Here is a 144,179-nt window from a genome sequence, read left to right as displayed (position 1 = left end):
GTGGAGTGTTGGGAGACTGCTCTGCAGCTGTATAATTTACAGAGAGGTAGATGCCTAGCTACTATAATTTTAATATAAAGTTAGCCTTTATGGAGCTTTTTTTTTACTTCGGTTTATTTGGATCATTCACAGTTTGGTTTGAAGGACCCCATGCTATGGTGTGTTCTCTCCATATCTCTCCTTCCCCCTCAGAGGGCCCCCTCCCTGCAGGACCCACATGGGGATGCCCCACCTTGGGAAACCTCCATTTCTGTCCTTTCTCTGGGGACACCGTGGGGGTGGGCACCGTTTGGGTCTGGGATGGCTTTCCGCCTGGGAGAAGAGACCAGGGCCGGGGCCAATGAGGGGGCTGAACGTGGTGCTCAGGGCTTGGAGTAAATTGGTGCAGGCAGGTCAGCATCCATGTTGTTCCGCTCTTGGGAATGCAGCCAGGCAGGGATGGCCTGCAGGGGACTGACTGCAGAGGAGGGGAACAGCAACTAACGAGGAAGCGTGAGACAAGCTGTCACCTGGGAGAGCTCGCTGTGTACCAGACACACGCACTATTTTATGGGTTCTTCCCTCCAACTATCTGTTTGCAGACGGCATAATTGTGAATAGGCAAAATCTTCAGGAATGCACTAAAAACAACTAATTGGGGCGCCTGGGTGGTTCAGCCGGTTAAGCGTCTGCCTTCGGCTCAGATCATGATCCCAGGCTCCTGGGAAGGAGTCCTGCATTGGGTTCCTTGCTCATCAGGGAGACTGCTTCTCCCTCTGCCTGCTGCTCCCCCTGCTTATGTGCATGCACGTGTGCGCACTCTCTCTTTCTCTCTGACAAATAAATCTTAAAAATAAAAACAAAAAGAAAGCTAATGAATGAGCTCAACAAAATTACAAAATACAAAATTAATTCACCAAAAAATATGAACTGTATATACAAGATAAAAAAAATTGTAGTTGTATACATTTGCAGTGAATAACCCAAAAGTGAAATTAAGAAAATAACTACAGGGGGACCTGGGTGGCTCAGTCATTAAGCATCTACCTTTGGCTCAGGTCATGATCCCAGGGTTCTGGGATCGAGCCCCACATCACTGTACCTGCTCAGCAGGAAGCCTGCTTCTCCCTCTCCCACTCCCCCTGCTTATGTTCCCTCTCTTGCTGTATCTCTCTCTGTCAAATAAATAAGTAAAATCTTTAAAAAAAAACTCATTTGTAATAGTATCAAAAAAAAAAAGAGGAATAGATTTAATTAAAGAAGTATAAGCCATGAATGTTGAAAAGTATAAGATATTATTGAAAGAAATTAAAGAAAACCTAAATAAATAAAGAAGACTTAATATATTTTTAAAGATTTTATTTATTTATTTGAGAGAGAGAGCCTGAGCAGCGCAAAGGGGCAGCAGTGGCCGGGGGCGGAGAATCTGAAGCCGACTTCACACTGAGCACAGAGCCCGACGAAGGGCTTAATCTCACAACCATAAAATTGTGACCTGAGCCAAAAGCAAGTCAGACCCTTAATGACTAAGCTACCCAGGCACGCCCAGAGACTTAGTATTTTTAAGATGGTAATACTCCCTAACTAACCAGCAGATTCAGCACAATCTCTATATATTCCCAAGTGCCTTTTCAGTTGAAATTGATAAGCTGATCTTGAAATTCATATGAAAATGCAAGGGACCAGCAATAAGCGAAACAAAGAACAAAGTGGGAGACTTGCACATTTCAAATTTACTACAAGGCTACAGTATCAAAAAGTGTGGTGCTGATATAAGAATAGACATACAGACCAATTAGATAGAATTGAGAGTCCAAAAAAAAAAATTCTTATTTATAGTCCATAGATTTTCAGCAAGGGTGCCAAGACAATTTAATGGGAAAAGAATAGTCTTTTTAGCAACTGGATATTCATATACAAAAGGTCCTTTCCTCAAGCCAGACACATGTCAAAATTAACTCAAATGGATCCTAAAACCTAAATGTTAGAGCTCAAATGACGAAACTCTTAGAAAGCTCTCTTTTCCTGCCCAGCTGCCTGAAGCTTGGCCACCATCAATGACACAGTAACTATTCAGACCAGGAAGTTCAGGACCCACCGACCACTTCAGCGGAAACAGATAGTCGTTGAAGTTCTTCACCCAGAAAGGCAACAGTACCTAAGACAGATTTTCAGGAAAAACTGGCCGACGTGTGCAAGACCACACCAGATGTCATCTTTGTATTTGGATTCAGAACCATTTTGGGGGTGGCAAGACAACTAGCTTTGGCATGATTTAGGATTCTTTGGATTATGCAAAGAAAAATGAACCCAAACATAGACTTGCAAGACATGCCCTGTATGAGAGGAAAAAGACCTCAAGAGAACAGTGAAAGGAACTTAAGAACGGAACAAAGTCAGGGGGACTGCGAATGCCAGTGTTAGTGCTGGCAACGAGTGAGCTGGAGACTGGACAACAGAAGGAGTAAAGATTCTGCAGGGACTTCATCTGTGGTGACTGCAGATTTTTCACGAGAGGGCTAAAAACTAAGAACTTTGGGGGCGCCTAGGTGGCTCAGTCGGCTAAGCAGCCCACTGTTGGTTTCGGCTCAGGTCAAGATCTCAGAGTCATGAGATCAAACCCCATGTCTGGCTTAGCCCTCAGAAGAGTCAGCTTGTCCCTACCTCCCACCCAGCTCCGCCCCTCTCTGCCCCTCCCCCTGCTCATGATCTCTCTCTATAATAAATAAAATCTTTCAAAACAAAAACAAAAAACCCACCAAACAAAAGCCAAGAGCTTTTATGTGGACAAAAACCCTCACCAAAAACAAAAAAACCTAAAACAAAGAAACAAACAAAAAACCTCTAAGAAAAAAATATAGATATAAATGTTTATGACCTTGTATTATAACAAGCATTCTTAGATATGACACCAAAAGCACACGCAACCAAAGAAAAAGAGATAAAACAAATTTCAGCAAAATTAAAAAGTTCTATGCTTCAAAGATACCACAACAAGGTAAAAAGATAACTTACAGAAGAAAGTACTTACAAATCATATATTGGACCAGGAATTTGTATCTAGAATACATAAGGAACACTTAAAATTCAATAATAAAAAGACAACCTAATTTTAAAACAGGCAAAGTATCTGAAATAGACACTTCTCCAAAAAGGATTACAGATGGCCAATAAACAGATGAAAAGATGCCTTAACATTAGCCATGGGTTGGGGGATGCAAATTTAAATCACAATGGAATGCTACTTCACATTCACTAGGATGACTAGAATTTTTAAAAAGAGGAAATATGGGGCCCCTGGGCCGCTCAGTTGGTTGAGTGGCCGCCTTCAACTCAGGTCATAATCCTGGAGTCCCAGGATCAAGTTCCACATTGGGCTCCCAGCTTCATGGGAAATCTGCTTTTCCCTCTGACCTTCTCCCCTCTCATGGCCTCTCTCACTCTCTCTCTCAAATAAATAAATAAAATCTTAAAAAAAAAAAAGGTAAGGAACCCCTTATATGCTGTTGTGGGAGTCTAAATGGTACAGATACTTTGGAAAAGTCTGGAAGTTCCTCAAAAAGACAAATAGACAGTTATCATATGACCAGGCAACTCCACTCCTAATATACCCAAGAGCAATCAAAACATGTCTACATAAAAACTTACATACGAATGTTTGTAGGTATATTATTTATAACAGCCAGAAAGTGGAAATAACCCAAAGGTTTATCAACTAATCAATCAAATGTGGTATACCCATATGATGGAATGTTACTTAACCATAAAAGGAACTGAAGGACTTAAACACATGACAGCATGGACGAACCTTGATTATGGTAAAAGAAAAAAGCCAGTCACAAAGACTACATGTTGTTTGATTCCATTCATAGGAAATGTCCAGAATAGGCAAACCCATAGAGACAGAAAGTAAATTAATGGTGCCCTAGGGCTGGAGGTTTGTTGGGGGCGGGTTGGGGGGGGTGGTAAATGGGAATGATTGCTGATGGGTACAGGATTTCTTTTTTGGGTGATGAGAATGTTTTAGAATTGAGTTACCTATTCTGTGATGGGTAAGTTTTAGTAGTTTGTGGGTTTCAACAATTTGGTCCATATCGTGTAGTTTTCCAAATTCATTTGCACAGAGATTTAATTATTGCTTTAATGTCTCTGAGATCTCTAGTTATATTTCCTTTTTCATTCCTGATTTGCTCATTTCTGTCTTCTTTCTTTTTCTGTTCGTTAGTCTGAGTAGAGAAAATCAATTTTATTGGTCTTTCAAAGAACCATTTCTTGGTTTCATTGATTTTGTTTTTCTGTTTCCAATTTTATTAATAACTGCTCTTCATTATTTCCTTCCTTGTACTTACTTTGAGTTTATTTTACCCCCTCCTCCCACACAGTTTCTTACACAGAAACTTGGATGGTTGCTTTGAGACATTCCTTGTTTTGTAATACCAGCATTTAATGTGGTAAACTCCTTTCCCACTTTAGTTATATCCCACAAATCGTGATATGTTTTAGATTAATTTTCTTTCAGTTTAATATATTTTCTAACTTCCTTTGAGATTTCTTTTGAAAAAGTGTGTCATTTCTTTCCTAGTGTTTGGAGAATTTTCAGTTATCCTCCTGTTATTGATTTATAGTTTAATTCCATTATAGTCAGAAAGTGCATTTTGTATGATTTAAATCCTTTTAAATTTGTTAAGGTTTGATTTATGACTCATGGTGTGGTCTGTCTCGGTAGTCTGCTATTGTTGTGTGGTGTTCTATAAATATCAATTAATTCAAGTTAGTTGGTGGTGGTGGTCAGTTCTGTCTTTGCTAATTTTCTGTCTTTTATTTCTAGATAATGATATAGAGGATGGTTGCAGTTTCCAAGTACACTGGTAGATGTATCTACTCCTTTTCTGCTCTTGCAAGTTTTGCTTCTTATATTTTGATGAATTAATCTTGGGTGTTAAACATTTAGAATTGTCATTATGCTTTCTCAGTGAATTGATTGTTCTGTCTGTATATAATGTCCCTCTTTAACTTATAATTTTCTTTGCTCTGAAGTTTATTTTGATATTCATATGGTCAAAAGCTTGCTTTGTTTTGGTTGGGGCTTCCAAGTTACAGTTTTTTTTTCACTCTTTTTCTTTTACCCTACCTCTGTCATAATATTTGAAGAGTTTCTTTAGACAGTATGTACTTGGGTCATTTTTTTAAAATCTGTGCTGTTGGGGTGGGTGGCTCAGTGGGTTAAGCCCCTGCCTTCAGCTCAGGTCATGATCTCATGATCTCAGTGTCCTGGGATCAAGCCCTGCATTGGGCTCTCTGCTCCGCAGGGAGCCTGCTTCCCCCCTCTCTCTGCCTGCTTCTCTGCCTACTTGTTCTCTCTCTCTCTGTCAAATAAATAAAGATTTAAAAAATAAATTCTTTAAAAATCTGTGCTGTCAACCTCAATCTTTTAATTGGTGTGTTTACTTCACACATTTAATGTAATTATTGATATATTTGGATCTCGATCTCCCGTTTTATTATTTCTTTTTTCCCCCTCTATTTTTCATGTTTGTTTCTCTGTTCCTACCTTTGGGTTAAACTTTGTTGGTTTGTGTTTAGTATTCCATTTTAAGTTTTCTAATGTATTTTTGACATCATTCTGTTGTATAGTTTTTTTTAGTGTTGTGGAAGATGGTCCTTGCACATCTGCTCCCCTATATCTCCAAGATGGCAAACTGGGCATGGAGGTGTCCAGAGCAGGGAAGATGGCAGGTTGGAATGTGGTGGCCAGTGGAGGGGAGGAAGCTGCAGGGCTTTGGTACCAAAACTCAGAAGGAAGAAATGCCCATGCTCAGGTATAGACCCTGAAGGAAGGGAGAAAAGAAGCTGATCTTGTCTGCTTCACCTGTTCTCCCTGGGCTAGCCTCCACCACTCCCTATGCTCCCAGCTGGGGGATAGCCTGGGCTTGTGATGTTAAGGACCCGTGTCCCTGCAGTCCCTGACTTGTGTGCATGTTAGACTCTAATCCATGTTCTCGCAGAGCAAAAAGCCTCCTAAATCCAACTGATGGAAGGTAGGGAAGAAAAGCCCGAGTGGTCTTGTGGGCGGGGCTCTGGGGGCCACCCACTGTAGTGTTGTGGCTCCCCACCGATGAAGGCTAGAAAGAATCCCTGAGTTCCCTTTCTGTGTTTTCCCTTTCTGTCCGGGTCAGAGAGGACTCTCCCATTCGGAATTGCTGCATGGACAGAAATGCTAGTGGTTCATGTACACTGTATCCTCCCCTTCACCCTCTCCTCCCTAAACCATCCCTGGTGGTCCAGGAGAAACAATACAGAATTCCAGCAATAAAAAGAGAAATTGGTTTCCATCCAAGATTTAATGGCTGCCGTATTACTTAGGGGCATTTCTTAGTGTCACAGTGCCACCTGCTGGACAAGATACCAAATACACTTTCTTTAATTTGAGGATGTTATTAGCAAGCTCTTGTTGAAACCGCATGCTTAACCCAGGGATGCCTTGGAACTCTCTAGCCGGACATCCCCGTGTTTTGAGGCAGATCCACTCAGACTCAATGATTAAGAAGGTGAGAAGAGCCCAGCAGGCCTCTCTGTTCCATGGGAATGACATTCAAGAGCCCATAGGACTGGCCTTACCAAATGTCTGTTTTATATCAAGGAGCAGCAATGCTTTAACCGGGAAAAAGTGCCCCCCACCTGGTCCCCTAAAGCGCCACTGACTTTATGGAGTCCTTGATTCACAAAGACTCCCCTAAATGCCGGGACCTGGCTCCCCGGTGGTTTGGCTACATTGATGGCCCCCACAGCACGGCTCTGTCTCACCTCATATGGCAGTGATCCTGATTGAGCCCTCGGGGCAGAACTTGCCACAGTCCTGTCTCCCTGGCCGGTACTCCCCTTGATAACCTCTGCTGAGTGTTTGTTGGCTCTGAGCTGTTGCCCGTGGCCTGGCCACTGGGCCTGCTACGGGAAAGACTCTGGACTGGCAGATTACAGACTCCCCTCCATGGGGCCTCAGGCTGTGGGAGCAGATCACTGCTGCTGGTGGGACGGTGGTGTCGCCAAAGCAGATGACCTCAGTCAGGATTCTCCAGTGAGGCCAGCTAGAGCCAAACTGCTCATCAGGCTTTCACAATCCTGGTCCATGACGCGCAGGTTTCGGGCGGCCCCGTGTCCCGGCAGGGGACACTATAGGCAGTGAGCTCACCGTTGGCGCCAGGTGCTCCAAATGCTACCTCCTGCCCCAGTCCACTGCCGCTATGTACTTGCCAAGGTCCTTGGCTGCTCTGTGCAGGGTGGCCTATGCCTTTTCTGTCATGCCCAGAACTGGAACTGTGGAGGGATTTGAACTGGCGAAGATGGGAGGAAAGGGCCGCCCCAGGGGCCTCAGCAGCACCCAGAGGAATACAGGGTCGGTGCTGAGGACACGAGTAGCCCGTCAGGCGGGGTCCTGAGCTCTGCAGGAGAGCAGCAGGAGAGAAGGACAGAAAGGCTTGCCCTGAAGCTGGGGGGCCCACGTGAGGAGTGTGGGCTTTGCGGGGCTGCAGTCCTGGGGATTACTGAGGGAACCCAGCCCTCGGAGGGCTGTGACCGGAGCTGGGCTTCAGGGCCCTGTTCATGCTACTTCCTCCACCTGGAATGTGCTTTCTTCTGGTCTTCAACAGCCAACTCTTTCTCATCCTTCAAGTTTCGAGTTAAATCTCACTTCCCCCAGGAAGCCTTCTTGACAGCTCACTGCCTCCCCAGCTCGATGGTGGCCTCCGAAGAATTCCCTATTTTTCCCTCCTGGTCCTTGCAGTGCAATTGTTCACTTAATCATTTACAGCTGTTTAAACTGTATCAATTTGCCCTGCTAGACTCTGAGAAGATGAGGGCACCATCCATTCATGTCTCGCTCATTGCTAAGGTCAGTCAGTCAGCAGAGCTGTAGGAGAACCTGCTCTGTGCCCACCACTGCGTTGGGCTCCACCATTCCTAAGAATGAGATGTGGACCTTGACTACCTTGCCCACTGTTCTTTGCCTGTTGTCTGCCCAGATGTTGGAGCCCAGCGTTAACTGCCTGCCTGCCAGAAGGTGGGTCTGGCCATCGGGGTGGGGGGTTGCAAAGCAGAGAGAAGGGCCAAGAAAGTCCAGGCCAGGAGCGGCCACGTTGCTCAAAGGAGATCACGACCAGGCTGTAGCTGGACCCAAAGTGCAAGCAGACACTGCCCAGGTCCCTTTAAGACCCTAAGGAGTCCCGACATGAAAGCTTCTGGTGTTTGCCAGCCCCATGGAGGCGGTTGTGAGCCCAGCCACCTAGTGCTCCTCTAGCAATCTCAAAGCACCAGGAAGATGTCCCAGAGCTAAGGCTCTAGGTCGTTCTTTCTAGCATTTGCAGCAGGTAAGGCCAGAGCCCAGAAGGCCTTGAGACTCACACTGGGGCCACTGATTTGGGGAAGTGACAGGGCCGTCCTGTTTGCTTGGAGGCCCCCAAGCTCTAGGGGACCCCTGTGCTCCCCTAGGACCTCCTCGAGGAAGAGGGGTCTGGATGGAGAGGCTGCTTTGGCCACCTCCTTCATCGTTCTCTCTTTTCCATGACCCAACTGCGCTTGCCTTTTAACCTCCCTACAGGCTTGGGGGTCCTTGTTTTTTGAGGAGGTTGGCCTTGGGCAGCTGGGCCCCGTCCCATCCATCAGGGTTTCCCCCAGAGGGCGCGCTGCTCACGGACTTGGCCACCTTCCTCTTGCACCCCCGGCCCAAGTCACGTCTGCTGAGAACACAGGGGAACAAGAGAGACTTGTTGAAATCTGTCTAACCCGGAGTTTCACACTCCTGTGTCATCATATCCGTTTCCCACCTTTTAAGATTCCAGGCAACCCCGACTGGGGGTTAACGGTTAATCGGTTAAACGGATAAACGGTTTCCCTTTGAGCCTAGTAGGTCGAGGTGCTCCTTCTGTTTACTAAATGAATGGGTAATTGAAGGCGTTGTGCCTCCTGCTGCTTCTCCATCCTGGCCTTGCTGGTGCACTGTCTTTTCTGCCCATCCTCTGCACTCCAGATCTGACTCCCCTGGCCCTAAGCGCATGCTCCCATGGGACCGGTGTGCAATTTATGCCGAGCCTGCTCCACCAAGACCTCCCCAGGAGCCCAGATCAGCTGCTTATTTTTAAATCAAGGCTAAACCTCCTCCCCCAGGAAAAAAAGAGGGTGAGGAGTCCAATTTCCATATAAAACAGAATAGTAAATGCCACTGGGATTGGTTAAGCACATTTTTTTTTTTTTAATTTCTTTAGGGGCACCTGGGTGGCTCGGTTGGTTGGGCGACTGCCTTTGATTCAGGTCATGGTCCTGGAGTCCCGGGATTGAGTCCCAAGTCAGGCTCCTTGCTCAGCAGGGGGTCTGCTTCTCCCTCTGACCCTCCCCCTTCTATGCTCTCTCTCTCTCTCTCAAATAAATAAAATCTTAAAAAAAAATTATTTATTTACTTTAGAGCGAGAGAGATGAAGGGAGGGGCCATTGGGGGCGGGGAGAGAATCTCAAGCAGATGTGGGGCTCGATCTCACACTCTGAGATCATGACCTGAGCTGAAACCAAGAGTCAGATGCTCAGGGGACTGAGCCACCCCCGCCGCCGCCCCAGGATTGGTTAAATACTTCTTGAGGAATTACTGTGTACCAGGCACTGTGTGGTTGCTTTTAGATGTGTTTTCTGCTCTGAGAAGTTCTCGCTGCTCTTGAGGGTACATTATTTGATCCAGGAATGAACTGGCCCCCATCAGCTTGCCCTGCTCTGGCTCACGGAGTACTGTTTCTGGACAGAGACCACACCTGGGCCCTCATTCCCAGCACGCTCCCACCTCCATCAGTGCAGAGGGGAGTCTGGGTCAGACTGAGCAAAGGACAACACAGTAACACACAGTGCGGCTGGGGCTCGGGACGGAGGTGACAGGTGGCTGCAGCTCCTGGGGTCTGCACAGCTTCTCCAGGGGCTTGGACTTCTCGCTTTCCATGGCTAAAATAAGAGGCAAAGACCCATAAAACTCCTACATCTTGACATTTTAGAGGCCATTCTAGTCATTTTGGTAGAGGTAAGCGCTAAAGAAATGGACTAGAATGCAAGGTCTGGCAATGTCTGCCCATAATTAAAGCTGGTATTCCCTGGCACATTCAGTCCTTTTAGAAGCAAATTATTTCACACTCCTATAAAGTCAATTGCTCATTCCCGGTGGGTTACTGAGGAGCCACAGTGATCTTCACCATAAACATCCTGGGTCCTTGTCAAGGCTACAAGCAACATGCAGCCTTCCAGGGGCTGCCTGAGCCTCTCCCAGTCCTCGGGAAGGGTTGTGTGGCTGGGGCTTCCAGGGTTAATGAAGAGCCCATGCCTCACTGAGGGTGTGTCCCCCAGTAAGCCAGGCTGTGTTGTGACCAAAGTGTATTGGGTCCTTTCAGCTGCGGGAGGAGAGGTTCTCAAATGTAGGGGAAAGTGGATGACTTCATGGAAATGGTGAATTGTTTAGGTTACATGCTTTAGGATTATCTGATTCTGGCCTTTTATTGCCAAAGTGCTATTTTATTTTTTTTTAAGATTTTATTTATTTTATTTGACAGACAGGGATCACAAGTAGGCAGAGGCAGGCAGAGAGAGAGGAAGGGAAGCAGGTTCCCCGCTGAGCAGAGAGCTTAATATGGGGCTTGATCCTAGGACCTTGGGATCATGACCTGAGCCAAAGGCAGAGGCTTTAACCCACTGAGCCACCCAGGTGCCCCTTATTTTTTATTTTTATTTACTTTTTGAGTAGGCTCCATACCCAATGTAGGATTTGAACTCACAGTCCTGAGATTAAGAGTTGCACACACCACCGACTGAGCCAGCCAGGTGCCCCAAAAGTGCTATTTTATAGCTATGAATTGTAGATGACTGATAGCAATGCAAAGTACTTCTTGTCTACAGGCATGCAGATGGATGCTCTCTGCTGGAAAGATAACCCTCCTCCCATGTGGAAAAGCCAGTTTTGGACCTGTGTGTGAGCTCATCGAATACTCCCGATGTGTAAATGTGTCTGTGCTTTGGATTCTCCTTTGAATTGATTGTAACATCCTTCAGGTTTCTTTGTTAGTGAGTCACATACAATCTTTAACTCGGATTTATTTTCTATCTGTTGGAGTCCTACTTTTTCTTTTTGCCGAAAATGATCCTTTAACACAACTTCAGGGCACCAGAGTCCACCCCAGAGTTTCTGTTACATTAAGCCTGGGGGTAGGGGCGGAGGATGTGACTTCTGGCAAGCCCATGGGTCACACTTCAGGAATTCTGCTTTATGGCTCCTCCAAGGGCATCTCTGTGGCAGGGGCCGTGATATGGGGGGTGGGGTGATGGGGGTGGTGACAAGGGCTCCATTGCAAGGGGCAGTTCTCTGGGGTTAATAGGGTTCTCCCAGGCTCTAAGGAAGACTCTGCTTTGCAAGGGGCCTAAATCGTGAAGCCAAGGCTCTTTCCCCCGGGCCCGCAACATGAGCTGCCCAGGGCTGTGGACCCTCATCTGTGTGCAGCCACCACTTGAGCCACTAAAGTTGGCATGTTCTGAAGGGGACGTGGGGCCCCGGAAGTGTGGGCGAGCTGGAGCTGCCTTTCCTGGACCATCACTCTTATTCAGTACAGAGCCAGCCCCCCATGCGTCCATGGCTCGAGCAAGGGGGCACATCACGTACTGGGCTAGTCTCTAGGACCTGGGACCCCAAGGAGGGAGGGAAGGGTCATCGTGGCACCCCATCCTATTTCCGTCCGTCGCCAGGACCACCCTCTCTCCCCAACCCTGGACCCAGAGGATAGGGAGACCTGAGGCTGTGACTCTAGCTGTGGCCTGTCTTAGGCAGGCCTAGATTGTCCCCACAGCTTCCAGAAGGCAGGGGGCTTTTTAGTTTTTTGTGGCCACACCTGAATCCGGCCTGGTCTGGCTCTGGAAATGGGCTTTTTTGGCACAGAAGGGACTGTCCACACAGGTGGAGCTCCTCTGGCTGGAGAAATGCCTGCTTTTGACATCTGACCCTGCCATCTCGATCCTGCTTTAGGACACAGCACAGCAACAGCCTTGTGACCCACGACAAAAGACCTAATCTTCCCAGACCTCAATTTTTTGACCTGTAAAGAGAAACAACAGTGATGGGACCTGCCTTCCGGGGCTCTTGTGGGGACTTCCTGTTCCTGTCCCCAGAAGTGGTAATCCTGGGGTCAGGGCCTCCATGCACCACCTGTGCCTGCATGGAGTCCTATGGTGTGGGAGGCAGAATCGTGGCCCTCAGAGAGTCCACGTGCTAATCCTAAGGGTACATGAGGTTTCGTGGTCAGGGCGAATTAAGCTGGTTGCAGGTGAAACAAGATTCCCTAATATGCTGATTCTCACATAGGTAACGTATCCCAGGTGATCCAGGTGGGCCCACCGCAGTCACAGCAGCCCTTAAGTAAAAAGGAGGCAGAAGAGGAGGTCAGAGTCATGGAATCTGAGAAGCTGACCTGCTGTGGCTTTGAAGACAGAGGAACGGGGCCATGAACCCAGGAATGGGTTCCTCTAGAAGCTGGAAAAGCACAGGGAACAGCATCTCCCCTAGACGGTACGGAAAGGAACACGGCCCTGCCCGCCCAGTCACTGTAGCCCCTGTCCAACTTCTAACCCCTAGAACCACAGGAGAAGACACAGGTGTTTGAAACTATCAAGTTTGAGGGCATCTGCTACAGCGGCCATAGAAAGCCAGCACAGACGTAAAGTTGGAGTCCCTCTGTAAGCCACACGCAGCCTCGGGTGTGCTGTCCCTGTAGACGGAGACCCCCCACTTCGTGTGCACCTGTCCCATCTCCAGGAACAGCAAAAGGTTTAAACATACATATTCAGTGAAAATAGGGATTTATGGTTCCTGACAAGACAGACTAAACACGGCTCCCTCTTTGGCCTGCAAAGTACAGCTAAGAACTTGGGGCGTTAGAGACAACCCAGCAGTCAGAAAACACTAAGGATGGAGAGAAGGTGGCCGGCCAGCTAGACTCAGGACCTGGGGAGGGAGTGACATCGCATTCTGTCTCTTGGGTTTGTTACTGTTGTGCTTTATATACCTAGAACGGGTCCTAGAGAAACCTAAAACCTGGGGACACCAGTGTGCATAGACAAGATAAGCCTCCCGAAAAGCGTGCCCCCTGTAGCTGAAGGACCGGGAAGGACGCAGAAACAAATCAATGCAGAAACAACTGTTCCACTCCAGCCGGATGCCACGGGAAAGCTGGTTCCAGCCACCCCCATCTCTAAATGGAGAGTCTAGTGGGTTTTTTTGTTCTTTGGTTTTTTGGGTGTTGTTGTTGTTGTTATTTTTATTTTTATTTTTTTAAGGTTTATTTATTTGAGAGAGAGAGAGCAGGGGGGGATGCGCAGGGGGGCAGAATCTCAAACTCCCTGTTGAGAGTCGAGCCCCCGGCAGGGATCGATCCCACGACCCTGAGATCGTGACCTGAGCTGCAGCTAACAGCAGGACGCTCAACCGACGAGCCCCTCACCCAGCCCGGAAAGCCTAGCCTTCTGTCGCAGCCCCACGGTGACAACAGTTCCCAAACGCCCGCCAGGGCGGCAGTAAAGAAACCCAAGGGCGGAGCCTGAACGCCCCCACCGCGCCGGGGTCCCCTCCCACCGTGTCCGCGGAGGCGGAGAGGAAGCGGCCGTCCTCGCCTGGCTGCAGCAGGGGGCGCTCGCGCCTCTCCCCACGAGGGGCCCACGGTCCGAGGACGCATAGTAAACGGAAAATTTAATTAACATGCAGAGTCGCATAACCCGAAATGTCTGAGATGAAAATCACTATTCAACCTCGAATGAGGAAAGATAATTAATAATAAAAAAAAAACATTTCCACGACACAGACTTTGGAATAATCGGACAAGAACGTTCGAGCAGCTGTTATTTAAAAAAAAAAAAAAAAGTTTCACTGAGCAGTTACGAACAAGCTTGAAACAAATCAAAAGACAAAAATTCTCAGCAAACAAATAAGGTCCCACCAAGGAAATTGAAGAGTTAAAGAAGACCCAAATGGGAAATTCGGCCCCAGGGTTCCGAAACAGAAGCTGGAGTTACCGCCCTGGGGCCACCTGCCGCCCCCAGTGGAGGTTCAGCGTCTGCAGCTGCCCGAGGTTTGCTCCCCTGTTCTGGCCGTGGGCATCCTGCCCTTACAGAGTCTTTGGCCCAAGCTCGGGATACTGCTGGGTCCGTGGGGGCCAGGTGCTGCTGTCCCTGACTCCGAGGTGGGGGAATGGGGGCCTTAGGTGTTGCCAAGAATTGGAGTTTGGTTGATAAGTGGTTTGAGCCAGACTCTTTAAGAAGGAGTTTGAGGGGCACCTGGGTGGCTCAGTGGGTTAAGCCTCTGCCTTCAGCTCAGGTCATGATCTCAGGGTCCTAGGATCGAGCCCCACATTGGGCTCTTTGCTCGGTGAGGAGCCTGCTTCCCCTTCTCTCTTTGCCTGCCTCTCTGCCTACTTGTGATCTCACTCTCTCTCTCTCTCTGTAAATAAATAAATAAAATCTTAAAAAAAAAAAAAACGAGTTTGAGAGAGAGAGAGCATCAGGTGCCTGGGGCACACAGGTGTTTCTCATCCCAGGACTCACCTGCCACTCCTGTGGATTCCCGTGGATCTCCTGAGAGCCTAGATTGGGCTTCCTTTAAAAGGAGGGGTCATGGCCGCAGCACGGTAGGCTTAATTCCCTCATTCTCTGAGTTTTCTGTAAGGCTAGGTGCATTCCAGCCTCCCTGCCTGCTCCCCCCAACCTAGACCTGCATTTAAGCCCCAGCACAGCCCTGTTTGCTCTCCTGGGATGCCCCATACTCCACCCCACACTTCTCCCCACCAGGCCCAAACCCTGGCACTCAGCTGTCCCTCCTGGAGTTCAAAATAGGAGAGCATTTTCTGACGCCACGGTGCTAACAGCACCCTGTTAGGGGGCTGCTGGCAGTTGGGCTGGGTCGACAGGAAAGCAACATGCTGAGGCGGCTCTTCAGATGGACTGTGAGAGGAGCAGGCAGGATGATCTCTGGGGACAAACTTCAGACACCTTGCAGCTGCCAGGAGGACCAACTGGCCCAACGACGTACGTGAGTACCCGAGTGGTGTGTATGCGTGTTTCTTCTTTTCTAAAACCTGTGTGAAGTGCTTTAGAGTGACTAAGCCGTCGCTGTTTCCAGATGGCAGATGGCTGTGCTTAGGATGGTGGCCCAAGGCACCTGAGGACCAGCTGTAGCCTGTGGATTCATTAGCATGGCTTGGCTTCCGGGAGTAAGGGCTGTTTTCCCCCCTGGGAGCAGCTCGTGCTGTGAAGGAAGACAAGATTGGCCACGGTCGGGTCGCGGAATAAGGCCAAGGCCAACAGCGCCGAGTAGTATCAGGCAGGCTCCCATTTAGTTCCTCTTTTGGTCAGACTCCTCTAACTCTCTGATCTGAGACTGTAACTGTGTGTTCCGGGGTGCCGCAGCCTTTGACCCTGCCAGATGTAAGCCTGGAACCCCCAGAGCCCCCTGAGCTCGTGCCAGTACTTTGGCCCCCAGGGCTCTGGGCATCCTGGAAGGTGAGAGACTTCGCAGGTGAGTTTCTGTCCCCATGTGGGCCTCAGATGCTCCCACCGTTGCACTTCGGTGGGAGAGAACCTGTCCCTCAGTCCTGCTGGGTTCCTGGGACAGCTGCAGTCACAGTAGGACTCTGCTGTGTCAGGAGCAGTTCTGAAGAAGACTTGTGTGTTAGGTGCCCCAATAATGGGTCCGTGATTAAAGGAGCGAGACTGATACAAAGCAAAGGTCAAGCAAATCTTTATTTTGCACCAAGCATCAAGAATCAAACTTACCGGCCAGGGCCGCGCCTTTTACAGAGACGGTGACCTCTCTCAGTTTCACAGACTAGTTTTTAAGGGCAAAGGCCATGCAGTTGGGCCTGGCCACGCACAGGTGGCCAATGAAATTGTGGTCAGAATTGGTGCCCAAAAGGTGCCCAAAGGGCGAGGCCCATACTCCTTGGTAACTAGGGAGACAGTATGCGTTCCTCCACTGATCAGACTCTCCACTTGGCCTGACCCATCCTTGTATTTGGTCTTTGTTACCTGGGCTGGTTTTCGGGACTTGTTTTTGTGTAAGTCCCCTAGGAGAAAGGGGGCAGGGACGGTTTAAGGGTTAAACAACAAGATTATTGTTTAACCAGGATGGAAGTGTTCTGGCTAAAATAGGTCCTTACATTGTGTTTGCTTGATCTGTTGCCTGAGCCGAACTCCATACTGAAGCGTTTGGTTAGAGGCACCAGAATGGTTGGCCAGCGGTCCATTGGTGCTGTCCTCTGCTTAGCTTCTTGCTTTGAGATGCCAGGTTAAGAAGTCGTCTTATCTATGTGTTTGTGGCAAAATTCCTTTGGCATGGTCTCTCGAGATTGAGCAGATGTGGGAGAAGGCGGGAGGGTTCACAGGGTGAAGGCAGGAGGGTATTGAAACCTATTTAGAGGTGATAAAAGTGGCCCGAATGGGCAAGTGGGTGTCTTATCTGATATTTATTATTTGAGGGGGGTGGAGGGGGTCCTGAGGTTTGCAGGAAATAACAATTATTATTATTAATATCTGTACATATAAATTACATAATCCTAAATATAAAAGCTAGACTGTCGTGAAGTATACATCTGTATAAAAAAAGTAAATGAACATGGAAGCAAAAAAAATATAGAAAATTACCTGAAAAATAGAGAAAAAACAGTTAAAAAAAAAACAAACAGAGCCACAGGGAGCAGTGAGATTTACTATTTGTAGTCCTGAAGACTCAGAAGGAGATGAGAAAACAGTGTGGGGATGAGAAAGTGTTCAAAGAAATAATAGCTGAAAATGTCCCTAATTGGACAAAAGAAAAAACCAATGTATTCAAGAAGCAGAACAAATCCCCAACAGGATAAGCCCGAGAAAGCCACACTGAGATACTTGATAAAAATTCTGTAAAGGAAAGACAAAAAATTCTTTAGCACTGATAAAAATGACACCTTACCTATAAAGGAAAAACAATCCAAATGACAGAAAGCATAGAAGCGAGAGGAAATAGTAAAACATTTTTCAAACACTGAAAGAAAAGATCTGTTAAACCACAGTTTTATATTCTATGAAAATGTCCTTTAGGAATGAAGGATAAATCCAGACCTCAAATGAAGAAAAACTGAGAATCTTAGTCAATTGCCATTCTTTAAAAGAATGGCTAAAGGAAAAAAATTTTTAATTAAATTTTTAAAAATTAAATTAAAAATTTTAAAATATTTATTTATTAGAGAGAGAGAGATCACAAATAGGCAGAAAGGCAAGCAGAGAGAGAGGGGAAGTAGGCACCCTGCTGAATAGAGAGCCCAATGTGGGGCTCAATCCCAGGACCCTGAGATCATGGCCTGAGCCGAAGGCAGAGGCTTAACCCACTGAGCCACCCAGGGACCCCTTTTTAAAATTTTATCAACATATAATGTATTGTTTGTTTCAAGGGTACAGGTCTGTGAATTATTAGTCTTATACATTTCACAGCACTCATCATAGCACATACCCTCCCTGATGTCCGTAACCTGGCCACCTTATCCTGACCCCCCAGCAGCCCTCAGTTTGTTTCATGAGATTAAGAGTCTCTTATGGTTTGTCTCCTTCCCCAATCCCATCATGTTTCACTTTTTCCCTCCCTTCCCCTCACAACTGCCCTCCCCCGCCCTGCCTCTCAAATTCCTCATATCAGCGAGATCATATGATAATTATCTTTGACTTATTTCGCTTAGCATAATACCCTCTAGTGCCATCCACGTTGTTGCAAATGACAAGGGTTTGAGGTTTTTTGATGGCTGCATAGTATTCCATTGTAGACATATACCACATCTTCTTTATCCACTCATCTGTTGATGGACATCTAGGCTCTTTCCATAGTTTGGCTATTGTGGATATTGCTGCTATGAACATTCAGGTGCATGTGCCCCTTCAGATCACTACATTTGTATCTTTAGGGTAAATACCCAGTAGTGTGATTCCTGGGTTGTAGGGTAGCTCTATTTTCAACTTTTTGAGGAACCCCCATACTGTTTTCCAGTGTGGCTGCACCAGCTTGCATTCCCACCAACACTGTAGGAGGCCTCCCCTTTCTCTGCACTCTCGCCAGCATCTGTCATTTCCTGACTTGTTAATTTTAGCCTTTCTGACTGGTGTGAGGTGGTATGTCACTGTAGTTTTGATTTGTATTTCCCTGATGATGAGTGATGTTGAATAGTTTTTCATGCGTCTGTTTGCCATTTGGATGTCTTTGCAGAAATGTCTGTTCGTGTCTTCTGCCCATTTCTTGATTGAATCATTAGTTATTACTTTGGTGAGTTTAATAAGTTTGCCAAAGGAAATTCTTAACACAGAAAGGAAATAAGATGCCTTTTTTCATTTCCTAATGTACCCTATATAAACATTAACTTAAGAAAGATCAAAGACCTAAATTTATGAGCTAAAATTATAAAACTCTTAGAAGGGGGTGACTGGGTGGCTCATTTGATTTGATGTCTGACTTGATTTTGGCTTGGGTTGTGATCTCAGGGTTGTGGGATCCAGCCCCATGTCCAGCTCCATGCTGACAATGGAACCTGCTTAGGATTCTTGCTCTCCCTCTGTCCTTCTGCCTGCCCCCGACCCCTTCTTTCTCTCTAAAAATGAAATGAAATAAGTAAAACTCTTAGAAGAAAAGATAGGAGCACATCTTTGTGATCTTGGATTTGGCAGTGCTTCCTTAAATAGGATACCCTAAGCACAAGAACCAGAGAGAAAATAGATAATTTGGATTTTATAAAAATTTCAAACTTTTGTACTTCAAAAAATACCATAAAGAAAGTGAGAAGACTCCGTGTGCATGGGTGGCTCAGTCAGTTCAGCAGCCGATTCTTGTTTTCAGCTCAGGTTGTGATCTAGCCCTGCCCTGGGCTCCCGCTGGGTGTGGAGTCTCCCTGAGGCTCTTTCTGCCCCTCCCTGCCTCTCTAAAATAATAAATCTTTTTTTAAAAAACAAGTGAAAAGACAACCCACCTAATGGGAAAAGATTTTTTCAAATCCGATATCTGATAGGGGTCTTGTATTTATAATATGTAAAGAACTCGAACAATTCAGTCATTTAAAAAAGTTAAAAGTGGGCAAAGTGTCTGAATAGACATTTTTCCAAAGAATACAAACCAAAGGCCAGTAATCAGATATAAATATTGTCTACACCATCAGTCACCAGAAAAACGTGAAGCAAAGCCATAGTGAGCTATACTCCTCACTCAGTAGGATGGCTGCTGTGAGAAAGACCTTAGCAGGTGCTGGTGAGGATGCAGGGGAACTGGAGCCCTCAGATGGTGCTGGTGGGAATGCTGAATGGTGCAGCTACTTTGGAAAACCATATGGCACTTCCTCAAATATTGAAACCTAAAGGTAACACATGGCTCAGCGGTTTTACTCCCAGGTAGGTACTCAAGAAAAAGGAAAGTGAAATGCCAATAGAGTATTACCCCCACCTTAAAAGACCACCAGAGACGTGAGTCAAAGCCAATCAGCAAGGGTCGTTTATTGCAGGTTCGAACCTGGACCTCTGCGCCGCTCGTTGCGGATAACGCCAAGAGGTCCAGAGCTGGGTTGGTGCAGGGTTTTTATAGACAGGTACAAACAAGTTCCGGGTGGGGCTGAGCTGATTGATTGACAGTTTGAACAGGCATACTTGGCGTGGGTGAATTGGGTCAGGGGACCCCGCGGGAAAGCAGACAAAGCAATCTTACAGAAGCAGAACTGGCCGGTTAACCCATGCATGCGGAAAAAAGCACCATCAGGATATTGAAGGCCTAGTTACTATCAAGTAAAGACAATTGGGAGTCTCCTGGTGGAATGTTACATTCCTGCTATCAAGCATCCTTGTTAATGAGATTTAGGTTTAGAAGAAATTGAACTTTACTTACTTTTCCTTCTACCTCCACCTCCTTCCGTTTTCATGGAGGGGAGGGTGACATTAGGGCTTGAGGAACTGAGTTCTGTGTCCCTGGAAATTGGGCTATTGATAAGGTAACTTCTTTGTTGTAAATCTCAAGGACATTTGCAAACCAAGGGAGACTCCTACCTTGCAGGACTGTGATCTCTGCAAGTTAACTATTTATTGTTTTATGGCAGTCAGGGGTGCCTGAGGAATGCTACACATATGGAGGGGAGCGGGTGAAGGGGGGTGGTGCAAGGCGCCAGCCTTTGCTTTGTCCTCAGCCAGCCTCCTGCTCCTTCAGAAAGCTGATGTCCCAAAGAAATCTGTACATAAACGTTCATGGCAGCATTCATTATTCATAACAGCTCAAAAATGGAAACAACCCAGATGTCCATCCGCTGATGACCAGATGAACCAAATATGGTGTAGCCACACAGTGGGATATTCTTACTATTTGGCAATACAAAGGTATGAGGTACTGATCCAAGCTACAACAGGGATGAACCTAGAAAACATTATGCTAAGTGAGAGAAGCCATCCAGAAAACATTATTTCAAGATTCCATGCATATGAACTCCCCAGAATCAGCAGTTCTGCATGGAGAGAAAATAGATGAGTGGCTGCCTTGGACTTGGAGGGTGATAGCTAAAGAGGATGGGGTTTCTTTTGGGGTTGATGAAAATGTTCTAAAATTGATTATTGTGATGGTTGCACAACTCTGTGACTATCCTAAAAACTACTGAATAGTACACTTGAAATCAGTGAATTGTATGTAGGTGAGCTAGATCTCAATAAAGCTATTACCAAAACAATGAAAGAATCTTAGAACACCAGTAAGGAAGACGGAAAAACATAGAGTAAAAACATTGAGTAAATATAATAGATTTCCCTTTCTCTTCAGACTTTTCTAAATTGGTTGGAACAACAAAAAAAAATTAACTGCATTTTCTGGTGTGGTTCTCATTGTATGCAGAGGAAATAGTTAATTTAAATGGGGAAGGGTTAAAGGAATGAAAGAGAGGTGAGGTTTTTTGTTTGTTTGTTTGCTTTTTGAAAATACATTTCCCCTGGATTTCTCCTTGTTCCTATTAAAGCCTCAGACTCCAGAGACCCAGAAATTAATATTCAAGAGCATTTTTTCACTTCCCCCTGAGAGACATGTTCCTTTGCACCTATCATTAGGATTAGATGTGCAATCATTTGTTTCCCTGAAGGCAGAGCTAAGTAATTCCATCCAGTAGCTTTGTCTTATCTCTCTCTCCAAGAGAAAAAAAAAATTATGTTCTAGGATGGACACCTAGGGTAGAGTATTATCTTCCTAGGTAATGGCTTTTGAAATTTCAGAAGGGATGAAACCCAGGACACACAGACATTTGTACCTTTTAAAAAGCTGACATGTGGAGCTTATTTGGGTCCTGGAGATACTTATTCCAAAGGGTTAGAGTAAGAGGTTCCAAGGAGGCGCTCCTGAAGTGGAGGGGCTGCTCTTCTCTTGTACATAAATGGCCACATTTCTGTGTTCCTCAATTACAATATAGACTGTGTCTTTGCATTTGACCTAGCTCTCATTGCCTCATTTTCAGGGACACAGGAGAAGCACGTGCTTTTCCGCATGGTAAATACAGTTGGCCCTTGAAAAACATAGATTCGAACTGCGTGGGTCCAATTATAGGTGGATTTCTTTCTTTTTTATTTTTTTGAGTTGACTGTAAAAGCCACATGGCATTTATTTCCAATTGCCTGCCAGCCTCCATGGGACGGAATCTAAGGTGACTGGCACCGAGGTCTCGCCTGCTGCCCTGAATATCTGGGGAGGCCCACTGGGGCCATTAGAAGTTCCCAGGACTGGCAGGCAGAAGGCGGGGCTAAAGTATAGAAACACACCCAGTGGGCAAGGATGTCTGGTGGCCCCAGTGCCCAGGCCTCCCAGTCCTCTGCTCTGGCCCTGGGACTGTGCAGGGGTAGCTGGGGGCCTGAGAGCCTTTGGGCCTGGCAGGGACTCCCGGTGGTGGGTCTCCCCAGAGTTGCCTCCTGGAGTCTGGCAGCCTCCCATGTGGCCACAGCAGCTGGTGACCATGGGCTGGTGGCCTTCCTCCAGGCAGTGGGGCAGCTGTGCTGCACTTTGAGGCTGGCATTGCCACCCACAGGCCTCCCTGGGTGCTACTGCTTTGGGGCGGAGGCCACTCGCTGCTGAACATCATGGTCTGTGGGCCCAGGCCTGCGGCCACTGTCCTGGCCACCAAACACTGTTTCTTTCTATAAACATACGTTCAGTATTATAAACCTATTTTCTCTTCCATACGATTTTCTTTTCTGGAAAAGATTTTATTTATTTGAGAGAGAGAGCAGGAGTGGAGGAGGGTCAGAGGGAGAGGGAGGGAGAAACAGCCTCCCCACTGAGCAGGGAGTCCAATGTGGGGCTCGATCCCAGGACCCCAGGATCATGACCTGAGCTGAAGGCAGACACGTAACCAACCGAGCCACCTAGGCACTCCTTCTGTATGATTTTCTTTCTTTCTTTTCTTAAAAAATTTTTATTTATTTATTTGACAGATCACAAGTAGGCAGAGAGGCAGGTGGCGGGGGGAAGGGGGGCGCGGGGCAGGGGGGAAGCAGGCTCTCCGCCAAGTGGAGAGCCCTATGTGGGGCTCGATCCCTGGACCCTGGGATCCTGACCTGAGCTGAAGGCAGAGGCTTTAACCCACTGAGTCACCCAGGCGCCCCCTGTATGATTTTCTTAATAACATTCTCTTTTCTCTAGTATCCTTTATTGTAAGAATGCAGGTAACATACAAAATCTATGTTAACTGACTCTTGACATTGTGAGTAAGGCTTCTGGTTATTGGTAAGGTTCCAATCAGTAGTAAGTTGTTAATAGGTCAGTTTTGAGTGAGTCAAAAGTTTTATGTGGGTTTTTAAACTGCACAGCGGGTTGGTGCCTCTAACTCTTGTATTGTTCAAAGGTCAACAGTAATATGAAATCTGTTTCTGATCTGAAAATCTCATGTGTATATTCAGAACATTCATGGAAGTCTAAAATCTCCAGGAAAGGATTTCGATTTCTAGTTTCACATGTAAGGGGCTTGGAAGTCGCTATTTCATCCTAAAAAAATAAAAAGCTGAACAGACAAACCCTACAATTCTTGAATCCATAAGAAAGGAGCAGACACAAGGCAAAGTCCTGCCCCAAGACTGGAGAGTCCGACACGCAAACACAGGGAGTCACAGCTCAAAAGAGGAGCAGAGATTCATGGTTAGAATCCATTATGGAAACCAGTGCCATGTAAGAAAAACTGTAATTGCTAGAGACTCAGTGTGGGCAAGTCATGGAGGAAAACTTGAGGGGGGTCCTGTTACATGGGGGCCCCTAAAATATGGCGAAATTCACCTCCAGGTGCTCAAGAGATTCTCACAATTAAATATTGGGCGGGGGGCAGAACACCACAGGGCATCTGGCAAAGTGTGGGGAAAAAGGAACTATTTTGAAATATGTCAGAACACTCTGTTCTTAATAAGACTTACCCTTGAGGTAAATCAGCCAGTTACTTTATGGATATCCACAAAATGACTCTAAAGTTTGTATAGAGACCAAAAATATTCAACACAGCACTGAAGAAAACAATGTTGGAGGCCTGATGGCATCTGACTTGAAGTCTTGCTATAAAACTACAGAAATAAAGACCGTGTGGTTTTGTGAAAATATAGACAAATATAGAACAGTAGAACAGAACTAAAAGCCAAAAAAAGACCCCCCATAAATATAGCCTTTGACAAAGGAGCAAGGGCAATACAATGGAGAGAAGACGGTCTCTGTAACAAGTGGGGCTGGAACAATTGGTCATCCACATACAAAAAAATGGACCTAGACACAGACCTTGTACCCCTCATGAAAATTAAACCAAAATGGATGATAGACCTAAATGTAAAATGCAAAGCCATACAGTTACATAGGAGAAAACCTGGAGGACTTTGGTTATAGTGACACTTTTTAGAAGAAAGGCTCAATCCATGAAAGAAAAAACTGATATGCTGGACTTCATTAAAGTTAAACTTCTGTTTTATGAAAGACTCTATTGAGAGAATGAGAAGACAAGACACAGACTGGGAGAAAATATTTGCAAAAGACACATCTGATAAAGGCCTGCTTACCCAAAATATACAAAGAATTCTTAAAATGCAACAGTAAGAAAAGAGCCAGTTAAAAAAATGGGCCAAAGACTTTGACCTCTCAGCAAAGAAGATAAACAGATGGCAAATAAGCATATGAAAAGATGTTCCACATCCTCTGTCACCATGGAAATGGAAATTAAGACAAGATAACACTACATACCTATTAGAATAGCCAAAATCTAGAACACCAACTCCAAAAGCTGACAAGAATGTGGGGCAACAGAGGCTCTCCTACATTGCTGGTGCAAAATGGCACTCATACTATGCAAAATGGCATAGTTACTTTGAAAGACAGTTGACCGTTTCTTACAAAATTAAATCTCTTACCATAACATCCAGCAATTGTGCTCCTTGATATTTACACAAGAGTAGGAACTTATTTCCATGCAAAAAGCCACATGTGGAAGTTTACAGTAGCCTTACTCATAATTGCCTAGACTTAGAAGCAACTAAACAATTAAGATATCTTTATGAAGGGATACATAAACTATGTATGAATGGATACATAAACTATTCCACACAGACAATGGAATATTATTGAGCACTAAAAAGAAATGCACTATTAAGCTATGAAAAGACTTGGGGTAGCCTTAAATGTATATTACTAAGTGGGGGGAAAAAAGCATGCCAATTTGGAAAGACTACATCCTGCAGGATTTCAATTGTATGATATTCTAGAAAATCAAAACTATAGAAACAATGAAAAGATCAATAGTTGCCAGGAGTTGGACGAGAGGATAAATAGAGCATGGAGCATTTTTAGGGCAATGAAAATAATCTGCATGATATTATAGTGATGGATACATGTCGTTATAGATATCTCAGGGCCATAGAATGTACGACCAAGAGTGAGCCCTAAGGTAAACTATGGACATTGAGTGATTATGATGGGTCAATGTAGTTTCATGCTTGGTAACAAATGTACCGCTTTTGAGTGTTGTTAATGGGGGAGGCTATGCGTGTGTGGGCGTAGAAGATATATGGGAAGTCTCTGTACTTTATGTATTTTGCTGTGAACCTAAAATTGCTCTAAAGGCTTATCTTAAAAATAGCTACAGGAAAGTAAGAAAGTGAGAACTGAGAAACTAAAAGCAAAACAAGAGTAAAGAAATGGGATACTTAATCCTTATATCAATAACCACATTAAATATATGTGGTCTAAATATACCAATTAAAAGACAGAGATTAGGGACACCTGGATGGCTCAGTGGATTAGGCCTCTGCCTTCAGCTCAGGTCATGATCTCAGGGTCCTGGGTTTGAGTCCCACATCGGGCTCTCTGCTCGGCGGGGAACCTGCTTCTCTTTCTCTGTCTCTCTGCCTGCCTCTCTGCCTACTTGTGATCTCTCTCTGTCAAATAAATAAATCTTAAAAAAAAAAAAAAAAAGATTAGCAAGTTGAATTTTAAAATGTCCCAACTGTGCACTGTCTATAAGATACTCCTAATATTCCAAATAGATAGATTGAAAATTAAAAGATGAGGAAAGGCATACAAACATTAATCAAAACAAACTAGGTTATATTGTCAGATAAAGTAGACCTTGGGTCAAAGAAAATGATCAGGGATGGAAAGGAACATTATCAATAGAAGGATCAATCCCTTAAGAAGACATAGCAGTCTTACATGTGTGTGCTTGCTCCAAACAAGAGCACTACAAAATCTGATGAAAAGACTGATAGAACTAAAAGAAGTAGGTCCACAAAAATATTTCAAGACTTGAACATCCCTTTCTCAGTATTTGATAAAACAATTAGAAAATTAATAAGAATATAGAAGAATTCATCAGCAGGTGATAGAACCTAATTGATATTTATAAAACATTCTACCCAACAATAGCAGATTACACATTTTTTTCAAGTGCCTGTGGAACATAAAGTAAATCTTAACAAATAAAGTAAATCTTAACAAATTTTAAAAATTGAAATTCTACATATTGTGCTCTTTAATCATAATAAATTTGAACCAGCTATAACAACAATAAAAAAAAAGTCTCCAAACATTAGGAAAATGAATGACACACTTCTAAATAATACACAGGTAAAAAAGGAAGTCTCAAGGACAGTTCAAAAAAAGGAACGTGAATGACAATGGAACAAACTGAATGACAGTGAAAATACAACATATCAAAATGCAAGACAACAGAGGTGGTAAATAGAAGGGAATGTATAGGAGTAAATGCTTTCTTAAAAAAAGGAACAATGTTTGAATCAATGGCATTAGCTCCCATCTTGAGAAACTGGACCAAAATAAGCACAAAGCAAACAGAACAGAAATAATTGGGCAGAAATAATAAAAAATGAGGGCAGAAATTAAAGGAATTGAAAACAGAAAAATAATAAAGAATCAATGAAACCAAGACAGATTTTTTGCAAAGGTCAATAATATCGACAGACTTCTAGCAAGACTGACAAATTTTAAACATGGAGAAGAAAAATTATATCAAGAGCAAAACAAGGTATATATTAATACAGACCCTGCATACCTCAAAAGGACAACAAAGGAGTACTACACACAACTCCATACACAACAATTCAACAACTTTGATGAAGTGAACCAAGTTCTTGAAAATACAAATTACCAAATTCACTTAATATAAAATAATTGAAGTGTTTTTCTAACTTTAGAGATACTGAAACTACAGTATAAAAACCTATCAATTCCAGGTCCAAGTGGCTTACATGGAAAATTCTACCAAGCATCTACAGAATTCTATTCTAATTCTAGAAATCTCTCCCAGGAAACACTTCCCACTCCTTTATATGAAATCAGTATTAACCTATCAGAAAGTGCAATGATAGCACAAAAAAGCCATCTACAGACAGCCCTCAAAACATAGATTTTAAAATTCTTACCATCAGGGGGCACCAGGGTGGCTCAGAGGGTTAAAGCCTCTGCCTTCAGCTCAGGTCATTATCTCAGGGTCCTGGGATAGAGCCCCGCATCAGGCTCTCTGCCCAGCGGGGAGCCTGATTCCTCCTCTCTCTGCCTGCCTCTCTGCCTACTTGTGATCTCTGTCTGTCCAATAAATAAATAAAATCTTAAAAAAAAAATTCTTAACATTAGGAAGCAGAATTTATCGATCTATAAAAGAATTATGCACCAACACTACATAGGTTTATTCCAGGGATGCAATGGTAGTTCAGTATTTAAAAATCAGTCAAGTGGTCCATATACACTATGGAGTATTATGCCTCCATCAGAAAGGATGAATATCCAACTTTTGTAGCAACATGGATGGGACTGGAAAAGATTATGCTGAGTGAAATAAGTCAAGCAGAGAGAGTCAATTATCATATGGTTTCACTTACTTGTGGAGCATAGCAAATATCATGGAGGACATGGGGAGTTGGAGAGGAGAAGGGAGTTGGGGGAAATTGGAAGGGGAGGTGAACCATGAGAGACTATGGACTCTGAAAAACAATCTGAGGGGAATGAAGTGGTGGGGGGGGTGGGAGGTTGGGGTATTAGGTGGTGGGTATTATAGAGGGCACAGATTGCATGGAGCACTGGGTGTGGTGCAAAAATAATACTGTTATGCTGAAAATAAATAAATTTAATTTAAAATAAATAAATAAATAAATAAATAAAAATCAGTCAAGATGGGGCGCCTGGGTGGCTCAGTGGGTTAAAGCCTCTACCTTCGGCTCAGGTCATGGTCTCGGGGTCCCGGGATCGAGCCCTGCATCGGGCTTCTCTGCTTGGCGGGTAGCCTGCTTCCCTCTCTCTCTCTGCCTGCCTCTCTGTCTACTTGTGATCTCTGTCTGTCAAATAAAAAATCTTTACAAAAAAATCAGTCAAGGTAATCTGCCGTTGTATTAGTTCCTTACTGTTGCTGTTACAAATGAACACAAACTAGGTGCTTAAAAACACAAATTTATTATCAGACAATTCTGGAGATCAGAAGTCCAAGGTGGGTTTTTTTTTGCCCAAGATCAAGGTAATCAAAGGAGGGCTATGTTCCTTTCTGGAGAATTTAAGAGACGCTCTGTGTTTTCATACTTTCTAATGTCAAGCGGATTCTTGCCCTCCTTGGCTCATGGCCCCCTTCAGTCCTCAAAGCCAGCAATGGCCAGCTGCCTCTTTGTTACAGCACACATCACTCTGATACTGACTCTTCTGCTTCCCTCTTTTACATTTAGGGACACTGGTGATTGCATTGGGACCACCCAGATAATCCAGAATCATTTCCTCTTCTCAAGGTCACATGATGGGCAGGAACCTTACTTCCATCTGCAAACTTGATTCTCCTTTGTCAAGTAACCTAACGTAATCACAAGTCCGAAGCATTAGGACATGACCATCATTGGGGGCCATTATTCTGCCTACCACAATAAGCCCTCCGGTTGCCTGCTTCTTGGCCCTGTCTTGGGCTCTTTCCCTTCCCCTCGTTGTTCCTTGGGCATATTGCTCTGCTCATCTTTCGGTTTGCTAACAGAGTTTGCTCTTTGGTACCTTTAGGGTACCAAGGGCTGTAGTCAAATAGCCCTTCCTCAGGTAGGCTGACCTGATACAGAATGGCTCCCTCCCCTCTGTGACTTCACTGGCTGCTTGAGTTTTCTTCAAGGCACATTCTTTTTCATTTCCCTTGTTTTTTTCTGTCTCACCACCCTCCCACCTCCTGTCTTCTCCGTAAGGACAGTGAATTTGGCCTTCTGAGCCCTTGAATGGAGTGGGATGTGGAGGCAGCTCTTAGTGTATATTTGGTGGATTAATGAATAAATAAATGGCAATCATCTGCAAATAATGAGGGCAGATTGTTGTTCTTGATGACATTTTTTTGCCTCCTTTCTGTTTCATATCCTAATGTATTGCCCAGAACTTCCGGAACACTGGTAAGTCATAATGGAGATAACAGGCATCCTTGTTTTGTTTGATTTAAATAACAAAAGTGCTAGGGTTTTCCCACAAAATATAATTTTGGCTTTGGGTTTAAAATAACATGTTCAAGTATAAGAGTACTTAAAAAGCAACATGTTCAATACGTGCTTTTGCAGCAAGCTCTTACTAGTAGTGTTTTATCAAACATTGACTGATACAAGATAGACATAGATTAACCTTTGTTACATTATAAGACAATTCCAGCTTGGTTGAAGTGAATTTGTCCTTTTTAATCTAATGTTGAATTCTTCCTATTAATAGTTTGTTCAGGAATCATGAGAAAGTTCGGCTGAGGCTTTTCTCTCTTTCAGTCCTCTGTTTAAAGTTCTTCCTTTTGTCCCTGAAGCAGCCTGTGGAGCAGCCTTCCAGGCTGAGGCAGGGTGAGGAATGGAGTGTGGGGGGGAGTTGGGGGGGCTGTTGAGCTGAGTGAGAATGGAAATGCTGAAGAGTAATACTATCCTGTTTGTTTTCACGTTGTACAGTTTTTTTTAAATTTTATTTATGTATTTGACACAGAGAGAGATCACAAGTAAGCACAGAGGCAAACAGAGAGGGGAAAGCAGTCTTTCTGCTGGGCAGAGAGCCCCATGTGGGGCTTGATCCCAGGGTCCTGGGATCATGACCTGAGCTGAAGGCAGAGGCTTAACCCACTGAGCCACCCAGGCACCCCACTTTGTGCAGTTTTAAATGTTTCTTGGTTAGAGTTGAATCAAGCCATGCATTGGTTATGGAGGACCAGACTGACAGCCAGGGGTGGAGGGGTATGGGGAGGAGGTGTCCTTGGTCTGGTCTGGTACACTGCTGGGTGTGGCTACTTCCACCATGGGCTCCTATCAGGAGAAGAAAAGGTCACTGGTTAATGCCCTTGAGTATTGTAACTCCCCAGTGAGGAAGGCATTTTAGAGATTGCAGACTGAAGCCCAGACAGGTTACTTGCTAAACATCCCCCAACGGATGTACTTTGGGTTTGAACCTGAGACTGTCTGACTTGAAGCCTGTGTGCTTCCCACTGGGCTGTGTCCCCTTTCCCAGCCGGCATCTTTGCTTTGGCCGTTCAAATGCCACAATTATGAAGTGAGCCCAGGTACGTTTCCCTCTTCCATCCTCCCAGAGGACATACAGTGTGGTGTTGCCTGTGGTTCTGAAATGTGGCAAAGGCCCAGAGCTGAGGACAGAGAGCAAGGATTCTTCCCAGCGTAGGAGGCAGGAGCTGAAGTAGGGCAGCCCCTCCACACAGGAGGACGGGGAAGGTGCCAGTTTCTGACCCAGCTGGTCAAGGAGCTGGGGCAGAGGGAGGGTCCTTCTGGAGAAACTTTCCCCTTCCTGCACAGGTCCCCACTCAGTAGAACAGGGTGCTGGGCTGCAGGGAGCCCAGCGTTGGCAGCACACAGGCTGTTCGTCCCCTTGGGCAGTGTGTGGGCTGGGGTTCCCTCGACCACCTGAACAGCAGACAGTGTGTGGGGAGAGCTGCCTGGGGTCCCTAAGGGTCAAGAAGCAGGAAGGCAAAGGACCTGGCAGTTGGTCTCAGAGTGTTGTCCCCACCCTCCACTACAGGGGAATATAGGGAAAAGCAAGGGGAAAGCTGACTGGAAAATCCCCCCCAACCCCCATCACACCCCCCTCTGCCTCTACCAAAAACCCTCTGGGAAGGAGGAGAAGAGAAAGGAGGATTCAGCTCAAAATTAGCTGTCAGAATAAAACAAATGAAGATGGCTAAAAAGGTGGGAAACGGGGCCAAGGTGTCCTTAAGGGAATGGCTCCCAAATGGAGGAGACCCCCAGAAGATGGCTGGGGGACAGTCAAAACAGAACCATTTCAGGTGATGGCTTCTCAATCACTGGTTTCCACACTGTTGGTTGACTGAGTGGGTTCCTGACCCCATGCACCCCACATCACTGTTCCCAAAGTATCACAGTGCACATACCAGATTTTCCAGGTAGAGTCTGGATGGAGGTACTAGTACAGACCCTGGGGATGAGCGCTGGGGTGACATGATGAGCATGCCCTGGGGGTGGTATTGGGTGGCTTTCTCAACAACCCCTTTACCCTAACGGATTAGTCTGAACAGCTCCACACTTTCTTGTCCCCCACATCGGTGAGTGCTGTGGAGGGGACAGTGTCCCATGTCAGGCGATGAGCTGTGAGAGGGGTGCTGGGGAAGTGAGGTTCTATAAAAGGTTTTCTTGCCCCTAAAGAGAGATGGTCTTCTCCCTCTGAATGTGGTCTCCAGACATGGTGCCTAAAATTGCGGCAGCCATCTTGGCCCTGGCTGGGGGTGGGGCTTCGAGGACAGGAAAGGGTAGGACGTGACCCAAGAACTGAAGTGGAGCTTCCCACTGAACCTCTGTTACGTAATAAGTGTCCTCATTTTTAAGGTTCTTGAAAGTGGGGTTGACAATACTTGGAGCTGAAGCTTGGAATCTCCCAATTAATAAGCCTGCTTTATCTCTCCAATTTCTAGCTTTTATTTACTTTCTCATGCTGCGGTTTGTTTTCTGTTTTTTGTTTGTTTTGTTTTTGGGGAGAAAGAAAGATTTCTAGCATATGTGCACACTGGTTAGGGGAGCAGGGGAAGAGGGAGCGAGAATCTTTTTTTTTTTTTTAAAGATTTTATTTATTTATTTGACAGAGAGAGACCACGAGTAGGCAGAGAGGCAGGCAGAGAGAGAGAGAGGAGGAAGCAGGCTCCTGCTGAGCAGAGAGCCCGATGCGGGACTCGATCCCAGGACCCCGAGATCATGACCTGAGCCGAAGGCAGCGGCTTAACCCACTGAGCCACCCAGGCGCCCAGAGGGAGCGAGAATTTTAAGCAGGCTCCACACCATGAGATCATGACTTGAGCCCAAACCGAGTTAGCTGCTTAACCAACTGAGCCACCCAGGCACCCTTCTCCTGCTTTTTAACTGTCAGCATAAATATCTTGAATGTATTTCATTAAAGTTATTCCTATTTGTTATTGTGATGGCAAATATCTATCATCTCTAGTGCTTTTTGTTCCTTTTTCTAGATTTGAATGTCCATCTGCTGCTGTTGCCTTCCGTACAAAGAACTTCTTACAGAATTTCTTGTAGTGCAGGACCATTGGCAACAGAGGCTCTCTGATTTCATTTATATGAAATTTATTATTTTACTTTCTACTTCTTGTTTACTTGATTATTTACCTAAAGTGTACAGTTCAGTAGTTCTTAGTATATTCACTAAGATGTGTCCCGTGTCTACTACCTAATTCTAGAACATGTTTATAATCTCAAAAATAAACCTGCACCTGTTTCCAGTCACTCCCCAATCCCTCTTCTCCAAGGCCCTGCCAACAACTTACCTATTTTCTCTCTCTATGGATGACCAATCTGAACATCACTTATCTAGAATCAGAAATTTATGTGTCCTTTGGAGTTTGGCTTCTTCCGTGTAGCATATTTTCAAGGTGTATCTATGTCGTCACATGCCTTACTACTTCATTCCTTGTAATTCTTTAGACTTTATATTTTTAGAGCAATTTTAGGTTCATAACAAAATTGAAAGGGAGGTATAGAAATTTCCCATTTACTTGCACATGGGTGGCCTCTCCCCTTACCAGCATCACTCACCAGCATGGTACATTGTTACCAAGGATAAACCCACACTGACACATTGCAGTCACTCAAAGTCCATAGTTGACCTTAGGGTTTGCTCTTGGTGGTGTCCAAACAAGAGTGCTGACAAATGTATGGGGACATATATGCCTCATCATAACATCAGAGTATTTCCATTGCCCTAAACATCCTCGGTGCTCTGCCTAGCCATCCCTTGCCTCTCAGCTCCATCCCCCACAGCTGGCAACTACTGATCATGTTACTGTCTCCATGAATTTGCCTTTTCCAGAATGTCCTATAGTTGAAACCCTACAGTACGTAGCCTGCTTAGATTGGCTTCTTTTACTTAGTAATATGCATTTAAGATTACTTCATATCTTTTCATGGCTTGATAGCTCATTTCACTCTTTTTTTCTTTCTTTCCCTTTCCTTTCTTCTTTCTTCTTTTTGTTAGCTCATTTCTTTTTAGTACAGAGTAATATTCCATTGTCTGGATGTACTACAGTTTATGTATTCATTCACCTACTGAAGGGCATCTTTTAAAGATTTTATTCATTTATTTGAGAGAGAGAGAGTGCGAGCAAGAGCACAGCTGGGGGAAGGGGTGGAGGAGAGGGAGAAGCAGAAGCAGACTCCTTGCTGAGCTAGGAGCCTGGTGCAGGGCTTGATCCCAGGACTCTGGGATCATGACCAGAACCAAAGGAAGATGCTTAACCAACTGAGCCCCCCAGGTGCCCCTGAGAAACATCTTGGTTGTTTTCAAGTTTAGGCAATTATGAAAAGGCTGCTATAAACATCCTTGTTTTGTGTGGACATGTTTTCAGTTCCTTTGGGCCAATACCAAGGAGTGTGAATAGTGGATCATATGGTAAGGGTGTATTTAGTTTTTTAAAAGAATCACCAAACTGCCTTCCAAGTGGCTGTACAAAGTGGTACATGTACAGTACAGCAATGTATGAGCATTTCTGTTGCTCCAATTTGTGTCAGAATCTGATGATCTGTGGTAAAAACTGCAACATAAAATTTACCATCTTAACTATTTGAACTGTACAGTGTGGTCATCTTAAATAGACTTCCATTGCTGTGAAATGACACCATTAAACAGTAACTCCCCTCCCAGCGCCCACTCCAGCCCGTGGTAACCACCCTTCTACTTTCTATTTCAAAGAATTTGACTACTTTAGGTACCTCATGGAAGTGGAAACATGTAATATTTGTATTTTGCAACTGGCATATTTCACTTAGCATAGTGTCCTCATGGTTCATTCATGTAGCATGTAACAGGATTTCCTTCCTTTTTAAGGCTGAATAATCTGGGGTGTGTGTGTGTGTGTGTGTGTGTGTGTCCCATTCGTTTATCCATTCATCCAGCAGTGGACATTTGGACATTTGGACCGTTCTATCTCTTGGCTATTGTGAATAATGCTGCAATGAACATGGGTATGCACATATCTCTTTGAGACCCTATTTTTAATTCTTTTTGATTTTTCCCTAAATGGAATTGTTGGATCATATGCTCATTCCAGCTTTAATTTTTTTTTTAAAGATTTTATTTATTTACTTGACAGAGATCACAAGTAGGCAGAGAGGCAGGCAGGCAGAGAGAGGAGGAAACAGGCTCCCCGCTGGGCAGAGTGCCCGATGCGGGACTCGATCCCAGGACCCTGAGATCATCACCTGAGCCAAAGGCAGCGGCTTAGCCCACTGAGCCACCCAGGCACCCCCAGCTTTAATTTTTTTAATGAAACTCCATACTTTCCATACTGTTTTCAATAGTGGTTATATAATTTTACAACAGTGAGCAAGTTCCAACTTCTCCACATCCCTGAGAACACTTGTTATTTTCTGTTGTTGTTTTTAATGTATTACCCATTCTAGTGGGTGTGAAGTGATATCTAATTGTGGTTTTGATTGGCATTTCTCTGATGATTCATATACTTGTCCATTTGTGTACTATCTTTGGAAGAATATTCAAGTCTTGTGTCCATTTTTTAATCAGGTTAATTAATTTCTTGAGTTGTAGGATTTCATTGTATATTCTAGATGTTAAGCCCTTGTTAGATCCATGATTTGCAAATATTTTCTCCCATTCCATAGGTTGCTTTTCACACTATTCCTTGTGGCCTTTGCTGCACAAGTTTCTAAGTTTGATATAGTCCCATTTGTCTGTTTCCTTTGTTGCTTTTGGTTTCATATCAGAGAAATCATCGCTAAGTCCAAAGTCATGAAGCTTTTCCTATATTTTCTTCTAGAAGTTTCTTTTTTAATATTTTGTTTATTTGATACAGAGAGAGACATAGCAAGAGAGGGAACACAAGCAGGGGGAGTGGGAGAGGGAGAAGCAGCCTTCCTGCTGTGCAGGGAGCCCAGTGCAGGGCTTGATCCCAGGACCCTGGGATCATGACCTGAGCTGAAGGCAGATGCTTAACAGCTGAGCCACCCAGGTACCCTCTTCTAGAAGTTTTATTGTTTTCTTTAAATTCCAATGAAGTTAACATATAGCATGATATTCGTTTTAGGTGTACAATATAGTGATTCAACACTTCTGTGGATCACCCTGTGTTCATCATGACAACTGCCCTCCTTAATCCCCACCGCCTATTTAACCCATCCCCTATCTACTTCCCTTCCAGTAACCATCTGTTCTCTATAGCTAAGTGTCTATTTCCTCTCTCTCTCTCTTTTTCTTCCCCTTTGCTTGTTTTAGATTGTTTCTTAAATTACACATCTGGGTGAGGTCATATGGTATTTGTCGTTCTCTGACCCACTTATTCCACTTAGCATTATACTCTCTAGCTCCATCCATGTTGTTGCAAATAGCAAGATTTCTCTCTTTTTTTTATGGATAAGTAATATTCCATTGTGTAGAAATACCACACTTTCTTTATCTTTTCATCAATCCGTGGACACTTGGGGGGCGCCTGGATGGCTCAGTTGTTAAGCGTCTGCCTTCAGCTGAGGTCGTGATCCTGGGGTTCTGGGATCAATCCCTGCATCAGGCTCCCTGCTTGGTGGGAAGACTTCTCCTTCTCCCACACCTCCTGCTTGTGTTCCCTCTGTGTGTGTGTGTGTCTCTCTCTCTCTGCCAAATAAGTAAATAAATAAATTCCTAAAAAATAAATCCATGGGGGCACCTGGATGGTTCAGTCATTGGGCATCTGTCTTGGGCTTAGATGGTGATCCCAGGGTCCTGCGATCAAGCCCCACGTCAGGACTCCCTGCTCGGTGGGGAACCTGCTTCTTCCTCTCCAGCTCCCTTGTGCTTGTGTTCCCTTTCTCACTATCTCTCTCTGTCATAAATAAATAAAATCTTAAAAAAAAAAATCTGAAAAAAAAATCCTAAAAAAAATCCATGGACACTTAGGCTGTTTCCATAGTTTGACTATTGTAAATATTTAGTATTTACAATATTTATAAATATTGTTAATAGTTTGACTATTGTAAATAATAAACACGGGGGTGCATGTATCCCTTTTAATTAGTGTTTTTTGTTTGTTTGGGGCGGGGGTAGAGAGAGGTGGAGAGGAGGGGCAGAAGGGAAAGGAAGAGGGAGAATCTTAAGCAGGCCTCACAGCAACACAGAGTCCGAGGCGGGACCTGATCTCACAACCCTAACTAAGATCAAGACCTGATCCAAAGTCAGTCACTTAACTGAGCCACAGGCATGCCGTGTTCTTTTTGATGCTATTGTAACAAATGGAATTGATTTCTTTTTTTTTTTTTTTAAGATTTTATTTATTTATTTGACAGAGAGATTACAAGCAGGCAGAGAGAGAGGGGGAAGCAGGCTCCCCACTGAGCAGAGAGCCCAATGCAGGGCTCGATCCCAGGACCCTGAGATCATGACCTGAGCTGAAGGCAGCAGCTTGATCCACTGAGCCACCCAGGTGCCCCATGGAATTGATTTCTTAATTTCTTTTTCAGATTGTTCATCATTAGTATATAAAAATACTCATGTTTTCTGTGTTGATTTACTATCCAACAACTTTGCTGAATTTATTCTAACATTGTGTGTGTGTGTGTGTGTAATCTTTAGGAGTTTCTACATATAAAATCATGTCATTTGCACACAGAAAACTTTATTTCTTCCTTCCTTTTTTTCTTTTTTAATATTTTATTTATTTATTTGACAGAGAGAGAGTCAGCGAGAGGAGGAATACAAGCAAGTGGAATGGGAGAGGGGAGAGGCGAGCTTCCTGCTGAGCAGGGAGCCCGATGTGAGGCTCAATCCCAAGACCTTGGGATCATGACCTGAGTTGAAGGCAGAGGCTTAACCCACTGAGCCACCCAGGCGCCCCTACTTCTTCCTTTCTTATTTGGATATCTTTTATTTCTTTCTCTTGTCAAATTGTTCTGGCTAGGACTTTCAATATTGTGTTGAACAAAAGTGGCAAGAGCAGGCATCCTTGCTTTATTCCTCATGACAGAGGAAAAAATTTCAATCTGTTACTGTTTAGTGTGATGATAGCTGTTGGCTTTTCATATATGGTCTTTATTATGTTGAACTAGTTTCTGCTTTCGGCTAGTTAATTTTTTTTAATCAGAAAAGTGTGTTGAATCTTGTCATATGCTTTTCTGCATCAGTTGAGATGATTGGGATGTTTTACTTCACCTGTTAATATGGTGTATTATATTGTTTTTCTTATGTGGGACCAACCTTGCATTTCAAGAATAAATCCCAGTGGGTCATGGTATATAATCCTTTTAATTTGCTACTGAATTACATTTGCTAGTATTTTGCTAAGGATTTTTGTATCCGTATTTATCAGGGATATTGGTGTATAGTTGTCTTACAGTGTTTTATCTGGCTTTGGGATCAGGTTAATTCTTGTCTCACAGAAAGAGCTTAGAAGTGTCCTTCCTCTTAACTTTTTTGGGAGATTTTCAGGAGGATTAGTGTTAAATCTTTAAATGTTTGGTAGAATTCTCTGCCATCTGGTCCTGGACTTTTCTTTCTTGGGAGGTTTTGGTAACTGATTCAATTTTATTATTAGTTTGTTCAGATTTTCTATTACCTCATGATTCACTTGTGGCAGATTAATGTTTTTAGGATTTTATCCATTTCTTCTAGGTTATTCAGTTTGTTGCTGTACATTGCTTGTAGTGTTTTCTATAATGCCTTTATTTATGTGATATTAGTTGTAATCCCCCTCTTTTATGATCTCAGTTATGTAAGTCTTCTCTCTTTTGATAATTAATCTAGATAAGGATCTGTCATTTATATTGCTCTTTTAAAAAATCGCTTAGTTTGACTCTTAAAGTTGTTTTTCTATTCTCTATTTAATTTGTATCTGCTCTAATCTTGGTTATTTCCTTCCTTCTATTTTTGGGTTTAGTTTGTTCTTCTTTTTCTCGTTTCTTGAGGTAAGGGTTTTGGTTGATCAAGTCATCACCTTTCTGCCTTCTGATTGTGCTAATTTACAGTGACACACTTCCCTATTAGCACTAGTTTCACTGTAGCCCATATGCTTTGGTGTGTTGTGTTTTATTTTTGTTTGTCTTAAGGTATTCTCTATTTTTTTTTTTTTGGTAAATTTTTTGATCCATTTCTTATTTAAGAATGTATTTTTTTAGGGGCACCTGGGTGGCTCAGTGGGTTAAGCCGCTGCCTTCGGCTCAGGTCATGATCTCAGGGTCCTGGGATCGAGTCCCGCGTCGGGCACTCTGCTCAGCAGGGAGCCTGCTTCCTCCTCTCTCTCTCTCTGCCTGCCTCTATGCCTACTTGTGATCTCTCTCTGTCAAATAAATAAATAAAATCTTTAAAAAAAAAAGAATGTATTTTTTTAAAGATTTAATTAATTAATTTATTTGACACACAGAGAGAAAGAGATCACAAGTAGGCAGAGCAGCAGGTAGAGAGAGAGAGGAAAGCAGGCTCCCCACTCAGCAGAGAGCCCAATGTGGGACCTGATCCCAGGACCCTGAGATCATGATCTGAGCCGAAGGCAGAAGCTTAACCCACTGAGCCACCCAGGCACCCCAGGAGTATACTGTTTAATTTCCACATATGGATCTTCTAGTTTTGTGCTGCTGATGTCTAGTTTCATTCCATTGTCCTAGGAAAAGATACTTTGTATGATTTTAGTCATCTTGGCTTTAAGAGTTGTTTTGTGTCCTAACGTGGTCAGTCATGGAGAGTCTCCATGTACACTTGAGAAGATGGACGTTCTGCTCTTGTTGGGTGGAGTGTTCTGTGAACCTTTGGGAGGTCCAGTTCTATAGTGTTGTTCAATTCCTCCATTTGTTTATTGATCTTTTGTCTGGTTGTTCTATGCATTATTAGAAGTAAGGATTTGAAGTCTTTTTTTTTAATATTTTATTTATTTGACAGAGCGAGATCATAAGTAGGCAGAGAAGTAGACAGAGAGAGAGGAGGAAGCAGGCTCCCTGCCAAGCAGAGAGCCCGATGTAGGACTCAATCCTAGGACCCTGAGATCATGACCCAAGCTGAATGCAGAGGCCTAACCCACTGAGCCACCCAGGCCCCCCAGGATTTGAAGTCTTTAACCAGTATTCTGTTGCTATCTATTTCTCACTCCTATGCTTTTTAAAAAATTCCAGTATAATTAACATACTGTGTTATATTAGTTTCAGGTGTATAATCTACTGATTCAGCAATTCTGTACATTACTCAGTACTCATTGCAAGTGTACTCTTAATTACTTTCACCTATTTCATCTATTCCCCCACTTGCCTCCCCTCTGACAACTACTAGTTTGTTCTCTATATTTAAGAGTCTATTTTCTTGTTTGTCTTTTTTTCTGGTTCATTTGTTTTCTTTCTTAAATTCCACATATGAGTGAAATAATATTCTATTTCCCTTTCTCTGATTGACTTATCGCACTTGGCATTGTACTCTCTAGATCCATCCATATTGTGGCAAATGGTAAGATTTCCTTCTTTATGGCTTTGCAATATTCCATTGTGTGTGAATGTGTGTGTGTGTGTGTGTGTGTGTACACCACATGTTTATCCATTCATCTATTGATGGACATTTGGGCTCCGTCCATATCTTGGCTATTGTAAATGATGCTGCAATACACCTAAGGGTACATTTCAAATTAGTGGTTTCATATTCTTTGGGTAAGTACTCAGTAGTGGATCATATGGTAATACTGTTTTTAATATTTTGAGGAACCTCCATAATGTTTTCCACAGTGGCTGCACCAGTTTGCATTCCTACCAATAGTACAAGAGGATTCTTATTTCTCTACATCCTCACCAACACTTGTTGTTTCTTATGTTTTTGACTTTAGCCATTCTGACAGGTGTGAGGTGACATCTCATTGTGGTTCTGGTTTGCATTTACCTGATGATGACTGATGTTCGGCATCTTTTTACATCTGTTGGCCATTTGTTTTTCTTCACTGGAGAAATGTCTGTTCATGTCTTCTGCCCATTTTTAAATTTTTTTTGTATTGAGTTATATAAATCCTTTTATACATTTTGGATGCTAACACCTTATTAGATAAATCATTTGCAAATTTTCTCCCTTTCAGTAGGTTGCTTTTTTGTTTAACTGTTTCCTATGCTGTACAAAATCTTTTTTTTTTATATTTTTATATAGTCCAAGTGGTTTATTTTTGTTCTTGTTTCCCTTGCCTCAGAAGACCTATCTAGAAAAATGTTGCTACTGCTGTTGTCAGAAATTTTTGCCTGTGTTCTTTTCTAGGATTTTTATTGTTTCAGGTTTCACAATTAGGTCTTTAATAAATTTTGAGTTTATTTTTGTGTATGGTGTAAGTGGTCCAGTTTCATTCTTTTGCATGTAGCTGTCCAGTTTCCCAAGACTATTTGTTGAAGAGATCATCTTTTTCCCATTGCATATTCTTGTTCCCTTTGTCATAGATTAATTGACCACATATTCGTGGGTCTATTTCTGGCACTCTATTCTGTTGCACTGATTTTGTTTCTATTTTTATGTCAATACCCACTGTTTTGGGTGCCTGGGTGGCTCAGGAGGTTAAGCCTCTGCCTTCAGCTCAGGCCATGATCTTGGGGTCCTGGGATGGAGTCCTGCATCAGACTCTCTGCTCAGCAGGGAGCCTGCTTCCCCCCCCCTCTCTGCCTGCCTCTCTGCCTACTTGTGATCTCTATCTGTGTGTCAAAGAAATAAATAAAATATTTTTTAAAAATACCCTACTGTTTTCATCACTACAGCTTTATAGTATTTCTTTTTCTTTTTTAGTTTCAGGGGGTAAAGTTCAGTGATTTATCAGTTGCATGTAACACCCAGTGCTCATTACATCAAGTGCCCTCCTTAATGCCCATCACCAGTTACCCCATCCCCCTCCACCTCCCCTCTAGCAACCCTCAGTTTGTTTCTTGTAGTTAAGAGTCTCTCATGTTTTGACTCCCTCTCTGTTCTCATCTTATTTTTCCTTCCTTTCCCTTAGATCATCTGTTTTGTTTCTTAAGTTCCACATATGAGTGAAATCATATGGTGTTTGTCTTTCTCTGACTGATTTATTTCACTTTAGCATAATAAGATCCATCCACATCATTGCAAATGGCAAGACTTTATTCTTTTTGTTGGCTGAGTAATATTCCACTGTACATATGTACACCATATCTTTATCCATTTATCTGTCAGTGGACATTTGGGCTTTTTCCATATTTTGGCTATTGTGGATATAGCTGCTATAAATATCGGGGTTCATGTACCTTTTCAAATCACTGTATATATATCCTTTTTTTTTTTTTTAAGATTTTATTTATTTTAGGGGCACCTGGGTGACTCAGTGGGTTAAGTCTCTGCCTTCAGCTCAGGCCATGATCTCAGGGTCCTGGAATCGAACCCTGCATTGGGCTCTCTGCTTAGCAGGGAGCCTGCTTCCCTCCCTCTCTCTCTCTCTGCCTGCCTCTCTGCTTACTTGTGATCCCTCTCTCTCCATCAAATAAATAAGATATTGCTATCAATATAATATAGTTGGAACTTATTAAAAAAAAAAGATTTATTTGAGAGAGAGACCATGAGTGTGGGGAAGGGGCCAGGGAGAGGGACAAGCAGACTCCCTACTGAGTAGGGAGCCTGACGTGAGGCTCAATCTGAGGACTCTGGGATCATGACCTAAGCTGATCCACAACCAACTGAACCATCCAGGAACCCCTGTTTGTATCCTTTGAATAAATTCCTAGTAGTGCAATTGCTGGGTCTTGAGTAGTCCTATTTTTAACTTTTTGAGAAATGTCTATACTATTTTCCACAGTGGTTACACCAGTTCACAGTCCTACCAACAGTGTAAGAGGGTTCTCCTTTCTCTGCATCTTCACCAACATCTGTTGTTTTCTGACTTGCTAATTTCAGCCACTGTGACTGGTGTGAGGTGGTATTTCATTGTGGTTTCACTGTAGTATATCTTGAAATCACTGATTGTGATACCTCCACTTGGGTTGTTTTTTCCCCCCAATTTTTATTAATTATTTTTTATTAACATATAATGTAGTATTTGCCCCAGGGGTACAGGTCTGTGAATCATCAGGCTTACACACTTCACAGCACTCACCTTTTCACATACCCTCCCCAAAGTCCATAACCCAGTCACCCTCTCCATACCCCACCCAGCAACCCTCCATTTGTTTTGTGAGATTAAGACTCTCTCACAGTTTTTCTCCCTACTGATCCCATCTTGTTAAATTTTTTCCTCCTCAACTTCCAAACTCCCCACTTTGCCTCTAAAATTCCTCATATCAGGGAGATCACATGATAATTTTCTTTCTCTGAGTGACTTATTTTGCTCAGCATAATACTCTCTAGTTCCATGCACATCGTTGCAAACGGCAAGATATCAGGGGTTTTGATGGTTGCATAGTATTCCATTGTATATATATATATACCACATTTTCTTCCCCTGTTGATGAACATCTAGGTTCTTTCCATAGTTTGGCTATTGTGGACATTGCTGCTATAAACATTCTGGTGCATGTGCCCCTTTGGATCACTACATTTGTATCTTTAGGGTAAATACCCAGGAGTGCGATTTCTGGGTTGTACGGTAGCTCTATTTTCAACTTTCTGAGGAACCTCCATGCTTTTTTCCAGAGTGGCTGCACCAGCTTGCATTCCCACCAACAGTGTAGGAGGGCTTTCCTTTCTCTGCATCCTAACCAACATCTGTCAATTCCTGACTTGTTAATTTTAGCCATTTTGATGGGTGTGAGGTGGAATCTCATTGTGGTTTTGATTTGTATGTATTTGATGATGAGCGATGTGGAGCATTTTTTCATGTGTCTGTTGGCCATCTGCATATCTTCTTTGCAGAAATGTCTCTTCATGTCTTCTGCCTATTTCTTGATTGGATTATTTGTTCTTTGGGTGTTGAGTTTGATAAGTTCTTCATAGATTTTGGAGACTAGCCCTTTATCTGATATGTCATTTGCAAATATCTTCTCCCATTCTGTCAGTTGTCTTTTGGTTGCTGTTTCCTTTGCTGTGCAAAAGCTTTTTATTTTGATGAAGTCCCAATAGTTCATTTTTGCCCTTGCTTCCCTTGCCTTTGGCAATGTTTCTAGGAAGAAGTTGCTGTGGCTGAGGTCGAAGAGGTTGCTGCTTATGTTTTCCTCAAGGATTTTGATGGATTCCTGTCTCACACTGAGCTCTTTCATCCATTTTGAGTCTATTTTTGTGTGTGGTATAAGGAAATGGTCCAGTTTCATTCTTCTGCATATGGCTGTCCATTTTTCCCAACACCACTTATTGAAGAGACTGTCTTTTTTCCATTGGACATTCTTTCCTGCTTTGTCGAAGATTAGTTGACCATAGAGTTGAGGGTCTATTTCTGGGCTCTCTATTCTGTCCCATTGATCAATGTGTCTGTTTTTGTGCCAGTACCATACTGTCTTGATGATTACCGCTTTGTAATAGAGCTTGAAGTCTGGAGTTGTGATGCCACCAACTTTATCTTTCTTTTTCAACATTCCTCTGGCTATTTGGGGTCTTTTCTGGTTCCGTATAAATTTTAGGATTATTTGTTCCATTTCTTTGAAAAAAATTGATGGTATTTTGATAGGGATTGCATTAAATGTATATATTGCTTTAGGTAGCATAGACATTTTCACAATATTTGTTCTTCCAGTCCATGAGCATGGAACATTTTTCCATATCTTTGTGTCTTTTTCAGTTTCTTTCATGAGTACTTTATAGTTTCCTGAGTACAGATTCTTTGCCTCTTTGGTTAGGTTTATTCCTAGGTATCTTATTGTTCTGGGTGCAGTTGTAAATGGGATTGATTCCTTAATTTCTCTTTCTTCTGTCTTGTTGTTGGTGTATAGAAATGCAGCTGATTTCTGTGCATTGATTTTATATCCTGACACTTTACTGAATTCCTGTACAAGTTCTAGCAGTTTTGGAGTGGAGTCTTTTGGGTTTTTCACATAAAGTATCATATCATCTGTGAAGAGTGATAGTTTGACGACTTCTTTGCTGATTCAGATGCCTTTAATTTCTTTTTGTTGTCTGATTGCTGAGGCTAGGACTTCTAGTACTATGTTGAATAGCAGTGGTGATAGGGGACATCCCTGCCATGTTCCTCATCTTAGCAGAAAAGCTCTCAGTTTTTCCCCATTGATAATGATATTTGCTATCAGTTTTTCATAGATGGCTTTGATGATATTAAGGAATGTACCCTCTATCCCTACACTTTGAAGAGTTTTGATCAAGGAAGGATGCTGTACTTTGTCAAATGCTTTTCAGCATCTATTGGGAGTATCATATGGTTCCTGTTCTTTCTCTTATTAATGTATTGTATCACATTTATTGATTCCCAGATGTTGAACTGACCTTGCAGCCCAGGAATAAATCCCACTTGGTCGTGGCAAATAATCCTTTTAATGTACTGTTCAATCCTATTGGTTAGTATTTTGGTGAGAATTTTTGCATCTGTGTTCTCATCAAGGATATTGGTCTGTAATTCTCCTTTTCAGTGGGGTCTTTGTCTGATTTTGGGATCAAGGTAATGTTGGCCTCATAAAATGAGTTTGGCAGTTTTTCTTCCATTTCTGTTTTTTGGAGCAGTTTCAGGAGAATAGGTGTTAATTCTTCTTTAAATGTTTGGTAGAATTCCCTGGGAAGCTGTCTGGCCCTGGGCTCTTGTTTGTTGAGAGATTTTTGATGACTGCTTCAATCTTCTTACTGGTTGTGGGTCTGTTCAGGTTTTCTATTTCTTCGTGGTTCAGTTTTGATAGTTTATATGTGTCTATGAATGCATCCATTTCTTCTGGATTGTCAAATTTGCTGGTGTATAGTTGCTCATAATATGTTCTTATAATTGTTTGTATTTCTTCAGTGTTGGTTATTATCTCTCTTCTATCATTCATTATTTTATTTATTTGGGTCCTTTCTCTTTCCTTTTTGATAAGTCAGGGGTTAATCAATCTTAATTCTTTCAAAGAACCAGCTCCTAGTTTTGTTGATTTGTTCTACTGTTCTTTTGGTTTCTGTTCCATTGATTTCTGCTCTAATTATTATTTCTCTTCTCTTGCTGGGTTTAAGATTTTTTTGCTGTTCTTTCTCCAGCTCCATTAGGTATAGGGTTAGGTTGTGTACTTAAGACCTATCTTGTTTCTTGAGCAAGGCTTGTATGGCTATATACTTTCCTCTCAGGACCGCCTTTGCTGTGTCCCACAGATTTTGAACAGCTGTGTTCATTATCATTTGTTTCCATGAATTTTTTCAATTCTTCTTTAATTTTCTGGTTGGTCCATTCATTCTTTAATAAGATGCTCTTTAGCTTCCATGTATTTGAGTTCTTTCCAACTTTCTTTTTGTAATTAAGTTCTAGCTTCAGAGCATTGTGGCCTGAAAATATGTGGGCAATTGTCCCAGTCATTTGGGACCAGTCTTTGCTGCTCTTCTCTTTGATCTCCTGTTGAGTTTGTAGGTGTTTGGAATGGTTTGATAACTATCTAGCTGAACGCCTGTGACCTGATGTCATTTCAGTCAGCTACTCCTCCATCATCTTGCCTCTCTCCACCTCCAGTTTTGTTTGTCTTTCTCAGGATTGCTTTGGCTTTTTGTGGTTCCACAAAAATTTTAGGATTATATCTTATAGTTCTGTGAAAAATGCTTTTGGTATTTTTATAGGGATTGCATTAAATTTGTAGACTGCTTTGGGTAGTAAAGACATTTTAAATATTCGTTCTTCCAATCCATGAGCATGGAATATCTTTCCATTTGTTTGTGTCATCTTCCATTTCTTTCATCAATTCTCATAGTTTTTAGAGTACAGGTCTTTCACCTCCTTGGTTAAGTTTATTCTTAGATATTTTATTATTTTTGGTGCAGTAGTAAATGTGATTATTTTCTTTATTTCTCTTTTTGCTACTGTATTATTAGTGTATAGAAATGCAACAGATTTCTATATATTAATTATGTGTCCTGTGACTACTGAATTCATTTATCAGTGCTAGTAGTTTCTTGATGGAATCTTCAGGGTTTTCTATATATAGTATCCTGTCATCTTTAAATAATGCAAATGTTATTCTTCCCTACCAGTTTCGATGCATTTTTATTTCTCTTTGCTGTCTGATTTTTGTAGTTAGGATTTCCAGTATTATGTTGAATAAAAATGGTGAGAGTGGACATCTTTGTCTTCATCCTGATCTTCGGGAAGAGCTCTTCACTTTTTACCATTGAGTATGATTATTAGCTGTAGGTTTTTCATATATGATCCTTACTATGTTGAGGTATGTTCCCTCTAAACCTACTCTGTTGAGCGTTTTTATCATGAATAGAAGTTGTACTTTGTTAAATGCTTTTTTTGCATCTATTGATATGGTCTTTGGGTTTTTAACCTCTCTCTTGTTGATGTGCTGTATCACATTGACTTGCAAATATTGAACCACACTCGTATCCAGGAGTAAATACAACTTGATCATGGTGAATGATTTTCTTTAATGTATTTTTGGATTCAGTTTGCTAATATTTTGTTGAGGGTTTTTGCTTCTGTGTTTGTCAGAGATATTGGTTTGTAGTTTTCCTGTTCTGTAGTGTTGTTATCTGGATTTGGTATCAGGGTAATGCTGGTCTCAGAATGAATTTGAAATCTTTCCTTCCTCTCCTAATTTTTGTGATAGTTTGAAAAAAATAGGCACTAAATCTTCTAACGTTTGGTAGAATTCACCTTTGAAGCCATCCAGCCCTGGACTTCTGTTTGGGGAGTTTTTTTATTACTGATACAATTTCATTGTTGGTAATCAATCTATTCAAATTTTCTGTTTCTTCCTGATTCAGTTTTGGGAAGTTATATGTTTCTAGGAATTTATCCATTTTTTTCTAGGTTATCCAGTTCATTGGCATATAATTTTTCATAATATTATAATCATTTGTATTTCTGTGGCATTGGTTATTTCAACCCTTTTCATTTCTGATTTCTTGTGAGTCCTCACTCTCTTTTTGTTGGGGGGGGGTGATAAGGCTGGCTAATGGTTTGTCAATTTTGTTGATCTTTTAAAAAAAAAAAACAGTTCCTGGTTTCATGGATTTGTTTCATTTTTTTTTTTAATTTCTATTTCATTTATTTCTGCTCTAATCTTTTTTTTTTTCCTCTCCTTCCAGTAGGTTTTGGGTTTGTTTGTTCTTATTTTTGTAGCTCTTTTAGGTGTAAGGTTAAGTTATTTATTTGAGATTTTTCTTGTTGAGGTGTATAATCTAACCTCTTAGAACAGTTTTTTCTGCATCCCAAAATTTTGGACTGCTGTGTTTTCATTTTCATTTTTCTTTGTGTTTTTTAAAAAATTTCCTCTTTGATTACTTGGTTGATCCATTCACCATTTAGTAGAATGTTAATTTAATCTCCCTGTATTTGTATTCTTTCCAGATTTTTGCTTGAAGTTGATTCCTAGTTTCATAGTGTGTGGTCAGAAAAGATGCATGGTATGAGTTCAGTATTTTTGAATTTGTTGAGACTTGTTCTGTGACCTAACATAATCTATTCTGGAAAATGTTCCAGGTCTCTCTTTTTTTAACTGTTAGTATTTTATTTTATTTATTTTTTATTGTATTATGTTAGTCACCATAAAATACATCATTAATTTTTGATGCAACGTTCCAAGATTCATTGTTTATGTACAACAACAAGTGCTCCATGCAATATGGGCCCTCCTTAATACCTGCCATGAGGCTCACCCAACCACCATCACCCTCTCCTCCTAAACCCTCAGATTGTTTCTCAGAGTCCACAGTCTCTCATGGTTCTTATCCCCTTCCAGTTTTCCCCAATTCACTTTTCTTTTCCTTCTCCTAATGTCCTCTATGTTATTGCTTATGTTCCACAAGTAAATGAAACCATATGATAAGTGACTTTCTCTGCTTGACTTACTTCTGTCAGCATAATCTCCTCCAGTCCCATCCATGTTGATGCAAATACTGGGTATTCATCCTTTCTGATGGCTGAGTAAAATTCCATTGTATAGTATGGACCACATCTTCTTTATCCATTTGTCTGTCGAAGGGCATCTTGGCTCCTTCCACAGTTTGGCTGTTGTGGACATTGCTGCAATGGACATTGGGGTGCCTATGGCCCTTCTTTTCAATACATCTTTATCTTTGGGGTAAATACCCAGTAGTGCTCATGAAAAAAATGTGTTTTCTGCCTGTTTTTAGATGGAGTGTCCTGAATATATCTGTTAGATCCATCTGATCCAGTGTGTCATTCAAAGCCACTGTTTCCTTATTGATTTTCATGTTTGGATGATCTATCCATTGATGTAAGTGGGGTGTTAAATTCTCCTACTGTTATTGTATTACTATTGATTTCTTCCTTTATGTTTGTTAATAGCTGCTTTATGTGTTTGTGCTCTCATTTTGGGCATACTAATATTTACAATTGTTATATCTGCTTGTTGAATTGTTTGCTTTATGATCACACAGGGTCCTTTTTTGTCTCTTGTTTTACAGTCTTTGTTTTAAAGTATTTTTGTTTGATATAAATATTGCTACCTTGGTTTTTTTTTTTTTTTTACTTTCATTTGCATGATAAGTATTTTTTCATTCCTTCACTTTCAATTTACATGTGTCTTTAGGTCTGAAATGTCTCTTGTACACAGCATATATAGATGGGTCTTGTTTTCCTTTCCCTTCAGTTACCCAATGTCTTTTGACTATAGTGTCCAGTCTATTTACTTCAAAGTAATTGTTCATAGAAATGTATGTATTGTCAATTTGTTAGTTGTTTTACAGTTGTTTTTATAGTTCTTCTCTGTTCCTTTCTTGTATTGCCCTCTTGTGGTTTGGTGGCTTTCTTTAGTGATATACTTGGATTCCTTTCTTTTTTTGCATATCTATTACAGCTTTTGACTTGTGGTTACCATTGGGTTTATATATAACATCTTATGCATATAGCAGTCTATAATAAGCCGATGGTCACTTAAGTTTGAACCCATTCTAAAAATACTAAATTTTTACTCCTCTGCCACCCCCACATTTCAGGGATATGGTGTAATATTTTACATTATTTCATTTTGTGAATTCCTTGATTGGTTTTTATGTTATTCTTGATTTTACAACTTTTGTGCTTTAATCTCTGTGGTGGTTTTATAAGTGATTAATCTACTACTTTTATTAAGTTTATATGTACCTGTGAAATCTTTCCTTGCCTAACTTTCTGATTCCTGACTATGGTCTCTCCTTACTCAAAGAATCCTTTTAATGTTTCTTGTAAGCCTGGTTTAGTAGTGATGAATTCCTTTAACTTTCCTTTATATCACTCCTTCTATTCTGAATGATAGCCTTGCTGGGTTGAGTATTCTTGTTTGCAGGTCTTACTGAGGGTTGGTTGAGGGTCTTACTGAAATCCTCTGCTCTTTTCTCAAGTCTAATGAATATCTTTATGACTATTCCTTTCAATTCTCTATCAGGCAAATTGCTTATCCACATTTCGTTTAGCTCTCTTGCTGTGATTTTGACCTGTTCTTTCATTTGGGACATACTTCTCTGTCTCATTTTGTCTAACTCTGTTTCTATGTGTTAGGAAAGTCAGCTACATCTCCTGCTTTTGAAAGTAGTGGCCTTTCAAAAGTAGTAGAGGGAGATTTCCCATAGTGCCCTGCAGTGTAGTGTCCCCACTTCACCAGAACCTGGCACTTCAGGAGTGTCTCCTTTGTGTGATGTGTGTGCCCTACTGTTGTCATTGAGCCACTTTTGTCTTCAGTCCAGTCATCTGCTCTGTTTGCCGGTTGTGGGCAGGGATTGGTCCCTGTATTAAGTAGCCAGTCTGGTACCACCTGGGCTTGAGTTAGGTCAGACCAAGTGTTTTCCAGACTGTGGTTACTCCAAACTACAGGCTGTTCTCCCAACATTGTCTCCTGGGTGGTTTTTCTTGCTACAGGTGGGACTTGCATTCAGATCAGATGTCTGCCCCCAGCCCCATGCTGGGGCTGCACTTGAACTGTTGTGTGTGGTTATCTTCCCCTCTGCCCAGGGCAGGAGTCATTTTGGAATGGTCCTGGCCACTGTTGGGATTGCTTATACAATGCTGTGCTTGTGGTACTGCTTTGGTTGGATGCATGCTGAGGGCAGGTTGGATGGGGCAAGTCCATGGGAGAATGGGGAGGGGGGCAGCACTCTGTTAGCAAGCTAGGCAGAGAGTGTTCATGCTCATTCCCACAGGTATCCAGACTGGGGGTGGGGGAAGGTGTAGGGGAGAGAAATGGCACTTTTATTTTGAATGTCAGTTCTTTTGTTCTTGGAGAAATCCAAAGATTCCTACGCCTCTTGGGCATGCTCTGAGGTTAAATAAATCTCCCTTTGTATGCCTGGGATGTTTTTCAAACTGCTGTTTCTATCCTGTAGCTCAGTGGAGCTGTTTGCTGTGTGGTCTCTTTAAGGGTGGGGGCTTAGTTTCCTGTCACCCTCCTGGCTCTCTCAGAGTAAAGCTGCTGATTTTGAAGGTTACAGGTGTTAAGCCCCATTGATTATAAAAACTCATGTAATTAAGCCACTCTGGCCTTCAAAGGGAAATATTGTGGGGATTCCTCTTCCCGGCAGTGGGGACTGCTCATTTCCCTTCTCAATGCCTGTGATGTCCCTCCTTCCCATGGGCAGTCTCACAAGTCATTTTGGTTCCCAAACACCTCTCTACTTTTCCTACCCTCTTTGCCATAGTTTCTTCTCTACATTTAGCTGCGGAGAGTCTGTTCTGTAAGTCTTTGAGTTGTTTCCTGAATTATTTACACTGATGTGGGTGTTATCTAGGTGTCTCTGTGGGAAGAGGTGAGCCTAGGGTCTCCTGCTCTACCATCTTCCCTGGAACCTTCTCCCTCCTAGTTTATCAAAGTTAGCCTCCTATATTTAGGTGACGTATGGTGCATAGATTTTTTAAAACTGATAAACTTCTTGGTGAAATTGATCCTTTTTCCCATTATAGCGTATCCTTCTTTGTATTTGATAACAGTTTTTGATTTAAAGGTTGTCTGACTTTAGTATAGCCAATCTGTTCTATTCTTGGTTAATTTAGATGGAATATCTTTTTCCACCTTTCCACTTTTAGCCTGTGTGCATCCTTAGGTCTAAAGTCTCCTTTAGGATATACATGAATCATATATTTTAAAGAACTTATTGCCACTTTGTTTTCTGAATGTCTTGTAGCTTTATTGTTCCTCCTTTCTTCCCTTATTGCCTTCTTTTGTTTCATTGATTTTTTTTGTAGTGCTATGCTTTAATTTCTCCTTTCCTTTTTTTATATTTCATATATCTGTATATACATTTAAAAAATAATTTAAAAAAAATTTTAATAAACATCTATTATTAGCCCCAGGGGTACAGGTCTGTGAATCGCCAGGTTTACACACTTCACAGCACTCACCAAAGCACAAACCCTCCCCAATGTCCATAACCTCACCATCCTCTCCCTCCCCCCCCTCCTCCCCTCCTTTCCTTTTAAATATACATGTTACAGATATTTTCTTTGTGCTTATCATGGTAATTAAAAATCTTCAAGTTGTAGGGTTCTGTTTTAAACTAATAATTTCAACTGTATATAAAAACTCTGCTCCTTTGCAGCTCCACCCCATCACTTGCTACTGATGTCACCATTGCATCTTCAAATGCTGTATGCCTATGACATAGATATATAGTTATTTTTCTCATTTAAATTTATACACCAAGAAGCACCTGGCTGGAGGACCACCAGTCACATAATGGACCATGTGACTCTTGATCTCAGATTCATGAGCTTGAGCCTCATGTTGTGTATAGAGATTATTTAAAAATAAAATATTTGGGGGCACCCAGGTGGCTCAGTGGGTTAAGCCTCTGCCTTCAGCTCAGGTCATGATCTCAGGGTCCTGGGATTGAGCCCGACAGGTCAGCTCATGTCGGGGTTTCAGCAGTTTGAGCAGGGAAACTGCTTTCCCCTCTCTCTGCCTGCTTGTGATTTCTCTGTGTGTGTGTGTGTGTCAAATAAATAAAATCTTTGAAAAAAATAAAATATTAAAAAAATAAATGTATGCACAAAAATTACAATAGTAGAAGTTAAATTTTTTTGATTTATTTACCTTTTTTGTACAGCCTTATATTTCTTTTTAAAGATTTTATTTATTTATTTGACAGAGGGAGAGAGGTCACCAGTAGACAGAAAGGCAGGCAGAGAGAGAGAAGGGGAAGCAGGCTCCCTGCTGAGCAGAGAGCCTGATGTGGGCCTTGATCCCAGGACTCTGAGATCATGACTGAGCCAAAATCAGAGGCTCAACCCACTGAGCTACCCAGGCACCCAGCCTTATCTTTTCATACAGCTTTGTGTTGTTCTTTACCATCATTTTATTTTAACTTGAAGGACTTCTTGTAGTGTTTCTTGTAGAGCAGGTCTTATGGTAATGAACTCCCTCAGCAGTTTATCTTGCAATTTCTCTTCTCTCCTTAATTTTTGCAGGATAATATTATCAGATAAAGTATTCTTGGTTATTTCCCCTCAGCACTTTCAATATATCATCCTACTTTGTGCTTTCAAAGTTTCTGCTGAGAAATTTGATAATCTTATGGAAGTTCCTTTGTATATGACAATTTGCTTTTCTCTTGCTGCTTTCAAGATTCTGCCTTTATCTTTGACTTTAGACAATTTCCTTATAAATTCCTTTAAATTTATTCTAGTTGGAGTTCTTTGAGCTTCTGGAATCGGTATGCCTATTTATTTCCTCAGATTTAGGAAGTTTTTGGTTATAATTCCTCAAAATAGACTCTCTGCCCCCTTTTCTCTTTCTTCCTTCTCGGATTTCTATAATGTGAACATTGGTCCATCTGCTAGTATCTCTTAAGTCCCTTAAGTTCTCTTCACTATTCTTTATTCTTTTTGCTCTTTGACTTGATAATTTCAAATGACCTGTTAATAAATTTGCTTGCCTGGTCAAGTCCACTGTTGAATCCTTCTACTAAATTTTTTAGCTCAGTATTGTTGGGTCCATTATCAAAGCTTCTCCCCGGTGGGCTATACCCTGGAGCTCCACAACCAGACAGACAGACTAGATCTCGCAGAATAAAATCTCAAGATCCTACCTCTGGAGGCTTTTCCCAGAAATTCTGATGTCTGTTCTTGTCGTTTGATCCTGGATGAGCCCCCAGACGCTGGGTCCATTATCAAAGGAATGAGACTGAGACAAAGTGAAAGTTATGCAAAGCCTTATTCTATGCCAAGCATTAGAAGTCAGACTGACTGGCCAGGGCTGCCTCTGAAGAGAGTGACCCCCTCCCCCCCCGGTCTTACAGGCTAGTTTTTATAGGGCACAACTGCAGACCTCTACATATGTGACTTTGGCTGACTGGATGTCTTTTATCTGTTTGGCTTTATTTTAGGTGTGTGTTTTAGCAACGGTTACTCAGAACAGATATCATTAACTGTTGAGGCATTTATTAAACAACAAAATGGCTACCTAGGCAACATGGAGTCACTCTGGTTAAGCAGGCCCAGGCAGGCCCTAGGGGTTTAACAGATTTTAACGTGGAATCGGCCCCAACAGTATTTCAGTATTTGTAGTTTTCAGCTCCAGAATTTGTTTGCTGCTGCTGCTTCTGCTGCTGCTTCTTCTCCTTCTTCTTTTTTTACTTTGATACAAGATAGCATTATGTCACTTTGTTTTTCTTTCTCAAAATTGCTTTAGCATTTCAGGGTCTTTTGGTGGTCCCATGAAAATTTTTAGGAATATTCTATTTCTGATGGGAAAAAAAATGGCATTGGAATTTTGATAGGGGTTACATTGAATATTTTGGCATTTTAACAATATTAATTCTTCCAGTCCATGAGCATGGGCTATCGTTTATTTATGTGTGTCTGCAGTTTCTTTCATCCGTGTCTTATAGTTTTCATTATGTAAGTTTTTATCTCCTTATTTATATTTATTCCTAGATATTTTTTCTTCTTCCTAATCTTAGAGGAAAAGCTCTTAGCTTTTTGCCATTCAGTGTGGTGTTAACTTTTTGTTGAATTATGTTCTCTCTATACCCACTTTGTTGAGATTTTGATATAATTTTTATCACAAATAGATGTTGACTATGACAGATGCCTCTATTGAGCTGATCATGTTTTTTTTATCCTTCATTTTGTTAATTTTATGTGTTGTATTGGTTGATTTGTAGATGCTGAACCATCCTTACATCCCTGGGATAAATCCCACTTGATCATGGTACAATCTTCCTTTCTTCCCCTGAGTTCAGTGAGCATCATTAGGAGCATTACTTTGAACTCTTTATCAGGTAGATTGCTTATCTTCACTTCATTTAGTTCTTTCTCTGAAGTTTTGTCTTGCTCTTTGTTTGGAACATATTCCTCTGTCTCCTCACTTTGTTTGACTCTATGTTGGGTTCTGTGAATTAAGTGGAACAGACACTTCTCCTGACTTTGGAGGATTGGCCTTGTGTAGGTAATGAAACATCATTCGTCCTTACATTGCTCTTGGTTATATGTCAAACCTTGTGATTGACCAGGAAGCCTACTTTAAATAACTCCCAGCATTCAAAGGTCTAGTAGGGTCCTTTTATGTCCCAGATGGGAGGATGTTGCTCATCATCCAGATTTAGGCTGACTAGAAGCCAGTCCCCTCAGCAGCAGCAGCTTTTAAAGGATGCAAATATATATAATCCTGTAGGACTGCATAATCCCCCACTGGCCACCAGAGCCAGGATATTAGGAGATGTCTCACAAAAATGAGAGCTCCAGGGCACCTGGGTAGTTCAGTCAGTTAGTTGCACGTCTGCCTTTGGCTCAAGTCATGATACCGGGGTCCTGGGATCAAGCCCTACATCAGGCTCCCTGCTCGGTGGGAATCCTGCTTCTCTATCTCCCACCCCTCCTGCTTGTGCCCCCCCCCCTAAAATAAATAAGTAAAGTATTTTTTAAAAATGAGGGCTCTAGATGAGTGTGAAAGCTCCTTTCTGGATGATAATAGTCAACTGTAGTGAGGGAAAGGGAGAACTCAAAGATGGTATCCCTCAGTCCGTGTTCCCTCCACCTATGTATCTCCTAGATCTGTGCCAAAGCAGAAGCCTGCCCCTCGAGTCTAAGCTTCAAGACAAACACATAGGCCTCTCTTACAGGAAGACTCAGGGTGTGTTTTTGCTGTCTGTATAGTGTACCCTCAGGATGGTAGCTTGCCAAGGACTCACTCTCCAATTGTTTTAGTCCTGTGGGACCTAGGAACACAAAATCCCTTGACCACCAGCGAAGCAATCAAGGGGCATTCCGTGAGTGGCAGCTGCAAAAACCAGGTCACCAGACATAACAACTGGGGCACCAGATGCATGCAGAAGCTCCTGCTGGGGACACTGATGCTCTGGAGTGCAGCAGGTGGAGAGCATGAAGATGGTGCCTGCTGTTTAAAGCAAGGCAGAGGGGGAGTGCAAAGACAGCATCCACTTGAATAAAAGCATGGAGCCCACCAGCTTTAACAAGGCAGAGGGAGAGTGAGAAGATGATGTCTACCAGCTTCTGCCCCTTGAGAGTATCCTAGCAGGCCCCTGCCCCTCAGACTGATGGTTTAAATTTAGCAAAGAGCCTTTCACATAAAGTCTGGATCCTTTCAGACTTTATGACTATTTCTATTCTGGCTATTTCTATTTCTGGCTATTTCTATTCTAAGCAATGGGGGGAGTGAATCTTTATGTAAACATTTGAAGACACATTTCTCAATTCACCACTCTTCCATGGGTCTCATGGGCATGAGTCCCATTGGTTTCCAAAGCTAGATGTTTTGGGGCTGTATCTCAGGTGCCAGCCTTAAAAATTGGGGTTCTTAATGTGGGGTAAGAAGCCATTGTTTCTCAGGGAGAAGCTCTGAGTTTTCTCTCCCCTCCTACTTGTGGGGTCACAAGACTGGGCATGGAGTTTATGGCAAGATTGTGTCTCAGCCTTTCCTACCTTCTTTGGTGTGTGTGTGTATGTTCTCATTTGTCTTATGTGAAGGCATTTGTCCGCTAGTTTTTAGGATTTTTTTCAGAAGAAATGATTATATATGGAGCTGTAGATTTGGTTTTGTCCATGGTAGATGGTGAGTTCAGGATCTTCCTACATTGTTTTCTTGAACCAGATTCCAAAAGCTCTTGGTTTTGGCATGCCTGGGTGGCTCAGTGGGTTAAGCCTCTGCCTTCTACTCAGGTCATTATCTCAGGGTCCTGGGATCAAGCCCTGCATTGGGCTCTCTGCTCAGCAGGGATCCTGCTTCCCCTTCTCTGTGCCTACTGCTCTGCCTACTTGTGATATCTCTCTCTGTCAAATAAATAAATAAAATCTTTTTTTAAAAAAAGCTTTTAGTTTTGATGAAGCTCTATATTTGCTTTCTACCTTTGCTGTTGCTTTTGGTTTTACATCTAAGAGATTAGTGCCCAGTGATCATGTCATGAGGATTATGGATATGTTTTCTTCTAAGGGTGTTCCAGTTTTAGCTCTTATATTTAGGTCTTTGATACATTTTGAGTTAAAATTTTTTTATATGGTGTGATACAGGGGGCCTAGCTTCTCTTCTTTTGCATGTAGATATCGAGTTATCCCACAACCATTTATTGGTATTCGGATAAATTTTCTTCACACCTTTATTCAATATCTATTGAACATAAGCATAGGGGTTATTTCCAGACTCTCAATTCTATTCCATTGATCTATATTTCTGCCCTTATTCTACTGTCACACTGTCTTTATTACTATAGCTTTGTAGTAAGACTGGAAATTGATAAGTCAACTTTTTCTTCTTTTTCAAGATTGTTTTGGTTATTCTAGACACCTTAAATTTCCATATGACTTTTAGGATCAGCTTGTCTATATCTGCAAAAAAGGCTTTGGGGATTGTGATAGGAATTGCATTGAAACTGTAGCTCTGCTTGCTTGTGATTTCTCTCTCTCTGTTGAATAAATAAATAAAATCTTAAAGAATACTCTTTTGTGGGGCGCCTGGGTGGCTCAGTGGGTTAAGCCGCTGCCTTCGGCTCAGGTCATGATCTCAGGGTCCTGGGATTGAGTCCCGCATCGGGCTCTCTGCTCAGCAGGGAGCCTGCTTCCCTCTCTCTCTCTATCTGCCTCTCCGTCTACTTGTGATTTCTCTCTGTCAAATAAATAAATAAAATCTTTAAAAAAAAAATACTCTTTTGATTCATGAACCTGTGATTTTTTAAGACCTAATTTCTTTCATTGACCTGTTTTTCATTGTGTATGTCTTGTATTTTTTGTTAAATTTATTGCTAAGTATTTTATTCTTTTTGACACTATTTTTGAATTTTTTATTGCTAGTGTACAGAAATACAACTGATTTTTCTGTATTGATACTGTATCCTACAACCTTGCTGGACTCATTTATTCTAATAATTTTTTTTTAAAGATTTTATTTATTTGACACAGTGAGAGATCACAAGTAGGCAGAGAGGCAGGCAGAGAGAAAGGGGGAAGCAGACTCCCTGCTGAGCAGAGAGCCCCATGCGGGGCTCAATCCCAGGACACTGAGATCATGAAACGGAGCCAATGGCAGAGGCTTAACCCATTGAGCCACCCAGGTGTCCCTAGTTCTAATAATTTTTCATGGAATCCCTAGAATTTTTAAACATATGAAATGATGTCATTTGCAAATAGAGATAGTTTCATTTTTCCCCTTTCAATGTGGATGCTTTTTCTTGCCTCAAAATTACCCTGGCCAGTGGGGCCCCTGAGTGGCTCAGTAGGTTGAGCGAATGCTTTTGGCTCAGGCCATGATCTTAGAGTCCTGGGATTGAGCCCCGCATCAGGCTCTCTGCTCAGCAGGGAGTCTGCTCTCCCACCCCCACCTTGCCTGCCTCTCTGCCTACTTGTGATCTCTCTGTCAAATAAATAAATAAAATGGTTTTTAAAATTATCCTGGCCAAAACCACCAGTACAGTGCTGAATATACATAGTAAAACTGGACATTTTTGCTATGTTCCTTATCCTAGGGGAAAAGCATCCTGTCTTTTAACATTAAATATGATGACAGCTGTGGATTTTTCATAGAGGCCCTTTATTAAATTGAGGAAGTTCTCTTCTATTCCCAGTTTGCTGAATATTTTTCTCATGAAAGTGTGTTGGATTTTGTCAAATGACTTTACTGTAGCTATTGAAATGATCATGTGACTTTTGTTTATTTAAATAGTATGGTATATTACATGGATTTTCATATATTGAACCAACCTTGCATTCTGAGATAAATCCAACTTTATCGTGGTTTATAATTATTTTTTTGTAAAGATTTTATTTATTTGACAGAGACAGGGAGAGAGAGCACAAGCAGTGGGGAGCAGCAGAGAGAGAGAGAGAGGGAGAAGCAGTCTCCCTGCTGAGCAGGTAGCCTGGGATGGGGCTATAATTCCAGGACCCTGGAATTATGATCTGAGCTGAAGGTAGATGCCTAATTGACTGAGCCACCTAGATATCCCTGTAATTATCTTAATATAATGTTTGATTTGGTTTACTAGCATTTTGTTAAAGAATTTGCATCTATAATAATCGGGCATATTAATCTTTAGGGTTTTTTCCCCTGTGTTATCTTTGTCTGGCGCTGGTATCAGTGTAATGCTGGCATCACAAAATGATGATCCTCTTCCTTCTTGCAAGAGTTTATAAAGGATTGGTGTTAATTCTTCTTTAAATGGTTAGTAGGTGTTTTTCCCCCAAATTCTCATCTACTTGGAACTTCAAAACGAGAGCTTATTTGAAATAGAATCTATTATTTTCCTGAACCTGCCATAACAAAGTGCCACACATTGAGTTGATTAAACAACAGAAGTTTATTATTCTTGAGTTCTGGAGGCTCAAAGTCCAAAATCAAGGTTTTGGAGGGTGGATTGCTTCCAAGGGCTGAGGGATGATCTGATAATCTGTTTTTACCCCTCTCTCCTAGCTTCTGGTTGCCTCAGGCATTCCTTGGCTTGTAGATGTTGTTCTACCCATGTTTTCTCATCCTTCTTAATGTGTCCAAATTTTCCCTTTTTATCAGGACCTCAGTCATATTGGATTAGAGTTTACCCTAACAATCTCTCTCTCTCTCTCTCTCTCTTGATTGCTTCTGTAAAGACCCTATTTCTAAGTAAGTTCATATTCTGAGGTACTCAGGATTAGGGCCTTAACATATCTTTCTTAAGATATGTGACATAATTCAATCTATAACTGTGTGATAACAGTGTCTTTGCAGGTGTAGTTAGTTGAGAAATTCATACTGAATTAGAATAAGTCCCTAAGTCCAATACAACTGGTGACCATATAAAAGGAGAGAAAGAGAGGTACATTAAATATAATGCCATGTGTAGACAAAGGCAGAATTTGAAGTGATGCATCTGCAAGGCAAGGATTGTCAGTAGTTATGGGAAGTGATGAGAGAGACATGAAACAAGTTCTCCCTCAGAGCTCCCATTCTGTGTTCTCGCTTTTTGGGTCTCAGATGCATGTATTTTATCCTCAAGGCTCTTTTTCCCTCCCTCAGTCTTTTTCTCTATCTGTGATTCAGTTTGGAAATTCTCAATTGATTTGTGTTCAAGTTCATGGACCCTTTTTTCTATTGTATCACATTCAATTGATTTAAATATATATGTATTACAAATATATTTAATACATGTATGTATTATATATGTAATACATATATATTTAAATCAATTGAATGTGATTATATATATAATTTATATATATTATATATATATTTTTTAATTTTAGGATTTTAGGATTCTTATTTTTCTTTTCCACTTTCTAGATATCTTCTGAAATTTTCCACCTCTTGATTATATCCATTTTTTTCCTGTATCTTAAAAAAACCAAACCATTTATATTGAACTTGTCTGCTAATTCCATCATCTGGGTCATCAGTGAGTCTGCTTTTTGTTGGGCCACTTTCTTGTTTCTTTGTTAATTTTTGTTTTGTACTGGACAACTCAATATTGTAACTGATGCACCCAAGAGTTGTGTATTATGCTATGTTCCTCTGAAGACTGCTGAATTTTGTCCAAGGAAGCAGATTATTGGCAGAGCAACTGGATGTTGCATAGGCTTGGTTGTATACTTTGTTAGGTCTGGCCTTTCCCCCACTTTGTCCTTGGCCCTAGGAATAGCCCCAAGTCCTTAAGAAATGGTCTTTATTCCTACACATGGCCTTGGGTTTCAATATATAGGCATACTTGGTTTTATTGCACTCCAGTGTGGTTCACAGATACTATTTCTCACCTTGCATTAAGCAAGTCTGTTGATGCCATTTTCCAGTGGCATTTGCTCACTTCATGTCTGTCATGTTTTGGTAATTGTTACAGTATTACAAATGTTCTCATTTTTATTGTATTTGTTATGGTGATCTGTGATTTGTGATTACAACTCACTGAAAGCTCAGATAAGAGTTAGCATTTTTTATCATTGAAGTATTTTTAAGGGTACCTGAGTGTCTCAATTGGTTTGAGTGTCTGGCTCTCAATTTTGGCTCAGGTCATAGTGTCACGGTTGTGGGATTGAGCCCCACTGCTCTGTGAACAGCAGAGTCTGCTTGAGGTTCTCTCTCTCCCTCTGCTCCTGCAAACACTGCTCATGCTCTCTCTCTCTCTCAAAAAAACCCAAAAAACAAAAAACAAATTATATACATCGGACATAGTGTTTTTAGACACAATGCTATTCACACTTAACAGATTATAGTAAAGTGCATACATAACTTTCATATGTACTGGGAAACCAAATAATTAATTTGCCTTGTTTTATTGCAATATTTGCTTTATTGCAGTGGTCTGGAATTGCGCCTGCATTATCTCCACTGGTATGCCTGTAAAGTCTCAAGTGTTTATCAAGCCCCTTCAAATGGAAGGTCTGTTCTTGGCCCTGGGAAATGGCTGAGATCTCTGCTTAATTCTGCCTTGTAGTTTTTTTCTCTGGACTTCTTGGACTCTCATTCTGTGCTCAGTCACATCAGGCAAGCATTTGAAGAAATTCAAATGCAGATTTGGGGGCTCCTCTAGGGCTCCCTCGTTATATTCTTCAATTTCCCGCCCCTCTGCTCATAAATAAGACTTTTCACCCCTCAGCCTAAGACAATAGTCACTGTGTGTGTGACTGCTACTTCTAGTAGGTTGTGTGCATGGGAATGCTCTTTGGGGAAAAGTTATACATATGTTACCTTACCCAGAAGGTCCTTTTATTTTTTAAAAGATTTTACTTACTTGTGTAAGAATTTACTTACTTGTGGGGAATTCTGTAGCAGTGGAAGACTTTTTAAGAAGATATTGATGCCAGCAAGATAAATATCTTCCTGGCCCCCCGGTACTTTATTGCAGTATTATTTACATATGATAAAATGCATATATCCTCCTAAATACATAGCTCAGAAAAACTTTAAATTATGTGCATGTTGCCATTATCTAAATCAGTTTAAACTAATTCCATCATTCCAGAAAGTTATCATGCCTCTTTTGAGTCTATATACTCACCCAGAGGTAAGCACCTTAGGTTTGTTTTGCCTATTCTTGAGCTTCATATAAATATGTTCTAGCATTCTTCCTTCAGTATTTTTAGTTATCCATATTGTTCTACCAGTAAATCATTTTTAAAAAATTGTAGACTAGTATTTCAATAACCATTACTTGATTATCCATTATGTTATTGACAGATAAATTTGAGTAGTTTCCAGGCTACGGGTTCTTTTAGATCTGCTCTCAATATTCTTGAATGCATCCTAATGTGGGCGATACGTCTTATCCCTAGAAGTGGAATCCCAGAGGAGACATGCATTTGTATAAAACTGGCAAGCAGCTTTCCATGGTGATTATACTAACTTAACACTTCTGCCCACTGCTGCCCTTGCTCGCCATTCAGGCAGGTATGCAATACTGTTTCCTGGTGGTTTCATTCTGCCTTCCCTGGTGGTTGATGTTGGAACACCCTTTTCTATGCTAATTGTGCATCTGAATAGTTTCTGTGAAGTGTGTATTCAAGTCACTTTTATACTGTGTTGCTTTTGCAGTGGCTTTTAAACTGTTTTCCTGCGTGTGAGTCCTTTGCAACTGTTTTGTCCTTGGTTGCAGCATTGCTTTTCACTTTAGTATCTGATGAGAAGAGCGTAATTTTCGTGAAATCCGTTTTTTTTTTTTTCCTTTTATGAAGTTTATGTCCTAAGATATCTTTTAGTATCCCAAGAGTCATGAAGATAGTCTGTTTTCTTCTCCATGATTTGCTTTGCCCTTCATATTTGGGTCCTGTGATCATGATGAACACCTTGTGCACTGTGTGAAAGCATCAATGTTCAGAGACTTTCCCTATGGAGTTACTTGTGTAGTTGTTGAAAAGCCAATGACCATATGTATTATGGGTCTGCTTCTGGACTCTGTTCTTAATGCACTGATCTGTTTGTCCTAACTCTAATATCACACTCTTAATTAGTAATTTTAAGCAATTCATGAAATCGAGTAGTGTTTTCTTCCAACCCCATTCCCCCATCCCCCTTTTTCAAGGTTATCTTGGCTGTCCTGGATCTGTTGGATTTCCATATATATCTGCAAATTTTTATAAGAAAGCCTCACGGGATTTTTATTTCATTGGAATCTGGCTTCGAGAAATCAATTTGTGGGAAACAGATCTTGACAGTATGCAGCCTTTCAATTCATGAGTATATTTATTGCAGCGTTCTGTAGTTTCAGCAACGTTTTGTAGTTTTGTAGGGTAGAAGTCTTACATATTTCTTGTTAACATTCTAGGTATTTGACTTGTTTGATATGATTACAGATGGTAAGAATTTAAAATTTAATTTGTTGCTAGTATATAGACAATATGACTGAGTTTTGCCACATTTCCTGCAAAACTATTAGTTCTAGTAGATCAAGCAAATTCTTGTTAAACTTCAGGAAGTCAGAGAATGGGAAAAGTGTTATGTAATTGAGAACACATCTAATTTTCCAGAATAAAAAATGGTTGTCTTTGTATACCTCTGCTCACAGTTGCTGCCTCAGAAACACTACCTTCTGATTTACTTTCTTCTTTAAAAAACATGTAATTCTGGAGTTCAGTCTGCTTTTGGTGTATTTCTTGGAAGATGGGGAGAGCACCAGACCTACAGAACTTCTCTTTTCCAGCTAAATGTAGACTAGGGAAATCAGGACATGGCCTACATGCTGCTCTTCACTTTACTATTTTTTGAGACTGCCAATTAGAACAGAAAGACGTTAAAATGGATTGGGATTAGAATAAGGTGAATACATTTGAGAGATTCAGATTATCCTTGTCACATTTATGAATTCTTCAGTGATCCAATAATAATCCCCTTTTCATCTTTGGCTTTCTTTCTGATTCATTTTTTTTCTTCCCAGTTTGACTTATTAATAGTGGTTAGCATACAGCCTGACCTACAAATAGATATAATGACTAGGGATCCATTTTAACTTCAAATAAATCAATGTAAGGCACAACTATTGAGGAATATTTTATATTTTTCAAAGTATGTAGGAATTCTTTAATTAGAAAAATAAAGGCAATGGGAATATCATCAGGTTCTAAAAGTACCCATGAATTAAATCACTCACATCCCCCTCTTAAAAAACAAAACAGAACCTTAAATCACATTGCTATTAAGCTTTCTTACAGTAAGAAATAAGACCAAGCTATACTAGAGTATAAAAACCTGAAATTCTGAGCATGAAAATAATTTATTAGACATCTGGTTTATTCAAACATAGAGGCCTAATGAAGACAGAATTAACAGAGCTCATGGAGTGGGGCGGGCGGGGGGAGGGGGAACCAATCCAGCACCTACTTCACTGCAAATTTCCTGGGGACAAAATTTCTGCATTCTGTACTACAGTCTCACCCTAAAGCCTCCACATGTGCTTCATATTCTTGATACTGATTAACTTGAATAGATGAGAAACTTTCCGTGCACTCAACTTCACAAGTAGTATTAGTGACAGAACTTTCAGAAACATAATTCTTAGGCACAACAAATAGCACTGCCTGCAGTGAGAGTCCTTGATAATCAAAGAAAAGAATGTCACTAAATATAACCTTACAAATAAGGAAATACACTTTTGCCAATGAACTGCTTTACATATCAGAAAAAAATGTCACAATGAGATCTTTTATGAAATTAACTCAACTTTTAATTGATTCTGAAGTTATTTTGTGGTATTAAAAATCAGAAAAAATAAAATGAATTTAACCTAAACGGAAGAAATGCAGGACTAATGTGGAGCAGTAGCTGCAGTTCTTCGGTTAACTCATTAAAACAAGGTCAAACATTTTCAGTCAAATTTTATTAAAAAAAAAAAAAAAAAAGGGCAGCAGATCACCATTACAATTCAAGAACCTAATCTAAATATGCACTTGACAATAAAGCACATCTGAGTATGGAGTGAAAAAAGTTTTCCAAAAAAACATCCATTGTATCCTCTCTAAATATCCAAATAATCACTTCTGCAGGCCTTTTGTTGAGTGGAATCATAAAGAACTGAAGATTTATTGCTGTGAAAATAAATCTGTAGTACAGTAGTATGAATCTTGGGTATTAAGCATAATCAGCTGAATCAAGTTAAGAAGTTCAAGATCTAGTAAGAAATTTGTATGTGAAAGTCTACAAGCCAGTTGACCCAAGAGCAACTGAGAGATCTAACGTGTTCAGTGAGACCAAACATTATGTTAAATCTTCATTCTTTGAAGGGAATTAAAAATTACAATTCCAACAGCCCATAAACCAAATAAAAAATTGAAGAAAGCAATTAAAACTATGTTCAAAGAGCCTTTTTTTTTTTTCAGCTCAATTTCAGCACCCCAAGGAAAAAAAAAAGCATCCATGACTATCACAGATGAAAATGAATGTCATTGGAATCAGTTATTTTTCCCCACTGAGGTATAAAATCTATATAGAAATTTGATACTATACTATAACAAATTGTACTTCTCATAGTTCTGTTTTAATTTCCTTTAAACCCTGTTTAATATATTCTTCTTAAATCGTAAAAATGTTGTTTTCATGATTCTGAAACTGGTTCCAGTTCTTTTTCACTTATTTTTATATCAATATTTAATATACTGGTTACCAGTTCTAATCAGAAAAAAAATCTTGGAAATCTCTTCATTAGGATCACACGTTCAGCAGCAGTTACTGACGTGCAAGCAAACCGTACGAGGGGCAGCTCTGGAAAGCACATTGTGTTGATTGCATCATTGTCTGAATATTCTTTACCGTGATTCTTGATGACTCTTATGACTCTTTCAATCTTGTAAACATCAGTGTGCACAGTCTCGCTACTATGTAGTTTCACGTCCTTTGGACAAGAAGGCTGGTTCACAGCTAGTGAAAAGCGAGAGGAGTCTAAGTTTTAATGGCTGATAAACCTTACATCCCCGGAGGAGGAAAGCACTTTTCCTTTTTTGCTACTTAAGAATGTGGCAGAAATGTATGCTGAGGTAGCCCAGTCAATCCTTATTTTTTTTCTTTTCTTTTCTTTCTTTCTTTTTTTTTTCTTTTTTTCTTTTTTTTGTAAATTTGGTCTCAGAATATTTCTGGAAGGGTGACATTTCGAAGAAGCCACTGCTGGGACCGGCTTCCATTGCAGTCTCTTATGCTGGGCACCTGGCTATCCTCTTCTGTGGCTTTATCCAGGCACTGATTACTGTTCACATGCTGCAGGGTTAATTTCTGAAAGTGACAGAAAAGAAATCTTAACATGAAAGTGAAAAATAAAATTCACACATCTCAACCATCATTTTTGGTAAGACTTAAACTGCTCTGCAGAAAAGCGTCTACATAAAGACCGCCGTAAGAGCTATGTGGGAGGGAGAAAGGCACTGGGGTATAGGGGGTTATGCTGAACTTGAAGTAAGATAACCAAAATGCTAAGTCCCAATTCTGCACAAGCTCTAAAGCACTGGGAGAAATTTCACTTTTGTGCTTCAGCTTCCGGGGGGAAAAAAAAATCAGATTAGTGGTTCCTAATTTAGGATCCTCAACCTATTTTCAAAAAGCTATTTCAAAATCACTTCACTTCCCTGTGATAAGGCTGTTCAAATTAATTCTGTGATTCCAAACCTCAAGTTCTTAGCAACTCAGGTCCTTTAGAATACTCAAAATCTTAAGAGATTGTAAGACTGATGAAGCAGCCCTTAATAAATGGCTGAGAGATGCAGCTATATAATTTTCTATGTTCTTGTCTGTGCTACGTATCTGATGCTGTCATGTTGATTTTGAATATTTCAAAACGTCAGGACAGAGGAGGGTTAGGAGTGATTAGTGTAGGTCAGTTCATTTGTTACTCAAAGAAGCAGCGTAGGAATGTGAATTAAGCATTATCCTGTAAACATACAACTATAAGGAAATGTAAAAAATGTTTACTAACACAAATTTATTTGACTGATACTCATCCCTCTATTTTAATGTAATTCTTTTATCTGGAACATGTCCTTTTCATGGGGACTATTGTCACTGTACTCAGAAGAGGACCCAGTTGGCACTGACTAGTCTCCAGAGAGAAAAAGCTTGATGAAGGATAAACAGTTGACAGCTGTAACCTTTGAAGGAGAGGATAAGAGCTGTCATTTTAACTGCCTGAAGTCTACTTGTAACCTAGAAAAGATAATTTGCTGGCTCTTGCCCTTTATCTCTAGATATAATTGGATCAAAATCTGCAATTTTGACAATAAGGACAGTTACGATCATCAAAGCACGAGAACCTGGTGTCATGAACCAAATGTAATATAGAATATAAGTAAGATGAAGATAGTATGGGACTGTGCAAAGACCCTTGGGTCTAGAATTCCAGGCTTGAGATACTGTTACATCATTTTATCTGCTCTGTGACCAATAATCTTTAAATAATCTTTATGTAACAAAGGGTAAGTTCCATTCTGGGCTGCAGTGTCTCTACACCCATAAAACAAGGCCCTGGGTTTTATTCTAGGGTTCCTTTGGAAGCTAAGACATCATGGCTCCCTGGAACCCGGCTGGTTCCAGGGAGCATGTGGGACTCTTGATCTTGGGTTCTTGAGTTTGAGCCCCATGTTGGGTACAGAGATTACTTAAATAAATAAAACTTAAAATATGTCAGTAATTTATTTTTTTTTATTTCTCTAGCTTGCTGTGTTTCTGACCGATGGAGGCAGGACAACACTGACAGGCTGTCCCAGAGCTCCCTGTGCAGCTGGCGGAGTGTGGGCAGCCGCAGCGCGATGTGACTCCTCCCTCTGCCCAACTCGGGCCTTATCCCTCTCCTATTTACAGGTGCTGATCCAAAGGCTGCTGCCTACTAAACACTGTGAACACTAAACTTTATCTGAGTCTGCTTCTGGTAGAACCCAGCCTGCAAACTAAAATTTTATCTCAGACAAGACTCTGTGCAAAGAGCTCCAGACGGTTTAAAATTTTACACTCATAACTGCTGCTTTCTAAATCCCCTAAACCCACTTTAAGCTCCTTAAATTTCTAACCACATATCTACTTCTGGAATACCAGGTGTGGTGGACTGCGTAGATCATACACAGGCTACAGGCAGCCATTCCCACTTCTGTCTCCCTCACACCAGCGACACCGGAACCCCAATGCCTGTTTAACCAGCCTCCCTTTCAGCTGGTGGAGGGGGTGTCAGGATGAGATAAAGTTCTGGCCCATAAGACAGCAGACTCTGCAGGGGAGGTCCAGGAGAAGCTCTGGCTTTCCTGATAAAGAACAAAACATGGGGTAGGGCGATGTCCCCTCTTCTCTTTCTCTTCCCTCGAGTTGGGATATGAGGGTAAGAGCTACAAGAGCCATCTGTGGCCACAAAAAAGGCTAGGAATATGCAGCAAAATTATCCCTCACACCACTGTGCCACTGAATCTCTACCCCAGAAGCCACTTACTTCCACTCATTAAGAAGAGTAAGCCTATATTTGTTCATGCTACTATAAACAGGTTTTGTGTTTCCTAACAGACTGTCATTTTTCACTGAATGGGAGATTTATTGATTTTTTTTCAAAGATTATTTTAGAGAGAACATGAGCTGGGAAGGAGGGGCAGAGGGATAGAATACCAAGCAGACTCCTGCTCAGCATGGAGCCAGCCTCAGGGCTCGGTCTCACAAGCCTGAGCTCACAACCTGGACACTTAGCAGGAAGGGTGCCAGGTGCTTCAGTCAGTTGAGTCACTGTGGGGTGCCCCTGGCACGAAGCATCTGAGGGCCGAGAGGCTGCACGGCCTGTAGTGCTGGAGCAGCTGTGCCCAGAGCGGCGGCAGCCCATGCCCATGACCAACCCCAGAACAGCCGGTTCAGGCCATTTCTAACAGTGCTATTAACTGAACTCTTATATTTAGAGTTACTTTTACCATAGTTTGACACCCGGGATTTATAAAGCACAGTCTCTGCCCTCTAGGAGTTAACAGTGGAGAGAAGACTGGAACAGAAACAAGTACAAAGCAGTTGAGCACGACAGGTCAGGGAGGATTGGAACTAAAAGAGAGGGAGCTGATTTCTAGCTGGGCTTCAGGGAAGCGATGTCAGAGCTGGACCCTCAAGATGGAGTAGGATTTGTCAGAAGCAGAGGTTAACTATATGATCTTCAGTGCAGGTACGAGGGTACAGGGCATGTTCTAGGAACAGTAGGGCTGATGACTGAAGCAGCCCAGGGTTTGCATATGACATGGTCATATGGCACAATCTCCATGGAAGGGGAAGAAAGCAGCAATGGAGTAATCCAAGCAGATGGAGAGAGAGAAAGCTAAGAGAAGACACTAAGCAGTAGTGCATCTAAAGCCAATGGATAAAAGTTAAAATCTCATCTGTTCCCCAACAGTAAATGCTAACAGAGAAGTTAGGGGAAAAGAGACAGAAATGGTCGTGGCTTTGCATCCAGGATCTGTTTTGGTAGTGTCAGGCTGAGGCAGGAGCTAAGGCTGGAGAACCAGAGGCATGAATGTCAGCCACTCACTGTGATATAACACAGGATGGATTATAGAAAGTCAAGCAGGAGGAGAAGTCTTTCCTAACATGAGAGAGACAACTGCAGGTGCAGAGGAAAAAAAACCAGAGTAAGACCTACTGAAGATTCTGGAACTGGTTCCAGAACTATAAAGCAAAAGCACAAGTTGGGAGGTTAGCCAGGTACAAGGCACAGGAGAGAGACTCACTGGGCATGCTTTGATGGATTCTTCATGCACCTCCGTGTGAGTACAACATACAGTGTGTGGCAAGTGGGAGAGGTTCCAGAGGAAAGCAAAGATAAAAAGTTTTGTTATATGTCACAGAACAATCATGAGCCAGAGAATTTCATTATTTAAAGCTCACCTCATACTTAAGTGTTTAATTCAGTAATTTAAACAGGCTCCTCCTGGCTCCATTTCTCCCATGCAAGACAACAGAGCTTGAGGACAGACAGAAGAAAGAGTGGCTATAATGGCAACAAGGACCAGAACTGGAGGCAAGGCCAATCACCGGGGAGATTATAAAACCTGTCTCTTTTACTTGGGTTGTTTTTCCCATCTGTCCACTTTTTTAAAATTTATTTTTTTAAGATTTTATTTATTTGACAGAGAGAGATCACAAGTAGGCAGAGAGGCAGGCAGAAGGAGAGGAAGAAGCAGGCTCCCCGCTGAGCAGAGAGCCCGATGCAGGGCTCAATCCCAGGACCCTGGGATCATGACCTGAGCCAAAGGCAGATGCTTAACCCACTGAGACACCCAGACGTGCCACCATCTGTCCATTTTTAGAGTGTAAGAACAATCTGATACATATTCAAACTCTAAGAATTAATTCTTTTCACTATAAAGAATTCCTTCTTTTAGCTACAAAACACACTTAATTTCACTCCTATATGCAACTGACTAACTTACCACTGGATCATATTCCCAAAGTTGGTTGCCTTTTAGGTGGTGGCATTTGAGCATTGTGACTGGGCCATTAAGTTTAGAGACATCCAAGCAAAGGTCATCTGTTCTAATTTCTTTGTTGGCAGTATAAGAGAAAACCTGAAAAAGATGCACACATATAAGCTTTAACACTGAAAGAAAGCAGCCAGTAATCTGGAAGAAAAAAAATATTTCAAGATTTTTTTGAACTTGAGTAATGTAGTATTAGGAGAATGACTCAGAAAAGCTACTGCTAATTTTGCACAGAGGAAAGAAAAAATGACCTTGAGCTCTCTGTATACACTGAGTGTATTGTCAAGAGCTGTCATCTGTTTGACTAAAAAGGGCAAAGTAAATCTCATGCACAGCAATGTAAATACAGTTCTCACAAAGGGGCCTTTTACAAATGTTTCATTTAAAAATAATCATTAGATTAAAAGCTCCCTTCTCCTAAAAAGTCTTTATTATTGTCTCTTCATAGGTAGGAAAATATTTCCTGAATGATGTAATGAGATAAAAGGGGCATAAGATTAAAACAAATCCAAAAATTATTCCTTTTCAAGCTTTACTAAAATACTCACCTGGTTACCTCCCATACCATGACAGTTAAAAATTCCAACTTTTTCATTCTCTTTTCTGGCCATGTTATCTAGACACTGATTTGTTTCCACATTTCGTATCTATGGGACAATAATGAAAACAGAGGAAGTGAGAGGTAAACTAGACAAACACATACACAGATATGTATGCACAGTAAGGTCTGAGCTTTCCACTACACACACACAGAGCGGACCGGACCAACAGCAGGATGCTCAGCGGCCTTGTTGCACAATCAATCCTTCGAGTTCCCTCACATTCCAAGTTCCATCTTGATGACTGTCTAGGAAAGAGAGGTAAGAGACGTCCTCTTGGGTAAGACATCTGGTAATCATCAGGATGTCTAATGAAACCGAGATTCTAAATTATCAGGGATCCTTAAACTAGAAGACTTGATGTAGGAAGAGGGGGATTTCCTCGTTAGAGTAGATACTCCTAAACATAAATACAGTCCTGACGTTCCCCCTAACCGGGCAGGGGAATAACTACTGACGGGATGGTCTGGAACCCTGATACAGTACTTCCTGTGAAAACTGTTCTAGGATGCACCTAAATTATTTGAAAGTAATGAGGATTACAGAGGGCATACAGTAATTATAAGTTTGTTTTAAAGTGGATTTGGCAAGCAATGTGGTTACCTCAGCTCAAGGCCTGGGCAGGGAGAAATGTGTCGAATGACAAGGCAGACAACCTCCTGTGTTGGCTGTTTGTGTTAATGTCTCCAGTGCTGTCTGGTAGAACTTTCGTTGACGATGGAAGTGTTCTCTACTTGTGCCATCCAACATGGTAGCTACTAGCCTGTGTGGCTATTGAGTACTTTATTATATTTCTTCTTTTACTTCTTGCTATTGGGCACTAAATATTTGGCTTCTGTGACTGAGGAACTGACTTTCAAATTTTATTTAATTTTAGTTCATTTAAATACAGCCAGTGGTGGCAAGCAGCTACCACACGGGATGTGCACGACAGATGCGGACACAAAGGCTAAAGTTTTCCATGGTTTGAGAGGAACTCCTTGTCAGTGATGGGAAACAATGTGCACACACGCTAATGAAGCCAAGTTACCACATCCTTATCCCTCTGTGAAAGGCACATAAAAGTGCCCACTTCCTGTTCATACTTTCTGGAATTAGTAGAAATCTTAATGGATCTAAATTATTTCCAGGAGGAAAGTTAGCAGGCTAATGGTCCTTTTTATAGGATTTGTTTATGTCTGAGTAACACATCTTTCCTTACAGAGCCAGGCTTGCCAAGGAGCCAAACCAAAAAGGTCCCAAGCACCATGTACAACAGGTGAGGAAAACAGGAAATGGGAGCTTTCCACTTGGATCACAGCAACGTCTGAAATACAGTGGTCAGGGGGAAAGGGGTGCATTTCTGAGGCAGGTGGGCAGGAGTGAAAGTTTGGGGTATGGGGACCTGCAGATGTGGGTTTCTTTCCCTACTCTAGCATTACTAGCTACGAGACCGTGACCAGTTTGCACTCTAAGACGGTAACTCCCAGAACCATGATCTGAACAAAATCATCCAGCCAAGCGTTGACCTATGTGCCACCATACAGGGGGGTTTTGTGATCAAATGTGTCTAAAAATTACTGGGTTAAACATTTAAATAGGTTTTTTGCTGAAGGACTTCTCAAAGCAGTTTACTATACCGTGACTTTTGGTAGGGGTGGGGACGGGTGGTAGAGAAAGATATTAAGATATAACAAGCAGCATTTCCCAAACATTTCTGATCACAAAATCTACTTCCTCCTCCCCCATCCCCTGCCTTTCTAGTCGAGCAGCTTGGGGGACATTCGACCTCAGTATTCTTTAGAACACAGTAACTGGGAAAGCTGTAAGAACCTCAGTTTCTCATCTGTGTAACGGGTACCAATCTCTCCCAGATTTGCCGAGGGCGCTCAGTAAGGTAACACATGCAGAAGCCTAACAGAAACTCACACATAGAAGGCCCAGGATAAATGTCAGGTTTTCTTCCTTATCCACACATTCAGCAACTCATCTATCATTACATCTATCATTATAATATGGAAGTTGAAAATAACTGTGAACACACTCATTCCTGGGAACAGACAGGAACCAAGAGCCTAGGTTTCTTAGTTTTTGCTTATTCTCCTCCAGAAGGTGGAACAATACAGACAATTAAAGATTTTTGGAATCTCGTATAACGGAATCTGGATTCACTTTTTCCCTCTCGGCCATAAGAGAAATATTGGTTGGATATGAGAAAGAGTATGGGTGTTAATGGTTACGAGCACAAGCTCTCAAGCCATATTGTCTATGTTCAAATTCCACCTCTTCCATTTCGCAGCTGTGACCTGAGGATGTTGTTCAAACCATTTAGGTATGCCTCAGTTTCCTTACTGTCAAGTGGAGATAATAGCACCTATATCTCATAGTTTTGGTTTGAGGAAAACATAAAGCACTCAGACCGGCACCTACAGAGTTCATGCTCACTACATATCTTAGGGTTGTTAGATCTGCCGAGAGAAGCCATGGGTTAGTCCGTAAGACTGACTAAGCTGTCAAAAGGTCTGACTTACTTGGTTTCTTTGGTTGTTTATTTTATTTATCGCCTTAACAGTTATTAGATATCACAAAGAAACACATCTACTCAGTTCCAGATTTTACAGCAGCTATGAGAGTCAGACTTAGTGAAGGTAGAGACTAAATTCCTACCTCTCATTCCCTTTTACTCTAAAATCCTAGGATTTCAGGATTCTCCAGACTAAATTCTCCAGTCTAAATTCCAGTTTTTAGCACAGTAAAGCTCATGTAGCTGGAGTTATGATCCCAACATGAGATCCCCAGCTGCACTAGGGTGGGTGCTTAAGAAAGACCCCAACCCCAAAAGTTAGAGCAACTCTATAGGATGGCCTGATCTTAAGGGCAAACAAGCTTAGGACCATCTGCTTTGTTAAAAAGGCAGTGACAAGCAGGCCATGGATGATAAAATCTGTTTTTAAAAAGCCAGCTGTTAAGAGGCAGGTAAAGAACAAACTTGCCTTGGCAATCATCTACTGTGGGTTAGCTCTTTATAATACGCCTGTATTCTGGCCCAGCGAACAATGCCTAGGTATTATCCAAAATTGGGTCAATTCAAGAGGAAAAAACAACTCCTTCTCTATTCTAAAGGCAAGGTATACTCACAACTATATGGTCAACTAATCTTTAATAAAACAGGAAAGAATATCCAATGGAAAAAACAGTCTCTTCAAAAATGGTGTTGGGAAAACTGCACAGCAACAATGCAGAAGAATGAAAATGGACCACTTTCTTATACCACACACGAAAATAAATTCAAAACAGATGCTTTTATCCATTTCTAAACGTGAGGCAGGAAACCATCAAAATCCTAGAGGATAACACAGGCAGAAACCTCTCTCACTTTAGCTGTAGTAACTTCTTACTAGACATGTCACCAGAGAGAAGGCAAACAAAAGCAAAAAAATACTGTGACTTCATCAAGATAAAAAACTTCTGCACAGCGAAGGAAGCAATCAACACAACTAAAAAGGTAGCCAATGGGATGAAAGAAGTTATCTACAAATAACATATCTGATAAAGAGTCAGTATCCAAAAATCTATAAAGAACTTATCAAATTCAACGTCCAAAAAACCCAAATAATCCAGTTAAGAAATGAGCAGAAGACCTTAGAGGCTGGGGGGGGGGGGGAGAAATGGACAGAAGACAGGAATAGACACTTTTCCAAAGAAGACATCCAGATGGCTAACAGACACATGAAAAGATACCCAACGTCACTCATCATCAGGGAAAATCAGAACCACAATGAGATACGACCAGAATGGCTAAAATTAACAACACAAAAAACAGGTGTTGGAGAGGATGTAGAGAAAGGGGAACACTCTTACATTGCTGATGGGAATGCAAACTGGTGCAGCCAGTATGGAGAACAGTATGAAGGTTCCTCAAAAAGTTAAAAATACAACTGTCCTATGATTCAGCAATTACACTACCAGATATTTGCCTGAAGGATACAAAAATAGATTCAAAGGGACACATGCACCCACATGTTTAAAACAGCATTATCAATAGCCAGACTATGGAGAGAGCTCAAATAGCAAATGTCCACTGACTAATGAATGAATAAAGATTGTGTGTGCGTGTGTGCATGCGCACATGCGTGCACTGGAATATTAGCCATCAAAAAGAACGAAATCTTGCCATTTGCAACAACGTGAATAGACCTAGAGTGTATTATGCTCTATGAAATAAGTCAGAGAAAGACAAATACCACAGGATCTCACTCATGTGGAATTTAAGAAACAAAACAGATGAACATATGGGAAAGGGGGAAAAAGGAGAGGGAAACAAACCACAAGAGACTCTTAATGATAAAGAACAAACTGAAGGTTGATGGAGGGAGGTGGGCAGGGAGACGGGCGAGATGGGTGATGGGTATTGAAAGCACTTCTTGTGATGGGCACTGGGTATTGGATGTAAATAACGAATCACCGAATTCTACTCCAGAAACCAATATTGCACTGTAGGTTACTTAAGTAAAATATAAATTTTTAAAAAGGCAAATTACAGGAGCAACTGCTATAAATCTTCCCATGGTACAGCCCCCATATACATTCCATGGTACACTGAAAATTTTGATGGCCAATATTCACCCTCCCACAAACAACCCCCCTTGACCGGAATGTGGCTACAACAAAGGGAACAGTCTCATTAATGAAGCAAGAAACCGCATACTCATCTGCTTGAGGATGAATTTCTTAAATGACAACAAAGTTCAGAGGCGCTCGAGTCAAGCCTGAAGTAGCCTCAGTAACAACTAAGGGCGAACAGTAACCTGTACTCACCCTGGCATGGACTGAATAGTTTCACTCTGACTCACCACTATTAGTCCCTGGGCTCCCCTCTGTGATGTATTTGCTCTCTGACACCCTACTCTACATCTCTTCCTCGTTCCCTACCTGCCCCCCCCAATCAATACCCTCTCTTCACTTTCAACTGACAATCTTCTGTTCAATAAGGAAACAAAAGAATCAGAAGAGCTCATACTTCCACCACAACTACCTGCTTCTACCCTCAATTCAAATGACCCTAACATTTGTCCCCACTCCCTCCACCTTCCTTTCTATTTCAATGGATGCCCTGCCTTCTCATCCTGTCCCCCACCATGATCATCTACTAAACATGACTCCTACAATCAATGGCTCTTTTTTAGCAAACAACCCCCCCTTTCCTCCATATTCCTCTTTAGCTACCAACCATTTCTCTGCTCTTCTTTAAACAAAATTTCTTACAAGACTTGCCACAATCGTGATCTCCACTTCTTCGAAGCCACTAGGGATTTTGTCCCTACCAATCACCATGGGAACCCTATGGACACAGTGAGATGGTGCCTAATGACAGCTTCTCCTTTGCCAGTCCAATGGCCAGTTCTCTGCAATAGTCTTTCTCAACAGCCAACCACTTCCTCTTTCCTGAAACACATCTTTCACTTAGTCTCTGGGATACCACTCTCTTGGTTCTATTTCAGTGGTCACTCTTCTCTAAATCTTTTTGCCTAATTCCCTCTCATTTCCTAAGTTCTACATTGTGGAGTTTGGTATGGCTGGATCCTCGTTCCTCCCCCCTCTTCTCCATCTACGTTTGGTCTTCCCCAGGCGATCTCATGCAGTTTTGTTTCATATACTGATAGTCCCTAACTTCAGATCTCCAGCCCCAGTCTCTCACTCAGACTGAAGATTTGTAAATGCAATGACCTACCCTGTATCTTTACGTGGATCCAATTTAACATGTCCCAAACTGCCCAACTGAATGTCTCTGTGCCTCCTCCACAAGCCTTCCTATCTTGATAATGCCAACTTTCCTTCCTAGTATCTCAGGTGAAAATCTTAACACAGTCCTTCACTACTCTTTCCCTTCACCAAGACTCCAGCTCTACTCTTGTCCCCTCATAGTTTTGCTCAATAAAGCAATCTGTTCCTTTCCCAGTGAAGGTTTGCTTGGCTCTCTCTGCCTTCCCATCCTCAGAATAAAACATAATGTACTTACTGTGGCCTACCAGCTCTATGTTATCTCACCTTCGGTATGTTTCGACCTCATCTTCTACTACCCTCCCCACCCTGGTTCATCCCATTTCAGACAACGGGCCTCTGCTGTTTCTGGAACGCGCTAAGTACACTCTTATCTTAGGGCCTTTGTACTTGTTTTTCCCTGGGCCTGAAATGCTCTTTCCCCAGGAATTCATATGACTTCCTTATTCACTTCTGTAAATTTCTGCTCAAAACCAAAACTCCTATGAGGGGCCTTGTCCCAACAAAAACAGCAGCAATACTCAAGCCCGCCAGCCATTCTCATTCTCCTTTGCCCTTAGTACCGCCTGCTATACTGTGTACTTTAAATAGCCAGCTTCCTCCATAGACTACAAGGCTTGCAAGAGCAGAGACTTTATTCCCTGCTGTATTCCTTGTATGTAAGATAGTATCTACAGTAGATACTCAAATATTTGTTGAATGCACGGGAAGACTGAAGAAGTGGCAGCCTCTTATGGAATGGCGGGGTTACTTTCCCTGAGTGTCAGAAAGGTTCAGCCCTGGGATGAGGCCTGCTGTGGCCCTCTCCACACATATCATTTGCTGCTATGACTTACATTATATATGGTCTTCCAACTTTGCTTGTCAGTTCTTCAAAATTTATCTTTACTTCTTTCATTTCAGGTTAATTAACACCAGGACCTTATCTTTAGGAATGTATGCTTTCAACTAAATGGGTCAGTTTGTTAAAATAAGAAGTCTGCAGAAGACACTAAAATATTGAAATAAGAGTCCAACCCTGTAAAGTTAGGAGCAGAACATTCTTATTTTAATAAACTGCAACACGACAAAAAATCAACAAGATTTCAAATTAGGAGGTAGACGGTGTTAACTGACAAGAACTTTCTCACACTTGAGGTTATGTAATTTTAGTATGAAGTGATTCCCTTGTTGGATGTTTAACATCCACTGCTTTTGATGAATGAGAACATAAATAACCACATAGAATATATATATTTTACCTCTCCCAAAGAGAAATAGTGACGTGGAATCTGGGAATCAGGATAAATATTCTCTAGGTACCAGGAGAAAGGTTTGCATTGTAGTTTGTGTCTTAAACCAAGTCTTGATGATATATCTCCATAATCTACCTTTGTAACACCTGTGGAAAGAAATAACGGATTCTGAATTATTCATATTCTATTAAGTAACAAATTTATATTTAAACATTGCATTTAACAAGCCAGGCAAATGGGAAAAGGGGTACCATTTTGGTGATGTGACCATAGAAGTGATATACCATAAATCCACTGTCCAAAATAAAAAACAAGGAAATATATTTACATGTGTTTTATTTTTTTCAAAGAAAAATTAATTTTTAAAAAAGATTTTGTCAGGGAGCGACAGAGAGAAAATACATGCATACAAGCAGAGGGAGCAGCAGGGTCTTTGCCAAGCAAGAAGCCCAATGCAGGACTTGATCCCAGGACCGTGGGATCATGACCTGAGCTGAAGGTGGGTGCTCAACTGGCAGCTATCCAGATGTCCCGAAAAATTAAATTTCTGTGAGAATTAAATACAATGCTTGTATTACACACAAATGTAACTTTTCCTAGGCTCAGAAGACTTTCACTTATGTGAAGGCAAAAATAAGAATCAAGATCTCTTTTGCCCAAATATTAAGCAGAGCAACTGTTTTCGGGAAGGTTTCTCTTGCACAACTCACTGGTGTGTGAACTGTGACTTGATGGTACTGTGGTAATGAAAAAACGAGGCTGGAATGCTAACAATGTCAGGAAGACTTAGGGCTGTGGAACCACTGTTCCCACAACACCCTGAATGGCAGAGAAGTTCCTGGACAGAAGTCCCATGAGGCATGCTACTGTGCTCTGCACTGGCCCTGAGAGACTCAAATTCTCATACAAATGTTCCACATTACAATTAGGTTAAAAATAAAAGAGAACACTTGTAACACCTGGGCTCACAGTAACATCTGCAATACAGGCCCGGACAGCTTCCTGTTACTAACACAGCAGGCTCTGTGCTGGCCACTCTGTACACTGTGTGTGATTTCATTTCTTCCTTATGACAACCCTATGAGGTTGGTGCTTTGCCTCTTCTCAAAGCTTTTCTACCCCCTTCTTACCTCTTCTAAGATGCATTAGGATCAGGGACAAGAAAGTTCTAGTCTTGTCTTTTTTTTTTAAGATTATTTATTTATTTATTTGACAGAGAAATCACAAGTAGGCAGACGTAGGCAGAGAGGCAGAGAGGCAAAAGCAGTGTCCCCACTAAGCAGAGGGCGTGATATGGGGCTCAATCCCAGGACCCTGGGATCATGACCTGAAGGCAGAGGCTCAACCCACTGAGCCACCCAGGCGCCCCTAGTCTTATATTTCTAATGCAAAATGCTAACCTGGAGAAATTATATAGAAGAAATTCTTGAACTCATCCATCCATACTTCTGCAAGTCGTCTGTTATTTTTATTGATAATCTGTCCTGTGCCTCCTGGAAACGTGTAAGGTGTGGCTTTCCGAAACACATGTCCAACATGTGAGCAGGTGACGATCTCTAAAGTCCCTCCACATTGCCAGATCTGAAAACAATGATGGTTTATTTATTTATTTAAATTTTTTTTTTTTTTTTTTTTTTTTATTTGACAGAGACACAGCGAGAGAGGAACACACACAGGGGGAGTGGGAGAGGGAGAAGCAGACTTCCTGCTGAGCATTAGGGAGCCAACCATGTGGCTTGATCCCACGACCCTGGGATCATGACTTGAGCTGAAGGCAGACACTTAGTCAAATGAACCACCCAGGTGCCCCTAAGTTTAAATTTAAATTCAAGTTTAAATTTTTTCTGTAGTATATGCATGGCTCATAGTCATGACCATGACAGTGAGGACACGGTTTTGACCATGGATTATTCAGCCGGAGTCCTATCTGTTCCTCCTTTTCCAAACTTGTCATAGCCTGTACAATAAACAGATCCTAGAAATATTCACTTGGACAGTTACAGGATACTGTCATCTTCATGAGAATAAAAACTAAAAATGGGTAAAAGAGGGATCAAGTTTGGGTTCATATTCTTAGTTTAATGAAATTATCCTTCTGCTCCTTTCAAAATGCATTTTTCTGTAAGTCAAGAATCGGTTATTTATAATTGAAACAGATTTTGAGAAGTTCTGATTCTATTAAATATTCAGTCTCTCTATTTTAAAGTTCCCTCAGGATCACAAAGTGATAATGGCTGGATGGGATTTCTAAGATGATCTAGAGTCCAAACCTCTCCTTTTCTAAGAGAGCAAAGTAATCCACTAGGAATGAAGTGACGTAGCTGGTTTAGGTTACAATGTAGTTCAATGTGGTTTGCACTGTAAGTTGTGTGTTTCCGGATGATTATTTCAGAAATACGCAATGTCACTTAACATGTTGATTTTAGTCAATGTGAAATACTGGGTTTTATATAAGGTTGACCGGGTTAAATTAAGTTGGAGCAATTTCAGAATTCTTTTGCCTTTTTCTATTAAAAAATGTAAAGCCGGTAAAGTGACCAGGTTTTATGTAAGCAGGAATAATTTTCACAACAGAAGGACAAAGCATATTACAGAAAGTGAAATTATGTTTTTGGCAGTCAAGTACCATAGTAGCATATAGAAACTACATATTGTTTTTTATTTTTAGAGCTTGAATTACTTCCTTGAAAATAACAAAAATTCAAAACAACTAGGAAATCTTGTGTAAGTTTTACAGTTTAACTATTAAGATCACTGATTTATTGGTTTAAAATACAGTTTATAAGGAACCTTAAGAGTAATACGAAATTTTTATGAACTGAGGTTTTTGAAGTCTGACAAAACTCACACTAAATTCAATTTTTATTTAGAGCTACATAATATGAATAATTAAAGTATATCTATATTTAGGGTTAAATAAAAGATTATTTTTTTCCCAAAAGGAACTTACCCTAAAGGAAATTTCTAGGTTTTCTCCTCCCCAAATATCCATTCCGGCATCGTATGTTCCAATCTCTTGAAAGTAATCTCTGTCTATTGAAAAAAGGCCTCCTGCCATTGTAGGTGTTCTGAAATTCAATCATAATACTATGCTGTTAATTTTAAAAATTTAAAATTTATAATAAGTTTTTATTTTAAAAGTTATTTCATTAACTGTTCAGAACTAGAGAACAAATGCTTTATCTTACACTCTTCAGAAACTTTCATAGGGACCTAAGGATTTTCTGTTTTTCTGCCATGTTATTTGGTCTTCAGACATGCTGACTGTTGGGCCTACCCTCTGTCACAGCTTGTGCCCTGAGAGCCTTCTCTGCCCCATCGCAAGGCCTCTCCTGCTTTCAGTACCTTTCTGGGTCCATAGGTCCTGACTAAGCTTCCATCTGAAACTCCTTAAACAGAAGTTAGTTATCATAATTCTCTTCATCTGACTGGGTATCTTCCCATAGTCCCTAGCAACTACACTGACTATATTAACTAACTATACTGACTAGACAGCCAACTGGATTTATGTTAGCAACTCTAACATACCAGGTTCTAAAGTGAGGCAAATACTTCAAAGAGGTAGACTGCATAGGATGAAAACACTGACATCCTTTTCCTAGTAGATGAGGAGTAGAGAATACAATCAGTCACTCCTAAGGGGACTGTTAGCCAGATCAAGAATGGTTCATTCTCTACAGAAGAGGGGCCCAATTCATCAGAACATGGCCCAGAGATGTAGAGTGGGTGCAAACAGGTGGAATTAAGCAGAGAAAGGATAACCAAGGAGGACTGATGTAAATGAGTATCAATCAACCACTTGATTTCCATGAAGGATGAGCATGGAGAAAAATGGACTCCGACTAGAAGAAAACAAGTTCCAGGGACAGAGGAGACAATGGTGATCACACTTCAGGATGAACTGTCACTTCCAATTCCATGCTCTAAAAACAGACGGATTCCATGCTGTTAGAAGGGCTGCAGCATGTGCCTTTCCAGGACAAACAGTCATTTCCACATAAAAGTTAGGACATACATGGATTTTAGAAGAGAAAAAAAATGAGAAGTCTACTATGTTAGAAGTCAGAGGAAACAGGCCAACACCCAGAGTTACCATTTAGTACCAGGGTTTCTTGACCTAGGTTTTGAGAAATCTCTACATTTCTTAGAATTGTATGCTCAACCCGCTGTTTGTGCGTGTACACTTTCCCCCTGTTAGAAAAGACTCCTAGCTTTTATCAGATTTCTCAAAGAAGCCCACCATCTACGGAACGCTTAGGAACTCCCGATTTAGGTGGTTATTTCAATTGTCAGCAAATCCGTGGACAAGTACCTTTGCTATAGGAAAGGACTTAGCATAGAATTAACGAAATTCTCCTTAGCTTTGCCAGAACAGGACCCAAGGAAAAGGGAAAGCAGGCCTGAGAAGCCCGGGAGGCAAGAAAGCTAAGGCCTGGCCCTGACGGGCTCTCAGTGTTGACAGCGGCAGCAAGCTGATGCTGCCCCGACGAATCCCAGGATGGCTCAGAGACTCATGGTCTCGATTTCAAGGCTCTGAATAACGTCAAGATTCTTACCCCTTTCTGAAAAAAAATCTATAGATGACCAAGTATAATACAGGGGAAAAATCAGAATGTGTTCACGAAATCTTTTTTTATACTTCTGTCAATTCTGGTTATTTTTATATTTGAAACATGCTTTTCTAACCTCATCAGTCAGTAACTACCATCCAGATGGTACAAGTCTGAATTTACAAGCTTGTATTTTGTTTGGCGCTATGACCCACTTTTAGGTAATATTTTCACATTATAATTACGCTTAAATTAATTCAGGGATAATTGGATTTAAAGTTAAATATTATTATCCTTAACTGAAAGCATAAATCTGACAGATTTGCAAAATGTTGTTCATATAGGAATAAAAGAACTTACGCATGAAACCATCACTTTCCAGGTGCACTAGATTTATATAAATGAAAAATCCCAATTTTATTAATGGGTCAGAGGAGAAAGCCCTCTTTAATATAATAATGTCTGTGTGGCTCTTTACATATATGGTACACAAGTGTCTCATGTCTCTCAAAATATACTTAGAATCCTTTTGATACAATTCCCAAAGCTCCACTGTTCCCTTCCCTGTCTATAACACCTTGGGGAAAATGTCTGACAAAGTAGTTACCTGACAGGAAGAGTCCGATCACCTTTCCTTCGGTCCATCTCTCTTTGGGGAACTGGATACCAGCGGAAATTAAGCTTCCAGTTGAAGCCACCATAGGTCATATCAGAGCCTGCCATGTACTCAAAAGTATCATCACTGATCACATCAATGATAGGACAGACCACTGTTTTCCTAAAATTATAAAAGCAAATGAAAAAATCTTCACTTTCCTTTTTGAGGGACAGCATAACAACTATATTATAATTATATGCTAAGTGCTTTTAAAATAAAAGTACATTCTACAATGTTAAAAGCAATGGTGGAAAAATTTCCTGCTGTATCCTACTAAGTTAGCATAATTATTATTTTTTTTAATGTGTGAGAGAGAATGAGAGAGAGAGAGGGAAGGAGGGAGGAGAGCACTGGGGGGGGGGAGGGACAGACAGCCTTAAGTGGCCTCTGAGCTGAGCACGATGCCAGGCTCTTTCTCATGACCCAAGCTGAACCCAACAGTCGGACACTTAACTGACTGGGACACCCAGGTACCCTTAAGCAAGCTTCATTACATACCACACTTGCAACTGTTGATAATCCTCCATTCCCTTTTCATTCAGACTTTGATGTATTTGCCACATGTAAAAACACTTCAAATATTTCCAGCTTTCAAAAGTAATAGTTTTAAATGATTATGTATTTAATCATTTTAAGGTAAGTTTTCTTAGTAAATTCTTGGATATTTGTGTTCCTTATAGTTTTTTGCTCTTAAAACTACAAGCACTGGGTGTTACACGCAATTAATGAATCACTGAATACTACATCAAAAACTAATGATGTACTATATATGCCAGCTAATTGAATGTAATCATACAAAATAAAATACTTTTTTCAAAAAATAAAAAGATAAAATACTAAGTGCAAATGTTCATATAATCAGTATTTTGCTTTTAAGATAGGAATGGGTTTACTGAATTAACGGAATGAACTTTTTCTGTAGCACTCAATCTTTACCGCTTTCCATATACATAGGTATATGTGTATATTTCTCCCTGTAGCTTCTTTATAAAGCTATCGACTTTGGACGATATTTTCTTACATTTTGTTGCCAATATAATGTTAAATAGTATCTTACAATTTAAAATTTTTTGTTTTCTAGTTATTAGAAAGGATATTTTCCCTGCAGGATTGTATCTATTCATACAAATTGTCTGATTCCCCCAGATATTAAAAATTTTTTCTGTTGGTATTGTGGTATTTTTTATGAACCTGAAAAAACTTCCACATGACCATAGCTCCTTCCTAGGAAAGGTGCACCACAAAGAGTCCCTGGCAGTCACATTCTGGAGTATGTAACCTTTCTCATCTTCCCCATCCGCACCATCTTCATCTTTCCTGTATTGTTTAAGGAATCTTTCCCTACACCAAAATCATAAAGATATTCTCCTATGCCGTCTTAAAGAGGATTACATTTTTGCTTTTCATATTTAAGTCTTTAGTCCTCATGGAGTTGATTTTGGTATGATATACAGTAAGTGTCCAACTACATTTATTTTCCTTACAGATAACCAATTATTCCAGCATGATTTATTTGATGGTCTTTTTTTCCTCTGTGGTAATTATCAATGTCTTTGTCATAAGTCAAGTTTCCATATAAACATGGGATTGTTTCTAGACATTACTGTTTCACTAGTCTATTTGTGAATTTCTGCATCAGTAGGTCACTGCCACAATTAAGATAGCCTCAAAATAAATCTTGGTATCTGGTAGTGTGCCAGCACTGTTGTATGTGACTCTTCTTCTTCAAGGGTATCTTAGCTATTTTATTTTTATAATAACAGATGTTTATTGAATGTTTCCTATGGTCTAGGCATGGGTACATAAATTTTCTCAGATTTAAAAAAAAATACGCATTTCCACATAACAGAACCAGCCAGTTCCTCCAAGAACATTCTGTTGAGATTGCAAGTGGAAATGTACTGAATTTATAGTTCAATGTGGGGAGAAGAGCTATTTTTACTTTTCTATCCATGAATATCATCCTCTTCTCTACTTAGATTATCTTCTAGTAAATTTCAAGTGTTCTATTTTATGGATTTTAAAAAATATTATTTGAGAGACCCTGTGAGCACAGGAGTGGGAGGGCAGAGGGAGAGGGACAGACTCCCCACTGAGCACAGAGCCTGATGCAGGGCTCGATCCTTGGACCCTGAAATCATGACCTAAGCCAAAGTCAGACATCCAACTGACTGAGCCACCCAGGTGCCCCACCGGTATTTTGTTAAACATATTCCTAATTACAGCTTTTGATTTCTACTGCTATTATAAATGGGATCATTCCTTTTTTTCTTTTTACATCATATTTTCTAACTATTCTTTGTTGTTGTGGAGAAAGCTTTTCTATAGAGACCTTATATTTGGCAACACTGCTAAATTATTATCTCTACTGTTTTGTGTAAGACTTTTTTTCATTAAGAACACATCATCTGGGGGTGCCTGGGTGGCTCAGGCATTAAGCATCTGCCTTCGGCTCAGGTCATGATCCCAGGTCCTGGGATTGAGCCCCACAGTGGGCTCCCTGCTCTGCGGGAAGCCTGCTTCTCCCTCCCCCACTCCTTCTGCTTGTGTTCCCTCTCTCACTGTGTCTCTCTGTCAAATAAATAAAATCTTTAAAAAAAACAAAAACAAAAACAACACACCATCCGCAATTGACAGTACTTTTCCTTTGTAATCCTTATACCCTTTCTTTTTTTTTAATTTTTTATTTTATTTTTTTACTAACATACAAAGTATTATCAATGTATTATTAGCCCCAGGGGTAATCCTTATACCCTTTCTTTTTTTTTAATTTTTTATTTTATTTTTTTACTAACATACAAAGTATTATCAATGTATTATTAGCCCCAGGGGTACATATTTTTCACATAAAAATAAAAATATTTTGGGGTGCCTGGGTGGCTAAGTCAGTTAAGCATCTGCCTTCAACTCAGGTCATGATCCCAGAGTCCCAGAATCAAGCCTTGTGTTGGGCTCCCTGCTCAGCAGAGAGCCTGCTTCTCCCTCTCCCTCTACTGTTCCCCCCGCTAGTGCTTGCGCTTGCGCGCTCTCTCTCTCACTAACCCTCTCTCTCATATAAATACATAAAATCTACATTATATATATTATATATTTATATATGTGTGTGTATTTTATATAATTATTTTTCCCTCCTAGTGGACTCGATTTTCTGGTATTATGACATTTTTTGTTACTGTTCATGAGTGGGTTTGTGTAATTTTCCATATATTTATTTTCTGGCTATGCTATCAAAGTTATATTAGTCTTATGAAGAGCCGAGTTGCTTCCTCCCTTCTTTTTCTATATTGTTTACAAATTCTTAGGGGAGACTTGTTTCCCTGTCACCACCGCATACCAAGGTTGAAACAGGCAAGTTTTCTTTGATGTGGTAGGATGTATTTCTCATTCTCACTCACACAGAGGTACAAGATCCTAGCTTTACACAGGTGTTTGCTCTTCCTTCTCCAGCCTTAGGCAGGGCCTAGACCCAGTCTCCTACCTTCCCACCCATTTGTCTATCAAATCAAGAGAGGTTCTGTGTCCTCTAAGTTTGGCAGAACCTCTCCAAGTGAGATCTGATTTTAGTGTTTGGACCACTCACTCATCTCACTTTGCTTTGACGTTTGCAAAACTTGACTTCAGTGCCAGCTCACTGATGTATTTAAAAACATGTCTTACAATTTATCCGGCATTTAAGCTCTTTCAGTTGGAAATGTAAGTCAGGACACCTAATCTACCATACAGCCCAAACTGGAAATTGTGGTTCTCAGTTTAGTCAATCCCCCCTTTCATTTCTGCCATTTCCTCACACTGCTGCTTTCTCTCCCTGGGCCCAGGCTCCTGCTCACGTGTGGTCTTATGCAAGCTAGGATTTCCCAAATCAGCCAGGCACTACTCCTAGAAAACCATTTACAAAGATGGTCTCTTCCTTCTTCTTTAGGCACTGTTCTTCCTAACGCTGCTGTACCTTCTTATTGCCCCAATGCTGGTTTTCCCCATTTATTCACCTTTGAAAGGGCGAGATATAGTCCCAGTATTTGCTAACAGAACAGATGCAATGGCTTTTGCCATGTTTCATTCAACTAGTACAGTTTACCTTACTAAAATCTAAACCTTAATGCTAAGTTGGCACAGACAGCCTCTGGCACAAACTGCAATGACAAGAAGAAATTCAACTAATGTTAAGTCTAGCAGATGGAAGTTAGCTTCTCTCCGGATACACAAGAACTATGCCAGGGACCAGCAGCAGGTAATTCTTTGAAAAATGCATGCATTGCTCCCACTGCTCTTCCTGTATCATCAGAGAGTACAGTGCTTCTCCATATACAATGAAGCACTGTAAGATACACTGTGTATCTCCCCACCCCCCTTCTTCTTCTTGCCATGCATCAAGCTGAGGGCTAGAGTCCCAGTAAGGAAGGAGACAGGGATGAGAGATGACCTGCCTGCTCCAGTATTAGCCTTAGACAGAGGGGGCAATAGTTTTATCTTACGTTTCCTGAGGTCACTGTCTTCTGTTCTGCTCCCATTTAGTAAATAGAGCATAAGGTAAACATCTGAACATGTTTCCTAATCCAGCCTCACCAACAAGACTACAAACATTTCTTTGTGATTATCTTCCCTTTTAGTTTAGAGTTCTTCATGGGTATTTTAAAGGAAACTTCAGAGGAAGTTATTTTTGCATTTATCTATATACTCAGAATTTTTCAGCTTATTATACCATTTAGGACAAACACACTGAAAACAAATGTATAGACTTGAGAAACTTACCTGTCATGTTTGATTCTGGCTAAGAGAGGCTCCAGCCATCCCACTGTACATTCACAGTGAGCATCTAAGAAGGTGATCACTTGGCCTTTAGACACAGCAGCTCCTTTTAATCTAGCTCTGATCAAGCCAGAACGTTGTTCCATTCGAATTACATGAACTGGTACTTTTAATTTTTTCACGTAACTCTCCAGAGGTCTTTTTAAAAAGTCTGAAAAATTAATAAAACAAAAAAATGGTACATGAAAAGACTGACCTGGTGCTACCCAGATGTAAAGCAATTCTGATGCGCAATACTCATTCAGCAACTATTTCCTGAGCACTTTTAGTGAAGCTCCCATTTCACTACAGGGAGCTTTTTTATCTCCTGAGACAACGTCCTAGATTTGCCTCTATCTTATTACATGAAGAATTAGGAGAAATCTTTGGGCTCAGGCTCAGTCAAAGACAAAGTTCCCTAAGCAACTGGGCCAGTTCACTTCTTCTTTTTCTAATCATGCTTAAGGATCAGGAGTAGAAAGAAAGTAGTCGAAGAACATTAACTCCAGACCTCTGTAGACTGAAGGAACAGAACATGCAACAACTGTTAGAATTCAGACAGTTGTGGGATTTCTTCAAGATCCAACTCGAGACTCACTGTCTTATGGACTACCACAGTCTTAAACTATGTAGTTCTTCTGCAGGAGGCAGTAAGTGAGGTCAAGCTCAGAAGGAAAATGCTGGATCAAACAGAGTTCCTTAGCAGACAGGTAGATCTAAGTAACAAAGGTTATAAGAGGGAAGCGCAATTGAAGGAAAGGGGGGGAAAGGAGAAGGAAAGGAAGGGGCTGTGTGAAACCAGCATCTCTTCTGGAGTGTTCAGATAGAGGTTATGTCTCTGAGCCAAGGAAGTCTTACCTCCAAAGTACGTATTGGACTTTAAAAAGCAGGAAAGGCTCAGCTTCCTCAACACAAAGAGAAAGAATTTTTCAGCTCAGGTTAGTTTGTGGAATTACTGCTAGAGAAGTTTTTGAGGGTGATATGGTCAAATGTCCTTCCAACTAGTCCCAACAGGCCAGTTAGGAGAATAATCTCTTTAGGGGAGGAAAAACTTGAGAGAGAACTGCTGGGACTCCCAGGACTAGCTCTGTCCCACAGGATTCTCATAAGGGGAAGGTCCCAGAGAGCATGGTGTATGTATTAAGGGTCTCCTTAAGTACTAAACATGGGAATCCAAAGGGCTTCCTATGTAGCGCAGAGAGAAAGACAAATAGGAGTGATAAGGTTCTTGCCTGCTTGAACTGGTGAGACCAGAATGACTCAATAATGAAATAATCAGGATAAGAAAATTTGAAAGTGAAAGGTCTACGACCCCACCATACCAGACTACTGATTGTTTCCAGTTTTGCTAATGTATTTCCTAATTAATTTGGGCTAAAAACAGTATCTGTAAAATAGCTGGAGTAGAACTCCTACGAGGTCACCACTGTGATTTTATGAACCAAATCTTAGGGTCAGAGAGCTGTAACTCCATTCTGAATAAAAAGGCGGGGGGAACATCAATCCTGGAGTAGAGCAAGATTCTGCAATGGCAGCTACCATTTTCTGTTTGGCACAATGCCAGGCTCTTTACCCATTTTATATCATTTAATCCTGACAATAGCAATGCTATGAGACTGTCACTACACATATTTTAGACACACAAATATGAGACTTAGAATCTAAAATGAACCAATGAAAGTCACACAGCTTGTTAAGGAGTGGACCAAGATTCAAACCCTGGTCTGCCTGACTTCAAAGCTCATCTTTTCATCCACAACAAGAAATCCCAGAAGGGAACTTGAGAGAGAAAAATTGAGGACTGTGGAATCACCTGCACTAACACAAATTTAACTTTATGTGCAGAGTGTGATGGACTCCTACGTGATGGGGTGTGGGGTATGTTTTAGGGCTTCAGACCAGTTGAGGCTGGGTGTGTCATACACAAGATGTCTCCCAATAAGCTTTCCCAAAAATATCAGACAGCTTAAAGTCTTCTTAAGAATCAAAGCAATCTAATTCCCAAATCCCACGTCTCTGAAAGTTAAAATACTCTGTCCTCTCTATAAATAAAATGAAAAATGCATGATTCTCTGGTCTGGCAGCTCAAAACAGTTGCCATATTTTCTTGGCATCTTCGTTCTACATCTTTGTGGCCTTCATGCAATAAGGCTAAGAAATAGGTGTCTGGGCGCCTGGGTGGCTTAGTTTGTTAAGTGTCTGCTTTCAGCTCAGGTCATGATGCCAGGATTCTGGGATCGAGTCCTGTATCAGGCTACCTGCTCGGTGGAGAGCTTGCGCTTCCCTCTCCCTCTGCCCCTCCCCCCTGCTCATGCATGCGTGCGCTCTCTCTCCCACTTACTCCCTCAATTACTACTCTCAAATAAACAAATAAAAAAAATCTTATAAAAAAAGAAAAGAAAAGAAAAGAAATAGGTGTCTTCCTAAAAGAGGATATAGAATTATGTACCCAGGGATAATTCTACAAAAATGAAGCCATGGGAGGTTAAGTGACTATGAGTAGAAGCTACTATGTCATCTAAAAATAAGGTAGAATCTTATTTATCAGAATATCTTTATAGCTATTAGCCTATAAATGGATCCCTCAGCATCTTTCCATCAGGGAACGTGAGACTGCTAGAGAGGGTGTTGGGAAAATTTCACTGCTTACAGGAACATCTGAGAAATCTTCGAGCAGTCGAAACAACAAGGAATTTAGAGTCTAAAAAATCTGACTCCTAATCCCTACTAAATAAGAATCTCTGCTTCCTTTTGCGAAAGATGAGAAAAACAATAGTCCTCTCAGATTAGGAACATTATATCAGTCCTAAGTCTTAAGATAACCTTCTGAGATGATGATTACATAACTTCTGACATGGAGTGGGGACTCATCCAGACTCTGTCTTCATTTTAGACCCTGTAACTGTGATGTTATTACACGTGAGTTATGTAGCATTTAAGAGGCAAGTGCTAGGTTTACGCTAAGCCTCACCAGTAAAACGGGGATAATTATAGTGCCTACTTCATACCTAATAAATGGAGCTACTGACAACTCAGCAGTTCAACTATGAAAATGGGTATCCTGAGGCCAGAAGCAAACCAGGCACGCTAACGCAACCTAATTAGAAGTCTGCATAGACAAAAAGTAGAGGCAAGAGTTAACTGACTGGTAGATCACTCTTTCATTCACTCGTTAAATTCTGGACTATTTATGCAATAAGTGCTGTGGGCAATGAGGAAAGAGGGGTAGGCACACATGCCCGATGGAGTGTAGAGTCTGGTAGGCGAGATGGTCTTTAAACAGATAAATAGTTAAAACTCTGATGAGAGCTATGGAGTGTAATGTTCCAAAACATGTTCAGAGGGACCCGACCTGGTCTTGGGAGTTCAAGGAAGGCCTCTCTAAATATATCTCGATTCTGAGTAAACATGTGAGCTGAACTGTGGGGATGGGGTGGCCAGGGGATGGCTTGGGATGTGAGGAGAGATGCAGGCAGAGGCCGAGTCATACAGGCCTCCGAGGAACGGGGTTAGACAGAAATGCCAAGATCAGAGCAGCATGTTTAAAAGCTCCCAGGGCATGCAGCAAGAACAGAGGGGGGAAGGCGAGGGTGTGTGTGGGAAGGCCAGACCAGCAGTCTGTTTCAGTAGCCCAGGTGAGAAGTAAGGGTGCCTTGCCCCTGTCTCATGAGTAAGAAAGTTACATAAAAACAGAGCTTGCTCTGGTTGTAGGGCCTACCAGTTACCATCCAAATAAGAGAGCCAAAGAAAGTTAGACTAGGGAATTCTCAATCTGGATAAAAGGACTATAGTTGTAACCACAACAACACAATACCTGGTGGTTCCCAACCATCAGAAATAGTGAGCCACACATCTGAGGCTTTCCAAGGAGGAAGATGGAGAACCAGACTCCTGACCAGGTCTCTGGGGTAGGCAGGACTACTGGGTCTTGCTGAGTGAACCAAGAGCCCCAAGTAGAGCCATGAAGTAGATCTTGGTCCACGTTTCTCTTATAGATTTGTACAGGTAGGGTGATTAAGAAGGGCCCCAGTGAGGAAGGGAAATTATTATTAGTATATGTGACTTTGTCAAGTTAGAGCTGTGGGCACATGTGTCTTTGATTAGGTCATGTCCTACAAAAATGTGCTTACACACAGCCCTCCCAGGCACAGAAGAGAAGATCAGAGAACACAAAGGAGGAAATGGAAAAATAATTCGCTTCGTCTGAGGAAAAACAGCTCTCCTTGAGGAATATTTAATCTAGCAAATATCAACACGTAAGTAAAACAAACACAAGTCACTTCCAGGCTGTGTTTGTATATATTCCTGCTTCAATGAACTTGGGCTAATTTTCTTAAAGAGGGATTAATTAACTCCTAGCAAACAATTATCTACACGAGGGTTTACACTTCTATTGTCAACAATAACTCTTTAAGTGTGCTATTCTTAATTTCTAACACCTCACTCATTTTGACATTAATTACATTACATACTATTATTTAAATGCTTTGTGTGTTTATAAATGGTCATCTTAATCACATTAAGGCGGTAAGCTATATTATTTTTTGTTTATACTTCTACAATTTGGCACAGTGGTAAGATTTAAACTGTTATTAATGTGCAAATTACTTCCCATAATTAAGACATGAAGTTATTGTGATTAAATTTACATACTTAGTATAGTTACGGAAAGAGACGTAAAATACTAAAAGAAAACACCTTAGCAGATGCAAAGAGAGATTTGGCGAGAAAGTTAAGTAGCAAAAGAGCTTGAAATGATGGTCAGGAAGTCTAAGGCTGGTGAAGGAAGGAAGGAAGAGCCATTTTCTGTAGTTCTTCTAAATTTTTCTCATGAGAGCACAGGAACATCGGGGGGATGAACATAAGACACCAATGGTCCTCAACAGTGGTGTGAGAAAAAGCGCCTGGGAAATGCTGGGTATGTCGGAGTTTAACAGGTTTCCCTACAGATGCGACTTAGCAGAGCCTTTTTTCACGCCGTGGTGTAAACTCTCTAAGAAGGATTCAAAATAAATAACGTTAGCTCAAGGTACTTTTAAAAACTTTCCTAAGAGAGTGTTTCATGAGATAATTTGAGAGATTCTACGCTTGTGAAAAATTCTGAGATTCCTGGAAGAGTAAGAGTCACTGTAGAAATTTCTTATGAGGTCAGAGTCATATTACATATCACTCTCCTAAGTTCCTTCCTCACCCTTTTATATAACTAGCTATAGGTCATTCCTGAACCTAGGAATGGAGAAAATGGAAAAACCTAAGAATAATCTGGAGAACAAAGTCTCACCTAGCTAAGGTTCCATTTTCCTGTCAGAGGTACTTCCCACTACACATAGAATTCAATTTCTCCATCCTGGCTCCAAGGAGGATCCAGTCTCTCTCCATTAACTCATGACTGCAGCTTCCCACAAGGAAAATTCTAACAAAATCATGTGGGTTTTTTCACTGTTCTGCATAAATCTTTATATTATATACATTATTTCTTTTTAAAAAAAGATTAAGCTGTGACACAAATGTTAATTATGGTAATATTTTAAGTTTCACAAGGGCGTAATTTTTTGCATATGTGAATGAGTCTAAATGCCACCAATACTTTTAGGATAAATTAGAAGTCTGAATAAAATTATTAGGTTAAAAATGATACCGACGTTTCTTAACCATTAATGATAAAAGCTTAGTATATTACTGGCATTAAAATTTAAAATTTACCTCTTTCACTGGCATCATCTACTAGAACAATTTCTTCTAGCATGTGTCTTGGTGAGCGATTAATGACACTATGGACAGTTCGCAGAAGTGTGCTCCAAGCCTCATTGTGGAAAACAATCACCACACTGGTTGTAGGAAGATTATCTGGATACACCTTTGTTTTACACCTAGAGACAAAGCAAATGCCTTTATAAAAAGTGACTGTTAAAACAGCATATTCAATGCATCTGGAGTAGGAGGGATAATAGAACAATAAAGACAGTTTGCTCTAGTGGTGGGACTCCTGGTAACTGTTCATTTAAGTCTGGGTTAATGCTGCATGTTTAACAAAGAGTACCTATTTAAAATTCTATGTTTAGACTTAAATTGTCTTAGAGATATGAACTATATTCTTAAAATTAGGCCTCTCTTCCTGATCAGTGTCTTCTGCTGATTCATTTTAATGGACAATGTACTAAGACTACATCACCAATCGGAAACTCAATGTGTTTCAAGAATTCAATTAGACAAAAAAAATTAGAAACACTGAAAGTCTATGCAATTTAATAATCTAAAAAAAAAAAAAACCTTCCACAAAGGAAAAGAACTAATATTTACTGAGTATTTTGTATTAGGTACAAAAGCTTCCTAAGAATTCTGGGAGGTACCTGGAGCCACATTTCACAGAGAAGCTGAGGACAGACATAAACAGGAGTGGCAGAGCTTGATGAGGACTCACAGTCCGTGCTCTGTTCAACAAACGCTTGATGCTGTCTCCTCCATGGTGAAATTATATGGTAAAAACTATATCTAGAAATACAACAAAAAGACCAAACACACCCAAACTATATGCACACAAAATCGATGTATTAGTTGTATGTTTCCAGCACTTTGCTAGGCAACATGGTCTCTCCCGCCGGTCTCATCTGCTATGGAGCTACTGCACGAGTGAGACCGGGAACAGCAGCAGGCAAGCGGACATCAGGGGATGCGGTTTAGAACATCTGCACTCCTAAAAATGCACATGGAATTCTTTCGTAGGTATCTCCAAACTCCAACCGTTGGTTCCAGCCTTCTCTTTCCACCTTGATTTCCAGCTCTCACAAGCTCCTCAAACCTCATGGTCTCTCCCATCTCCTGTTAGACCTGCCAGTGGGACTGGAGACAGGAAAGAAGGGGGCGGAACCGAGGAAAATGCCAATAAGCCCTTCTTCTGAAGCAGCCATGACAGCCTCGCTACTGAAAGTGTCGCCTGAGGGCTGCTGGCTGGCAGCTAGAAGGAAGGAAAATGGGAGGGGAAAGACATGACAAGGGCCAGGGGCTGAAAGGAGAATCAGAAGGAGGAGTTCCCTGGGGGCCCATCAACAGCAGTTCCTCCTCTCTCCAAAGAGGAAAGGAGAAACAAAACGCTTCCATTGTCCTTCATTATATCCCTCTTCAGCCCCTACCATTGTCTTGACCGTTCGTTCTTCCCTTCACAGTGTGCTCTCCATCTCCTTCTACTAGTAACCCCACTCCCACTTACAGGCCTACAGACTCCTTTCTACACCAGTCTGTGCCCCTCACCCTGGGTTCACTCCAAACCCCACTAGGAGCCACCACACAGCCTGCCGCCCTGTCTACAGCTCCTTTCCTCCAAGTCCAGGCCACAGAGGTGAGGCCCAGAAGACCAGGTGTTTGGCTCTGGGAAGGATATTTGCCCTTAGCATTCCAAGTAATACTTCTGAGAACAACTTCCCATTAAAACTGTTATGTTATAAACAGAGGCTAGATTATACATTTATACTCAGTACTATATGCTTCAGGTACATCACAGGTGAGCAGGCCAAGACACTCATGCTTTCATCCCGAATGCCTAACTCACAGACTGTTGGCACAGGACTTTGAAATCAGGAATGGGCCCGTATATGGGTAAAGGGAGCTCAGAAAAAGAGTTTCTAATATTATTTAACTGAAGCGTACTAAGTCAGATATGACTTCTCTTCCCAAATTAATCCCACTCATTACTGCAGGAGAACTAGGAAGCAGAGATCAGCCAGAGCAACTACATAGCTGCTGGCTTACCAAACAACAAAAGAATGAAATCAAGTGAGACACAGAAGATGACTAAGCAAACTGTGCAGTGTATAAGCAGTACCAGTAGCTGTGTGCACGGCTAGCAAGTGGACAGGAAGAAGAGGAAATTCTGAGAAGAGATTCTGCAGAAGAGAAGAAATAGGTCAGACTTATTTCTTGGAAGACACAGGAAAGAATTCAATTCTGAAACTATATGGAAAGAAAGACCATAAAGACAGTAAGAACACTAGAAATAGAGACTAAAATGGAAATCGTTCAGAGAGGATGAAAGAATCAAAAAGCAAAGCACAAACCAGGATCCAGACAAAAAGGAAAATAATTTCCTAAATCAGTTAAATTTAATCATTCAGAGAATACAGGGAATTCATAAATATTCTCTCAAAATAGCATAGGAAATATAGAGAAAGTATGAAAAAGTCAACATAACTGATCTCAGAACATGTAAGCCCCACCCCAACCTGGGAAATATATAGGGCACTCAAGGAAAACCAAAGATCCTTTCAGCCTTCTAGTTAAGCTACTCCCATGGAGGGACCAACTATGCCCACCAGTAGGGAATCATTCTGGGGGTGGGAGTAGGTGGGAGTAGGGGATCATTCTGGGGGTGGGGGACACAGAGCTGAGGGTGAGCAGGAAGGCCACAGCTGTGTTACCAAGCAGCTTTTTTCCCCACTCTGTCCCAACTGAGTCTTTCATCCTGAGGAATGAAGATTAGCTAGTGTAGGACTGTGCTACTATTAAAAAAAGTTACATGCAGGTTTCACAACAGGGTGTAGGTTGGGGAAAGAGGGAAAAGAAGAGGCTGAACTTTTTACTGAAATTATAATACGCATACAAAAAGCAGACAGATCATAAGCACGAATGAGCTTCCACCAAGTGAATGCATCAGCACCCAGATGAAGAAACAGACTGTGACCTGTACCCCAGAAGGTTCTTTTGTGCTCCCGCCCAAAGTAACCAGTATGCTGGGCCTTTAGCATTGCCGATGAACTGTCTTTTGTTTGAACTTTAATTTAAAGGGAATAATATAGAGCAACAGTTCTCAAACTTTTGACTCATAACCCCTTTGTGTTTAAAAACTGATGATCCCAAAGCACTTTTATGTAAAGTACAGCTGCTGGTATTTATGTTACACACTGAAACAGAAAATCTTAAAACCTAAGAATATACAAAGACATATTATGCTATCAGAGGTGATCCATGCTATCACAGAGTGTGCCCATTATGGATTTATTGCCTCTTAGATCCAAATACACCCTCCACTGCCTGCTCTGTGATCATGCGACTGGCTCCTATAAGTATGTCGTCTTTGCAGCTGGCAAAAGGCATACATAAGCTTTGCACGGCACACACACGAAGGGACACTGCAGGAAGTGCAAATTTCCCTTCCTGGTTCCAGCACACTTTCGTTTTTCTTCTTCCTGCTTTGGCACTGCCTGTGGAGTGGGAGCCGCACACCCAGATGCATCATCCCCACTGAGTTTCAGCAGCACCCACCCTCTTAGGCACATTCTCAGTCTCTCAGGTACCTCAGCAGCTGGTTCCCAGTTTTGGCTTTCTGTACCCCAAGAAGCATGGTTCCTGTTTGCCAGTTCTGGCTCTGATCTCCTACTCATTAAGCCTGTCTGTCAGCCCTCACTCTGGAGGGTACTGCGTGCCAGGTCTCGCCAATGGTAACTAGCAAATTTCTCTACCACCCAATGAGCAGCAAACATGACTTCTCCAACGAGGTCTGAAGTCCAGCATCAGGGAGAAGGCTCCCTTCAACGTTTGTCATTCCCTGGTACTCTCGACCCTAGGATATACTTCATAACTGTCTTTACCCCCTCACAGTTAACCTCATTATATTAAAATTTTCTGTTCGAATTATTGTGTGATTTCTGTTTCCCTGCTAGACCCTGATTTACACAGCTTCTCAAACTCCATGGTGCGCTAGCTGAAGGGTAAGAGTGAAGGGGGCAAATCAATGTCTTGGTAACACTATGAAAACTTTTTGACCTTGCAGGCTCCCTGAAAGGATCATCTGAAGGACCTCCAAACGTCCCAGGACCACACTTTAAAAGAACTACCGATACAGAGCATATTCTTTTGTGCCTCAATTCTTTCCTTCAACACTGCTTGTATACCATCCATGCTGATATGGGCAAGTTTATTTTTACTGCTGCACAGTACTCCTTTAAAGGAATAGAAATGTGTATGTGTGATATATGGGTTCACACATACCACCCCACATACATATATCATAGCTTCTTTTCTATTCTAATATTTATGGACATTAAGATACTTTCCAGTCTAGGCTACTATAAACAGTGCTGAGAAAATCACTCATGTACACATCTTTTGGTGACTGCATGTATGCATTTTTGTGTTACTGGGCAATAAGGTATACACAGGCTCAGCTTTAGTAGATACCAAGAGTGGTTTTCCAAAGAGGATGTAGTAATTTCTACCATCACCAGCAGTGTGTCATAGTTTCAGTGTTCCACATACCTACCAACAGCGTCATTTCTTTGAAGGGAGTAATAAATTCTCTGAGTTTTAAAAAAATGCATAGCTTCATAAAACCACCACCACTTTTAGGAAACAGAACAGTTCCACCTCCAAAGAACCCCTTTTCTTATCCCTATATAGGGATATATAGTCTCAACCTCCCCTACACGTAACCCTTAGCAACCAGTATCTGTTCTCCATTGCTATTGTTTTGCCTTTTCACAAATATCCTATAAATGGAATTACACACCGTGTAATCTTGGATACTGGTTTGTTTTACTCAGCATGTCTCTGAGATTCACTGAAGTCCTATGTGTCAAAAGTTTATTTTTTTATGAAGAGCGCATCAGAAATCTCATCTTTCAGTGTCTTCATTCACTAGCTGTTTCCAGTTTAGGGCTGTTATGAAGAGACTGTGTCATTTTGCATTCCTACCAGAAATGTATGAGAGTTCCAAATGCCCTGGATCTTTGTCAGCACTTGATACTATATTTTTTGGTAGCCATTTAAAGAGGCATAGAGTGGTACCTCATTATGGTTTTAATTGGCATTTCCTCGATGGCTAATGTCTTTTCCTGTGTTCATTTGCCATCCATATGGTATCTTGGGTAAGTGTCAAGTGTTTTGACAACATTTTAGTGCTTTCATTTTTCTTAATTGGGTTATGTTTGAGAGTTCTTCATATATTTTTGATACGAGTCCTTTGTTGGAGGTATGGTTTGCAAATATTTTCTTCCACCTTATAGCTCATCATCTCATTTTTTTTTTTAAAGATTTTATTTATTTTTTTGACAGAGACACAGCGAGAGAGGGAATACAAGCAGGGGGAGTGGGAGAGGGAGAAGGAGACTCCCCGCACTGCTCCCATGGCTGGAAAGCCCTGGCAACAACCCTAGGGACAAGGAGAGCAGAGAAGGGGAAAAAAGAAGATACAAATATGGGGGAGGTGTTTCTCCACTAACCCTTAAGAAACCCTGTTCTCATGCCTCAGAACAGAAAGAGTGTGTTTCTCTTGCGGGCTCTCCTTCTACACTTGGTACATACTTCTGAGTTTTGGAATGCCTTCAAGTACAATGTTGAATAGACGTGGAGAGCATTCTTTCCTTGCTTCTGACCTTAGGGGAAAGCTTTTAGTCTTGTACTATTAAACATGATATGACACTAAAAGCATAATACAAACTAATACATTTGTCTTTATCAAAATTAAAAATTTTTGTGCTTTAAAAAATACCACTAAGGAAATGAAAAGACAAGACACAAACTCAGAGAAGATACTTAGAAATTATTTATCTGATAAAGGAGCTGTATCTAGAATATATAAGTAACTCTTACAGCTCTGCAATAGAAAGACAATCTGATAAAACATGGGCAAAAAATCCAGAGAAGTTTCACTAAAGATATAAGAATGGCCAATAAATACATGAAAATATCCCCAATATCATTAGTCAAAGGCAATGCAAATGAAGATCACAAAGAGATACTACTTCATATGCAGCAGAACATCTCTAAGAATAAATACAGGTACAAAAAAATGTTGGTGAAGTTGTGGAGAAACTTGAACACTCGGACATTTTGCAGGTGGGAATGTTCACAGTGCAGCCACTTTGGAAAAAAGTTTGCCAATTTCTCAGTTAAAAACAAAGCTACCATAAGACATAGCAATTAGGAATCTACAAGAAATATGAGAACATAAAGAATAAAAGAACAGTGTAAAGCTTGTTTTAAAAAGCTATTCCCTCCCCTCTCTACCATTCTGTCCCTGTAAGGAAACCACATGCAATTCTTTGACCTCTTTCTCTTGGTATTTACCTCCATAATTCTAAATACTCTATCTGAATTTTTATTTGCTGATTTTTTTCTAGTTCTAGATATTACATATTAACTTACTGCAGAATGTAAGGATTTATTTCCCTCCTATCCTCATCCTAACACATACAATTGCTATGTGTTGCAATTAGAAATCTGGTTCACTGTTATTTAATATTTATATAAGGACTATGTAAAATGCTACTTAAAGCTGATTCGTACATTGTGAATACTTTTCCTTTTCTCCAGGACATTGCCTTCCACTTTACCCTAAGTTATTTTTGCCACTTTTCTTTATTTTCTATGTATCTATCACTAATTCAAATCCAGACTCTCAACAAATCGTTTAAATAGTCTCTTAACATGTTTGGAAGCATGAGCTGTAATATGAATGAAATCATCTTAAAGCAATCCCTCCTGAAGTTTTCTGGGCGGGTTGCCTCTGTGCCCGCACCACTGTGGTCCAGGGCTTTCCCTCTGCCATTCTCACCGGGATTCTACTGGCTGTCCTGCACACTGAATCTCCTGTCTTTCACATCCCATGCCCTTCTTTTCCCTGGTTTACTCCTTTGTTTGTCAGAGAGCACAGACTGAGAAAAGGATGAGGGGAGATGGGCAGGTTTTTGAAACTATACCATCACAACCACAGTGGACAGATGCTTTTAGTGGGAGTGAGTTACATACTGGAACAGAGCTGGAGTTGACTGAAAAATCTCTGGTTTTACACAATGAGTGAAAACATAAGTGGTTTCATCTATGTTTCCATGGACAACAGTAATTAAAAGATGGCCTACATAACAAGCATTCTTGTTATAAGTGAGTGAAAGAATTACTGAATTAACTCTAATGCATGAAATTCACAATGTGGTCTGAGTGAGTTTGAGTGCCTGCCTGAGTGACTCAGCAGTGTTTTGGGAAATAGATTATTATATTTGCTTAGGATAGTGATCATCTCAGCAAGACTGGGCTTACCAGAGGATCAATCCACACAAACACCTAACAATTCAGGAATGTAGAACAATAGAAGTGCCATGATAATTACGATTTATATTATTTTGCAACTGTTAAATTCTCATTGTACTTATTTTTAGCCCTTTTAGGGCCTGAAATGGCATTACGAATTTTTACGCATTGCCTCACTCTATCCTCACAACAATCATAAGACAGAGGCACTGTTCTCCCAATTTTACAGATAAGGAAACTGAGGCCTTGGGAAAGGAAACAGCTTTATGCTAAGTCAAAGTGACTATGTGTATATAATCCAATTCTCTTCTCCATGTTCCTTTCAGCAATGATTTTTAAAGTATTTGTCATCCACTAAGTTAGCCTATCACTACCCTTTACCAACGACAAGTCAATATTTCTTAAGGTGGGCCACCTGTCTGGCAGTGTCTGGCAACATTTTATAATTTTTCCTCCGTATACTGCCATTCAGACAAGATCAATGAAGATCCTTCATACACGTGATGGCAGAGCACAGTGATTAAGATTACACGTTTTGTCAATGATAGATTTCACTTGAATCACTTATTAACTGCACTTAACACAAATCATTTAATCTCCCCAAGTCTGAGTTTCCCCATCTGTCAACTGGGCATACTACTATTTTACTCAATTGCTTAAAAATGATAATGTGTGTAGTGCCTGGTACATAATAAGCACTCACTAATTGGTATTACTTTTTTTTTTTTTTAAGATTTTATTTGACAGAGAGAGACAAAGTGAGAGAGGGAATACAAGCAGGGAGAGTGGGAGAGGGAGAAGCAGGCTTCCCACTGAGCAGGGACCCTGATGCGGGGTTTGATCCAGGACACAGGGATCATGACCTGAGCCAAAGGCAGGCACTTAACAACTGAGCAACCCAGGCGCCCCTGGTATTATTACTTTTTGAACATCTGAGACTAATTACATAGGATGGAATTGCCACATTAGATGACTTGGAATTTGCCTCAAAGCTCCTTCCTAAGATCACACATTACGAAAGTTATTCTTTGATTGTTTTTCACTCTTCTTGACACTTGAACAATGTTATTCTTTCCCCCAGTTTCCTGCAGGAAATGGGTCCTTGGAGATCCTGCAATAGAGGAAAGGCTCCTGGCAGGCATAGGATGGTTGAGACACTGCCAACTATACTACCAGGTAAGCCCAAGACTTAGGTCAAGCAGGGCTTTTCTGGATTCAGAAAAGGGGGTAAAAAAGCTGCACTCTGGGGGCTGTCGACACCACTTATACTTCCACCTCTGTAAAGTAGTCTGAAAAGTACCTGTTGGCCAGCTTTGTTCATCTTAGTGCAGAGATAAATATACATCTCGTGTTTCTTGTTGCACATTTCATTATTAATCCACTGCAGAAGCCAGTCAGTGCTTAGTAAAAAGAATGGGGTGGAAAAGCATGCTTGTAATGGCTTTTCATGAAACTCATACTTGGACCTAGAGCTTACTCTGTGAACACAGGTCTCTGTTTCCTAGGTGCCAGGAAGTATTCGAAGCACTACAAAGCCTCACAACAGCCCTCGTTATATTCCTTACTGTTCAGATAAGGATTCTCAAGTATAGAAAGGTCACTACCTCTTCCAAAGCCACAAAGCCAATAAATGGCAGAGCGAGACCTGGATTTAGCCACTATTGAGATATTAATGAGAAATTCATTATATATAACAAAAAGGGACAAAGGGGAAAAAAGTATAGACTGAGAAGCTCTAGTCTATGCATATGAATAATTCCAGAAGAATAAGCTGAGGGAATGGTAACAAAGCAATATTTAAGATTACAGCCAGAAATGTCCCAGAATTGAAGAATATGAATGCTCAGATCAAGAGTACATGATGGGGGCGCCTGGGTGGCTCAGTGGGTTAAGCTGCTGTCTTCGGCTCGGGTCAATGATCTCAGGGTCCTGGGATCGAGCCCCGCATCGGGCTCTCTGCTCAGCAGGGAGCCTGCTTCCTCCTCTCTCTCTGTCAAATAAATAAATAAAATCTTGAAAAAAAAAAAAAAAGAGTACATGATGCGCAGTGAACACGTAGATAAAGGTAAGTCCCCTTGGAATGACTTGGAATTTGACAATTACAATATACCCAAGTCTTACTACTAAAGGAATAAAATGTGCAGCTTCCAAACCAAGAGACAGAAAAACATGAATACTAAAAATTTTATCAAATGAAACTATATCAATTAGCAAGGCAGGAGAGGAAAAAATAAAAAGGATGGTGAACAAAAAACAAGATTAGGTTGAACTTTATGAAACTCGTTTTCACAGGTCAAAAATGGTTGAATATCAATTTCATATGGTTCAACCTAAAAGAAATCCAAATTTAATAGTCACAATAAATGTAGATGCATCAAACTCACCTATTAAAAAATGACTGGAGTGAAATGAAAATATAAATCCAGCCATTTAATAGAGATATACATAAAATTAAATCACAGTTGGTTGAAAGAAATAGAAAAAAAAAAACAGACATACAAGGAAAATGCTAAACGGACTAAAAGTAGTATAGCAAAATCAAAACCAGGGTAAAAAAATTAATACAGATATAGTGAACACTGGGTTTAAAAACAAGAATATACTATCAATCACTGCATCCAATGATGTAGCCTTGAAAAGTAAAAGAACAAATTGAGAAACTGTCAAATCCATAATTATAGGGGAGGTTTTTTAAAAATACAAATTAATCAGAATCTAACACACCATGTACTAAGAAGCAGAAAAAACCCCAGAAGTAAGAGGCAACCAAACAGTTATTTTCAACTGCAGAGGAAACATTTTTAAAACGCTGAACACTTTCTGAACACTTTCTAGGTCAAAAAGGAGGTTTCAACCCATTTGAAATAGATCATATTCATATACAGGTTATGTTCTCTGGCTATGATGAAATTAATCTAGAAATCACTAATTAAAAATGAGCAAATCAAAATGCAGAAAGAAATGTACCTAGAAACATTTAAATGTATTTCTAGGTCATCCTGAGTTAAGCAGAAATCAAATGGAATTCACCAACTACTTAGGAATAAGTAAGAATGAAAATACATAAAACAATAGGCTGCACTGAAGTGTTCATAAATAGTCTTTTTTTAAAAAGATTTTATTCATATATTTGAGAGAGAATGAGAGAGAGAGAGAGAGAGAGCGAGCATGAGATAGGGGAGGGCCAGAGCAAGAAGCAGACTCCCCAACCGAGCATGGAGCCTTTTGTGGGACTCGATCCCGGGACTCCAGGATCATGAAAGGCAGTCGCTCAACCAACTGAGCCACCCAGGCACCCCAGATACTGCATCCTTAATGACTATTAGAAAACAAAAATATTTTTTAAATAATAGATTAAGCACTTAACTAAAGAAGGGAGAGACCAGATTAAACACAAAACAGAAGAGATAATTACAGAAAAAAAAAATTCTAAAAAAATGAGATGGGGGGGGTGCCTGGGTGGCTCAGTGGGTTAAGCCGCTGCCTTCGGCTCAGGTCATGATCTCAGAGTCCTGGGATCGAGTCCCGCATCGGGCTCTCTGCTCAGCAGAGAGCCTGCTTCCCTCTCTCTCTCTGCCTGCCTCTCCATCTACTTGTGATTTCTCTCTGTCAAATAAATAAATAAAATCTTTAAAAAAAAAAAAATGAGATGGGGCGCCTGGGTGGCTCAGTGTTTAGGTTAAAGACTCTGCCTTCGGCTCAGGTCGTTATCCCAGGGTCCTGGGATCAAGCCCCGCATCGGGCTCTCTGCTCAGCAGGAGCCTGCGTCCTCCTCTCTCTCTGCCTGCCTCTCTGCCTACTTGTGATCTCTGTCACATAAATAAATAAAATCTTAAAAAAAATACATATGGGTTGGATTATCAGCATCAGCTTTAAAAAAAATGAGATAAAGGAAAAGCTACTTCTTTTTTGAGAATTAAAAATTGCAAATCATTAGCAAGATTATTTAAAGAAAAAGAAAAGTAATAAAAATATTAGAAATGAGAATAACTACATCATTATATACCCCGTGAAAATGTTCTAAAACTGTAAGATAATGCTGTGAATAAGTGACAAAAAACCCAGGCCTTTCAGTTATTGTCAATTTCCCAAATCCTAATTGCTACTGGGCTAACTAAAGCTCCTGACCTCTGTGAAAATTAATGGAGAGAAACCTCATGAAAAGTCAGGAGCCTGGGAAGCGGGGGAGGAGGCAGGAAAGGGGAGCCATACCACCCAACTTCAGTTATAAGAATGTCAATTACAGACTCCAACAAAAGAATGGTTAACAGGAATTCACTCACTACAGGTCCCAACAGGGAAAGATGTACACGCATCTTCTACAAGAAACTGAGTACCACCTGCACCTCAGCAGATGAGAAACCATCATAACCCTGAACTCCTGCTTTTCTGTAATGAAATTTCACTCAAAACAGCTTTTCCTGGGGCACCCAGGTGGCTCAGTCTCTCAGTCAAGAGTCTGCTTGAGATTCTCTCTCCCTCTGACCTCTCACGGGCATGCTCTCTCTCCCTCAAAACAAACAAACAAGCAAACAAAAAAACAAACCCTCTTCCCAATTTCTTCCTCCATAAAAGAAGTCTTTCCCTTTGATCACTGGATTTGCCTACGGTTTTGTGTAGTTTGTCCTGAATTGCAATTCTCTGTTATTCCCAAATAAACCAATATTTTGCAGGTGAAGTAACTGACTGTTTTATAACACCTGCAAACCTTCCACTTTGGTGCCAGGAATTCTTGGTTTTGAACCAGTAAAATCAGCTATATTCCTAATCCCCCCTTTTTAAGAGGTTTTAAATTTATTTGATAGAACAAAAGAGAGCACAAGGTGGAAAAGCAGCAGTCGGAGGGAGAGGGAGAAGCAGGCTCCCCCCTGAGCAGGGAACCCGACAGGGGGCACATTTCCAGGATCCCAGGATCATGACCTGAGCTGAAGGCAGATGCTTAACCAACTGAGCCACCCAGGCACCTCCTCATAATCCCTTTTCTGAGTATTCCCTTCACCTTCTAGCACTAATTAAAATATTGCCAGAAGACCACTTCCTAAGAAGTCTATTTTTTCTAAAGATTATTTGAAAGAGAGAGTGAAAGTGAGAAGGAGGTGCAGAGGAACAGGAAGAGAATCTCGAGTAGACTTCTCAATGAGCACGGTGCCTAACATGGGGCCTGATCTCATAACCCCTGAGATCGTGACCTGAGCCAAAATCAAGAGTCGGGCAGTCCTAAACCAACTGAGCCACCCAGGCATCCTATGAGTAATCTTCAAGAGGAGGATGCTTTTCTTCCCTAGATCACATACCACTCAATCTGGAGGGGGTGGTAGATACATCCCCTGTTCCTTACTGCTGATTGAAGACTGTTGCTTTTCCCTAAGAAGGCCCAAGTCTTTTAAAGAATGTGCCAATCCATCCTTGTCACTGTCATCTATCACCTTCCCTACCAGTTCCACCGCTACTCTTGTCATAACATTCTTGGTTATTTTAGCATCTATGTAGTCCATTTTTCAATACCCTGGCCTCCAGATCTTTGTTCTGCCCTCCTCCAATAAAACTGTCCTCTAATACATCTCACCCATGTACTTTCATGCTATATCCCTAGACCCTGCCAGTACCGATCATCTCCATTTTAAGCATCACAATCTCTGGTCACCATCACCCCCACCTCCCCATCCTTGCTCTTCCAACTCAATTACTCCAATAATCCTAGATCTTTGGCTTCCTTCACAGCGGTCTCCACTCCAGACCCTCCCTCTTCTTACTTTCTGTTACCCCCTTCATGTTCTCCAGGTCTGCTACTCTGCTTAGATCCGTGGCTTTTTATCATTAGTGTCATCCTGGGCTCCCTATTGTTTTCTCTCCCTTGCTGGAATATCCCAATCCCAGCTAAGTCCAACTTTATGCTGAGTTTGCACCTCACTTGAGGGGCTGAATATGGCTAAAGAAAACATGAGAGCATGCTGAATGGCCTCATTTCCAATTTATAACCACAAACCTCAAGCAGGCTCTCAGCACTGTGCAGAGTTCTCCCGAATTTCCTACTTGCCTCCTTCAACGTGCTTGTTTTACATGTCCACAGATTATAAGTACCTTCCCCATCTTCCTCACTCACGGTGACAATTTCACCAAAAAACACAGAAGCTATCAGAGAATTTCCATATTCCCATGAACATATTTACCATCCTGTACGCATGGTGATCGCGAACATTGTGCCTTTTTCCCACGACTTGAGGCCCGAATTATCCCTATTCCTGTCTGAAGCCAACTACATTCCTTCTCACCCACTCAAGTTAAATGCTCTTGCTGTAATACTCCCCTCTCAGTTACCCTGAGTGGGATCATTCCCATCAACACACAGACTACACTATATACCATCTTTGAAAAAAGATAGAATCTCCTGTAATCGCACAATCCCCCTAGCTAACACCTCCACTTCGCTCCTTTCTCCGATGATGCCTCCAAAGCACTGACACCCCTACTGCCTCAGCTGCTGCCCCCCCACTTTGCTTCCCCCACTCTTCTCAAGTTGATTTTATTTGAAGTAAAGCAGAGCGCACAAAACATAAATTTAGATCTGAATGAGTTATCACACATCAAATGCCCATGTAACCATGACTCAAGGGAAGAAAGAGAACATGGCTAGCACCACAAGTCCCCTTGCTCCCATTACGTTTTCTTCCTCCCCTAAGGAATCACTGTCCTAACCCTTACCATCATGGTTTTGTGGTGCCTGTTTCTGGCCTTCCAAGAGACAGCATAATTCCATATATACTCTTCTGTGACTCTAGCTTGGTATAAATGGTGACATTCATTCACATTGTTGCTTTTGTTCATTTCCACTGCTTATAAAGTATTCCATCGTATGGATCTACCACAATCACTGCTGATGCACATTTAGATTATTTCAGTTTGGAGCCAATATAAAAGTACTACCATTAACATTTCTGGCCTTGTCTCAAAAAGCATTCGTGCATGCATCTGTTAGACACACCTAGGTGCAGATCTGCTGGGTCATGAAGTATGCTGCTGCTCATTTTACTAGATACTGGCATGTTTTTCAATGTGGGTGTAACAATTTACACTGCCACCAACACTATATGAGAGTATGAAATGGTATTTCATTAGTTTTGTGTTTTCTTGATTACTAAAAAGGTTGAGCATCTTGTCTTGTGTTTATTGGTCATTAGGATTATCTCTTCAAGTCTTTATCCGTTTTCCTTTTCCTTTTTGATGTGCAGGAGTTATTTATATATTCTGGATCTGAGCATTTTGCTGGCTATCAGTATTATAAATTTCTTCTGTGACTTGCCTTTTCAATGTATTTTTCTTTCTACTTTTTTTTTTTTAATGAACAGGAAGTCTTTAATGCAGTCCCATTTATCAAACTTTCCCTGCATTTTTTGGGTGTTTCTAAGTCCTGTTTAAAAAATCTTCCTCTCTCTCAGGATCATAATAAATTCTGTGTTATCTGCTAGGAGCTTTATTGCTTTGCCCTCACACTGATATCTGTAATACACATGAAAATGATTTTCTACATTGTGTGAGAAAAAGTTAGTTTCAGTTTTGTCCTTCAATTATTATCAGGATGACCCAATACTGTTTACTTTTTTCTTTAGAAGAACATCCTTCTACTACTAAGCAGTGCTATCTTTGTCTTAAACCAAGTGTTCACGTAGTATGGGACTGGTTACAGACTCCCTATTTTTGTTTCACCAATGTGTGTGTTTATCCTTGCAAAAATATCTTAATTATTATACCTTCTTGAGACATTTTGGTAACTGTTATTGCAAATCCTCCAACCTTATTCTTCTACAAAAATGTCTGGCTATTCTTGGTCTCTGCACTTCCAGTTACATTTGGGAACCAATCTGTCAAATTATACACACACACAAACGTGGTGACTAGAAATTCACTGAATCTATAAATCAATTTGGAGAAAACCAACATTTTATAATATTGAACTGTCCACCCATAAAGATGGGCATTGTTCCATTAATTAGATCTTTAATTTCTCTCAATAACATTTTGGAATTTTCTTTGAAGAGAGTTTCTAATATTTGATATTTTTTGATTGCACTGTAAGTGGTATTTAAAAAAAAAATCTGTTGCCCATCTTTTGTTAGAAAACTGACATAGAAATATAATTATCTTCATTATAAGTATCAACCTTAAAACAATCAGTACTTATTGATCCTAATCTTTTATCTATACTTCTGAATTTTCATTATATATATAAAAATGGATTCCATACCCAATGTGTGGCTTGACTGAACTCATGACTGCAATATCAAGAGTCACATGCTCTACCAACTGAGCCAGCCAAGTGCCTCTGAATTTATATTTTTAAAATTTTACTTTCTCCATTCCAATATTTATCTTCTTCTAGTGATAACCTTAAAAACTGCAACACACAAACTTGATTTATTAAAGTCTAATACTAATTGCTATCTTTACCACCCACAACTTGACAATACATACACATCCCAAAAAAACCTTACAAATGTTTATCCCCAAAGAAAATGCTTTGTTCTGTATTTTAATTTTACTGATATTTTATATGATAAGATATTCTTTACATAGTTGACCTTCATTTGTCTACATATTTACCAATTCCATTGTTCTTCCTTCATTTCCATACCTGATCATTCCAGTAGGATCATTTTCTTTCTGCTTAGAGAACACCCTTTAGTGTTTTTTAGGGTAATGAATCATCTCAGTTTTGTTTCTCTTACAGGTCTTTATTTTTGAAAGGTATCTGTGCTGGGTATAAAATTTTAGGCTTATTTAAAGTTATCTCAGACTCTAAAAGACAGTTATTACCTTTTGGCTTCCTTATTTTTTCTGTTGAGAAGTAGCTGTCAGACTTACTGTTGGACCTTTGAAGGTGATCTTTACCTTCCCCCTCCAACCCTTTGCTTGTTTTTACAATTCTTTTCTCTAGCTCTGGCTTCCAACAGTTTTATTATGATATGCCCAAGTATGATGTGGCAGGTACCCTGCTGAAGGTTCATCAAACTGATTTTGTGCCTTAAAGTTTTTAACATTAGTTTTAGAAAGTTCTTGGCTATTATACTTTTGAATATTGGTACTCCTCTATTCTCTTTCTTATTTTGACTACAATTTGTCGGCAGTCCTAGACCTCTTTATCTCCTGTATCTCTTACTATCCCTTCTTTATTCTCCATCCTCTATGCTTCATTTTGGATGTTTACTTCTGATCTATAATTCAGCTCACTAATTCTCTCTTTAGCTATGTCTAGTCTGCTGCTAAACCCATCCATTAGTCTTTACTTTTTATTACTGTACTTCTCCAGTTCTAGAATTTCTACTTGGTTCTTTTCTTTAAAAGATTTTATTTATTTATCTGACAGGCAGAGATCACAAGTAGGCAGACAGAGGGGGAAACAAGCTCCCTGCTGAGCAGAGAGCCCAATGCGGAACTTGATCCCAGAACCCTGGGATCATGACCTGAGCTGAAAACAGGGGCTCTAAACCACTGAGCCACCCAGGCACCCCTCACTTCATTATTTTCTAATAGATTCTAGTTCTCTGCTGAAATTCTCAATCTTGTTTTTAAATCTTGAAAACAATATTATGTACAATCATTTTAAAGTCTATGTCTGATAACTCTATTACTTGTCATTCTAGGTCTATTTTCATTGTCTACTGTTTTGTTTTCTTTCATGTGCCCTGTTTCGTTGGGTGTCTAGTGTAAACCAGACACTGTGTACAAAATACCATTTAAAAATTTATTGGCCTAATAACTTGCTTCAGAGAGGATTTACATTTCAATTTAGGGGGAGCCAGGGCAGCAGTAAATTCGATTTTCTGGATTAAGATGGTTTAAACTTGGGCTTCAGTTACCACCAGGGCTGATCGACTTCAATTTCATCATTCTTCCTAGGAACCTAAACTAAAACATGGAGGAAGGGATATCTGATTCTCCCCTCTCAAAACACACACACACATACAGACTTGATAGGTTCTGGACTCCAGGTGTTATGCCCCAGCACCAAAATGCTATCAAAAGTACTATTTATAAACACTACATCTGAAACTAATTATGTACTATATATTGGCTAACTAACTGAATTTAAATAAAAAAATAATAAATCATATGGAATGTAAAAAAAAAAAAAAAGTACTATTTAGGTATTCACTTCCTGGAATGCATCAAGGTAAAAGTTCCGGACTTGTTTCTCTGAGTCTTTACCTTCTCCCATAGTTTGGCTCTGAAATTCTTCACTGCCTTCTAACCTCTATATGGTTTTAAGCAAATAATTATATATATATATATATATATATATATATAGAGAGAGAGAGAGAGAGAGAGAGAGAGAGAGAGATAGATATTGATTTTTCCCCCCGACTTTCTAATTGTCCTCAACTGAAGAGTTGATCTAAATCACCAAGGCTGCACCATCACAGAAACTGGAAGTCTTCCTCACTCTTTTAAATCAGAGTTTCATTCCTATTACTCCACAGAAACAATTTTATCTAAGTTCCAACAACATCCATATATAGAAATCCATGGGTCAATTTAGAGACTTCATCATTCATCTCAGCAGAATTTAAGAGTTGACCACTTACTTACTCCTTAAACATTTGCTTGACATCCACATATTTTCCTCCCATATCTCGTTCTCTTACCCTTTTGCTAGATCTTCCTCCTCTTCTCACTCTTCAAAAGCTGAAATGTCAATCATCTGACCTAACCTCTTTTTCATCTCATCCACTCCAAAGGCTATCTCAACAAAGCCCATGACTTTATATTCACTTGTCCAAATTCATAGTTCCAGTTTCAACATCTCCCCTGAACTCCAGGCTTTTATAAATATATGCTTATTGATTTCCTTCCCCATATTTCTGTTTTCCTCTTCTATCTTGGCAAGTATCACTGTAATTGAGATGACTACTCAAGCCTAAATTTACTTTTCCTTTTCTCTTTTACTCCATATCCAACCCAACCACATTCTGATAGGTTCCATCATAAAAAAAGGCAATCAAAATTTTAAAACATCTGCTCCTGTGCTAGCCTGGTCCATGCCACTATTATCCTCTGCATGAACTTCTGTAGCTGGAAAATGTAAATTGGTAAAATCAGTGTGGGAGTAGTTTTTTTTTTTTTTAAATTGAGTGAAATAAAAAAGTGCATACCTCTCAGCACAATTTTACTTCTACTGACAAACACTTCTGGTCATGACTCTTGATAACAAATACATTTTATGTTAATCTAATACATCCTGAAATAATGATTAATGAAAAAAATACCTTTACATAAAACACACCCTGCTATCTTCTATTTCATTAATTAAAGTGCTAAGAGGTATTCACTAAACTGATTTTACGATCCATTAGTGAGTAAAGGGTTCTGAACTGTAACTTGAAAAGCATTGTTCTACAGAAAACTGTTAATATCTATAGAAGAGAATACATGTAAAAGGATGTTTACAGAGACACTGCAACCATAAAATATATATACAAAAAGCAAAAGAACAATAGATAAATTGTGGCATATTCATACAATGGACTTTTACAAACAGTTAAAATGAATGATCCAGAACTACATGCACTGACATGGATAAATCTCCAAATCAATGCTTGGGCAAAAACAATTCTTAAAAAGTTGTACAAGGATATGTGCCTATGCTCTACTACCACTTGTTAAGTAAAAATATAAAACTATAAACTATATTATTTATATATAGATAGATAGATATGAAGAAGTACTTTTTAAAAATTTTTATTTATTTATTTTATTTTTTATAAACATATAATGTATTTTTATCCTCAGAGGTACAGGTCCGTGAATCACGAGGTTTACACACTTCACAGCACTCACCATAGCACATACCCTCCCCAATGTCCATAACCCCACCCCTCTCTCCAAAACCACCTCCCCCCAGCAACCCTTAGTTTGTTTTGTGAGATTAAGAGTCACTTATGGATTGTCTCCCTCCCGATCTGGATAAAGAAGATGTGGTAATGAAGAAGTACTTTTAAAGCATGAACAGTATAGTAAGTAGAAAAACCAGAACAATGGTAGAGAGAAGTGTGATGCAACTGAGAGAAGTATACAAAGAGATTCAACTACAGCCGTAAAGTTTTATTGCTAAAAGCAAAATAAAAAGAAAATATGGCAACTTAAGATTCAATAAAAGGCTGGTGGTTGGAACAAAGATTTGTTATCTCCTATAGCTTCCTGAATGTTTACACCATTTAAAAAAAAATAAGTTAAAGAAAAGGCTAGTTTTTCCAAAAAAGAAGTAAAATTTTCAAGAGATACCTAGTAAATGATGGAAAATACATGATAAAAAGTACTTTAAGACAAATATCTAGAAGCAAAAAAACCTTTTTTTTTTAAAAAACTATTTTATTTCTTCAAGAGAGACGGAGCACAAATGAGGGGAGGGACAGAAGGAGAGGGACAAGCAGACTCCCTGCTGAGCATGGAGCCAGACTCAGGACTCCCTTCCAGGACTGTGAGAACCTGACCTGAGCCAAAGCTAGATGCTTAACCAAATGAAGCACCCAGGCACCCCAAGCATGTATTTTTTTAAAGATTCTATTTATTTGAGAGAGAGACAGAGAGAGAATGAGCGAGTGCACACATGTGCTTGGGGAGCGGCAGAGGGAGAAGGACAAGCAGACTCCCTGCTTAGTGGGGAGCCTGACACAGGGCTCCATCCCAGGACTCTGGGATCATGACCTGAGCAGAAGGCAGGCCCTCGACTAAATGAGCCACCCAGGTGTCTCCCCCCAAGCATATTTTTAAACTACTCGTTACCACATCTTTCTGAGGCAAAAGATAGAACAAAAACAACAACAAAAATACACACACACACACACATATATATATATCTATCAGGGAATTTTCTAAAGTTCTGTAACAGAAAATTTTCATTTCATGAAGCAGGTAGAAACCAAATTAGAAGACAAAGGTATGAAAAAGTAATATTTATGCTAAAATGTACACAATAAAATTTTATGTAACTGAAACAAAAACACCTATCAGCCTTAGAAATACCAATTATTTACAGAGCAAATATGTTACTGAAAACACCTGGGAAAGTTAAAATCTTTTTTTTTTTTTAAGATTTTATTTATTCATTTGACAGAGATCACAAGTAGGCAGAGAGGCAGGCAAAGAGAGAGGAGGAAGCAGGCTGCCTGCCGAGCAGAGAGCCCGATGCGGGGCTCGATCCCAGGATCCTGGGATCATGACCTAAGCTGAAGGCAGAGGCTTTAACTCACTGAGCCACCCAGGAGCCCCGGAAAGTTAAAATCTTAAAAATTAAAAGCAAAGCAACATCCACAAATTCATCAAAATCATCCAGAGGAGCTTATCTAAAAAATAAACAGAATTCTACTTAATACATTATTTAAATCTGTTTCCAGAATTTAACTTAGCATTAAAAGGAATAGTTAAGAAAATGACAAAAAATAACTTCCAGTAATTAGGTAGAGAAAGAAAAGAAGTTAGAGCCAGACCTGGATCCAAACTCAATTTAATCATCCTGGGCCACAGCAATTTTTTTTGAAGAACTTTAACAGCAACACCCTGATTCATGGAACTCATTATTTTTCTTAGAATTTATTTATTTATTTTATCTGAGAGATCACATGCATGCATGAGTGGAGGGAGGGGCAAAGGAGAGAGAATCTCCCGCAGACTCACCACTGAGCACGGAGCCTGATGCAGGGCTCAATCCGAGGACCCTGAGATTATGACCTGAACCAAACCTAAGAGCCTAATGCTTAAACTGAGACACTTAGGCACCCCAGAACTGATTAGTCTTTAAAAGAAAGTTAAATTTACTTTAAAAACTAGAAAGAATAAAATGCTATTGTTATACTAAATATCTCACAACAAAAAAAGTGTACGGTTTTGTGTCTACATTTTTTAAATGTCAGATAACAATGACAAAAACTTAGCAATAAAAAACTTAACAAATAAAAAATTCAAGAGAATAGCTCAAAGACAGTCTAGAAATTTCCCCTGGAAGAAGAATAAAGGTAAGACAAAAATATAAGAGACTAAGAGAACCAATTCAAGTAGTCCAAAGCCTGGCTAATCGGAGTTCTAAGAAAGAAAAAAGATGGATGGGACATTCAATAGACCTGTCCAATGGGGATGCACATGACTGACTAGACTGCACAACTTTAGTACCAGAAGTACACAATTCAGCTGACTTGAAGGATACTGGTACAAAATGCCTTTAACCTACCAATCCACAGCCAAGAGAGGAACAGAGGAATAGTCGATGACACTGTAGTGATGCAGTCCACAAAATGCAGGCTGAAGAAAGATACAAGATACCCTGCCTGGTCTCTGGGGGTAAATAATGGAGAGGGAACCTGCAGAGACTGAGAGAGGCTTGAGAGACATGTGCACCATTTGCATTGTGTGGCCGTTATTTGGATCCTGATAAAAACACTACAGGGGTGCCTGGGTGGCTCAGCTGGTTGGGTGACTGCCTTCAGCTTGGGTTGTGGCCCTTGGGTCCTAGGATCGAGTCCCACATAGGGCTCTCTATTCGGTGGGGAGCCTGCCTCTTCCTCTGACCCTCCCCCAGTTAATGCTCTCTCTCTCTCACCTTCTCTCTCTCAAGTGAATAAAATCTTTAAAAAAAACCAACACTACAAAAAAAAGGAAGTATGACATAACTAGGGAAATCTGAACACAAACTAAGTATTTCATGTTATTATAGAGTCACTGTTAAATTAATTTTTTAGGCGTGAAATGGTATCATGAGCTTCCCTCCTATATGAGTCTTCATCTTTCAGAGATACACACTGGAATATTTACAAATGGTACACCCTTCCCTGGAACTGGATAATACACTTCTAATCACAATTAGTTGGTTATTCACAAAAGGCCACAAACCAGAGGGGCTTTACAATAGGACTGCTGCTGCTGTCAAGTCGCTTGGCTAATTCCAGAGCTAACCCAAGTGAGAGTAAAAACCAAATTAGAAACCGCAGTGTATTTTATAACCTAATCCTGAAAGCAACACTCTATCACTTATACTGTGTTCTACTGTTCATACAGACTTACCCTAGAACAGTAGTGAGATACATAGAGGTGTACATACCAGGCGACAGAGATTGCTGGGGGACTATGAAAGGGTTTAAGTAAGAGACAAGACTATTGGGCATTACTGAAGCAAGATGAGGAACACGAGGGTTCCTTATACTACTGTCTTTCCGTACATATTTGAAATTCCCCACAAAGTTACAAACAAACAAAAAAACTTCAAAAGATACCTGCACAGAGATGGAGCAAGAAGGTACAAAAAAGCTACTCAGGGACAGTAGCGACTTTGTGCCAACTTCGTAAGCGGCCCACTCTCACAGAGAACAAACGGTTGGCAACGACTGCATATCAGCAGCTTGTGCGAAGTGAGACTTTCAAATCTAGGCAGTCCTCATCAACCCCAAAATTTAGTGCACAAGCATGTGTATCACACCACTTAAACACTGTTCAAAACATAAATGTTCAATAAAATGTGTTGAGAACAGTAACATATATAGCCGAATACTCTACCAGGAACACTAACAATCAAGGCTCTTTTTAGCACAGACACCATTAACATTTCAGCTGCAGGCTTCCCTGAAGAGTGCAGCTCTCTGTCTATATCGTTCAGGAGGGTTAACAGCTTGGGAAAACTTAAGATTATAGCGAAGCTTCTTTCTTTTTTTTTTTTAATTTTTTATTTTTAATAAACATATATTTTTATCCCCAGGGGTACAGGTCTGTGAATCGCCAGGTTTACACACTTCACAGCACTCACCAAAGCACATACCCTCCCCAATGTCCACAGCGAAGCTTCTTTTGACTGACCGCCACTTAGCCAATCTGCTGGACAAACACACTGATACTCCCCATCCCCCACACAGTTTAATTGTTTTTTTTTCACAGTTTAATTTTTATATGAACAATATTAAATGGTGGCCTTCTAGGACACATTCACAGCTGTGCCAGGTACTAAACTATAAATGCTTTTGCTTTCTCTGTACAACTTTTAAAATCTTCCCTGAAATTATCATAGTTTCCCTGCTATGGTTTTCTATGCACTTACTAATTGCCTCCCAAACTCCCCATCGTCTAAATCTCTTCCAGAGGCCTTCAGCTGTACCATCATCCGTCTTCTTAAAGTCCTGCTTCCATCTGGGTGGTTGCCTCTTGGCCTAACAACTGTCACCGAGGGCTCGCCCTTCACCATCCTCAAGGGATTCCCACCACATTTGTTTTAGGCCAAATCCCCTGTCTTCCACAACCTCTGTCCATCTTTTCCTGAGTATAGGTCCCCATTTGGTGGATCATAATCTCCAGTAACCTTCCAAGAAAGGGTGTGTGGCAGTTCCATGTTTTGAGACTTTTCATTTCCAAAAACGCCCTGTTTCTAACCTATGCATTTGATTGCAAGTAAGGACAGATACAGAATTCTAGACTGGCAATTCTTTTCCTCTGATATTTTGCTCCTTTATTTCCAGGATTGCTGCTGAGCTGCGCTAAGTTTTGCCCTTTTCTTTCTGTCTTTTTAAACTCCACTCTTGGTTTTCCTAATGTATCTTTTGAATAACATCCTATTGCTTTACAGTTGTAATATGCTTTCTTATTTCATTGGGATTAACTCTTTTTAAGTTTTCTTCTCCCTGAAGAGTTTTTGCTTCCTCCAACTTGTGTTATTTCTCTTCTGGGCACTATACTTTTCATGTCTGAGTGTTTCTTGTGATTGTCTAGTATTCCTTGGTTATGTATTTGTTACAAAAACAGGGAACCAAAAAGCTGAATATTAGCTTGGAGTGATGATTACTATGAGGTTTGGTTTGTTTTTTTTTTCCCCCCTCTGTGCCTAGTCCTACTCTATCAAGAAAGATCCTCCAATCTCTTGCCTGGAGAAAGATGGCCTGGCTGTTGGTGATAATGGAAGGCCCAGAGGGCAAGGCGACTATAGTCTCAGGAGCCAAATGTGTAAATGTTTACGTTCACCTGCTCCATGTGTTTTCTATATAGTTCCTTTGCTTCTAATGGGAAGCTGTCTAATGGGGTCTGCTGTCCTCTAGCCCAGATACCTTATGTTACCTTCTTCATGTGGGGCAACTGGTCCTCTTACATTGGTGGTGGGAATGTAAATCAGTACAATCATCCTGGAAAAATGTCTGGTAGCACATACTAATGCTATACAAATGTATAATCTATTCCTTTCCCCGTACATACCAAACAGAAATGAGCGCCCAAGTCCTCCAAAAGACAATGTCACAACTGCTTTACTCATAAGAGTCAAAGGTGGAGACAACCCAAATGTCTATGTGTGTAAATAAGTTATAGAATATTCATCCACACAACACACATATCTTGATGTGGATGACAATTAGACAGGTACACATGTACATGTAAAAATTTAGTAATCTGTACGCCTATGACTATATACATTACCATTTTAAGTTACATACCTCTTAAAAGAATCTTTTTTAAAAAGCTGATTATAGGAATGTTTTGAGAAGTTTAAAATCCCTTACTAATCTATTAAGATAAATTATTATTTTCCAAAGCCTAAAATTTACAGCCTAATGATCAGCAGTATTTTTATCAGTATTTAAATTTAAGTGGGTAAGTAATAACTTAGTGATCAAACACTCACTTTAAGAACAGTGAACATTAAAGTGTAATTTATTGGGAACTCAGAACACACTTTTCATTCAAATTCACTGCTGTCAGGACCACACCAGATACTTACCCTTCTAACCTGACATCTGGTAAAGATCTGTTGAGTGCAATCATCTCACTCGCCATTAAATTGAACTGATTGATTTTAAACATCTCTTTCATCTTTTCTTGATCCTCTTTAGGAATGACGACTGGTTTCCCCATTTCTCCAGGACCTTCATGAGGCTTTTGTATTGGCTCTAGAACTAAGAAGACAGAAGAAACTTAACTAACATTAATTTTATAGCAACTGATAAATGTTTCTATTTTAATAATATGAGTTTAAACTGTGCCCTCAACAACCAGAGCCATTTCTGAGCCCTTCCTCTCCCAGTCTGTAAAACCTTCTAGCGGCTGCTCTGTCCTCCTCCTCCACACCAGCGTCCTCACTCAAGACCTCCTCACCCTGCCCTACTCACCTGCAGCACACACAGCCTTGGCATTCCCATATCAAATATCGTTACCAAATTAACCCTCTAAAGCACAACTTTCATTGTGGTATTCCTGTGAGCTCTAGACTCTAACTCTTTAATAGGGAATTTAACCTAACTTTCAAAACCGACCATCTGCTCAGCCCTTTACCAAGCCACTCCCCCACCCCTACTTCGGTACTTAATCCTTCAAACAGCAACTCGCTACTTTCCTTCATATGTGCCTCGTATTTTCCTGCTTTGGTACCTTTGCTCAAAGAAGTCCCCTCTCACTGTACCTCCTCGGTCTTATTTCTGTAATACCAAACACCTACTTGTCTTTTAAGGCCCAGCTAAAAGAGATTCTCTTGTCTGCAGCTTTTCCAAATCTCTCTACCATGATCCTCTACTACTCTTGACTGCCACATCGTTTCATCAAGGGCTCTTACGTCTCTTATCAACAGCTACTTCCTATGATTGCTAACCTGTCCTGTGGGCCCCCCCACTAGATTACAGCTCTTTTAGCTCCAGTTTGATTCATTTGTGTACCTTTCGTGGAATTCATGATACTGTCCTATAGGAGTTTTATAAATATATGCTCAATTAAATGTGAGCACTATTCAAAGAAGTCAAAATGAAATCCTAGAATCAACTAAGACATTATAATAAGCATTAAGCAAGGTGGAGCATCAAGAAAGATAATTCTAACCAGAAGTAATATCATCTCTTGGTATGTACATAAAAAGAGTAATATTCAGGGGCACCTGTGTGGCTCAGACGGTTAAATGTCTGCCTTCAGCTCAGGTCATGATCTGAGGGTCCTGGGATCAAATGCCACACTGGGCTCCCTATTCACTGGGAAGTCTTCTTCTCCCACTTCCTTTGCCCCTGCCCCACTGGTGCACATGAGCACTCTCTCTCTCTCAGATAAATAAAATCTTAAAATTAAATTTAACTTAAAAGTAATATTCAGCAATTTCCAAGTATTGTTTCTTGTTTTACACTTTTGAGATGTTCAGAAGAGTTTTCTATAATTTTTTTGTTTTTTATAATTTTAAAGTTATTTCCTTTATAACTTCAAGAAAAACAAGTTCTCAGATACATTAAACTTGGAAAAAAGTATATTAAACTTCTCATCTAAAAGGCACAGGGAGAGAATGAGGTAAGGCCAAGAATGGGATAAAAATACCTGTTTTGTACATTACTTGTTTATTTTTAAAGCTGAAATTTCTATTCTCTCATTGTTTATTTTTTTAGGCACCTCTAAAAAGTCTCTACACAAAAATAGAGACATTGAGATAGACAAACCATCTCTCTTCAGCCAGGTTTCATCTACCCAAGACCATCACTAGCTGGTAAAGCTGTCCAGTAAGATGGTTGCTTCAGATGGTGGTACAAAGCAACCTACAAACACCAGGGCTATAAATTATGAAATTATTGTGTCTTCAACAACTCTATCTAGAATATAAAAACATATCTTAGGCAACCATCAAGAAAAAATGGTATAAAATAATTCTGTTCCTGTTCTCAGAATGAACTGTGATTTTAGGAGGGCATTAAAATATTAGGAAATAACTTAACAATTATAGAAAACTCATGTAAAACCATTTTTAAAAACAAATCCTGCCTAATGTTTGCCAAATAAGAGGCAGGCGGGGGCGGGGGGGGGGGGAAGCAGGCTCCCCGCTGAGCAGAGAGCCCGATGTGGGGCTTGATCCCAGGACCCTGGGATCATGACCCGAGCCAAAGGCAGAGGCTTTAACCCACTGAGCCATCCAGGTGCCCCAAAAGGGTGGGCGTGCTGCATGGGCCAGGAATTGAACCTGGGCCTCCCACATGGCAGGTGAGAATTCTACCACTGAACCACCCGTGCACCTTATAATGTGTTTTTGAGAGGGCATGCATGTGCGCAAGTAGGCAGAGGGTGTAGAGAGGGAGAGAGAATCCTAAGTTGGCTCCATGCCCAGCCAGAACTCGAGGTGGGGCTTGATCTCATGACTCTGAGATCATGAACAGAGCTGAAATCAAGAATTGGATGCTTAACTGACTGAGCCACCCAAACATCCCAGGGAGAGAGAATCTTTTTTTTTTTAATTTTATTTATTTATTTGACAGAGAGAGAGAGAGATAGATCACAAGTAGACAGAGAGGCAGGCAGAGTGGGGGCGGGGAAGCAGGCTTCCTGCTGAGCAGAGAGCCCAATGCGGGGCTCCATCCCAAGACCCTGAGATCATGACCTGAGCCAAAGACAAGAGGCTTAACCCACTGAGCCACCCAGGTGTACGGGCAGAGAGAATCTTAAGCAAGCTCCACACTCAGCCTAATGTGGGGACTGATCTCATGATCTTGTGATCATGACCCAAGACAAAATCAAGAGTCTGGCACTTAATTAACTGAGGTGCCCAGGTGCACCAAAGCTCTTTAAATATTAGGGTTGACAGATTACAAAAACTGTCAGTGACAAGTGTAATAAAAAATATAATACAAATACAGATGTATAATTCCCACATATAATTTTAAATGTTTAAAAATCATAAATTATAAAACACCTAAGAGTCAATTCTACTTAATTACCTGTCTCGGGGGGGGGGGGGGAGAGCAACCAACAGATTTGGGGATTGGGATGTTCAGGGGTCAACAGAAAGCAGAAGAGTTCTGGAGATGGCAATCAACCTGGGTGCATGGCAGTTAACACAAATAGGTAGGAGACATCTAGTGGCCTTAATTATAAATCTCTCTCAGTTATCTAAACCCTATTTTAGTATAAGATGGTACTTTAAAAAGAAAAGTTAAAATGAGAAAAAAGTTTTTTGTGCTTTTTAGTTTTTAAATTAAGAAGAATATTAAGTTATATAGAATGCCATCTAGAACACATTATTGCTAGGGTGAGGTGATGGGGGTAAGGGTAGATCCTGAGCTTGATCAAGCCTCCGGGCCTACCTACTAAATTCATAGAAAATATAGGGTACTGAAGGACATGACAAAAAATGTTAAAGAGATGCAAATCCTGACTACGGGAAACTGGGGAAAAGAAAACAGCCAATTTCTTCATCTACAACAACAAAAAGAGTGAAAGGGAGGACAGAGAGAAAGAGGTACCCAGGTATCCACGCCATAAGAGTAGTCTTGAAGAATTGACAACTGCTGGAGCCAGATGGTGGGTTTATGGGAGTTCTATTTTCTCTACTTTTATTTATGTTTGACATTTTCAATGGGGGTTGGGGGAGCATGACGGAGGACTCCAGAAATTATTACTGTGAGGACTAGTAAAAAATAAACTTGATAGCTTACAGAGTAAGAGACTATATGACCAGAATGTTAAATGCCCCATCATTATGAGGTAAAACTCTGGCTTTAATATCTTAAAGAAGCAGACAAAACTGTACAACATATACAATCCTGCTGTTGCAACATTTTACTGATTTGACCACTTGGTACTTACTAGTAATCGGAATATCTAGTATAATGCCCACATTATATCATTTAACCTACTGGTATACATGAGATTTCCAAGCTACAGTAGAAATTACCAAGAATTATATGACTACTACATGACTTACAAAATCCACCACAATAATCTAGAGATTATAATATCCTAAAGAATTAAATGGACTAGTCAAATAGTTTCCTTTGGCAAAGACCTCAGGATAAAATGTATGTGGATAATGGATATATTCTTACTACTAATGTGCTCGCAGATTGAATGGTAAGCATTAACTTCCATGCATTCTACTTTCCAGTCTTTTAGGTAAATTAAAAGTGAGTTCAGTGAAATTTTTGTTTCAGAGAAACCAAAATGGGGTTTGGATATCATTTCCTGAACTGAAAAAAAATTCTTCTTGGCATAAAATTTTACATGCAGATCATTTCTAAAAAATCCAACTTTGACAAGGGAGATGTTCACATTAATGTTAATCCAAAGTATTATGTAAGAAAAATGCTTTTTATATTTTGAGTAAACTTCATTTATAAGACAATAAAGTATGTTTTAAAAACTTAATTACCAAGAAAACTACAGATTGATTCTGAATGTCACAAATCGTATCAATATACACAAACCACATGATATACCTTTGAATGTACTTTAATAAAACTTAGAAATTTTTAATTTGTGGGGTGCCTGGGTGGCTCAGTGGGTTAAAGCCTCTGCCTTCAGCTCGGGTCATGATCCCAGAGTCCTGGGATCAGCAGGGAGCCTGCTTCCCTTCCTCTCTCTCTGCCTGCTTCTATGCCTGCTTGTGATTTCTGTCTGTCAAATAAATAAATAAAATCTTAAAAAAAGAGAAATTTTTAATTTGTATTTTTCTTATGTAAGTAGAATAAAAAAGTATAAAGTTATAATACCCTTTGGGGGAAAAATACTAATAAAAGGCTAAAATCATTTCTCCCAAATGATTTTATCTTCTTACAAAATTATCAATCCTGGGGCGCCTGGGTGGCTCAGTGGGTTAAGCCGCTGCCTTCGGCTCAGGTCATGATCTCAGGATCCTGGGATCGAGTCCCGCATCGGGCTCTCTGCTCAGCAGGGAGCCTGCTTCCCTTCCTCTCTCTCTGCCTGCCTACTTGTGATCTCTCTCTGTCAAATAAATAAATAAAATCTTGAAAAACAAAACAAAAAAAATAAACAAAATTATCACTCTTACTGTTTTCAGGCATGATATTTTACCTATCCCAAAACGTTTTTTCCACATTTTAACAAATCTCTGAAAATGGGATGTGGCTTAAATGATAACTGAAATGTTTCTGCTTTCTTAGTATAAGTATTCTATAAACAAAAGTATGTAAGATGGTGATCAAATACAGCTAATTACCTGATTTTTTGAATGTCAAAATTATAGGAGCACCTAGGTGGCTCAGTGGATTAAGTGTCTGACTCTGATTTCAACTTAGGTCATGATCTCAGGATCGTGAGTTTAAGCTTGGCATCCGGCTCTGTGCTGAGTGTGAAGTCTGCTGAAGATTCTCTCTCTCCCTCTGCCCCTTCCACCCGCCCCTTGTGCACGTGTGCTTTCTCTCCCTCTCTCAAAAAAAAAAAGTAAATCAAAATTATATAGTAAAATTCACTGATTAACTCTCTGCTACCTCAAATCCTTGTCAGTTTCAACCTTCATTCCAATGTTATGCTCAATTTATTTGTAATGTGTTCAGTATATAAACCTCTATTCGTGCAAAAAACCCTGTAAGTTTCTGAAAGCCTTTACTAATAATGCTTTTTTTAAAGTTTTTAACCACCAAAAGGCTTCCTGATGTTTGAAAGTTGAAATAATCCTAGCAGACACACATGAAAACTTGAATTATCAACATATTAATGATTGGAAAATTGAGTATAGTGCTGACCTAAAAGTTCAATTCCTACTAGAAACTGCATCTGTAAAAACACTGAATATTTTATACAACATCCAAATCCATAAATTGAATGAACAAGCTAATTAGGAAGGCAGGAGGGCAACAAAAATATTCCCAGGACACAATGCACATTAACCCCAGTTTTTCAAGAGGAGCCTGTCTAATTCTCTAGCAAGAGAAGAATATTGCTATTCTCAAATAGCCTGGGGTATAAAATGCCAAGTATAAAAGTATGAGACAGAACTTCTCAGGAAAACAAACCAAATCAAACCAACCTTTCTGTAATCACAAAGACTGGCCCACTATTATGTGAAGTAGGCAAGTAACAAGTAAATCCTAGAAAAGAGATTATCATTGATAATCTTTTAAGAGATCCAGCATTATCGTAAAGATAATTGATCCATTCCACCTAAAAACAGGACACCTTTATTCACAATATAAAGACCAGAATTGGATAAATTTCGCCAAATGGGCACTGTAAAGCAGTTCAAAGAATGTTCAGAATGAGATCTTTGTAATACTGAAACAGTAATTCTGTTCATTACTTTTTGCCTTATGCGTTTTTGGTTTTTCAAATGCCGTAAAAACCAAAGATCCTAGAGACTTGGTACTTTCAAGAGGCCTCCACTCTTCTGATCACTGGGTGCACCTGCTTCTCCACTAAGAAGGTCCATGACCTTGGTGCTCTCAGCTATGTGTCCTTTCCCAGCCGCTTCAGTGCAGGTTCTCAAGGGCACCACTGCAAGCCCTTCCCAGCCTTAAGCTGAGAAGGCCGGGACTTCAGGGTGCCAGCACCACCCACGACCTCCCAGCTCCTACTGCACTGAAACTTCACAGGGAGCAGATTATTCAAGCCATCCTTAGCACCACCTGTCCCCCTTCCTCCAATCGTTCTTCCCCTTTCCCTTTAACCCCTTAAGGCTACAAGGAACAAAGATGCAAATGGCTGTTCCACCCGCAACTGCCAGCCTCCCATTCTGTCTCCTTCCACACTATCTCCTCACCCTCATGTGTATTGCTCAGTCCTTCTCTCTTGAGCTTCCCCTCCTTCTCAGTCATCACACCAAACACCCAAGATCCCCTCCCCGGCCACTGTAAAGCTGCTTCATCGTCTTTCTCCACAACACAAAGGCCCCTTCCACTAGACTTAACTCAAATCTGCCCTCCACCAGAGCCCACTAGCCTCACAAACCTCTTCTGGGAGAACTGGTCCTTCTTTCCCAAGAGGTCCTAATGAGGGCTCAAAGCCTCCTGCTGTTGCTCCCAGACCACTTCTCCTTTAGGTAGTACTTTTATGCTTTGGTATAAAAGTCACTTCTTGTCTTTGATGCTCATGCCCCAGTGGCTTTCAGAACTGTATTAACCTTGGCGATTTCTTCAAATGCAATCCTTTTCTTAGGGCTTTGATACCACGCTGTCTCATCTGCTAAGAATGTGCTCCTTCGGGGATTACATTTGTCCCTTGTATTTTAACCCCTCCACTAGTACATAAAAACACACACACACAGACAACTTTGCCTCCATTCCTTTAACTAGTGCACTACACCTTTTCTTCTTCATTTCTTCCTTTTGTTAAGATTTTCTTTTTAAGGGGCACCTGGGGGGCTCAGTGGGTTAAAGCCTCTGCCTTGGGCTCAGGTCATGATCTCAGGGTCCTGGGATGGAGCCCTGCATCGGGCTCTCTGTTCAGCAGGGAGCCTGCCTCCCTCTCTCTTTCTCTCTCTGCCTGCCTCTGCCTACTTGTGATCTCTGTCAAATAAATAAAGAAAATCTTTAAAAAAAATTTTTTTTTTCTTTTTAAGTAACCCCTTTACCCAATGTGGGGCTCAAACTCACAATCATGAGATCAAGAGTTGCATGTTCCACTGACTGAACCAGTCAGGTACCCCATGCAGACCCCCTTTCCTCTGTGTGGAAGATTCCTGAAAGAAGAAGCTACACTGTATCTCTGCTCCCTCATGGATACAACAAATCCCCTGGCACTGAAATGGCACCTGCCAGGGTCAAAAGAAACCCCATTACCAAAGATAAAGAAGCACCTTATCTTCATCTCAGGTAAAATCTCTGACAAACACAACTCCTGGATTTTCATGACCACCCTCCCTCTAGTGTCTCCTTCTACCTCTGACTTCCTGAGAAGTCTCTCTTCCTTTACTGACCTCCATGATGCTCTCCAACCCTGGGTCTGTCTCTTCTAAGCCTACATATGCTCCCGGCACAGTGTTCTGCACAGACAAGGCTTACACTGCCACCTACATTCTGCACCCTGAACAACTGTCTTCTGTAGAACATTCCTACCAGCACCTCCTAGTCAAATACTCCCAAGCCAGCTCATCCTGCCACCCCCATCAAAGCTGCTCTACCTCGGGGGGCCTGCTTCCTGTCAACTCACCAAGCAAGGAAACCTGAGAGAGATCTTAAACTCTTCTTTTATTACTACTTACATTCAGTGGCTCCCCATGTTATATAAATTCCACCTTTTACATACTTCTCATATATATTGTTTTCCTTTCTATTTCAGTATCACTTCAGTGTAGGCCCTAAGAACTTCTCTTCAACTGTCACAACAGCCTTACAGCTAGTCTCCTCCAGCACATCAGCCACATGACCACCAAACACTTTCTCCTCAGTCTGGATCCCATCAGGTTACTTACTCCCGTTTAAAATCCTTCAATGGCATGCCGCTGCCTATAAAGAAATCCAAAATATTCAGCATGCCAGAAAAGGCTGTCTGCAGTCTGGCCTCTGCTAACCTCTCAAGCTCCATCTGCGCTCCTTCCTCTTGTTTTCTATCCATCAACTCGGTTCTCTCCCTTGCTTATCTTGCGAATGCTTCTTTCCCTTGCTTATTCATCAAACCTAACAAACACCTGCTCACCCTGACACTGCTCAACACAAGCATTATTTCCTTACTGCACCCTCTCAGACACGTGTTCCTCCCGTTCTGCTCTTACGCGCATCTCTAGAATGTTACTTATTCCATTAGTATTTTACTATTATTCTTTCTCTCCTTTTGGGCTGTGAGTTCCCCAAAGAGAGGAATTTTGTCTTTTTATTGTTGTTGTTGTTGAGCTGTGTATCACTAGCTCCTAATACACTGCCTAGCACATATTAGAGTTTAAAAACATTCACCAGTGCTAGCCCAGTACTAGCCAAGGAGCCTATGAGCCTAATTTTAGGCAAATTTCCCAAGAAGAAATAAACAGGACTGGTTAAATAATCTCACAGGACTGGTTAAATAATCTCATCTGTAAAAATTACAGTAAGTAGGCAGAGTTAATCAATACAAATAAATATTTTTAGATTATAAACTTTAGAGGACCAGGTGGTCTCATAAAAATAACGAAAAATTTAAATATGATCACATACTCAAAGTTCACATAAGAACAGTAGTCATTCACATATAATTCCTAAAAATAACAGAATCAGTACACAGCCATATTTTCTATAATCATAGAGAGTTCAGAGCTCAGAAAGCTGAATCATTGCCTTATTTTCATTACGTTAAAAAAAAATTAAAAGCAGGGGCGCCTGGGTGGCTCAGGCAGTTGAGCTTCCAACTCTTGATTCCAGCTCAGGCCATGATCTCAGGGTTATGAGATCCAGCCCTAAGACAGGTGTCACACTCAGCAGGGAGTCTGCTCCCCTCTCCCTCTCCCTTGACCCCCTCCGCCCGTGCACATGTGCTCTCTCTCAAATGAATAAATCTTTTAAAAAATAAAAATAAAATAAAAGGGGCGCCTGGGTGGCTCAGTGGGTTAAGCCGCTGCCTTCAGCTCAGGTCATGATCTCAGTGTCCTGGGATCGAGCCCCGCATCGGGCTCTCTGCTCCACAGGGAGCCTGCTTCCCTTTCTCTCTCTGCCTGCCTCTCTGCCTACCTGTGATCTCTGTCTGTCGAATAAATAAATAAAATCTTTAAAAAAATAAAAAATAAAATAAAATAAAAAGTAAAAAGCAACATTTGTTTGTTGGTTTTAACACAAGGGGTTCAAAACTGAATTTTCCCTGTGTCCACTGCCAAAAATGTTAGTACTTCCAACCCAGGTCCTTCATGTTTGTGTTTCCTTTCTTTTCCACACCAACTATTGCAATCTCACTCTCTCACTCTCAACCTCTATCATATGGCCTCATCTTTACAAAAGCCCTCCCTAAAAGTGCTATCTACAGCATTAACAAAAAGAAGTCTCCAGATCACAACCATCCAGAATGATTTCCCTGAAAACTGAGATGGGAAGGCAAGGAAAAAAAGTCTTTTGATACCAGACATTGTAATTTTAACACCCAGCATTTCTAGCATTACACTAATGCCATACAATTTTGTTGGTTCCAACTACTAGTCCTTACTAGTTTAATAATAGTTGATATTAGCTTTCCTACATTTCTTGGTAATACAACTTGCAGAAAATTAACCATGTGTTTAACAATGAACACAAATAATGAATTTAGCAATTCTATACATGATACTTTAATATTTTAACTGTTGGAAGAACTCACTGGAAAACTGTTAATAATATGATCATCATTATTTAGGAAGCCAGGGATTATTATTAATCTAAAAAAATTAAAATTTTGTAGTACCCAAATTGGTGAACAAACAGTAACACACTTATTAAAACAGATGTATTATTATAAAATATCACTAACCATCCCCAGCAGGAAGTCCTCGCTCCTTTTTTTCATCACATTTGTTGCATTCACTGAAGTAAAGCAGCAGGAACATATCCAAGAGTACCCAAATCAAGGAGGTGGCTAGGACCACCTTGCAATATGCAAATTTTCTCATGGCACTTAAGTCAAATGCAAAATTTTAAAATATATATATATATAAATATACAAAGGTCATGAAAATTATTCCAATCCAGTTTCATCAGAAATCACGTTCATAACCTATAGAGACAAAAAGAAAAAAAGATTAACTTAAAAATAACTATAATGAACTATAAGACTAATTAAGACTAACATGCATAAGAAATTTTAATATTCAGAATAAGTTTAAAAATCAGACTTAAAAAATCCTTATAAAATACAGAAAAATTAGTAGTATCAAGAACATACTAACAATTCCTACAAATAAACACTGAGTCGTCACTAGACATTCAGAAACACTGAGGGAAAGTGTAATGGAGAAGAAAAGAGGATCATAGGATCTGAGACCTAGTCCTGGCTCTGACAGTAATTTTACAGATGTCCTTGATCTTTAATTTCTATTCCCCTACCCCTACCCCACAACCTGTGAAAATAACATGAGAAAATGACTGGAGAAACTGTTGCCAAATTTGGAAAATCATTTGGGATAGTGTGACTAGTAACATTTCTGCTACATTAGGAGGTCATCTCAGGGAGCTCTGGAGGAGACTCAGGGACCTCAGAGAGGCCAAGAGTAACTGTGATGAACAGCAGACATGGAAGCTCAAAGGCCTATCTCACTGCTGAGCAAAAGGGAGACAAGCCAAGTGCATGCAGATGAAGGAGATGGAGGAAACCCAAACTTTGCACATATGCCTCACAGTGAAAGCCAAATGAGCAGATGTTCTCAAGGACTGGGCTGATGCGTAACACAGCAGCTTCTCAAAGGGCACCTGAATGTTCCATGGTGGGCAGCAGAGGTATCTGCCTGAACAATTCAGACCAGGCCAGAGAGTTTATCTATAAAAAACATATAATAGCTCTTGCCTACTTCACGAGATTGCTAGACAGCAACCTGAAAAGCACCCCCCAAAAATCCTAAGGGATACTTAAAAAGTATTATCTGTGCTCTTTTCTCTCTGGGACTTCTCTCTTGCCTATATTCCTTCCTTCATCAAACCAACATTTCCTGACTGCACAGTGAACAAGGGATGCATGTTACTGCCATATTCTTGCCTCAAAATCATACCTACTCAATATTTGATATCGGGTCACATGCAGTGAGCAACTACTGAAGACTACGGTAACCATGATGAGGGGAGAACCAAAAACATTGTAGTGCACAGTCTCATTAAACAACAGTTCTCTCCAGAAGAGCTAGATGGATATAAATTTATCTTCTGTGCTATTTTACACGAAAGGCTACCTCTTTTGGTCACTGGCAAAGTAAACAATGGTACTGCTGATACAGTATCTGAAATTCAAAAGTAACTTCATGTTCTCAAAAATCTGATTATTTTTTTTAATGCTTATAGCCCAGATTACTTCAATGCAAATCTCTATTATTTTGCATCCATTCCTATTTAATTTTTCCAAGGCAGTACAGTTCAATTCAAAAAGCACCCTTAGCTCCTAGGATCACTAACTCTGCATCATATGACCCAACAAAGGTAGGAGAGATGGGACATTTCAACAGACCTATTCACTTAATTTGTAGCTGGAACTTCTGCCAGAAAAGCTAGAAAGACTTAAAAACATGATAATCATCCTCTAACATAGTAAGGAGAGGCTAAATTAGTTTATTTACTAGTTATATATTTTGTTTACTCTATTTCTCAATCAGAACCAGAATCAAACATATTCATGCACTTATTAATTTGTTCAATGCACACAAACTCAGTAAAAACACGGACTGTGTCAAATGCATGGAATACAAAAATGAACAGAATGCACACCCCTTGTCCTTATGAAATTTAGAGCTGGCTCCAGGAAAGCAGGATTTAGGCAAACAGCCACACATACATAAAATTTCACTGGTGATCATTGTTTTGAAGGGAGGTACACAGCAATATAAACATCTGTATTACAAAGATTGGACTTTGTCAGGAAGACTTCCCTGAGGAAGACAGGATTTGAGAGGAAAATAAGCATTGGGGGCAGTGAGTAGCAAAGGCTATGTAGCAGGAAGGAGCCCAGCACTGAGAGGTCAGGGGATCAAAGACAAAAGAAGAGGAAACTGCAATGTGAGATAAAACTGGAGCTGGATAAGAGTGGCCAGACTCAAGACGTACTCGGGGACAAACTCAACGGGATTTAAGGACAAATTAGATGGGGCAAAAGAGGAGGAAATCCTGGCTTGTACCAATGGATGCTGAGTGGTGCCAGTCATAGAAACAGGAACCAAAGAAAGAGGGCAGATCTTTGGAAGGGAAGAAGATGCAAGATGGGAAGAAACTTGTTTGACTTTGGACATGTTGAGTATCAGATAACCCTGATACCTTCAAGAAGAGATATTAACCGCAGCTAAGGATACAAAAGTTTGGGGCCCAAAGGAACGGTCTAAGGTAAAGGTATAAGGACAGAAGCCCTTGCTCCTATGCAACATTGCTGGGGCAGACAGACTTTTAAAAAAATCAATATGCAAACAATTGTTTGGAGTGTAATTTCCCTCCTAGCATGGGGCTGGACTTGGTGACATGCTTCTAATCAACAGAATATGGTAGAAGTAATGGTGAGAGATTTCAAGCCTGGTCATAAAACACACATCCTCAGCTTTCTCTCAGCTCACACTCTGGGGAAAGCCAGCACCCCAATGTCAGAAGGACACTGAAGTATCCTTATACAAAGGTCCACATGGTAAGAAACTGAAGCCTCCTAAGCACAAGCAGTACTATCGTGCCAGGCATGGAAGGGAATTTGTGGAAGCAGTCACAATCAACCCTTCTGATGGCTGTGGCTCCTGCTGACATTCTGACTGCAATATGCAGAAAGATCCTGAATCAACACCCCCCTACTAAGCTGCTCCTGCATTCCTGACCCAAGCAAATACAAGATAAAAAATGTCTATTTTCTGAAGCCATTACCTTTGGAGGTAATTCATCAATATAGGATTTTAACAACAAAAAAGGCCTAAAAAGAGAATTCTTTAACCTACAGTAAAGATATTTAATGACATGACTTGTTGACTTGTCAAGCACTTCTGTAACATGAAATGATTTATGCAACCTTACTTCAATTTCACATCATACTAGAGTCCAAGCAGTAAGTCAAGAAAAGGAATAAGGATGAGGGGGAGAAAAAGAGACAAAATTATCTGCAGATGACATGATTTCTATCACAAACTTAAAAGATATCAATAGATAACTCATTACAGCTAATTTATGACCTCATCAAGGTTGCTGAATGCAAGGGATGCCTGGATGGCTCAGCTGGGTGGGCATCTGCCTTTGGCTCAGGTCATGATCTCAGGGTTCCGGGATCAAGCCCCAGGTCGGGCCCTCGCTGAGCTGGGAGTCTGCTTCTCCCTCTCACACTCCCTCTCTGGGCTCTCTCTCAAATAAATAAATAAAATCTTAAAAAAAAAAAAAAAGTTGCTAAATACAAGATGAACATGTAACAATCATGTCCTGTATAGTAACAGTAACTACTCCAAATATGTAAAAGAAAACAAATCATATTCAAAATAGCTATAAAAACCCTAAGATATTTGGGGATAAACTTGAACAAAATAGGGGCTCCTGGTGGCTCAGTCAGTTAAATGTCTGCCTTCAGCTTGGGTCATGATCCCAGGGTCCTGGGACAGAGGCCACAGAGGGCTCCCTGCTCAGCAGGGAGCCTGCTTTTCCTTCTCCCTCTCTCAAATAAATAAATCTTAAAAAAAAATACAAAAAACCTTTAACAAAATACGTGCAAGACACAGAAAAAGTTGTAGAGCTTTACTGAGGGGTATAAGAGAACTGACTAATGGCTAGTTATACTATGTTCAGGAGAAAAAAAAGTAATAGCCTCTTTCTAAAATTAATCTATAAATTTAATACAATTCTTTTTTTTAATTTATTTATTTATTTGATAGATAGAGAGTACAAGTAGGCAGAGCAGTAGGCAAAGGGAGAAGCAGACTCCCCGCTGGGCAGGGAGTCCAATGTGGGGCTCGATCCCAGGACCCTGGGATCATGACCCAAGCCAAAGGCAGTCGCTTAACAGACTGAGCCACCCAGGCGCCCCTAAATTTAATACAATTCTAATCAAAACACAAACGAAGCTTTTTGGGACTGGATTTATAATAAAGCCGAAAAATCTAAAACCATGTGTTTCTCTAAAACAAACCCATACATGTACAGAAAACTGGTGCTACTACAGATGAGAGTAGAAAACTGACAGAGGGACAAATGGTTTCCGTATGATACGAAACAAATTTAGATTCTACCTTACACTAGTAACAAAAGAAAATCTGTGAAAAGATAATAACAAGGCCAAAGTTGTCAAAACAAAGTCACAGTTATTCTGGCCTTTTACTTGCTGGCTGAGGTAAGTATGGCTCTAGTGCTTTAGCTTTTAATTTTTATAGTTTCCACTTCCAGTGAAGTGTTTAAGGCCAACATTTCTCCCACTGTCTTTGAGTTGTCAAGTGATTACTTTACTAAAATTTGGCAATGAGAAGACTCATTCACCAGCCAAAAACATGAACCAATTTTTAGGTATCAGCATACTCTCATTCTGACTATTTAACAAAAAATTAGTTAAGAACTAGTCTAAAAATTCTATACAAACTAATGTTCACATGCCATATAAATGTAGATATTCTCTTTCTCTAATTGTTTCCTAGGTGTTACTCCAAGTTCAGAGATTGGGAAAATGTGTTTATCATTTGGGGTACTTGTGGTATAGACTCCTATAAAATTTACCAGTATCTTAAATGGAATGTCAATTTCCAAGGTGATAAACTGACTTAACATTTAGCAATACCTTTAAAAATTAATATTTTTCCTAATTATAAAGTAATATTTGCTCAATGCAAAGGATTTGGCAAACAAAAAAGTAAAAGACAAGACAGAAAACCCCCTGTAAACACTCATCCCAATTTAACAATACCACCAATTGGTTAAGTGTCCTCCCAATCTTTGGAATACAGGAGATATGTCTTAAAGCAACTTTGTAATGTCTAGTTTGATTCAAACATTTAATGTCTTAAGTGTCCTTATCAGGGAGAAAAGAAAGGAATGGGTGTGACTTTAAAGGGGTAGCAAAAGAGATATTTGTGGTGATACTGTATTTTGATTTTTCTTTTCTTTTTTTAAGATTTTATTTATTTATTTGACAGGGATCATAAGCGGGCAGAGATGCAGGCAGAGAGAGGCGGGGCGAAGCCAGCTCCCTGCTGACCAGAGAGCCTGAAGCGGGGCTTGATCCCAGGACCCCGGGACCATCACCCAAGCAGAAAGCAGAGCTTTAACCCACTGTGCCACCCAGATGCCCCTTGATTTTTCTTTTAAGTTATAGGTTCAACAGACATTTCTAACCCCTATTCCACCCCAACTACTGGATATCACGTTACAGGCAACACTGGATGTCTTAAGGGTCATTTCAAACTAGCCTTGATATGTACAAAGCTATGTCAAGGGGCACCTGGGTGGTTCAGTGGGTTAAAACCTCTGCCTCAGGGTCCTGGGATCAAGCCCCACGTTGGGCTCTCTGCGCAGTGGGGAGCCTGCTTCCCTCTCTCTCTTTCTGCCTACCTCTCTGCCTACTGTGATCTCTGTCAAATAAATAAATAAAATCTAAAAAAAAAAAAAAAAGCTATGTCAAATGCCATATATTAATGTACCCTAAAAAATAGACATAAAATAGATATAAACCAAGGGGGCTTTCTGGTTCATGATGCTGACTCTTGCTCTCACTCTCCCCCAAAGGTTTCTTCTGGTAACAGACCCAGCCCCCTGGTCAGAAGACAGTCAAGTGACATGGCCAGGCCAATCAGAGGACCTCACCCCTTGGCTTTTCAAGTCACAGGGCTGGAGGCTATACAAGTAGCTCTGCAGTCAACCACACTGCCCAACACCTGGAGAAAGGCCACCTTCAAGTCCAAGAGAATGAGCCCAAGGAGAGGCATACAGAACAAGAGGCAGAGTACAGATGGCGACCAAGTCCCTGACACTTCCTTTGCTTATTTGTGGAGCATAAGGAATGACACAGAGGACATGGGGAGATGGAGAGGAGAAGGGAGTTGGGGGAAATTGGAGGGAGAAATGAACCATGAGAGATTGTGGACTCTGAAAAACAATCTGAAGGTTTAGGAGGGGCAGGGGGGTGGGAGGTTGAGTAAGCCTGGTGGTGGGTATTATGAAGGGCACATACTGCAAGGAGCACTGATTGTGGTGCATAAACAATGAATTCTGGAACACTGAAAAGAAATTTAAAAAATAAATAAACATTTAAAAAGAAAAGAAATTGGTTCCTAACACAACCAGAACACCTGGGATGTGGAGAGGTGGGGAGGAAAGAGGAGAAGACCAACAGGTGAAACCAAGCAGGTTCTATTCAACGGATGAGGTTCCATTTTACTAGTTATAAACAACTGTACATCATGAGGCAAACTATACTATTTGAAAAGATAATTTTTAATACTCCAAATCACAGAAATACATCAAATATCAAAAGTATGTAGGAGGAACATCACTGAAATAAAGGATCATAACACAGGACATGTATCATGTATCCACCACCCAGTTCAAGAATAAGAAAGTAATCTTCAAAGTTCCCTCTCCAATACCATCGCTTTCCCAGCTCCTCAAAGGCAACCTCTATTCCAAACTTACTATTCTCTCTTTTCCTGACAGTTTTACTTCACTGATAGTCTTAGCAATGCCTTCTTTACATGTGTCTGTTTCTGAATTGCTCATAAATGGAAAAATCTGTCTTCCTTTTTTCTTTTTTAATACCAAGTTCCCAAGAGCCATCCGTATGTTGCTTGCAGTTACAATCAATTTGTGTTTACTACTCAGTAGTATTCCACTGGCTTAGCATACCACAGTTTATCCACTTCATGCTTAATAGACATGTGGTTCTTTCTAGGTTTCTATAGTTACAAACATACTGTTAGGAACATTCCTAAACATGTATCCTGGCACACATGTGCAGGAGGAGTAAGGGGTGCAGGGCAAGGGTGGTAAACTTCTGCAAAGGACAAGATGGTAAATATTTTAGGCTTTGCAAGACAGATCTACAGTGTAAGCATTCAACTCTGGTACTACACCACAAAAGCAGACATAAATGACATAAACAAGTAAGTGTGACAATATTCCAACTGAACTTTATTTATGGACGGTGAAATCTGAATTTCATGTAATCTCCACATTATAAATTACATAAATTTTGTTTCACTTCACAATTTTAAAAATGTTAAAAATCTTTTTTAACTCACGAGTTGTCACACCAACCCCTGAACTAGAGAACACACATAAAGGTATTAGGTTATAGGGAATGCATATTTTCATTAAGACTAAACATGACCAATTTGTTTTCCCAGGTGGTTGATGCAAAACAGTAAGCAAAATGAGAGCTCTGGATGTGTTCGCTGGCAACACTTACTAATGTCAGACTTTCTTATTTTCTGACAATCTGGAGTGTGTAGTTGGTATCTTTTTTTTAAATATATATTTTATTTATTTATTTGACAGAGATCACAAGTCGGACAGAGAGGCAGGTAGAGAGAGAGGAGGAAGCAGGCTCCCCTCTGAGCAGAGAGCCCAATGTGGGGCTCGACCCCAGGACCCTGGGATCATGACCTGAGCCAAAGGCAGAGGCTTTAACCCACTGAGCCACCCAGGCACCCCTGTAGTTGGTATCTTAATGTAGTTTTAATTTGCACTTCCCCACTGTCTCTGATATTACTGGTCATTCCATTTCTGCTTCTCTAATGTGCCTATGAAGTCTAGGCCACTATTCAATTCAGTGGGTTGTTCTGTCTTTTTCCTATTAGTTTCTAAAGACCTTTGTGCAGTCTGGATTCTAATCTTACTTTGGCTACATGCACTGCAAGAATCTTTTCCCAGCTTATAGCTTGTCTTCTTAATAAGAGGTAGCTTTTGTGGTTTACATTTTCTATGTCTTAAGAAATTCTTTTCTATTTAGATATCATTAAAAATAAAGTTCTAATGTCTACAAATTTTTAAGTTTTACCTTTCAGGTTTAAGTAGAGATTTAACATCGCTTTCTTCCATGTGGCTAATGAAATGTCCTGCCACACTGTGTGGAAAGTTCATCCTCTTACTAAAGGTGTACATGCAATGCTACTTTGTCATAAACTTTGTCATAAACTAGATTTCCAGGGTTCTATGTTCTGTTCCACCGACCCATCTACCTTACACCACATTGCTGTCTGTCTTACAGCTTTATAGCAATTCTTGATATACACTAAAGAAGTCTTCGCACCCTGCACTACTTCTTGAGGTGGGCCTTGGCTACTTTTGAGCAACTGGCCTTCCTTAGGTGTAACAACCATAATTCCTAAAAATGATATTCCACCTACTGAAAAAAGAAATCTAGTAGTTAAAATTTACATGTCTATGATAGAACAATCCTACTGTTAGGATTAAATTCAATTTTAAAAATGATACAAGTCATAGAGAAGAAGTTGGTAATGAGGAGTTCAATTCAAAAGAAAAGCCATTCAATTCAAAAGGAGCCATTCAAAAGAAAAATTCCAGGGGCAGCTGGGTGGCGCAGTCAGTTCAGCATCCACCTCTTGGTTTCAGCTCATGTCATTATCTCAGGGTTCTGAGACTGAGCCCCAAGTGGCACTCTGTGCTCACCACAGAGTCTGTTTGTCCTTTACCCTCAACCCGACTTGTGCTCGGGCTCTCTCTCTCCCTCCCTCTCTAAAATATATTTTTTAAATGCTTAAAAAGATAAAAGAAAAATTCTAAAAATGTCTTACAAAATGGTATCATTATTAAAACGTGCAGCACCTAACTTTTATGTCTAATATACTGTTGTTCCTTTAAAAAAAAGGGGGGGGGTTCAGTATTTTAGAGTCACAGTTCATACCATGCTCTCTGGGTATTTACTGAGTCTTCGCCAATTACATTCTAGATACCAGGTCAGGTACCTAGGTGGTACAAGAAGCCTGAAGGCAATGATCCACACCATGGAAGCCCTTATTACACAGTTAAACACCACCTAAGTGATGCACCATTCACATTACAAAAGAGAAACATCAACTCAGGAAGCCTGGGAGGACAAAGACTTACAGATAGGGAAGTTTCTAACTAGTTTTTATCAGAAGGCAGTAAGATATTAAACTTTTCTGCAACAAGGTTGGTTCTTTCTTTCTTTCTTTGTTTCTTTCTCTTTAAGATTTTATTTATCTTTTTTGACTGAGAGAGCAAGCAGGGGGAGCAGCAGGCAGAGGGAGAGAGAGAAGCAGGCTCCTAACTGAGCAGGCAGCCCTGTGCAGGGCTCCATCCAGGACCCAGGGAAGGCAGACGCTTGACCAACTGAGCCACCCAGGTGCCCCGTCCCATTTTGTTCTAAAGAACAGTGCACTGCAGGATCCACACCTGTGGGATTTTACTAAAGAAACTCCATGGTCAAGTAAGTTAGAGAAATGTTATAGACTCTCTATGCCCTGGGAGATCCATACTGCACGTCATTGCCCTAAAGGTTCTGTAAAGTTTGGCAATAAAGAAACATATCTAACTCTGTTAACTCAGAGAACTTATCATTTTCAAGCAGAGCTTTCTCCATCAACTTTGTCTTTTTTGCAAAATACAGATTTCAAATAGCAATAGATAAAGTAATAAAGATTGGTTTCAAATCCTGGAATCAGCCAATTTTTAAACTATGAGTTATTCTTTTTCTGAAAAACTGGTATTTCTGTGCATCTGCAAATTCCATAAAAAAGAAATCCTATCGTGTTCACAGGAAGATCTTCATAAAGTGAGGGTTAATTTTGTATTATTTTAATTTAACTGTTTACACTTCACATTTCTGCACAACCCACATAGTTGTGGACAAAAAATGGTAAATCCAGAAGTCACCATTATATAAATTCCCAAAAGAAAAGAATCTAAAAGAAGTGAAAAGAATTCTAAGGGAAGTGAAATTTAGCAACTATATTTACTATTTTTTTTTCTAAGTTTAGAATATCAGAGTCAGAAAAAAATATCAGCATTAAATGTTACATTTAACAATACAACAGGACGTTGTAGGGAGAGAGTTAACACTGCATGTCTCTTTTACTCAGGCTTTCCTAATCTCTGGGGGATGCCTGGAGCCATGGTAATGGCCCCTGGCCAAACTCTGAGAACTAAACTGGAATGTTCACAGTCACTGGCTAAGGATGTTAGAGACAGCAGGTCAGGATATATCAGACTGTCAGCATTGTTTAAAGTAGGCATCAAGATTTATGATGTGCACCTGGTATCTGGTCAGGGTCCTAAGTTTTAGCCAGCAAGGCTGGCCACAGAAAAACATGTCCACGTGAGCCTCACAGAGGAAAGACATCAACATTTGTGTCTTATCTTCCTAGCATTCACCTGCATGTAGCTTCTTCCTGCTGTTCCTGTACTGCATCTTTTGCTGTAATAACCTTAGCCAGGAGTACAACATTATGTTAAGTTGGGGGAGTCCAGCAGATTAAAACTAATGGGCAGTTATGGTACTCCCATCAAAATAAACACCATTAAAACTTTTGGTTTGCCATAACACCTACTTCTAAATGGTACATGATCATAATCACAATCTGCTTAAATGAATAAACCAATGTATAGGGTAAAAGTGAACACAGCAGTCACAAGATTACTATCCCTCGAAAGGGCTTGGTTGCAAGGTGGGCCCTTGACTGGCATCTGGTACTTAAATGATAAACAATTCCCTACACTGATATAAAACTCACCTTAAATGGTAAGTGTACCTAACTGTGCCTAACCCATTTGTCAAACAATAAAGTTTGTGCAAAACATATGACAGCCTTCTGGGAGACTCAAATTTTGGTACATGCTAGGCCACAATGACCAGCCCCAATGAAAACACTGGCACTGAGTTTAATGCCCCAGCTTGTAACACTTCACCTGTATTGTCACAAATCATTGCTAGAGCACATCGCGTATGACTCCCCTGGGAGAGGTTCTTGGAAGCTTGTGCCTATTGTCCTCCAGACTTCACCCTATGCACTTTTCCCTCTGTCAATACTGTTTTGTATCCTTTCACTCTAAGAAGTCTTAGTTTTCTTATGACTACATGCTGAATCCTGGTGAGTCCTCCTAGCCAATAACTAAACCTGGGGTGGCAGTGGGAACCCCAAACACAATCAGCATATTAAAAGAGAAGTGAGTATCTATTAGTCCAAATGCTGATATTCAAATCTGGGTTCAAGTTTCAATTCCAACACTTACTAGCTAAGCAATCCTAGAAATGTTACTCTTTATTTGCATATATCTGGGGCTCTTCATTCCTTTGAGAAAAACATGCCCACCTTAGAGTCCCATTTCATTAAATTAAATGAGATAATGTACATCACTTAGGTATCAGCACACTCATATAAATATTAAATAGTATTTCTAGAGGTACTTTCTTAGATGAAACACCAGGAACTTTTATACTTGTACTGATGCAATGATTATTCAAATGGTCATGCAGAGTACTACAAAAAGAAACTCAGAGGTAAACTTTAACTGAATCTTCAACACTGATTCTATGAGTGATTCCCAGTCCACATGACAGGATTCCTGGGTGAGCTCAAAGCACATTAAACCCCATATAAAAATTTTTTATTCCTAGACTTATATCCATCTAGTCTTCAAACTGACATCCCTGAGGAAATATGAATGCACTAATTAATCAGCACTGGGACTGTGCCTGATGGTTACATTTCTCAACTGAATTTGCATTTTAATATAAGCCATTCACTTACGTATAGATGAGGGAAAAGTCCCATCAACACAAGTATGAAACCTCCACAGCTATAAGAGCAAGCCCCAAGGCAAAGAGAAGTACAACCCTGAAGTCATTCACTCCCAGCTATCAACTTACCCCAAAGTGGTTTTTCAAATGAATTCATATCCCAAATCCACATGTCCCACATTTCCTGTTGAAAAATAAATTTCCTAAAATCAGATTATTACAGAATAACTCTATCCTCCCCCCTTATTACTTCAGCCAACCTATCCCACTGGACTCTAAGTCAGCCATACCAGAGGGCAAAACTCATGTCTTATTTAGCCAGATCTCTAATGCTGAACATGGGCACATAACAGGTGTTTCCCCAAAGCTTGCACATAATAGGTGCTCAGTTAATGTCTAATACATGAATAAAATAATACTGAGAGCCAACAGCAAGTTCAGTGGAAAAAAACTATCGTTCCTCCTCTTAGAAATCTATCAGGATATTCACTTTCCAGGTGGGAAGGCCAAAGACACAGAGCTAGCACCTGCAGCAGGTACTATTTATTCCTTTGTTTTTTAAAGATTTTGCCTATTTAGTTGATAGAGAGAGCACAAGTGGGGAGGAAGAATGAGACACAGACTGCCTGCTAAGCAGGGAGCCTGATGCAGGGCTCCATCCCAGGACCCTGGGATACTGACATGAGCCAAAGGCAGCCACATAACGGACTGAGCCCACGCAGGCGTCCCAGTACTGCTTATGCCTTACCCCCCTCCACATACACTATGCTTCACTCCATTAGATCTCCAACTGAATTCAGCTGATCATTCTCTGCTAGACTACCTTTTCTCTATTCATTCAAGCTAGCCATTGCTCTTCTATTCCTCTTCCTGGTGCAAGTAACCAAATCTCAACAAACAGGACCGAAGGGGAAAATTGTTGGGGACATTTAGGAAAAGTTACGCTGTCTCAGAGGCGTTGAAGGAGAAATTATACCTATAGTAGGGGAGCTATTTATGGGTGGGGAGGGAAAGCACACGGGAAGTGTATCTACACCTTCCTCTCAGTTTTACTGTAAACATGTAACTGCTCTAAAAAAAAGTCTTTAAAAAATAAAACATGAAAGACTTACACAAAGAAAGGTGAAACCGCTCCTACTGGAGTAACCCTCCCACAAACAATAATTACAAACTCTGGCCCAAACATAAAAACCACTACTGAAAAGCACTGGATAGGTTACACAGGTGATGGGGATTGTGGAGGGCCCTTGTGATGAGCACCAGGGGTTGCATGGAAGTGTTGAGTCACTATATAGGACGACTGAAACTAATATTACACTGTATGTCAACAGGAATTCAAATAAAAACTTAAAAAAAATTTTTTTTTAAATTAGAGAAGCACTAAACAGCAACCAAAACACAGAAAAGGCACCCCTTGAAACAGGGGAACTATACTAGGTGAGATTTGCCTTTTTATGGCTGCTTGCCTGAAGGCAGAGACGACCCTGCATCATGTGCAGCAGGTAAAACTCAAGAAGGAGCTCTCACTCTCATTGGCTTGTGGCATCAAAGGATGAAGGCTGGGGCCAGTAGAACAACTAGAAAGTAAGGAAGAAAATCCTAGATATATTTCTGTATGTAAACCTTACCACAATCCTTACCTAAGCCCTAAACACACAACACTGGAGACTCCAGAGGTCCCAAAGAAAAGAATTGGCTAAAATGGCTGAAAGAACTGAGCAAGAGATCAGGTTGCTGCCCAATGCAGGAGAAACAGAGTTTGGGATTTAAGTCCAGCCAGTTAACTGTCTGCTAGAACAACAAAGAATCAATACTCTTTCGGAGAAAACAGAATTATGGATCACAAAAGCATTTATAACATTCAGTATTCAACAAAAAATTACTAGACATGAAAATAAATAAGAAAATGTGACTATGGTTAAAAAAAAAAAAACAGTCAATGTACTTTGGACACAAGATTACCCAGATGTTGGAATTAGTAGATAAGGGCTATAAAGCAGCTACTAACCATGTGCTCAAGAACTTAAGAATAATAAAGGAAGAGAAGTAACTCATCAGGTAAATACAAAGCATAAAAAGGAACCATGCAGGACCACGAAGAACACAAATAAATGAAGTCTGAAATACAGAATTCATTTAACAGGTTCAACAGCACATGAGAAGTAAGAGATACAGGCATATCTTAAAGATACTGTGGGTTCAGTTCCAGACCACCATAATAAATAAAGTGAGTAATATTAATTTTTTGTTTCACAGTACATATAGAAGTTTACATTTTAGTTTATTAAGATGTGATAGTATTGTGTCTAAAAAAACTAATGTACATATAAAAATATACTTCATCGCTAAAAAAATGCTAACTATTATCTGAGCTTTCAGAGTCGTAATCATTTTGCTGATGAAGGATCTTGCCTCTGAGTTGATGGCTACTGACTGATCAGGGCAGTTGATGCTGAAGGTTGGGCTGACTGTGGCAATTTCTTAAAATAAGACAACAATGAAATGTGCCATATCACTGACTCTTCCTCTCATGAATAACTTCTCTACAGCATGCTAGGCTGTTTGACAGTATTTTACCGACAGCATAACTTCTTTCAAAATTAGAGTCAACTGGGGTACCTGGGTAACTCAGTTGCTTAGGTGTCCGCCTTCGGCTTGGGTCATGATCTCAGGGTCAAGGAATGGAGCCCCGCTTCAGGCTCCCTGCTCAGCGGGGAGTTCACTTCTTCCTCTCCCTCTTCCCCTCTACCCTCCACTTTGTGCTCTCTCTCAAATAAATAAATAAAATCTTGAAAAAAAATTAGAGTCAATTTTCTCAAACTCTACTGCTGCTTGATCAACTAAATTTAAATGATATTGTAAATCCTCTGCTGTCATTTCAACAATCTTCACAGCATTTTCACCAGGAGTAGATGCTATCTCAAGAAGCCACTTTCTTTGCTCATCACAAGAAACAACTCCTCATCTGTGCAAATTTTATCATGAAAGTGCAATTCAGTCACATCTTCAGACTCTACTAATTCTAGTTCTCTTGCTATTTCTACCACATCTGCAGTGACTTCCTCCACTGATGTCTTGAACCCCTCAAAGTCGTCCATGAGGGCTGGAATCAACTTCTTCCAGAGTCCTGTTAATGTTGATATTTCAGCCTCTTCCCATGAATCACACATTATGTTCTTCATAGCGTCTAGAGTTTCCAGAAGGTATTCAACTGACTTTGCCCGGATCCATCACAGGAATCATTATCTATAGCAGATATAGCCTTACAAAATGTATTTCTTAAATAATAAGACTTAAAAGTTAAAAATACTCCTTGATCCATGAGCTAAAGAATGGATACGGGGTTAGCAGACATGGAAACAACGTCAATCTCATTGTGTATTTCCATCAGCGCTCTGGGGTGACCAGGTCTATTGTCAATTAGCAGTAAAATATTTAAAGGAATTTTTATTTTTTCCTGAGCTGTAGGTCTCAACGATGGGCTTAAAACCATGTTGTAAACAGATGTGCTATCATTCAAGCTTTGTTGGTCCATTTCTAGAGAAAAGGCCAGGATTTAGCATAACTCTTAAGACCTGGGATTTTCAGAATGATCAATGAGCACTGGTTTCAACCTAAAATCACCAGTTGCATTAGCTCCTAATAAGAGAGTTAACCTGACCTCTGAAGCTTTGGAATCAGGCACTGACTTCTCCTGTCTAGCTATGAAAGTCCTAGATGGCATTTTCATGCAACAGAAGGCTATTCTGTCTATACTGAAAATCTGT

The 144,179-nt window shown here is 40.6% G+C and overlaps 1 protein-coding gene and 1 non-coding gene across 2 annotated transcripts; both read right to left on the bottom strand.

Annotated features, from left to right (window-relative positions):
* Positions 1-63,389: 63,389 nt before the first annotated feature.
* GALNT1 (polypeptide N-acetylgalactosaminyltransferase 1) lies at positions 63,390-140,596 on the bottom strand. Its single transcript, XM_004752294.3, has 12 exons — positions 140,542-140,596; positions 128,530-128,772; positions 118,160-118,334; positions 93,112-93,278; positions 87,373-87,580; positions 82,573-82,743; positions 80,366-80,483; positions 78,816-78,996; positions 77,422-77,561; positions 70,370-70,468; positions 69,774-69,908; positions 63,390-65,613 (listed from the first exon to the last, which is right to left on the bottom strand). Exons 2-12 carry the CDS (start codon positions 128,666-128,668, stop codon positions 65,467-65,469), a joined length of 1,680 nt encoding a protein of 559 aa, XP_004752351.1. The 5' UTR covers positions 128,669-128,772; positions 140,542-140,596; the 3' UTR covers positions 63,390-65,466.
* Positions 120,341-120,411, bottom strand: TRNAG-GCC. Its single transcript has one exon. It is a non-coding gene; the product is annotated as a tRNA-Gly (tRNA).
* Positions 140,597-144,179: the final 3,583 nt, after the last annotated feature.

This window comes from Mustela putorius, unplaced genomic scaffold (genome assembly GCF_011764305.1).
Source record: "Mustela putorius furo isolate JIRA1106 unplaced genomic scaffold, ASM1176430v1.1 tig00003858_pilon_pilon_pilon, whole genome shotgun sequence".
Taxonomy (NCBI): Eukaryota; Metazoa; Chordata; class Mammalia; order Carnivora; family Mustelidae; genus Mustela; species Mustela putorius.
The sequence above is the reverse complement of the archived record's forward strand: the minus strand, read 5'-3'. Positions and strand labels throughout refer to the sequence as shown.

Excerpts from the sequence above, each read along its gene's own strand:
- GALNT1 (XM_004752294.3), bottom strand. The coding sequence starts at position 128,668 with ATGAGAAAATTTGCATATTGCAAGGTGGTCCTAGCCACCTCCTTGATT. Across the intron at positions 93,279-118,159 it reads CCAGATGTCAGGTTAGAAGG|GTGTAAAACAAAGGTGTATC; the intron begins GTAAGTATCTGG and ends CTTTGTCTCTAG. Across the intron at positions 78,997-80,365 it reads ACCTAGAAATTTCCTTTAGG|ATCTGGCAATGTGGAGGGAC; the intron begins GTAAGTTCCTTT and ends CATTGTTTTCAG.